Below are 144179 nucleotides of genomic sequence, written 5' to 3'. Positions count from 1 at the left end.
TGGGATATTTATTTTTCTTTAAAACGACCCAAAATCACGCAGTTGAATCCATTTTTTTCTCGTTTAGAATTAAACCATCATTGGAAGTTGGAGAACGACGAGACGGTAGAAGAAAACGCTAATGACATGGAGCGGCTCCGTAAAAAATCGCTCGGAAGAAATGATAGATTTCTCTATTAGCAGAGGATGCCTGATTTGGTTCTTGCTGGAAGAACAGCTCGGGATGAATCCCAAGTTTGGAGGTTTAAGCTACAGCCACAACAAATGAGAAAAAAAAACTGGAAGCTGTGTACCCAATCGAAGAACCAACCGAGACGATGACGACGATCCAGGCACGAGAATAAACAGCCTCAGGCGTCAAATTTGGAAACGGTTAGCTCACTCACCACGCATATCACACACAGCAACGCAGAACAACTCTGCAGGAGCAGAGAAGGATTAAATTTGAACACGCGGCTTCCGTCCAGCTCACCCAATTCCGAAGTCGCCTCGGGAGCAAATCCGTGTGGAGATTTTGAGCTGCCACACTGTTTTGAGAAACCAGAAAAAGCACCCACCGGGTAAAGTTTGTGATTTTGTTTTCTCCCGGTTCGGTTGATTAGATTCCCATGACGTTTGAACTGTCAAAATGTGTTGACAGCTGGGTGGATTTAATCAATCAAGCGTTCAACTTTGCACTTTCGGTTTCAAAAAGGGTTGGTTTGCTGGCGAGTGGTGGGCTACCATGGGGCCTTTTTAGTTTATGGATGTCCAAATATGATTCGGCAGTGCAAAGATAATACCGATAACGGAATAAAAACTAAAAGAAGGAAATAAAACTATGAATTCAAGGTTTACATTCTGCTTTTTTCTGGAGTTACCATCCAATTCATATGATTTATCCCTTTTCAAGGTTCACATACGAAAAAAGATAACTCTTTTTTAAGTTTAAAACATATCGGTAAATTCTAATTCTTCGACTGGATCAAAGCCCAACAATCAAAAAAGATCGGAATTCCGATTTAATTAAAAAGGTATACACTATTGGTGTTAAAAATTGTTTATAACACCCTGGAGAAATACTATACAATCTAAAAAAGATTGTTTATTCGGAAAGCGTTTAATGAAACAAGTTTATGAAAACTAGAAAGCATTGAATCATTTGAAGTGGAAGCTTTAAAAAGTTTAGGTTAAAAAAGAAACACGTATTGTGAATAAATTTAATTTCCGATTTCCAGACAAAAAAATCACTTTTTCGTTAAAAAGAAAAAAAAATGAAATTTGTGGAAAAACAATTTTTTTAAGTTGAACTTATGATGCCCATAAAAAATAGTAGTTAACGATTTAAATTTTCTTAATACTATTTGTAGTTTTTATTTTATTATATAACTAACTGTACGAAATCTGTTCAAGTTTTCCATCATGTTTTCATGTAAAACATTGACTTGTTTTCAATTAAAGCTTTGTTTATAATCAAAAGTTTAACTAAACGAAAATGTCATTAAACATAGAAGATTCTCGGTACAAAACTATTTCTTAAGTACCGTAAACCGGGGTAAAACTTATAAGCGGGGTAACTTTCAAAAACCTATGAACCTGATGAAATCAAAACGTTTAGAAGCAGTAGGTTGATTTAAAAAGTTCAACTTTTTCCGTAAATAAAGGGGAACAGTGCGAGGGCCTAGGGAATTGAATGAAGGCAAAATTTCATTTGTTGTTGTAGTTAAATTTTCATTAGTAATGTTAAAAAATGTGGCCCATTAATTTATGCAGCTTCATTGTCCATCATCTGATTTTAATTATTGTTCGACCTAACACATCAGGGACCACGATGTTGTTTTTTTGTTTGGACTGCGAAGAAATCTAAACCAAAAAACAAAGAAATTCAGCATTCTATATCTCAGAATTTATGCAACCTAGTTTACTGGTTTTAAAAATATGAAACATGCCTTTTTTTTTATTTACAAATGGTTTTATTTAGGCATTTTACTTATAAAGTTTTTATGTGCCGGGATTATTTTTCCTATCTTTGGGTTAATAAGAGGAGGATGCCAAATTCCCCTTAACAAAAAAAATTGAAAAATATTGAAAAAAGTGATCAATCTTACCCCGGATTAAGTATGTTGAAAAAAAAAACCTTTAAAAATACAAAGGATTTCAGAAATTCTGCAGACTTACTTGATGGTACTGAAGAATGCATAAATTATACACACAAAAATAAGACTCTACTCTAATAAGGAGCTTCATTGGAGGTGGAATTATCGGTATAAGAATCTATGCCGGACTGGCATTAGAAAGCTTTCTAATAACTGGCATTGTCCTCCCAGTCAACCGCATTGAATATGCCTGAATAAAACCAAATAAAACATATCCCATATCCTATCACAAGACAAAGCAAAATGGATACAATCAACCAGTAAAAATAATGTCAAATGATGTTCCGAGTGCTTTGTGTGTGTGTAAACCAACATAAGAAAAAAATCTTTGTTTCCAACCGACGGCAAAAAAACACCAGCCAAGATTAGTGTGCGTGTGTATGTAAACAGTTTCTAGTTTCGCAATCCTACCCTTTCACCCTTTCCCATCCCTTTCTCATCCCTTTCCCATCAAAGACGAAGGAGGATGAAAAAAATACGTGCGTTTTTTTGGTAATCGACAGTGGCGGAAAGACTATGATAATAAACCGACTCAGATGGTGCACTGGGTAGGATATCGGACCGGCAAGCCAAGATGATATGATGCAGTGGGATCGATGCTAATTATGTATATAGGGGAGAATGAGGATACTTGATCCCTGGGGATACTTGATTCCTTAGCTATATCTCGAAACTGGAATGTCTTACAAAGATCAAATGTTCTAGAAAAATGTGCCAAAATGAGCAAAATAACAATGCTTGTAGTTTAAAAAATTTTAACAAAATAATTGTTTGAGTAATTGGACTTCGTTTGAAAAATTTCACAAAATGTAACTTGAAGATCTTTTTTCATCACTTTAAAATGTTCCTTACATGGATTTATTATGAAAAAAATATTTGTTCCAATGTATCAATCGTTCGAGCGTAAAATGAATTTCATAATGCCATATTTTCAAAGCAATGGAAAACTCTTAACTTTTTTCAGAAAAAGTTTTCTAAAATGTTGATTATGGGTACAATTGATCCCCTAGAGTTGGGTACAATTGATCCCCCTTCCAAACGGCATATTCTTCTTCTGAATTGATCGTTATGATTGCTGATTACGAAATTACTATTTTTTATTCAAAACTAATATTTATTAAACAATTGTCTGAAGAAAAGAGCTAAAATAATTAAATTTCTCTTAATTATAAAAAATAGCGCCTTTTAGTATGCAATGTTATAAGCGTTGAGACAAAGTTATAGAATTTTCTTCTTATGTCTGCTATAAATTGTGAAATGAGAACAAACATGACCAAAATAGTCAATTAACATTCTATCTTAGGGTTTTGTTTGATTTTTATACAAGGATTTGGGCTTTCTGAATAAAAGATCAAGTCCCTCCAATAGGGGATCAAGTCTCCCCTAACTTCAGAAAAATCACATTTTTTTACTCCCACGAAAACGCTTCTAGTTCATCAACGGGTTCAAGTGTCGATCTTATTTTTGGAGCATAGAAACTTGAAGTTACAAGCTGTCAGAAAATGTCAAAGACGGCGAGTTGCTAAATTTTTCCAGAAAGATATGGTGAAAATAAGAAAAGGGGATCAAGTATCCCCACTCTCCCCTATGTGTTTTTTTATGAAGCTGAAATTTGGCATGGATGCTCATTTTTTCCAGAAATGATGAAATACAATTTCCATTTTTAAAACGTTATGTTTAAAAAAAAAAAGAGGTTCATCCAAAAAGCAAATACAGCTTCAGCAATATTGACGGTATTATACATTGGGTTTCATTGAAATCTGCACTCGAACATTTTCCAGAACTGTCAATTTTTTTAAAAATTTTATATTAAAGATCGGTGCAAAAGGAGTCACTTACTATTTTTGTGTTATTGTTTATTATGCATTGTATTGAGTTGAAAATCATAAGGTCATAAGGGTTTTGCGGAACAGTTTATTGATTTTTTTTGTAGTTTTAGTTAACGGTTATCTTAAAGGGTGGTCTACATAAAATATTCAATATGTTGTGACAATTTCACTAAAAAAACATCGGATCGACATTTAAATTCACAGTTTTAAATGAAACATTAAATAAAGTTTGATGGAAGTCGACCTACTGGTTTTGCTCGGCAAAATGCGTCTGAAATCTATTTTTCTGGTTTATAGAGTGAGCGAGTGAGTGAATTTATAGTTTTCATAATAATTCTTAACACTAGAAATATGACTGGTTGGACACTTAGTTTGTTGAATATTTTTTTAATACTGTGTATTTTTTATTTCACTAGCTCTTTTAGTTAGCGAGAAAAATTTCGCCATGGACACTCGGACCGTGACCAGTCAAAATGACTGGTAAAATTCACAACCCAGATAATCACAAACAAGATAAATTTTTATCGCTTGCATTTGGTTTCATTTGCAATCTACATGCCCTGCCCTGCCCTAGTTGATTAATGGTGGGCAGAAATGTGTCATTCGTTATGAAATTATTGATTTTAGATGCGAAGTCATGATGATTTGTAGAAAAAGTTCTCGGATTGGCTGCTGTGTGGCGCTTCAAGCACTTAACTTCCATTTTATTTGGTCTGTTTTGTCTGCTCAACTATAATTGCATTTTCTGTCAAAATTTGGCGAAATTTCTTCAAGATTTGTGAAAGTTATGTTAGATTTCATACATGTCCATTCGAGTAATTGAGTGGTTTTAGGTGATAAATATGTTTTATGCTAAACTAGAATGAGCGAAATAATTATGAATTGTGTACTCATTTATTCAAATTTGAAGGCATCAGCTATGAAACTGAATAATTGAAATGATATTTCAACATGGGTGCACGGAACATTTTTTATATGTTGGTTATCCACCATGGGTGCACGGGTTCACCGCAATTTCTGCCTAGGTATGTAATCACATGCATTCTTAGATTATTAGGTTCGACAAATTTCCAATGCAAGTTCACTTACAGGTATTCCGGCACCCGTGTATATACCTGGCCAGCTGGCAACTGATTGAACATTCTTATTGATCATTCTTATCATAAGAGGAAACACATCTTATTTACCTGTCAGCAACTTCTAGGGCTTGAACCCAAAAGTTTTCTTGCCGATACCGGGAATCGAACCCAGTACGCCTGGCATACCTAGACCAGACTCACGCCAGCATATCTGATAGACCACATTGACGCTAAGATATTTCAACATGGGTGCACAGAATGGCTGTAAATTCGCCGTTTTAAAATATATAGAAATAAATAGTTTTCAACTTGCTTCAGAACACAAAATATTTTTTAGTTAGATATATTAGGTATTTGAAATGCAAAATTGGTCAATCGAAAAACTGTTAAGGAAAAACAAATCAACGTAATTAATTATTTTTATTTTCATTGTTTCCCGTCGCACGACATAACTTGATGCATATAATTTCTAAAACTCACTCGGTAACCGTTTTCCAATTTCTTGGATGTTGATCAGATATTATCAGATAAATATACGATTGCAAAAACCTGTTTTTAATAAAAAAAATAAATAAATTTATTATTTCAAGATATAATTGAAATATTTCTTTGAAAAACTTTAAATGAAATCGTTATTTAAATCATTATGTCTCAACATGAAAGACTTGGTTTCGACTTTAGTTTAGTTAAGATTTGTAAAAATGCTTTTCAAAAATTTGCAAAAAGTCCAATATTTGATCAAAACGCGGTGAATCCGTGCACCCATAGTGAAAAACCATGTATATAACACAAATTTTCAATTGAATCTATAAAAGTCTTCATTAAAAATTGATTTTGGATGAATGGCGGTGAATTCGTGCACCCGTGGTAAATTGCCTTCTTATAGAAAAAATATGCTTCAAAACCTACAATATCAGGTATAATTTATAGGCAACGTGTTGAAAAATTTAAGAGCGATGGATGCTAGAAAATATCTATTAAAAAAAATTGAAGTGAAACCGTGCACCCATGGTCAATACCCATAGCCATCTTACATGATTTTATGATTAGATTGCTAATGTGTTTTAATTTTTTGATAACTATTTGAAAGATTCATTTTATGATATACACGCATTCGCCAACTACGCCAAAATGAGGTGATTCCGTACACCCATGGTGAAAAAATATTTCCATTTTATAACAAAAGTGTTATCGAATAAATAACAAAATAATTTCAAAAGAATAACGTTGCATTGCATGGCAACAATATGAAAAATATGTATCAAAATTAATGCAACAAAACGCTCAATGTAACAGATTTTTCAATTATTTGGTACGGATCTTTAACGAGTCATAAACATTTATCCAAGTTGTAGAAAAAACTTTTCAAAATGTATTTCTTAATCTTCTCTGAGAAGCAAAAACGCTGTGGTTAACCCAATATACTCGCACAAAACTTTTTTTTATTGGTGTAAAAAAATATCACGGTGTCTTTTTAAGAAAAATTTCAAGAATTTAATTTATTTCAATGTTTGCTTTTTTATGTTATATGTTTATATGTATGTTTATATGTTTAGCTTTATTTTATTTACATTTGCAATGTGTTGATATTTTTTCATTAAAAATGGTAGAAACAGATGTTCAGCATACGCCAAGGCCCATATTTTGGCGAAATTTTTGTTATCACTAGTTCTTTTGCATTAAACATAGTTAGGTATGCCATATGGCCATATTTCATGATAATATTGTTCATATCGTATTTTTATCGGATCAGTATAAAACTCTTCTGTTTTCACTGTAAGATTGTGATAGGAGCGTAGATTTAAGGTTTCAATGGTGAAAAGTAAAAAAAATCATTAGACTAATCCATTTTTTCTTGATGTAGGCTTTTAACCTGCCTGATATGGGCATTCAGAACCAGTCTTTTATTCCAATATCTTATTATTTACAACTTTGCCAAAAGCTTCAATTTGTTAAATTTCCGATTTCCATATGAATAAGAAAGAAAAACCATTTGCATTTTTGTTCACAGAATCTGTACGCACAAAAGACATACCCCTTATCAACGCCTAATAACTTTTGTGTCTAATAAGATACGAAATTACAGTCTTCGACAAAGTTGTTGAGCAGGAAATTTCCTTTGAGAATTTATAAATTGGCACAAAAACCATAAGCATGCTCGGTTCCACAAAAGAAACAAAAATTATGTTGATTTTTCAGTACAAAATATTCAAGTTTCCCATATAAACATAAAAGTCCAAATTTACTCATGTAAACGTTACTTAAAAATTCTGCAAAAAAAACATGGATGAGTTTTGAACTAAAACGAAGCTTTTGAGACCCCATGGTTTAGGAGTTTCAAAAATGACCCCAAATTGACTCAGTCTAATACGCACAGCAATAAATCATGTAAAGGAAATTCGAAGTAAATTTCGAGATAAAATTTATATCTGAACTGGTTTCTTTACCAAATCAGGTAGTGCTCATGTTATTTTTCGTGTGACAAGTTAATTAAGAAAAAAAATGCATCGTTAAGCAATTACGTAGCCGCGTAGCTCAAAAAATCAACTCAAACCGAAAGCTGTCCAAATTGGGATAAAAACAAAAACAGTGTGAAAATAACAGATAACTTTCATTTATCACGTCGACGTCGTCTTCGTCCCAGGTTCGATGATGCGGTTCCCATTGTCGAATATCATTTCGTATCGGCCGGCCTCAAGGTATCTTACCGATAGGGGAGGAGCGGGCTATATGCGCCTATTAAGCAGAACACTGATTTAATCAAATATCACGTCGAATATGTGTACAAAAACTATATACACGTGTGCAGGCATCTGTTTTCTATACGATGGAGTAATTTTTATGTTAAAATTTTCTTCTGTTTCCAAGAAAACGATTTTATTGTAAGTGTTGTCTAAAATGCCGAACCTCAAACCGTGCGGGCTAAATGCGCCTATTTATGTTTTGAACAAAATTTCTGTTTTTTGGGCAATATTTCCGTATAATTTCATTGAAACTGCTAGAAAGTAATAATTTCCGTACGACAAAGCTGAAGTTTTATAAAAATCTATGTATATTATAATTTTGTGGAATAAAACAAAAGTTAGGGTTGCCATACTATGGAGGCAGTTCATCCATGAGAAAAACTTTATCAAATCTGTCTTTAGATCTTCAATTTATTCTTAAGATGTCATTCAGAGCTTAGATTTGAAGGTTCAGTGATAAAAATCATTTATTTATTCTATTTAACCTGTTATTTTAGAATGGAGGCATTTTACAAACATGACAGGGGCATACAAAAACACTCTATTATTCCACTAAATAATCATTATTAAACGTCCACAAAAGCTGAAATATGTTTAATTTCTAAGGTTCATTTGAGTAAAAAACAAAAACCATCCTAGTTTTTGTTTTAAGCTTCTTTACGTATTATTTTTAAAAGTCGAAATATTACATCAAAATGTATCAAAACCTTGTATGATTTTTTAAATTTTTTTAAGTTTATAAATTCATAAAATTCTTTCTTGCCTTATGTTCTAAGCGTATCACCCTCAAAATACATTGGTCAGATAAGCTGTCTAGTTAGCCATTTCGCCAAACAGCCGTAGGGTCATTTAACCCGATAGGCCCATTTAGGAAACCTTTCCCCTACACCAAACCCACAAAACAACTTCAACAACCAAAAGAATATCTTCTTGTTGCTGCAGAGAGGAGCTCTTCTTCATAATTCCATCCAGACTCCTTCTCCGTCCTCAGTTTCTCCAAAGCCCCAACTAAATGGGAGTAGCGGTAATCAACGTAGGATAGTGGGGCTTCCATCAAAGATTTACTCTAATGAAGTGATGATGATGATCGGTCTCTCGGCAGCTCGTTGATGAGATATAGTTTGATAGTCGCGCGCGCTCACTCGTTTTTTACCTTTCGGCTACCCTGCGTCAACGACGCGTCGTTAATAGAATCGTTCGACTTATGATAATTTCGATCATCTCTGAAGAGACATCGGCTGCGACAAAACAATCGGCACCCGATTAGCGTAACGTTTGGAGGTGATCGACGGAATTTACACGCGCACAGGCTTAACTTTTGATTGTTTTCCCGCAGCTTTTTTTATCTCGTTTCAACGATAGCTGATCGATTTGTGCTGTCCAAAAACCTGGTTCACACATTAATTAGAGCAGCGTCTAGGTGAGATCGAGCGCAGCGGAAAAAAAACAAATCTCATCGCGCGTAATCCAAGTCCGAGACAAGTTTAACGACTTCGAACGAACGAGATTCTCCACAGATGACTAAAATTTCACCCCGAAGACGATTCGCTTTTGTTCTGCCTATTTTCACTTTGAGTGAGGTGCCGTTAATGGGCTCGTAAAATTGTCACTCGTAAAATTTGGGATCGATTCCGAAAGCCTACGACGACTGTTGGTCGGTGGAACCCTTATGTTTTCGGTGGATTTCCGTTGTGTTGTCGTTCATTTTTTTTCTTTCATCGATTTTTTTTAAATCTTACGAAATGCTTCCAAAACAACGTCGTCGAGCCGATTCAAGACCGGTATAGCGCTCACAAATTAGGAGTTCGTTGTTTTTGACGCTCGCGCGCAAGTCTTCCTCGGATCCTACTCACTGTCTCTCTCTCTTTCCATATGGCTTAATGCCCGTGCGTACGCTTTGAAAACGTAGAAAAAAAACGAGAGATGATGAGTGCAACATTTTAATTAAAATCGACATAAAATCTGTGATTATCGTTATGTTTTTTTAACCGACAAGGCGACCCGATTTTTGGAGCTGATAGGGTTACCGAAATGAGATTTGACTTCCGCCGAAGGAGAATGGATATAGAGCAATGATTTGCATCTTTTGCATCTTTTTAATCCTTGATCATTCAATTTAAGTTTTCAAAATAACTATGAGAGAGTGGGGAATCACGGGCCGCTTTTTTCAATGCTCCATAACTTCTTAATTATAAATGATAAAATGAAAAATATAATGGATATGTTTTTTTAAGTTTCTAACATCTCATTAGACTTTTATTTTAATTTAAAAGTAATTTTCCCCAAATTCTGATTTAAAAAAAAACTATGTTTATTGAATTTTGAAAAATGGTTGGAAGCCGTGGGCCTCCAAATCAAAATTGATCAAATAACATGCAAAGTTAATAAGTTGATTCAAAACTGGAAATTCATTATTCATTTAGTTATTTTAAAGTAGTTTCAGATTATGAAATTGAAAAAGCGAGTTGTGTATGATCGAATAGTTTCTAAAACCTGGCTCGCGAACGTTTCGGCAAAATTCCTTTTATAGGATGGATAAATTATTTTTCATAACTCTTCATTAAGCATAAGAAAACATTGCAGATAAGAAAAACCTATTTTAAGTTCTGAGTGTGTATAAAAACAAAAAAATAATATAGGTTTCCCAAGATACCTCACAAAATGTGACCCACGATTCCCCACAAGCTATGATTTGCAAATTGGGTGCGTTTGTGTGACTTATTGATGTTTCATCGAAAATTCCTGAGCTTTAGGTTCCCCATCGATGTAATTAGCGGGTGCTTGTTTAATTATGTAATTTTTGTTTTTTTTTTGAGCTTGATAAATAAAAGATGCATATGATGCGAATTTAAGCAAACAACATATAGATCAAATCAAATCAATGCTCAACACACATCTGAGATATTCAGAGTGGCTCATGTTACCCCACTCTCCCCTACTTATTTCAATGTTCGTTTTAAAATTGAATTTTCTGCAAAACCATTTTGAGCATCGATACCAGAAACCAACATCTGTATTCTATTTTCAAACACAGTTCTACCACACGTGGAAGGGATGTTTAAGCTTTATGTTTATACAATAGCCCCGGGCCCCCCGAGGAAAAAAAAATTAACATAACATTAATCATATTGCTTAAAGTTTCAGAAATTAAGAAGAAAAAGTTTAAATTTTAACGTCAAAGGGGCCCCTGAGAAAAAAATATTTCGAAAGGATTCACTCTTATTTGAAAAAAGCGGGCCCCTAAACTAGTTGCCAGATTTTTTCTCAAACGGACTGGGTCAATCCTGGCAATTTAACCTAAAAACCTGGGAAAATCCGAGAATTGGACATTATAATTTTCAACTAAAAATATCCGAGCAAATTCGTTCAAAATTGTTCGTTTTTCGTTTTTGAAAGGAAAAATAAAAATTACAATAATTTAATTTCAGTTTTTTTGTTAGATTTTTTAAATAAAGAGAATAAATCCGGGCATTTTTCAACGAAATCTGGGCAACCGTGCAGGGCTGAAATTTTCTTGTATCAAATATCCGGGCAAGTCCGGGTAAATCCGGACAATCTGACAAGCTTACTCTATAGTAAAAATTGCAAAATTTTTCCTGAGCAAATCAGTACAATTTATGTTTTATGGGTTTTGATCACCGCCAGTTGTTGTTATCTTTTTAAGTTGATATTTTTCGGTGATTGTCGAATCAAATAATGACAATTCTTTAACGTTTCGGCCTACTTGATGATTTCAGCCATCTTCATAAAAAAATTGTGTCGCCGCGTGCTTCCGTTACGTAAGACAACAAAATATCAACTTAAAAAGATAACAATTTATGTTTTAACCTGTAAAAATCTGGGCTTTTGATATCGAATTTTATAACACATACTTCTAACAAATCTAAGCAGATTCCAGTGAATTTTTGAATAGAAAAACTTGGGTGTATTCGCAAGTAACCATAAGCACTAAAACATAGGCCTTAGGAAACACTATATTCCCATATATAACTCTGAATTAATGCTTGTTTTGCACTATATGCTTATATAATGCAGAATTAATGTTAAAAAGGCTAAATATCGGGCTGATATAGCTCTATACACAATAAACGAAAATAACCGAGTTCGGTAATTTTTTTACCGAAATCCTAACATGTGTAAATTGTGAAACTTTTCGGTTATTTTTTCGGTAAAAAATAAACAAACATCGGTAAATCGATTCTTCATTCGATTCCGAAAAAATTTCGGTAAAAAAATTTACCAAACTCGGTAATTTTCGTTTACTGTGTATGTGCATATGGTGCATTCATCAGTGCTAATTTTTTATTGCTTCTATGCATTAATAATGCTTATATAAAACTTAAAAGCATTATGAATGATGATATAACGCTAACTTGTATTAGAAATTTTGATTTAATGCTGATTAAGGGTTATGGCTTAATGCTTATGGTTACTTAGGTTGTTACATTTACATCTTAACCAGAGAACTTTGAATAATGATGTTATTAAAAGCACGGCATATTGAATTTCGTTTGTAACAGCTCTGATCAGAGTTTTCATTTTTAGTTTTTTTATTTGGATTTAATAAGTATTCTCTGGGACATCATATGAGAAAAATGGAATCGTAGATTCCTCCCCTCCAGGAAAATTGCTCCGGGCTCCCCAGTGCTAAATCTGGTCCTGATTTGCACCCTGTTGTTAGCCAAGATAGGTAGAAAAAAAGGTTTAATACATATTGCGCTTAACCTCAATCGACAGAGCCGTGTAAACGCAGGGTCAAAAATAGTTATGGAATTTCGAACGATATGTATGGGATTTGAAACAAAAGTACAGTTTATGGAAAATTGAAGAGTCAAATTGTTCAACTAAGTATACAGTCGCATTCTTTGAAATAACATGTGTGGCAATTAGTTCAATTTATATTCAAATGCTTTCAGTATTTTGACTACGAGACAGTTTTGCTTTGGAAATTCAGCAGTATTTCTGCAAAATATTCGAATTTTGGAAAGCATTTTTTTTCAAATGTAGTTGTAAAAATATTCTAAAAAATGACTTGTTTCAACTTTTAATGAATGCTTCTTTATTTTAGACCTTACAATATTAAAACGAATCAGTTATTTACAAGGAATTTAACAAAAAACTTGGCTAGTGAAGTAGACAATGTGCAACTCGAGACCCCATACACCCAACCCTCGGGTAGTGGTCATATCACCTCTTGTCTGCAACTCCGATTCTCTACCTCCCCGTGGTGCTAGCTGGGGTGCGAGCAACCATAGCAGAGATCGGGTACCCAACCCCAATAAATGCTTTGGTCGCATGCAGACTGAGTTAGGGGGCGGGGGGGGGGGGGGGGGAGTTAGGTCGGCCAGGAGGAGGAATTTAAACCGACAATTGGAAGGTTCAGCGCGCACCAGCTGACCAACGAAAACGGCCTCAGACTTATTGATTTCGCCGCCTCCAAACGAATGGCCGTACGTAGTACCTTTTTTCAGCACCGCCTCCCACACAACGTCAGATCCTGTCGGGGCGCCAACATCGAGTCGGACCATTATCTGGTGATGGTGAAGATGCGCCCAAAACTCTCCGTAGTGAACAACAAGCGAAACCGGCGCCCGCCTCGGTTAAACATCGCGCGACTGAAGCAACCTGAGGTCGCGGCAGACTACGCGCAATCGGTCGAAGCAGCGCTGCCGGCAGAGGGCGAGCTTGACGAAGCCCCTCTCGAGGACTGTTGGGATACCATCAAAACAGCCATCAACAGTGCGGCGGAGAACGTCATCGGTTATGTGGAGCGATCTCGACGGAACGACTGGTTCGACGAGGAGTGTAGGAGGGTGATGGACGAAGAAAATGCCGCGCGGGCGGCAGTAGTGCAAAGAGGCACCCGTCGAAATGTGGAAAATCACCGACAGCGGAAGAGGCAGCGAGTCCGACTTTTCCAGGAGAAAAAGCGCCGCCTGGAGGAGGAGGAGGAGCTCGAGGAGCTGGAGCAGCTGCATCGTTCCCAAGAAACACGAAAGTTCTATCAGAAACTCAACGCATCCCGCAAAGGCTTCGTGCCGCAAGCCGAAATGTGCCGGGATAAGGACGGGGGTATCCTGACGGACAATCGTGAGGTGATCAAAAGGTGGAAGCAGCACTTCGATGAACACCTGAACGGCGCACATGCAGGAGATCAAGACGGTGGGGGAAGGTACATCGCCGGCGTAGCCAACGACGAAGAGGAGCCACTCCCAACGATGAGTGAAGTTAAGGAAGCCATTCGCCAGCTGAATAGAAACAAGTCGGCTGGGAAGGATGGCATCGCAGCTGAACGCATCAAAATGGGCCCGGACAGGTTGGCCGATTGCCTACATCGGTTGATAATCCGGATCTGGGACATAGAACAGCTACCGGAGGAGTGGAAGGAGGGGGTAATATGCCCCATCTACAAGAAGGGCGACAAATTGGACTGTGAGAACTACCGAGCGATCACTGTCCTCAATGCCGCCTACAAAGTGTTGTCCCGAATCCTACTCCGCCGCCTAACGCCACAAGCAAACAGATTCGTGGGAAGTCATCAGGCCGGCTTCATGGAGGGACGGTCTACGACGGACCAGATATTCACATTGCGGCAAATCCTCCAAAAATGCCGTGAACACCAAGTCCCTACGCATCATCTATTCATCGACTTCAAAGCCGCATACGACACGATCGACCGTAACGAGCTATGGAAAATCATGGACGAGAACGGCTTTTCCGGGAAGCTGATCAGACTGATCAAGGCGACGATGGATGGAACGCAGTGCTGTGTGCGGATTTCGGGTGAATTGTCGAGTTCATTCGAATCGCGCAGGGGGCTTCGACAAGGTGATGGTCTATCCTGCATGGTGTTCAACGTGGCGCTAGAAGGTGTTATTCGACGAGCGGTGGGCGAAATGCGGAGCACGATTTTCAACAGATCCAGTCAACTTATCTGCTTTGCCGATGACATTGATATAGTCGGCAGATCATCTGCGGCGGTGGAGGAGATCTACCGCAAACTGAAACGCGAAGCAGGAAGGATTGGGTTGATGATTAATACGTCCAAGACGAAGTACATGCTGGCCTGCGGATCCGAGACCGACCGAACCCGCTTGTCCAGTAATAACAAGGTTACGATCGACGGCGACGAGCTGGAGATAGTCGAAGACTTTGTCTATCTCGGCTCACTGGTGACCGCAGACAATGACACCAGCCGTGAGATCCGGAGGCGAATTATCAGCGGAAGTCGTGCCTACTATGGACTCCACAAGCAACTGCGGTCGAGAAGACTTAGCCCTAGCACGAAGTGTAACCTGTATATGACGCTCATTAGACCGGTTGTTCTCTACGGGCACGAGACATGGATATTGCTCGAGGAGGACCTGCGTACACTCGGAGTATTCGAGCGACGAGTGTTAAGAACCATCTTTGGCGGCGTACAGGAGAACGGAGTGTGGAGGCGAAGGATGAACCACGAGCTCGCGCGCCTCTACGGCGAACCCAGTATCCAGAAGGTGGTGAAGGCTGGCCGGATACGCTGGGCGGGACATGTTGCGAGAATGCCGGACGACTGTCCTGCAAAACAGGTGTTCGCTACGAATCCGGTAGGAACAAGACGAGCGGGGGCGCAACGAGCGAGGTGGTTAGACCAAGTGGAGCGTGATCTGGCGAACGTGGGGTGCCCGAGAAATTGGAGAACGGTTGCTATGAACCGAGTGAATTTTAGGAATTATGTTCGTCAAGTTATGTCGTGAGACGGAATACTATGTAAATAAAATAATTAACAAAAAACATTTTTTTTAACTCAATGAAAAATCCACGTAAAAATTCTTTTTTTCAACCGCACAAGCACTTAATGGACACACTTTTTTATACTTTCTGTTGAATTTTAAAATCAGTAATTTTTCTAAAAAACTAATATTTTTAAAATTTGCTATACATTTCTGAGGAATTTCTGTAACTATTTTTGGTTGGTTTTGGTTGACGGTAAAATTAAAAAAAAAAAAATTTTGCGATAAATGCCTCATGGGGTTGATAATAATTCAGTGATTGTGATTTTGAAATTGCGTTTTTTTTTAAGATTTCCAGGTTTAAATTATGTCTACACCCACAAATCAAACTCTCCTCCAATAACACAAGGAAACAAAATTTTAATTTTCCGAGGTGCAATTAACTTAAGAACTGATTTAGGGGGCGCTGATTCCAAATATGCAGTTAGTTATTTTTTTGCAACTTTTGTTCTCACAATAACTTTTCAAGATGGATTTAAATTCCTTTCATAAATTTGTGCACGTTTCTAGCAAAACTGTAGAAGATAACGAAGATTTTTAAATTTAAGCTTTTTATTTAATGATCAATTTTTCCGCAATTTCTCGAGTAAAATTAAATTCTGAGGAAAAACAATTATAGATGTCGGTCTTCAACAATGTTAATAAATAAACTAATATAAATACGCTTGGTACGCAAACGGAATGGTTATGATTTGCAAAAGTGATAACACTGAAACTATACGTGTAAAGGATGTGCACGATTTCCCTTGTCAAAATTAATTTTATATACCGCTGATATTTTTTTCCTAAATGTTTATAAATTTAACTCTTTAACTCTTTACTATTTAAATTCTTTAATATTTAAATTCTTTAATATCAAATATAACAAATATAAACTTTCTTCAGCGTTGTCAGAAATAGATGTAATGATATTTAAATTTTCAAAAAAATTTTTTTTAATTATTTTTTAATGTATATATCTTTGTATCTACAATATCTGGGCAAAACCTGAATCTTTGATTGAATGGAGTATAAAAATAAGATTCAAAATCAGTTTTTATTTTTCATCAAGTTTTGTTGGCTCATCAGTTATCAATGATTAATTTTACTCAAAACCGATCAATTCCAAAATTTGCACACGCCATATAACAAAAACATGAGCTGATACACAAAATTTGGCAAATGATTCGAATTCAGGACGCGAAAATCTTCAAACAACAGTTACTAAAACAAAAGCACCAAAATACTGTTCCTTCGTATAATGAACTTCCTTGGAGGTGGAATTATCGATATAAGATTCTATGCCGGACCGGCATTAACAAATTTTCAAATAACTGGCATTTTCCTCCCAGCGCAACCGCATTGCATATAAGACTGAGTCACTTTGGGGTCATTTTGGAATTTCTCAAACCCTGGGGTTTAAAAAGCATCGTTTTGGTTCAAAACTCATCAAGGATTTCTTGCAGAATTTTTAAGTAACGTTTACATGAGTAAATTTGAACTATTCATTGGAAAATTTAATACTTTGTTCTGAAAAATCATCTGTGGAACCGAGCCTGCTGATGGTTTTGTGCCATTTTATAAATTCATCTAAAGGAAAATCTCCGCTGAACAATTTTGTCCAAGACCGTAACTTCGTATCTTGTTAGGCAATGAAATGATGTTGATTTTTCAGTACAAAATATTAAATTTTCCTATACAAACCAAATCGTTCAAATTTGCTTATGTATTCGCTGCTTAAAAATTCTGCAAAAAATCATGGATGAGCTTTGAACCAAAACAAAGCTTTTTAGACCCCAGGGTACGAGAAATTTAAAAATAACCCCAAATTGACTCAGTCTAATGCATATGTCTGCAACAAAAGGCCAAAATGTCAGGCAAGTTGTAAAACTCTCTCATTTGCTTCCAAATGAAGGAAATGCCAGGTAGAAAATAAAGAAAAATCACATTAAACATCGATTAATCACGAAAAATAATGGAAAGGACAAAAACTTCTAGTCTTATTATGTATCAAAAGTTGAAATCAAGTAACATGGATTTTTGATTTACAATTATGAATTTAAAATTATAATAAGAAAAAAATGAACAAATTGTTTATCAGTGTTTTCTTCGTGAAATATAAAACTACAAGAAATCTTGAATCTAACCATAGTTGAACTATTTAATGATTGAAAAATCGTTTTGTTTTGAACAAGTATTTCTATTAATGAAAAGTTATAAAAATTGGCAAATGGATTGTTTTGCATTTCCCGATAAAATTAAATTTTTTATTAAGATTAACATGCAAACATAGTTATTGCGATCTATGAAACGGTTTGAGAGTTAGGGACAAGAAAGGGTTAAGGTAAATATAAATTTATACATATCATATTAATACTCACTTTTGAATGTAAATTAAATAAATTTGACAAATTACTGAAGAAGATAAAGAATTCCTTCAACCAACCTTATGATGAAATTAACCTTGTTTGAATGCCATGATTTATACATTTAATTCTATTCAATCTTAAACAACTAAATTGAATTCATAAACCTTGTTTTATTAACCCTTTAATGCATAGTGTTGTTTTAAAACAGCACTAATCAAAATCCAAATAACTTGAACACGCGTGAATATTTTTAAGTGGTGTACTCACAAAAAAATTCTAGAGATTAAAAGAAATTAGCCCATGGTATTTTTATAATGGTATTTTAATGTTTGTGTGAGATATCGAACAAAGTATGCGGAAAAATTGCAAAAATCAAATTTATTTATTTTTTGAAAAAAGAAGATTTACGAAAATCGCTGTTATTTCTTCAGATTTGCAAATTCTAACAAATTTTTTAATCTCAATCATTTACAAACACCTTCCTGCACCCAATTAACAAGGTTTTGAAGAAATTAGCAAAATCGTATTGATATGAAATAAGAGTTTCGAAAAAATATTTTCAACTTTGATGGGCCATAACTTTTATAATACTCAAATAACGACTACAAACCTGTTGAGTTTTGTTATTCGAATTAAAATGTTATTATTTCACTGAATCAATAACTCCAATTCTCATTTAAAAAAAAGTCATGCATTAAAGGGATAAAATTCAATGTATAGTTATTCAATTTTCAAAATATTAAAAGGAAAATCTTAAAACTGGTTAATAAACAGAGTTGCTTGAATCAAATTAACTTTTTTATTCATCATTGATAGAAAATTCAAACTGTGAGAATCCAAAGCTATAATCAAATTGAGTAATTATCAAAAGAAAACAAACAAGAAAAAAAATTGAACAGATATTTTTTGCATTGAAAACCAAAAAAAAATGGTTTTCATCTAGTTTGGCTGATATTTTATAGCCGAAAACTGTTTTTTTTTTCAAAACTCTTGTCGAAACAGACGGTATTTTTTGATAATGTAAGTAATAAACCATTTCTATAAAATGTATTTCCAGAACGTGTTCAACACGTTCGTCGCCACGGCACCCATATTCGGGTGACGGGTGTATTTCCTGGGGGGCCCCGTCACATCAAAAAGCGTGTGACGCTCTCTTACTAGAGTTTACCGCTCAGCTTCGCCACACGTTTCAAATATGGGAGTTCTCCCTCTTTGCTTTCTCTCTCTGAAAATTTCTTTGGGCCCGGCTAGTAAAACTACCAAAATTAACGTGGCGACAAACCTGTTAATTTGTTGTTGATAATTGCAAAAGTATGATCAAGAAGCTTATAGCAAAAACCAATCATATTGATTTGATTAACCATGAGTTGACGAGGAACAAGATTTCGACATTTGACTCTCAAAATAAACTTCTTATCCATGGTTTTTTAAATGAGAAACAAATTATATAATAAAGCGATCTCGGAACATATGAATTTTCTTAAAGATAAATGTATCTACCGTTGACATTTTGAAAATTTTAAGCGAGTAGAAGATTTGAAGAAGAATTGTGACTAAATTTCTTCAAATCTTTTATCCGCTTCAAATTCGAAGGAATAGAGGTTTCACTGATTCGATTGATCGAAAATTGTTGAAAACGCAGGTTTCAGTGGTAGAATAGAGTTAATCTTTATTCGTTTTGTTCGTCAAGTCCTTAAATAACTACTTATTACATAAGCGATAGCTATTTACATGATTCACTGAAGTGATATCCTCACTTATAAGTATTCTCATTTTCGTGTGATATTCTGAGCTAACTACTCAGAATATTTGGCAACACTGGTGAGTTACCACGAACCTAAATTGAGTTGTTTAGCTTCACAGTGTGATGATGTAAACATTTATACCGTGTTTACCATCATCAGCTGTCATCATCAATCATCACTGCGAATTGATTCAAAGCATGCGGAACCAAAACAAACTGTTTTGGTTTCGCCGACGGGTCAGCAGAATTCTTCTGCTGATTGAAATACGGATTGCGTTCCGAAAACCGTAAGTATCAACAAAAATAATTTGTTTGTTTTTAAAATACATGTACCAAATTAGAATTTTCAGACCTTGAAAAGTATAAAACATGTTTCTTATTTGCCAATTTGCCAAGAGCGGGCTTAAATTTTTGCTTATTACTAACTTTTTGAAAAGAATATTTTCAATCATCCAACAGCAATGCTTAATTTAAACTAAGTAATGAGACGTTTCTGGCCATTTTTACGTCCTCTTTTTTAATCATTTAATGTTTCATTATGAACATGTATTACAATTGCCGATAAAATAAAGTTAATTTATTCTGTGTATTTGAATACCTTAACTAAAGAAGTTTGAAGTTGTTTTCCAGCTTTTTTAATAGTTATCATTCATCAAAAACATTATTGAGTGAATGCATAAGGAAGTATTTTGGCATACCTTCTCGAATTGTTTACAATAAAATACGGGGTTTTTAGACTTTTTTTTTTATCTTAATTTGTGTTTAAATTTGATTCGAAAACATCCACTTGTTTTCGGTATAATTCAATTTTTTTCTTTGATAAAAGAAATGTATAAGTCAAAACATCGGATAATGTGATAACATGCGTTTTCAAAATAATCTCAAAGACTAAAAAGAAAACTCTTCTAAAAATTTTAATAAACATACAATCGAATAATATGTTGGATACAATTATCTTAATAGTATGCAGCTTGGTTTAATTTGTACCTGCAGATTTTGTTATTAAATATGTTTGTTAATTAATTTATCGTTAGGTTGCCAGATTGCCTGGTTTTATCTGGGTTGCCCGGATATGAAATGCAAAATTGCAAAAATTTCATTAAAAAATGCCCGAGTTTTGCCCGGATTTATCCATTTTATTTAGCAAATCAAACTAAGAAAAAACTAATTGCCTCCAAAACGAAATTTTTAAACAATATTTATAAAAATAATCATGAAAGGTTTTTTGGAAGCCTAAAATACAATTTAAAACCTGTCAATGAGTTTTGATGAAAAAAAATTTTTTTCTTAGTTTTTGTTTTTCGATTTTTAAATTAAATGCTTCAATTGCCTAGATTTGTTCGGCCCGAATTAGTGTAGAAAAAATTCTAGCAAACTTAATTTATCGGCCTTATCGGTGAAAAGTGATGTATTTTTAGTAGCAGCGGAGGCCTTTTTAGTGAGAACATCTTAAGATTATGAAATATTATAGACGGATTGAATGTTAGAAGAAAAGAAAGATAGAGAAAATGAGCCTGCAGAATTTTATTTGAGTTTATATGATCTAAAAAGGACATCACTTTTCACAGATAAATTAAGTAACGAACCTAAACGTGACGATGACTGTTATCAATTTCTTCACACTTTTTTTAAATATATTTCGCATTTTTGATAAATTGCATCAAACCACTGCACTGGTAACCCTAGGAACCGTCCTTAGATCCATGTCTCCGTGATACTGGACGAAATTAAAAGAGACACAAAATTCACAACTCACTGTTTCACAGAAAAACCTGTTATCCTACCCCACAATCAGCGTAACTCACCAGCAAAACTACACTCGAAAAAAGGGCCACCTTTCAAGTTTTCTCCACTGTAAATTTCCAGTCCTTGTCCAGGCTTCTTCTTTTTCTGTCCACCATCAACGCCACCGCCTGGCACCCAAACTCAAAATGCCCAAAGAGGCTCGATCAAGAGGGCTGGAACGAACCCAGACTAATTAATTATTAAATAGCCCACCTTTTCTCCGCTGCTGCTCGAATTAAAATTTCTCGAAACAATTTTCCGCGAATTTCTCCCTTTCTGCCCAAACTGAATTGGTGCTCCCGAAAAGCAAAAGCAAAAAAAAATACACAAACATAAAGGGAAACCTCTCGAACCTCGCCCATTTACACGGTTGAACCAGAACGACTCTCAAATTATATCGAATGATTCTTCAAAAACCAATCCTTACACTTATCACACTCTGAGCCGAAGAAAAAGTCGAACGAACGCAGATCATGGTTGGTCCTATTGTTGATGATGTTGTTGTTGTTACGCTTACCTTTAGCTGTACCTTCCGGGGGAAACTTTGAGGCTCTCGAAACTCGAAAACCTTTCAACTGAACAAATAGCAATTAATGTAATTTACCTGTCAAGCTCAACAGTTTTTTCCCTGTCCTTCTGCTTGCCCACCCCCTCTCGGATGGGCGACAGCTGGATTGACCTCTATCCTGCATGTTGCTCCGATGGGCTGTAACCTCAAAATTTGCTGGTCATTTCTTCACGAATGCAGTCACTCACGAATGCACGCACGCACTTGTTGCTGTGTGGTGGATGAAGGTGGTAGTTCAGGAGGTGTCAAATCGGTGTCACCTTTTTGAGGGGAAAAAGGTCGAAATCGACAGACAGGAATCGAAGTTATCAAACGTGGAGGAAATCATATGCTACAAACCTGTACGTACAATCGTACTGTTATGTTGATCGTAATCGTTACAACCCTCAATTTATTTTAATAATTTGTCAACCTACAAACATATGACACAACAAACCTTATTCCTCCAAAGAAGTGGGTTCAAATTTTCTGACCGAAACTGAATCCGATACAGAAAATATTATTCAACACACTCCATTCCGTTATATCTTTAAGCAATTTTTAAGGACAAAATATTATCTATCTCTACACATACGGAGAAATACACATACATTTTTCTCTTTGATTCAACCTTCTCCGATCTGTTTTCTCTTTACTAATTTGGAGCGTGTCAGACTTGAATTTTTTTTCTAAATTTTTCAACTGCCTTAATCTAAGCATTTTTGTTTGATTAGAAGTTCTTAATGCCAAAGCACTTTAATTTTATTCATTCCCATTAGATGGAAAATATAGTAAAACTGAAGGAACTTTGTCGAAAATTATTTGGCTAAAGTTATTAACACAAAAACACCAAAACTCGAGATAGAAGGCAAACTCTAACTAAAGGATGATTTGAATTGAGGTCGCCAAAACCATTCAAAATCATAGACCTAGACAAAATCATAAAACCTAGACTAGGCACCAAAAAAGCTGTGCCTTCGTGCAAAGCAATAGAAACAGAGATATTAGAGATTGGTTTTTTTTTCACGAAAAGGTGCCATAAAACAGGAATTTGAAATGTGAAAACAGCTATAAACTTCGTTTTTTGTATGTTACACTCACTGGAAAACTCGCAAAAATTGCTTATAGGGTTACTACTCATTTTTAAAAGAAACATATTTAGCTTTTCCTTATGCAGAGAAAGCCCGATTTTGTTTGTCCTCATGGTGCACTTTAGGGTGACAAATTGGGAAGAGTGATTATGTAAAGACGACTTTTTAATGATTTTACTGATGAAATAACTAAGTGAGCACAAATACCGTAGCCAGTAAGTAATACATTATACAGGGGTTTTTATGTGATTTTATTTGAAATAGAGAAGGGGAAAGTCAACTGTCGTACTGATTTTGATTTTGATGTGATGAATCAAGTTTTAGCTGAAATTGACTGGACGATTCTCCAAAGATGCACCAGTGAAGATGTAATTGTAAACACATTCTGCGCAGTTATGGATGACGTTTTTGATAAATATGTGCCTATGGCTCGTCCTCCTCTTCGACCTCCTTGGACTAATGCTCGTCTGAAACGGCTAAAACAGCTTCGTTCAAAATTGCTGCGAAAATTTACTATCTCCAGGTGTCCTTTAATTAAACTGCAACTTAACAACGCTACCAGGCAATACCGGGTCTACAATCGACTATGCTACCGTCACTATGTGGATCGTACTCAGAGTGAGCTTCGTCGCAATCCAAAGAAGTTTTGGAAATTCGTTAATACCAAACGGAAGGCATCTGGTCTGCCTGCGCAGCTGCATTTAGATGATAGAACTGCCGTATCACCACCTGAAAAATGTAATCTGTTTGCGGAGCACTTCTCCAGTGTATTCTCAATGCAATCGCCAACCGCAGATCAAATTAACGCAGCCATCAGACGATTGCCTATGGATGTGCTAAACCTTGACGTGTTTGTTATAAGCGAGGAAATGGTTTCAGAGTCTATTAGGAATCTTAAGTACTCTACTTCAGCTGGACAGGATGGAATACCTGCTTGCGTGTTAAAAAAGTGCCTCCCTCGACTGTTGAAGCCTCTAACCTATATTTTCAATCAGTCCATTGGACTGCAGCAATTTCCTGCCATGTGGAAAAAATCTTTTATGAGCCCAATCTTCAAAAAAGATGATAAGCAAGAGGTGCACAATTACCGAGGTGTCACGTGTCACATCGCTAGCTGCCTGCTCGAAGGTCTTAGAGAGAATTGTCAACGATGTCATGTTTTCAGCTTGTCGTAATTGGATCTCAGACAAGCAGCACGGATTTTTTCCGAAACGCTCTGTAACATCAAACTTGGCAGTGTTCACATCATTCTGCATAACCAATATGGATCTACACGGACATTACTGCTGCATTCGATTCAGTTAATCACGTTATTCTGCTTCAAAAGTTGCAACGTTAGGGATTCTCCGAAAGACTATGCTACCTAACTAATCGTCGTCTAGCCGTTAAAATTGGATCATCAGAATCTGTAAATTTCATCCCAACTTCAGGGGTACCACAAGGTAGTAACTTGAGCCCGCTATTGTTCACACTATTCTGCAACGACATAAATTTGCTGCTTGTTGGATGCGGAGTACTCCTGTATGAAGACGATTTGAAAATTTTTCTGGTCATTAACAGTTTATCCGATTGTCATATATTACAGCAATTTATCGATACCGTAGTAAATTGGTGCGCTGGAAACCTACTAGTTTTGAGCATTTCTAAGTGCTGTATCATAACATTCGGACGGAAGAAAAATTCTTTCATGTACGACTATAACATACAAGGCGAAGTTTTAGAACGTGTAAATCAAATAAAGGACCTGGGCATTGTTTTGGATAGTCACCTGACTTTTAAGCGTCATTACTGTGTCACACTTGAAAAGGCCAACCGAATGCTGGGATTTATCATACGTTTGAGTAAAGAGTTTACAGATCCTATCTGCTTACGAGCTCTGTATTGCTGTCTGGTGCGTTCAATTTTAGAATCTGCAAACCTGGTGTGGTGGCATTATGAAGCTGTAGCGATTCAGCGTAAATTCGTCCGTTATGCTCTTCGTGAGCTGCCTTGGGAGAACCCTTTAAAACTGCCGCCGTATGCACAGCGTTGTGCTCTGCTTGGGCTTCAGACGCTGTCAAATCGGCATACCATCGGTCAATCACTGTTCGTGGCAAAGATTCTTCGCAATGAAATCGACTGTTCCTGGATATTATCTCGTTGCAATATATATGCACCAGAAAGAGCTCTCCGACATCGTGAATGGCTTTCACTGGAAACAAGAAGTACGCGCTATGGCAACAACGACCCCTTACGTTCCGCAAAAATAAGCTTCTTACGCTACTACGCTCTGTTTGATTTTAATGTCTCAACTGCAATCTTTAAACGCCTGATTGAATGTAACCTTCGTGATCAAATGAGAAACAATCAATAGTGACTAAATGTACGATTTCTGTAAACTTAGTATTAAGATAATCATTAAGACAACTATGTCAGATGATTTAATTTTTATAAACAAAACAATAAACAAAACAATAAACAACTTTTAAACAACATGATTCTCCAAATTCCTTACCGATTCATATATTATACTTTCAAAACTATGCTTTGATTGGTGTTCTCAAGAACTTTAAATGATCTCATTTAGATTTAAGCGTGATAAAAACTTCTTTGACGACATGATTTACGATGCTTGTCGTAGTCTGTCCAAGATAAAAAAAAATGGTGTTTATTTTCTAGAACGACTTGTTCACGAAAACCAGGAGAGATCTAAGTAAGCATCGATCGTTTGAAGACGTGTTTGACAGCCGTTCCCGGAAATTTTCTACATCATCATGAAGATAAGGAATAAAAATCAGAATCACAGATTTCAGGAACGAGAGCTTTTCTTGAGGTTCCGTTGAAAATTGTAAAACATTAACTGAGAAGAATTGGAAAATGTGGCATAGATTGGATTACCTGTAGAATAAGCGCCAAACTGTGGATGTTTCGGGCGAGATCAATCCTTTTTTTATATAAAGCATGGAACACGATGAATCTGGACGCACTGTTTATTATACCATTGCGCTCCTAGTTGTTGGATCTAATAGTGCTGAAAATTTCATTACGATTCGTTTTGTTTCAAAAAAGTCACATGTGATGGAAACCGCGAAACGAAAATAAATTTTGGACACCCACGTTGGGTTCAACAATTGCTAAATCTGTAAAGATGGTCAAATCAATCGTGTGCAACGTTCTCAAACGTTTCTGTGAGATGCATACTATCGATCGGCAGGTTCAAACCAAGCGTCATAGTGGAATTAAGAATCGAAAACTGCATTGGAAGGTGTTGAGAACGATCCAGACAAACACAGGGTAGTCGGACTACGACATCGCCAAGAAATTCAACGCCGACCGAATCACAGTCAGAAGGATTCGTCTGCGCGAAGGAATACGATCCTATCGAGACAGTAAGCAACCAAACCGGACATTGAAGCAGAATTTAGTAGCTAAAGGACGTGCCTGGAAGTTATACAAGATTCCAAAGAAGTACTACGGATGCATCCTCATGGATGACGAAACGCACGTGGAGATGGATTTTAGGCAGCTTCCTGGCCAAAAATTTGGTGCACTGAACTGGTCGGAGTGATGTCCCCGGCAAGTTCGAATTCGTTTTGACCGATAAGTTTGCAAGAAAGTGTTTGATCTGGCAAGGTATTTGCAGCTGCGGACGAAAAACCCCCGTTTTTTTGTGAAAAACAAGACCATGGAGGAGGAGTGCCTGAAAAACGTTTTTTTTTCCGAACATTAGATCTCACAAAGGACCAGTAAAGTTTTCGCCAGATTTGGCAAACTGCCACTACAGCAAAGAGATACTACAGTGGTATCGGGCCAACGGGTGGATTTTTGTCGAAAAGGACATCAACCCACCCAACTGCCCTCAATTCCGACCTATCGAAAAATTTTGGGCAATTGTCAAGCAGAAGATGAAGAAGAATGGTAGGACAACTCGGGATGCTACAGGGATGAAGAGATTGTGGAACAAAATGTCCGCTGAGGTCAGCGAATAGCGTGTCCAAACTATGATGAGTGGTACTCGACGAAAAGTTCAAAATTTCATCAAAACAACATCGGAATATTTTTTTTCCTTTTAAGTGCAATAAAAACCCTACATTTTGAGTACAAGACATTTTTATTTAGCTTACATAGCTCCGAGATGGACCCTTTTTTATGAGTCCAGATTTAACGTGATCCATGCTTTACCTCTAACCAATACAATATATTTTGTCACACTTATTAAACTAGTTAAAATAGTCCTTCCATCAATTTTTCCGGTAATAAACCACCTCTTTAACACTATTATCAGAGCATCAAAATTTCCATTTCAATGAAAAAACATTAAAGTCATACCAAAAAAAAAACAATAGTCATGACATAAATAATTTATGAGCACTTAGTCTCTGAGTTCGGTTTCAAAAATATTTGAAAAGTTAATGAAGCAACAAATCTCGGACTATATAAATCCAGGGCTGGTAGCGGTTTGACAATGAAATAGTAGGGACTTTAGTGACCAAAATTTGAAAAAAAAAGTGACCAAATAGTGACTTTGAGGACCGAAAAAAGTGACCAAATAGTGACTATGTAGAACGAAAAAATAACATTGAAGTACAAAAAATGTGACTAGTCAGGCCCGTGCGATGGACCCTTCCGGGGGGGGGTTTTCAAAATTCAAATTTAGATAAAATTAATAACAATACCAAAAATAAACAATTGAAAAGGAAAGGGTTTTCTTACACCATTTGTCACTCATGTTCAACACAAAAACTAAAAAAATAACTGATAAACAAAATTTTGGAAACATATTACAATGAATGTTTCAAATTTTCGATAAGTCAAGAAAGTAAGAAATAAATTAGTTTCAAAAGAATTTCTTAGCAAATTTAAAATTAAAAAAATATCTGAATTCTAAAATAAATGTCAAATCTTGTACAAAACTTAGCAGGAATAGATGTTAGGAAAATGATAATAATTGTTAATTTTTATTCATCTAAATTTGGAATTCTTTTCATCATTTTTAACTGGAAGTTTAGTGAGAAATTCCGTTGTAATTTTTAAATTTGAACAAAAAATATTTAATCACGATTTAGAATGTAAATTACCGATTACTGAATAAGAAATGAATTTTTAACAGAATTTATTCAATGTTTGATGTTTTAATTTAATTTTATAAAAAGAAAATATATTTATAATTATTTTAAAAGTGCCAGTTATAGAAGCCAGACATAAAACCTTTAATAAAATAAAATCCTCCATGTTCAACTACACTGACAAAAAAATGTTAGAAAATGAGTAATTATGTGAATGATAAAAACTGATAAAAAATTAAAAATAATGAGTTCAAAACTTTTGTTATCAACACTGCGTATCAAAATTTATTTTGGAAGTTGCTACTTAGAACAATTTTTCAAACTTTTTAAATTAAATTAAAAATCATGATCGATCCAAAAATATGATTTCATATAAAAAATATTAATAAAAAGTTTTTAAAGTTTCAATCGCAGGTTTTTAAGCTTTGAATTACAAGCTCTGAGTATTTTGCCTCTTTTGATTAAAATATTGGGTCCTGAAAGAACAGAAGGTTGAAATTATGTTTTTTTTTTTATTTAACATTTGGAGTTAAAGGCTTATGGTTGAAGAAAACGAAAATTTAGAATTTAAAAACAAGGAAACAATTGTTAAAAATATGTCTTAAAAATTTAAAAAGTTTGATTAAAAAAAATCCGGCCAGTTGATTATAAAATTAAAAAAAAAACTGTACAATAAAATTCGGTAGATTTATTTAAAAAATTGAAAAAACAGTATAGAAATAAAAAAGATTAGTTTTTAAAAACATTTCAGGAAAAGTTTTTTCAATAAACATGTTTCATCATAACCATTTTGATGCTTATTTTTTCAATTATTGATTTGGTAAATAGTGTCCTAAACTAGAAATTTTGTCAAATTCAGCCATTTAGTTTTGGTAATAAAGAGTTTATTACTAGTAAAATTGATAGATAACTGATTATGGAAAAATGTCATTACAAGTATTTTTGACATCACAGCAGAAAGTAGCTTAGCTTAGCTTAGCTTGATTAACTACTCACATCCACCTTAAACCGTAAAACCCGAAATGCATGGTTGAAGAAAATGTATGCATGACTTGTTCAAAAATCTAATTATGATAACAATCATTTCGAGCTCCACGATCGCCGGCGTGGCTCAGTAGAACAAGTTCCACATCGCCAATGGTTGCTACTCCGTGATTGACCGAGGCCATCAATTTTATTCAGAGGTCAAATGAATGGTGCTTGGGATTAGCAGCTCATTCACACTGCTCAAAACTGATGCTCTCTCTTTTAACGTCAATAACGGCGCCGGCCACGTCCTAGTAGTCAATAGATAGATTGGAAGAAAGAGAAAAGGATGAAAGATCTGTTTTGTGCTTTAGGAGGTTACATAACCGAGGTTACAGCAGAAAGTGTAAAAAAAACTTGATTCTATTTAAAGCTCATTAATTCATATAAAACTTTTATTTCTAAATAATATGTTTTTGATTTGAGTTTTTGTAAAAAGAAAGTGCAGAAACTTCTCTAAAGATTTTAAATTATTTTCATTTCAATAACAAACCCACCGTACGAGGAAAGGTGTGCTCTGATATGTCTAACTTCACTCGAAAAGCGACGCGTCGAACTGCAGCAAGGTTTTATATTCGACACATTGACCAACCGTATTGACTGTGCTTACATTCTACAACGTGTTAACATTTATGTACCAACGAGAACACTTCGACAACGTCAGTTTCTTTCAATTCCTTACCACCATACTGCCTATGGCCATAACCACCCTATTGACAAGTGTTGTGAACTTTTTAATTTAGTGTATAATTTGTTTAATTTTAATATGTGCAAACGTCGTTTTAAAATAGGCTTAAGAAGAATTTCCTAGTTTTTAAGTCATCAGTCTGTACGGTAATTAAACCAAAGACGAAATAAATAATAATAAATATAAAAGCTGATAGAAATATTGCATACATATTTAGATTCGGGGAACCCAAATTTAATGAAATTACCGTTTAAATTCATTGCACCTAAAAAAATGTAATTTTTGTGGCATTGTGTAAATTTTTACAACCCTTTTTTTAAGTATTTAGAAGAACAAAAAACACGAAATAAAATTGAGTCTGAAATTGTTTTTTAAAGAATATTTCATATCATCATAACATTTGTTATGACATAAAAGATTTTTTTTCATTAAAAAAATGGTTCGTTTCAATCTCAATCTTAGTTACACTTCTTAATAAATACCCATTCTAACTAAAGACGAGATAGGGTTTTTGTATATCAAGTTTTGAGTTCCAATACAAAAGGTTGATTGAACTAAAAACTATAATCTACAATCAAAGTAAGTTTCAATTCACGAACGTCAAATAATGTCGTAGATCGAAATGTCTCAAGCCAAGGGTGATTCATGTCGAAATTCCGCCGGAGGCGAAAAAAATTTCTGACTGACTGATCAAATAATTTACCGTTACTACCCTCAATATTAACACGCGCAATTCAAATTACTCTTTCATTGGTTTATTATCGGTGAAAAAAGTGACTTTTGGTGATAAAAGTGACCATTTTTCGGAAAATAGTGACTTTAGTGACCAAATGATGAAAAAAGTGACTTGTTAGTGACTGACCCAAAAAAAGTGACCAAGTCACTAAAAAGTGACTCGCTACCAGCCCTGTAAATCAGAATAATCTTTTAAGTAGCAATAAATCTGGGTTCAGATCCAACCATAGTACAGAAACTACCTTAATTAAGGTTCATTATGATATTGCAGTTTCTCTTGGCAAAAAAGGAGTAGCTATTCTGTTTTTAATAGATTTTGCAAAAGCTTTTGACAGAGTATCCAACAAGTTGCTAATTGTAAAATTAATTTATAAATTTTCCTTTTCTGGGCCTGCAGCAAAAATGATCAAGTTATACTTCCAAGGTCTTGTCCAGAGCTTTTTCTTTGATGGCTATTCATCTGATATGTCGTCTGTTGAGTCAGGCTCTATTCTTGGCCTCACTCTTTTTCCCTTTTCATTAATGACCTTCCCTCAGTCCACAAATTTTTGTAGTATTCAGATGATTGCTGATGATGTTCAAATTTATTATTGCTGTGACAAAACATTACCTATGAATATAATCTGTGAAATTTACAAAAAGTAAACGAATTTTCAATCCACTACCAATTAACCCTACGAAAACTAAAGCTCTCTTTTTTAATAGATGGCACAGAACTTTAGAATATCCGAGGCCTTATCTGACAAACTCTGAAATAAATTTCACCGATCATGCTGAAAACCTTGGTATTGTCTTTGATCATGAACTGTCATGGAAAAAAAACAATCAACAAAAATGTTGCAAAATCTATGGAACTATGAAAAGGCTTAACCTCACTCACCACTAAAACTGTTTAAAAGCTACATTGAACCATTGTTTATTTACGGAGGTTTTTTTTGTTTCTACCCACATTAAATCCATAATATCGAAATCGGAATTCAAGAAAGTATCACTATGCAGATTTGCAGTTATCTATAGGGTAACAATTGATGGTTATTAGCACAGAGAAATATTAGTTAGATATGAAAGTGCATTAGAAACATTAAGATTAAAATAATAAAACATAAACCCAACTGTGACACTTAAAAAAGATTGTACCTTATGTTACATCAATAAAATAAATTACTTATTAATTGATTAACAATCACGGGAGATAAACCGTTTTGAGTTGTTATACTCAATTTTAACGTTTATTTATAAATCTGATATCTGGTATCATGGCCGTAGGAACGGGGGGGGGGGGGGGGGGGTGGCTAAACCCCCCTCCCCCCAGGAAGGTCTAAAAATGCCAAGTAAATTTTTTTTTGCTAAACATGAAATTTAATTTTGACCAGATTTTTTGCTTTTATTTGGAAATTAAACGAAAATTTTAATTTAGTCATTAGAATTATGTATCTCGCGTCGAAATAATTTATTTTAAACAAATTTCGTCAACATAAACATAAAAGATTTTTTTGGGAACATGAAACATGATTCTGAATCGGCTGATGTGTTTCGATTGAATAAAAGAAGTTTGCCATGTGTTTTTTTTTAATTTAATGGAATAATTTTGAAATTTTCCTGCATATTGGCCGAATTTTAGGGATAATTATGAAACAATATTCCCCTTATTTCGCAAGGTTTAAGAATAAAATTGCCTGGATTTGCCCAGTAAGTATCCACTTTATTGTTCTAGATTTTCAGGTTGAATCATCTTTGGTATAGAATCCTGCAAAGTTGAAACATGAGAAAGTTCAGAATCGAAAAATGTGAAATAATTTCATCCTTCACAGTTTTATTGAAGTTTACAAGTTCAATTACGAATAAATAATTATAACCAAATTCATATTAAAAACCAATAAATTCAAAATCAAAAAAAAAGTTTTCTGGTTAAAAGTTTTGATACAAATTTCGTTTTTGGGTTTCAAGTTCGTAAGACTTCTTATCTGGAATCTAGAGTAAGGTTTTGATTTTGGGTTTCAATTGCAAAATTCAGACTAGGAACTAAATTTCAAAGTTTGCATTAAGATTTAGCTCAAATTAAAGTTTAATAATCAATATTAAAAAATCAATATTAAAATTTTATTAAGGATTCAAATTGGAGGAGATCACATTTTCATAACTTTGATTCTTGACTCAGAAAAAAAATTTAAATTCAATTTAAGTCAGTTTAGAAACACAAACCTGGTGAAAATCACATATAAAAAAAAAATCTGGTTTCATTTCAAAGAATTTGTTTTTTTTTTAATCTAGATTTAAATTTTGAAAACTTTAACCTCGAGATTAAAATTATGAAATTTATAATAATAAATGATAATTTTTGAACTTGTTTTTCATCCTTCTAGAAATTGTATTTACCGTTATTTACATATATTGCAGATTCTTCTAAAGGTTCTAATTAAAATCTTTAACTTTAATCGAGTTTACAAGAGTAGAAAATAAACCTTATTTGAACAGAAAACCTTAGTTTTTACTTTTATTGCTGAATATTTGATACATTTTCCCCCATGCTCAAAATGGTTATGCTTGTGGTTCAAAAGAAGAAGCTTCCTAATGTTAGTTAGTAAAAAAGTCACTCGCGACTTTTCTCAACGATGCTATTGGCACACCAGTCATTGAAAAAATTATCCGAATCAACTGTGTTCGATGTTTACTCTTGAGCTCAAACTCATGGACATCAGTTCAGAAGGCAACTGATTTACCAACTGAGGTTTATTACAAGTCCCTATAGTTTTTAAAGCTTCATGAAAAAATGGCATCTCCTAGGACTTATTTTCAAAAATAAATAAATTTTAATGCAAAATAACTTGAACTTCAATAATATTTACTAAAATATACAATATACATTTTTCCCTTGTGTATGCATTGTTCAAGCTAAAATGTCAGAGGAATAAAAATGTCATCAAAACACCCCAACCCCCTCCCCCTCCCCCCCCCCATGAGCCGGTTCTTCCTACGGCCCTGTCTGGTATATATTCTTTCCAAAAAAATTGTAATGGTGAAACAAAAAAACTCCAAACAAAATTGAAAAAATTAAAACATGGTTCAATGATTTTTTGTATTTTTTTTTAATGCTGTTACAGTATTACTATCACTCAGTTTCATACACATCCTGCCCTACATAAGTTATTAATTCTATTGTGAAATGAAGGTTTAATGACATTTTGACTGGTTATCAAAAACCTCCAAGTGAAGCCCTGATAATTTTAGAATGAAATTCAAACCACCATTAAAATCATAAAAAAAGATTATAATTTTTTGTAGCTTTTTAATAGCGAAGCTGACGCTTACAAAACTAAGGGATAGTTTAGAGAAGAAATTTATAGAATAAAGAATAAGATTAAAATGTTGTTCACAAAAATGTAATTCTAGTTTTTTTCAAAAAATTACAGTAGATTTATATGTAGAATTGAACAAGGCCGACATGAAAATCGACATTTTTCCGAAGTGCAAGACATTTAAAAACTGATTAAGACTGATTTGAAGGCGCTGATTTTAAATGTGTAATTGGATTTTTCTAACCAATCTTGTTATCGAAATAATTTTTGAAAATAGGTATAAAATAAAATCATTTAATCAATTTGTTCACTTTTTGGAAAACTAGATGATTTCAAAAATTTGGAACTTTCCCGAAGATCGTGAGTAATTTTGAATTTTGAGAACGAAATTCATAAAAGTTTTCAATTTGTTTATTTTTCCAAATTTTGCAAAAAACGGCGTTTTTGATGAAATTTTTGAAAAAATCAAACCCAAATTTTCCATATTTCTTTTAGAAGGTATTTGATTATTTTTTGTTTATCTCTGAATCTATAATATATCCAGGTTAAATCTGAATCCTTGATTGAATTGAGGCTAAATAAAAAGATTCAAAATCAGTTTTTGTTTTTCATGTAGGTTTGTTATTTTACTTAACATCGATTAATTTCAAAATTTCCACATGCCATATCACTAAAACAAGATCTGATAGATAAAATTCTATTATTATTAAAAAACGCTGCTCCCTAGTGTAAATAATTATGTTCGATCAGATTCTCGTCAAACTTCTCGTCTTAAGTTGAACAAAATTAAAATCACAAATTCAAGTTAAGGATTCAATTAAATCATGTATTTCTGAAACACTTTCTGAAATTCTTGAATTGGTATTTTTTTTTTTCAATTTAAAACATTGATTAAATTATGATATTTCATGATATTTTCTCGTATCTCCCAGTACCTTAACCCAAGGACCCAAATCCAAAAGTATGATTGAGGTAGAAAATAAGAGTTTAAAAAATGTCTGAAGTTGTTGATTCCCAACAGGATCCATTAAAAGTTTACATTTCTTTTAATTTTTATTCTTTTGGAAACTATATTTTTGACATTGTGATTAAAAATTTAAAAAAAATATATAATAGGTAATATTGCAAAAAAAAAAAACAAAGCTATTTTGCCGACGGGTAGTTGAGGCATGATCATGGCGCAATCATTTTCAACACTTGATGAAATTATCGCTACAATTTCAGAGAAAATTCGGCAAATTGAAACATTCTTGCGATGAAATAAATTCTCCTTCTATTTTTATTTTATGAAAGAAAATTTGATCTTGAATATGGTAAGCGTATTCAGAAAAAAATCAAGTCAGACTCAAATTTCGAATGCGCAAAACTTTCGTGGGTAAAGTTCAACAATATAAAGTGAATTTCGGTTTAAATTGAGCACTTAGATAATAAATCGAATTTCAATGTTGATAAACTGTGAATGCAAGTCTTGAGTTGATTTTTAATTTTCAAATTGATTTTGAAACTTATAAGGGAATTATGTAGACTTGGATAAAATTACATTCACATAATGAGGGTTTAAATATGAAAGATTTCATTAAGAAGACGATGCTTCATGATTTGACCTTTGAACTCTGCATCTTATGCATATTAAATCGATTTTTCGACAGCAAATATAAATTGCTTCCATTTGGCATAACATTAGCTTGCCAGGTTGCCCGGTTCTAACCGGTTTGCCCGGGTATTTAGTTCAAAATTTAGAAAAAGTCCGGTCCGGTCCGGTTGCCCGGATTTCACTTAAAAAGCCAGAATTTTTTTACTTCATTTTCCAATTCAAACAAAAAAAAACACATTGTTTATTTATGTTTCTAAATCGAAATTTATTTAGCAAGACAAAAATCATAAGAGGTTTTTTGGAAGTCTAAAATACGACTTGAAATCTGTTGTTGAACTTTCATGTAAAAAAGTCAAGTTTGTTTTCTTAATTTTTGTTGAGTATTTCTTGGGTTTTGACCAATTTTTTTCCGGATATTGCCCGGATTTTTGATCGACAATTTTGAAAACAAGTGCCCGGATTCTGCCAGGTTTTTGGATAAAATAGCCCAAATTTTCCGCCTCGGATATGGGCTGAAAATCTTTTGGCAACCTTATGATAATAACAAATAATTATCAGCGATGTTTTCAAGGTATGAGAAATTTTTTGGAACTTAAAACATATTAGTGTAACAAATAAGACAAGAAAAGATATCACAGCACTTGAAAGTCAATGATGAGTTCCAACACGGTTAATTTAATCGATTTGTTAGCTGTTAGTCCCATATAATGAGGACTGTTAAGACCTGGTTCTACGACACTAAAATAAAGTTTGAAATATTTGAAGAACATTTATATTGAATATTGAAAAAAACCTGAGAATAGATTTAAAAAATAGTTCACTAGTATCAAATCAAAGTAGTTTTTTGAATAGCGCTGTTATTTCTTTGGATTTAGAAATTTCAACTAACTGTTTGATCTCAATCAATCACAAAGATCTTCCTGCACCTAATGAACAATTTTTGCAAAAAAAAATATGGCTTAATTTTATTACAATGAAACAACATTTTCAAAAATATTTATTAATTTTGGTGGGTCATAAATTTAATAAGACTCAAAATAACGGCTTAAAACCTGCTCAGTTATGTGAAATGATATTATTTCACTGAATCAATAACTGCTATTCTCATTTTAAAAAAGTGGCATTAAAGGTTAAATCATGATACTTTAGAAGATAAATAAATAATATGAATAGATAAATGATAAAAAAAAATCGTGTAAATGATTAACGCCTAATGTTAGTCTGATTAGTGATTGCTGAACTTTTAAGAAAGCCTAGAGTAGGTTATAGAAAATATCGGAAAAACATCAAAATTTGTAATCCTAAAAATCTGGAAAATTTGAAATTGGATGATAAGTATATAAATCAAAACTGTTTACTTGCCGTTCATTAGATAAACATTTTTCTCTGTCGCCGCCGGAGTAGAAATCATCGAAAAAGGGTAGATTCGAAATCGAAAGCAGCACAGCCAAACGAGGAGAGTTAAATCCGAGAACTCTGCACAGCTAATACCCGTTTAATCTTGGAAGTGATGTATCAAATCAGTGAAGTAGTTTAGGAAGTTTTTTTTATAGGGTATTTCATTTTTTTTTTATTTCAGTTCTTTTTTTATCTCAAAAAACGCTAGCAGTCGCTAACAGAGTACACAGAAAGATCATCAGTAACAACGGCGAACTTTTCGTTTGTTTGTTGGTTTTTCTTGTTTTTTTTTAATAATTTGTTTTTGTTTGCTTTACGTTTTGATTTTTTCTTGATAAAATTATAAAAAGAATCTACAAACTAATAATGTATTGAATAAAACTAATTCAACTTTTCATCTCTTTTTCGCGCTAATCGATACTGGATGGGGTTTTTTTTTGGAAAATAAAGATTAATCCAAAATATACATATTACAATAATTCATATTTCGTTTCTTTGTTTTTGTTTTTCTTGTTTTTTTTTTCTTTTCTTTATATGCAATGGAAAATAATATCACACAGTGGTTTCTTCTATTCTCTCGCGCCGTGTCCGGGATCCGGCTCGAGTACCCGGCGGAACGGACTTTTTGTTTTTTTCTTCGTTCGATTGTGTCAGAAATCGTGAACTGGGATTTAGGGACCAAAATTTACAAGGATAATTCAAACTTAACAAATCGCCATCGCGTGTTTGGGGATGGGTTTATGGGGAGGAGGGGGATTGGGGTTTTATTCTGGGGGAATAGAACAGGACTTCTCTTTTCTCTTTTTTTTTTGTTTAGCATTTAAATCATAAATGATGGGTGGTAAAGTGAAGATTAGAGTGGCGATATGTCCATCAGGTGATTGGTTCTATCGGTACTAACACAATTGCTGACGATGTGGTGATGAAGCTGATGTCCTAGGCTACTGCCGCTGTGGTCCCCGGGCGCCGTCGGGGACGGAACGGAAGTTGTGTTGAGGTTATGGCCAAGGCTTAGATTGCTACAACTGCTACTGCTGGATCCGCCCCCGCCACCAGATCCCAACACCAAGGCTGCGGCACCACCAACGCCGATTCCGTTCGCCAGGTGGTGGTGGTGATGGTGATGATGGTGGTGTCGATACGAGGACAGCGGCGATGAAGACGAAGAAGAGGACGATTGTCCCGGCAATGGCGCTGCGTTTGATACTGGGCCGTGGAACAGCGGCGATGATACTGCACCGGTTGACGCCGATCCAGAGTTGAGGACCGGCGATAGTGGTGGTACCAGGGCCGCCGGTGATGTTGAGGACGTTGATTGCAGCCCTATGGAACTGGCCAAGTCTCACATGTGCGAGATTGGGGCCATCGTTCGGAGGACCTGCTGCTGCTGGGACTGTAGATCCGGTGATGCACTGTGCTGATAGTGTTGCATTAGGTTTCGCTGGTGTTCCGAACTTTGCATGTCCGGCACGTGGTACATGTTGATGAGGTGGCTTAGATCTGGACCGGCAGGTTGGCCGTACTCTCGCTTCATTATCAGGTTGTTGTTGGTGGACGTTGGACTAGGCGAGACGGGTTCAGATTTGACGCTGGAATCACTGGGACTATGGCTTTGGCAGGAGATTTGGCTGCCCGGTTGATTGAGGCCATACGGCGATCCGGGTTGCTGTTGGATTGTACTGTAAGGTGAGCCGGGCTGCTGCAGGCCATAAGGTGAAGTCTGACCGCCGGATACGGTTCCGTACATTCCGTAGCCGGTGGCGTTCATGTAGGAGTTCAGGGAACCAGTGGAGGCAGCGTTGTGCATCTGGCCCATATCGTATCGATGATAATTGCTCATGTAATGTTGCTGAGATTGATAAGCGGCGGCTGAGGGATCATGCATCATGTACCCGTTGGGCATGTATCCGTTTGGTGGCATTTGGTACATTTCGCGATTGGCAGCCGCGGCCGCTGCAGCCTGTTGAGCCGCCGAGATCGAGTTATTGTTCCGAATCGAGTTACTTTCACTGGACTGCAGCAAGGAACCAACTCCTAGCGGATACTTCTCCTTGGTTTTCGTGAGCGTCTTCGTCTTTCGACGTGGACGGTACTTGTAGTCGGGATGTTCCTTCATGTGAACGGCTCGTAGTCGTTTCGCTTCATCGATGAACGGGCGTTTTTCCGATTCGGAAAGATCCTTCCACTGAGCTCCCAGTCTTTTGGAGATTTCTGAGTTGTGCATCTTTGGATTGTCTGAAGCCATCTTTCTCCGCTGGCCACGTGACCAAACCATGAAGGCATTCATCGGTCGCTTCACGCGATCGGCATTCTGTTGGGCCTTGGTCGTATTGTTGTTGTTATGGTTTACGGTGCCACCCGAACCGATATGCGTGTGCGTTTGACCCGTCGAGGTAATGTGATGATTGCCTAGTCCCGTTGATGGGGGTGTTTGCTGCTGGGAAGTTGGCGTGGGGCCACTTGGACTCAAACCCGATCCCGGTTGCAGCGGAGAACCATGCGGATTCGAGTGGGTCTGCCCGTACGAACTGCCGTTATTGCTATGGGACAGGTGCTGCTGGTGTCCCAGGTGCTGAGATTGATGACTTCCCAGCTGCGATTGGCCGATATTCATCATACTCAACGATCCCAAGGCCCCGTATGGTGAAGTCGAATGACTATGCAGCGATGCCGCGTGATGTGGCGGCATTGTGGCGTGCAGTATGCCGCCTTTCATGTCAGACTCCATGGTCAGCATCTCGTCGGCGGTGCTTTGCCTGTACGCAAACAGTTTGGAAAAATTTCAATTAAACTACCGGTATCACTTAATCCTTGTTTTATGGTGTTACTGGGGTTTCCGACCACCAGCAATCTGTTGTTAGTCTCCTTTTTAGTTATCGATTAGCGTTAATCCCGAGGAAAACGACACACCCGAACATTGATCAAACAATCACACAAACATTTAGCATACTTTTTTCCGTCCACGTACAATCATCATGGGTTTGTTTACTTTTCTTCAATTGTGCAACTCCCTCCTTTCACCCTTTCGATTGTTGGCAACAATCGGTGAAAAATCAATGCTCAATGGACAACACACACATTTACCCGAACACAAACCAGGGGCCACTGACACTGGGACTTGGCTTTAAAGTCGCAACTTTAATTCAAACAATTGCTTCTTTTGTTAATTGAAACCTTCACCCCCTTTAGATTTTCACTACTAGTGTGGCCGGGTTGTTCTATTGTTAGTAGTTTTTCCTTTGTCTCACTCACTCTCGTCTCACCGCGCGCACTTGTGCTATTGTGTTATGTACTTCTCTCCGGATTTCGTTCGACACTCTGCCAGCCAGCCAGGAATCACCCCTTTCAACGACGATCGTCTGGGGTCCTCTTCGTGTGCCAATTCAATTGATCGATAGTACAAAAACCGAAATAATCATAATCATTACACGACAACAATACACACACGGGGCGAGAGCAGAACAACAATTCATTGACCACCACAAGTTGGAGCGAACTGGAGCCTAGGAGAGCAATGAGCAATTCACACGTCACTCACTCACTGCTGCAGCGAAATTTTGGGTCTTATTTTATCAGGACAACTCGCCGGGATTCGAACCGTGACCCTTGCGAACGTCAATCGTATATCGAAAGGAAATATTGTGTCGATTTTTCGAAACGACACCGGTCCCGAAATATCCGAATTCGAACCGTCGCTAGAGCTAGAGCCTTTACTGAATGTTCTGTTATTCCACTTCTAGCGCGCACCAAAAAACTACCGCAGAAACTGGGACTTGAACAACACGGACACGGAAGAACGGCCGCAAAAATGCCTCTATACAGCTTCGAACTGAGCACCCTTCTGTTAGGCTGTGAGCGGTTGGGAAAACCTGACACCAGTCGACGACGGCCCGATTCCGAAAGAACTGGAATCTACCCCCACCATTCCGAAAAACCTGAATAGCAGCCGCGCCTGTCGAACCACCGAGAACCAATCAGCGCAAAGCAGGGTCACCCTCACAAACAAACGAGAGAAAAAGAAAAAAAACTCTACAACCTTTCCTGACTGAGCTGAGCATAGCTCCGTACGGTTTGATTAATATGCTTGCTGCCTTGCTGCCTGTCATCGTGCTCTCTTTCATTGCACATTCTTCTCGGTGGTTGGTTTCGCAGCATAAGCCACCAACACAAACACAGCCTCGAGCAGAGCAGTGGAACTTGGTAGACAAGCTGGCTGGCTCGGTCGATCAGAGCATGCTTTGGCTATGCTCACGCGAAACGCAAACCCAACGTACGTAGAGCGTGCGATGAGGGAAATGGGCGATAGGCGTGGCTAACTTTGCCTTTACACCGTATTCTGTGCTGCTGGAGAGCGTGCTATAATTGGCGACGTTGCCAAGTTTCTGTCCACGGCGGATGTGCTATAAAACAAATTTAAGGTCAAACCAAAGCGTGGAACACCGATTTTCGGACCGGAGCCCGATGATAGGACAGGATGCTATAACTTAGTTGAAGCAAGGATACGTTTGACCGAAAACCTAAAGCGGGATAGATCCATATCCACTGGTAACAGAAGCAGTGAGTCCCTAGTCCGAGCAGAACACGGCATAGAAACCAATATATTTATTGCGATGATTGCGATTGGAATGCGTTTCTCTCGGTGTCCCGATGATCCTTCTCGGAATCCGGAATCGGGGAAAATGACGAGCGAAGGAGCGAAGCAATGTGGCGAATCTTTCGATTTGGTTTTTTTTCGTACCTACCACGATGGAATGAAACATCATTTTTTATATGAATTTATGTAGGTATAGCTAGATCTAGTTTTTCCCTCCTCCCTTTTGGGTTGTAACTAGTTTATAGTAATCATCAGTGTGGGGGGAACGTATAGACTGAATGGCGACGACTCCGGTTTAGTGGAGCTAACCAGAAAACTACAGTTGCTTGAACTTTTCCGATTGACCTCAAAACTGGAATGGAATCAAAACAGTCGTAACAATTTGAAATTCAAGTTACTCTAAATAATAGCAATAATAACTTTTATACGGTGTTTACACCCGAATGAATGAGAGTCGTCGCTCGTCGTCTCTCGACAAAACGTTTGTACACTAAATCCACGTGAAATTCAACGATCTGTCCTATTGTTGCTCGGTTTGTAGGAATATTACCTCCACATCAAGAACCCATGGACAGGCTAGACAGGACAAAAGTGGAGGGCGGATGTGGAGGCACTTGGAGGGAAGGCCCGACCCAGAAGAACGAAAGAACGTATTTGTCTGAAGATTGTGATTCACTTTTCCTCGCGTGTCTCGGAAGATTTGCTGCCTGAGTTTCTAGCCTCCAGGACCAAGGCAGCACACTGAAGAAGTGAGAGGCAAGGTGGCAGAGTGCGAAACGAAAGGACTTCTGCTGGAGTGTTTTGAACTAAATTTAGAATCCTTGAAGACCGGAGCTCCCGGTTTCCTGTGTGTACCGGATTTCGTAGACCGTCATCATCTCCTTCAACCAAGTCGAGGAATGGTAGAGGGAAAGCGGTAGCAAATTGAATGAAATAATGTATGCATAAACATCCCCGGCAACACACATGCTCACGTGAGGCTAGGGCTAGGAGGAACTAGATTTCGAGGCCTGTGTGTGCCGACATTTCTGGGGTATTCTGGACCTCGAAGGACAAGACTTTCCGGCGAAATTCGTGCACACAGAAGGAAGAGGACCAACAACAACTGTAGAAGAAAAAAAACGAGTGTGCTCTCATACGAACAACTGTGAGTGTTTGCAAACCAAACGAATAAAGATAGGTGTAATCCTGTTTTCCGCTCGTTTTTTTTTATTCTTTTGCTTATTCGCTTCGTTACCATCGAAGGAGCAAGGCGGAATAGTTAAGGGGCCCTGAAATCGATCGAAATAGTTTTCTGCGAGTCCAAACTACCCCTAAGAAAGTATATGGGGAAAAACTTGCTTTCTATTACTGACGTATATACCTAGTATCTGCCTGTCTTAACAACTTTTTGTTTTTTTTTTCTGTGGAACCGAGTCTGCGTACAGTTTTTGTGCCAAGTTATAAATTTCCGAAAGGAAATTTTCCGCTGAACAACTTTGTCGAAGACCGTAACTTCGTACCTTATTAGACAAATAAGTTATTTAGTATTGAATGGGGAGGATGTGTTTTGGCATTGAAGTAAATTGCCTCGCAAAGGATTGCATGATAAGTAGTCATACAACACCTTTTTAGGCACTAGCAGTGATGCCAATTGTGTTTATAGTTTTTCAATGCCAAAAGACAAACCCCTGTTAAACAGCTAATGAATTTTTTGCATAATAAGATACAAAGTTATGGTACTGGACAAAGTTGTTCAGCGGGAAATTTTTTTCAGAGAATTTATTTATTGGCACAAAAACTGTTAGCGGGCTCAGTTCCACAGAAGAAACAAAAATGATGTTGATTTTTAAGAAAAGAATATTTAGTTTTCCCATACAAACATAAAATTTCAAATTTACACATATAAACGTTTCATCAAAATTCTGCAAAAAAAAAATCATGGATGAGTTTTGAACCAAAACAAAACTTTTAAGACCACAGGGTTTGAGAAATTCAAAAATGACCCCAATTCGTGTCAGTCTAATGTTACAGCACTGTGATAAAAATGTTAATATCTTACAGGCTCCTTTTTTAAAACTCAAAATTAAGTAGTTTTAGTTCAAAACAGCACTTCAGTGGCAGCCCTCAACTTTGAGTTTGACTGGGCAATCGCAAAACTAAGTTTTGCTAGGCACTCAAATTTATCCTTTTTATTCGAGGGTTGTTTATTTTCAGAGAATTAAGGGATGGTTAAAGCTTTTTGTACCCGGATGTTGCTATTCCGGTACATTGCATTGCAATTACAGAGCAGTGGAAAGTTTTGATACTTCCGACGAAAGAAAACTTCCGGATGTTACTTCCCACAGGAAGTAAATAACATCCGGAAGTTTCCGGACATTCCAAGCTGCTCACCATATGTATGATGACAATAACTGACAGAATTTTACGCTGACACGGTGAACATTCCATTATGAAGATCCTTCATAGTCTTCCGGTAATTGTTCCGGAACGACAAAACTTTGCGTCGTGATAGTTGGTTGCTGTTCCGGTTCGAAGTTAACTCGCTAAGTGTTTTCAGTCCAACAAAAAGCGTTCAATTTGTAGTTCATAAGTCGAACTCAGCTTTGATCCCTCGCCGATGGAAAAAAGGGATGATAGTTTCAAAATATGAAAAAAATAATATAAGTAATCATGCTGAATTTTGGTTTCTTAATCGGATTCGAAGTTTTTCAACTCATTTCTTTTGCAGAGATCAACAAAACAAAGTTTTAAAATGGCGATATTGGATTATAGTTCAGAATTCCCATATGTATATTTTTATTCAGTTTCACAATTCGGATTAAAAACAAATAATTGAAATACTGTTAGATTAAAAGCATAAAATTTAAAATTTTAACTTTCTAGAATTTTTTCCCGCACGTTGCCAGGCAGGGGATCCCGGGCATTTTTTTTAACTTTTCAAAACCCGTTACCTACCTGATTTCAACTCAACTTTCCAAAACCGGGATAGTATCCGGGCAAATCTGAGAAAATTCCAGGCCCCAATCCAAAATAAATTAAGGAAAATTTGGAAAGAAAAATATTTGAAGTTTAATTTATTTGTCGAAGCACATAAGCAGCGTTCAATTTGTTAAAGACATCCGGAAAAAAAATTGTTTATTTTAATGAAACAAACTTTGAAGAAGAAAAGAGTTTTCGGACGTATAAATCAGAACTGAATTTGAGATATCTGTTTAATTTACCATATAATGTTTATAAAACATGGCAAAATTCGAGCAGTTTCATCAAATATCCGGGAATTTGGAACGAACCGGACTTGTCTCGAAAATTTCAATGCAAAACCGGCAAGCCTTGATGAATTCAGACAATTTGAAATGCTTGATCATTATTGAGTTGATTTTGGAAACAAATTTCACTTTTTGGTTAAGTTTTAAAATTTTAAACTGGAATTCAGATTGAGAAACAATATTAAAATTCGAAAACAGATCCAAAATTTAATCTTAAATTCTGGTTCAAAATTAAGATTGAGAATTAATTCACCAAATTTAGATTCGAAAAGGAGTTAAACAATCAAGATAAAAATATCAAGATGATTGATTGTTTGCTAGATAGATTGTTTATTTAATTTCAAAATTTCAAAATGATAATTCCAGTCAGTTTATACACACGACTCAGCTGAGAATCAAGAAGATTAAGAATAATTTAATTTCACATTGAAAGAGTATTGTTACATATAAAACATAATAACCTGATTTTTATTTTTAAAAATTATTTACGGCATTTTATTTATGGAATTGATTTTTAAAATATTGCTGATGAAGAAACATGAAATGATCACGTTAAAAACTGCAGGGAATGCCATATTGCATAATTGTTGTCGTGTTTTTAATGAAGTGTTTAACGTTTTTAATTTTAATCAATCCAAAGAAGTGTTTAGAAATAATATTCGTAGTCTCATAACATAACTCATGTTTAGTTTAAGATATGTCTGTATGGTTTATATCAAAGCCATTAAATAAATAAATAAATTTGTATTAAATGTGACCCTTTGAATGCCATATTTTCTCGATGTATTGCTAAACTTTATAAATATTACAGTTTTTTTTTTCAAAAGTCAAATTGCAAACTTGAATCAAGTTTGCAAGAATCAAGTTTGAACCGCAAAAGTTCAGCTCTCACTTTTTCTTTTTTCCCAATTAATTTATTCTCGTATAGATGATTGAAATGTTTGAATTTGCACAACATTTTGTTGTTGAGTTAGGAATATTTAGCTATTTTATATGAGGATCATGGCCGTAGGAACGGGGGGGGTTTTGGGGGTTAAACCCCCCCCATGAGGGTCCATCAAAAGCAAGCGAGGTATTCTACTCTTCACTCAAAATTTGTTTTTTTTCTTTAAATTTTGATAATGGCGTAAGGATATTTGATAGTAACAATTTTGACTCCGAACTGATGTCAAAACCTCGAAGACAGATAACAGCTTCAGAATTCAGCGACATTTTTTCAAAATTATCTCACTTAGTGATAGTAACTCATTTCTTAATACTAAATTTTAAATAAGATTTAACTCATTTCAGAGATTCTGGCTCCTTATAATCAAAATCGAAATTGTATTTGTGTTTTCATATTTCGGAATATGTATCTGCTTCTGGATTAAAAATTGAAATGAAAAGCTGTGTTTGAAATCGTCGTTTAAATTTGTTTTTTACAAAATAAATTTTTCTACAAAACTCATTTTAAAAAAAAATTTACTCATGATTTTCGAAACTCATACGCATTATATAGTTAATATTTTTCCGCATAAAAACTTGAAATCATATGCAAAGTTAAAATATAACAAAGCTTCAAAATGTCTATATAGATTCATCATTCGATTTTTTTTATTTTTTTTTAGATTTGTAAGTCAGATTAGAAATACAGAATTGGAATGAAGAATAATCAATAAAACCCAAAACATCTGAACTATAATTATGGATTCATGATTGAGGGCCATGACATTTATTTCAATTCTTGGGCCATATTTCTAAATTGAGAAACCGTTTTTTGTTTTCGTACATTTAAGAAAACGCATTGAAATTTCGAAACAGATTAAAAATTCAAATTTTGAATTCTGGTTCTAAATACAGATTCAGATTTAGCTCGTAGATGACTTCCACAATCAAAATAAAATTTTCAAGATGACTAGTTCGGTAAAGAATTTAAATTGCAAGTGATCGCAGGCTTACAATTCTGAATGTTGTTCGATTTTAAAATTCAATTAAAGTCAGTTCGTTGGTACAATTCAACCGAAAATGACAAAAATTAAGTAGAATTTGAGTTCATTTTGCAAGTTTTCACTTATGAAATACTTATTCAAATAAATTCACAAAATTGATTTTTTACAGAAATTAATTGATGATGATACATATATCTTCTCTTAAAGAAATTGCAGGAAATTCCGTATGGTTTGGCTTATTGTTCCACATTATGAATATTGCAGTTTTTTCAAGAACCCAATTTTAGAATAAAATTTTCAACTAGAATGGAGTTTGCATAAATCCTATTCGAACTGCAATATTTGGATCTTTAAGTTTAAATGTGGAAAATTGGATTTCTTCTTAGATTTTTTTCGAAATTGAGGGCTTTCTTAAAAAAAAACTTATTGTAAGTTCAAATCAAATAAGCTAAATTAAGCTGGCCAGATTTCCCCGGTCCAGTTGCACAAATTTTGTTGAAACCATTTTGATTTTGTCCCGATACATTCACATTTTGGGAAATCAAATAAAAAGTTCGAATTGCATCATTATAATTTGTCAATTCGTCAATTTTGTCGCCCGAAAATGAAATTTTTCAAGCTATTAAAAAATTGAATAAACGATTTTTTGGGAGTTCGAAATACAATTCAACATCTGGTAATGGGTTTCGATGCAAAAATGATACCAATTTTTTCATATTTTTGATGAATCGTTCCTTGATTTTTATCAAATTTCCCTGGGCAGTGCCCGGATTTTGGTCTAAAAATTTGGAAATAGAATGCTCGATGTTTGCCAAGTTTTAAATAAAATTGCCCAGATTTGCTCGGCCCGGATTCTTGAGGGAGAACTTTTGCGATCTTAAGCTAAGCTCCCCAGGTTTTTAAGCAAATTTTGAGATTTCAACCTAAGTTTCCAATTCCGTTACTAAAGGATTCTTTATACAAATCCTAATCATCATTTGATAGATTTAGGGATGGATTTTCAAAAGTTTCTATTTAACACAAAAAACTATTTTTGATAAAGAACTTAAACATGAATAATCAAATAATATTTAAAAATAATACTTTTTTTAGTTCATACATTGTTTGAAAAAAAAAAGTCATAAAAAATAATATGTCATCAAAACCCCCCCCCATGAGTCAGTTCTTCCTACGGCCCTGATGAGGATAGAATAATTTTTTTTTTTCAAAGAAGGCATTCAAGCCTTTTTAAAAAACCTTTCTCTTCCTCAAATCAAAAACCTTAATCAACCAGATTCTTGAGCAAATCCAAAGCTAAGAACCATCGATGAAAGTTGCTGACCTCTTTATTTACTTATTCCTTCAGTATATGTACAAATATTGCTAACCATCTTAAAGATTAAAGGCCTTTTTTTACAAGTTATTGTATAATACGAAAAAAATTTAATGTAAAAGAATTTAAAAATGAATAATTTAATAAGTATGCACACAGCAAATTTTTTTGTTGTTGTAACCAGCAAAATTTAGCTGTTTTTTGTCTCGCTGACTTTCCAGCAATTTAAATTGCTGGAAAAAAACAGCAAACGTTTATGCTGGTTTCCAGCAATTCAAATTGCTGGAAGTCAGCGATTTCTTTCTGAACAACTGGCTGTATTTCAAGGTTGCGAAATCTCATGAGATTGAGATTTTTTTGAGTGAGATTTTCCCTTTTTGAATCTCAGTGTGATGCTAGGTAATCTCATCGTGAGTATCACAAACGGTTCTTGTCTTGAATGTCAACGCTTTCTCAGACTGAGAATCACGAGCAGAAAAACTACTTTTTGGAAGGCAGAGATGCCATGGAATAATATTTGTACAAGCTCTTGAACAATGAAACAAGTTTTATAGTTCAGAAAAAGCTGAACATACCACGACTTTTTAAAAACTGTCAGTTATACTTGATAAATGTTAAAGGCCAGTTATACTTTTTTTTAACATTTTTATAGAGAACATACTATTAAAAGCTCAGTACAATCAGGTTGATGATAAGAATTTGTTTTTTTTTTTATTTATGTCTTAAGCAAAGTTGCGAAATCTCGTTCAGTTAACATTTTATCGAGTGAGGTTCTTTTTTGAATCTCAGTGTGAAACGTTAACGTTGATTGTGAATGAATGTTTTGACTTTAAAACATCTTTTTGAAGAATGTATTATCATGACTTGTAAGAATCTGATTATAATATTTATGTCTTAGTTTAATGAAAGTTTTACAGAATGAGCAACTTCAAAAAAAACTTTGGCAGAAGACAGCTCAAGATTGCCGAAATCAAAGATAAATAACAAGGTTCGAAACAATCCGAAAACATTCTTGGCAACAACCAATCCAATCTGTGCTTTTCCTGCCGGTCTGTCTTTGTTTACCCGAGCCGGAATAATCCGAAAATATTCTTAACATCCGCCATTGCAATCTGTGCTTTTTCTGTTGCTCTGTCTTTGTTTGACAGAGCTGGAACATAAACAAACAATCGTAGCAGCAGCTTTAAAATCTAATCTAATCTTTCTATTTTCCGATGGCCGGAACATAAACAAACAATCGTATCAGAATTCTTTAAAATCTGCGCTCTCAGAGCCAATCAGTCTTTTCACCGGTGGCCGAATCAGAAACATTTTTGTTCGTAGCGGCAGCCTTAATAATCTGCGCTTTCTCAGCGAATCCGTCGTTTCACCGGTAGCCAAACCGTAAACAAACAATTGTAGCAAAATCTGCGCTCTCTGAACCAATCCGTCATTTCGCCGGTGGCCGGTGGTGAATCAGAATCATTTTTTCTCGTAGCTGCAGCCTCAAAAATCTGCGCCCCCTTTGCCAATCCGTTTATTTTAGGTGGCCGGATCATGAACAAACAATTGTAGCATGAGCCTTTAAAATCAGCGCTCCCTGAGCCAATCCGTCTTTTCGCCGGTGGCCGAATCAGAAACAATTTATTCGTAGCATCAGCCTTAAAAATCTGTGCTCTTTTAGCGAATTCGTCGTTTCACCGGTAGCCAAAAAATCGTAGCAGCAGCCTTAAAAATCTGCGCTCGATGATCTAATCCGTCTTTTCACCGTTGGCCGAATCAGAAACAATTTATTCGTTGAGGCAGCCTTAAAAATCTGCGCTCTCTCAGCGAATCCGTCGTTTCACCGGTAGCCAAATCGTAAACAAGCAATCGTAGCAACAGCCTTAAAAATCTGCGCTCTCTGAGCCAATCCGTCATTTCGCCGGTGGCTGAATCTGAAACAAATTATTCGTAGCAGCAGCCTTCATGCCAATCTATGATTTTTAGCCAATCTGTCTATTCACCTGTGGCCGAATCGTAAACAAACAATCGTAGCAGAAGCCTCAGAAATCTGCGCTCTTTGAGTCAATCCGTCTTTTCGTCTGTGGCCGGATCATAAACGAACAATTGTTGCAGCAGCCTTGAAATCTGCGCTCCTTGTGCTTATTCTACTGACTATGCCATTGTCGCAATTTTACGATTCTTAAGAATCTATATAAAAACATTATTTATTTTACTACATCCCTACATTCAACATGAAGAAAAAATATCAGTGAATAATTTTTTCACCAAAATTTTATCTGAAACTAGCCGAATTCACCCTAGCCTGGGTTCACTTAATTTTTTTTCTAAATCGAAGCATCCTTATCTTCATTATGATTTTTTGTCTTTTTCCACCTAGAATAAATTTCCAACAAATTATGAAATGAATTTCGGTAAGCTTTGATCATAAACTGCATTTCTCGTTTCAAATCTAAAAGTATACATTAATCACATCACGTTTTAGGACCCTTGAAAACTAGCTAAGTATTCCTTCGAAAGAAAACTTTTAAATATTAGCATAAGTCGGGACTTCACGAAAATTGTTTATTTAATGTTTTACCAAAAATAAACAAGAAAAATTTCCTTCACGTTTTTTGTATATTTTGTCAAAGGAATTTTGATAAAATTATCTGTTAAAATAAATTGAATATTTTAGTAAGAAACGGTTCTGTAATTTTCGAATCGTTATCAATTTTGGAGCAGTCTCATTTAATGCGTTGTTAAAAAAAAAAATTGCATTAAAATTCCAGAAAAAAGTATTCTTTGAAATAATACAGGAACCAAACACCGATCTGCCCAGGCAAAAACCGGGAGGGATACCAATAAGCAGTGTCAAGCGAAACAAGGACTAGTTTTTGAGGTCCCCTCTCTGTTTTTTTTTCGCCAACTCGTTTTCGTGTGTTCCCGCTTGGTACCTTGTCGAACAGGATTCGTTCCTATTTTTTTTTTTTTTTTTGTCGTTGCTTTGGTTCCGAAGGTATTCCTTTCCCTAAATTTCCCTGGAAAAAGCCAAGGGAACCAGAAACCTTAGGCCACACATTCGGCAGACAGCAAGGAACCGACCGAAGAACGCAGTTTTATTGTTATAGGTTTGGTTTCGTTTCGTTTCGTTTCCTGCGAAATCCCTGCGAACCCTATATGGAGGAATTTGGTCCGGACCAGATCTTTCCTGCTCGACAGCTCGTTTTGATTTTTATTTTACTTTATTTTTTTTCATCCTGTCGTCCTCTTGTGAAGGGTGAACTATTGCAGCGTAAAAAGTGCGACGCAAATTCTAATTTAAAGTTTTGATTAAAGTGCAACCCGGCAAAAAACTATCGGCATCTCACCTAAGGGCATAGACGGCTTTCGGGAGGTTGTTTTTTCGGGAATTATTTGAGTGGATTTTTCTCTATGACGTCGTTTAAGGTGTTGTGCAGGTAGTTTCCGGTGTGCGGACAATTGATAGCCCATATATAAAATTTTTGTTACTGACTTAGGGGCCATCATTTTCTCTCTACTGCTGAATAGGTAGTTTGAGGTGAAGGCAGGCAAGTGCATTTTGAGGTTTTCAACTTCTGGCTTCGTCAAATTGTAAAGCAAAAGGAGAAAGTTAGGGACACTATTTATGGAATTAGATATGGACCGTAATTATGTGCGTAAAATAATTATCTCGGGTAGAATGTTTAAGAGAATTCAAAGTTCGTGACAAAAGATTTTATTTTGTTTACCTAAGATCTCGAAAACTTGAATTCGGGCAAGGGCGTGGCCCATTTATGAGGGGTTATTTGAATAATTCCAAACCTGAGGCGTTAGATCATAACCTGTGTCATTCACTTTTGAGGAACACACAGAAGTTCGATAACAAAAGAAATCTTTTAAGAATGAACATGTGCATTTTCATTGAAGAAAGTGGACTGAAGATTACAGTCAAACTGGAAAAGTGATTAGTTACACTTTCTAAAAAACGAAGTGCAAATCAAATTTTAAAACAGAATAAAAATATGTACAGAACCAGAAACTTGAATCTGAGTTTTGAATCTGAATCTAGAATCTGAATCTTGAATCTGAATCTTGAATCTGAATCTTGAATCTGAATCTTGAATCTGAATCTTGAATCTGAATCTTGAATCTGAATCTTGAATCTGAATCTTGAATCTGAATCTTGAATCTGAATCTTGAATCTGAATCTTGAATCTGAATCTTGAATCTGAATCTTGAATCTGAATCTTGAATCTGAATCTTGAATCTGAATCTTGAATCTGAATCTTGAATCTGAATCTTGAATCTGAATCTTGAATCTGAATCTTGAATCTGAATCTTGAATCTGAATCTTGAATCTGAATCTTGAATCTGAATCTTGAATCTGAATCTTGAATCTGAATCTTGAATCTGAATCTTGAATCTGAATCTTGAATCTGAATCTTGAATCTGAATCTTGAATCTGAATCTTGAATCTGAATCTTGAATCTGAATCTTGAATCTGAATCTTGAATTTGAATCTTGAATCTGAATCTTGAATTTGAATCTTGTATCTTGAATCTTGAATCTTGAATCTTGAATTTTGAATCTTGAATCTTGAATCTTGAATCTTGAATCTTGAATCTTGAATCTTGAATCTTGAATCTTGAATCTTGAATCTTGAATCTTGAATCTTGAATCTTGAATATTGAATCTGATTCTTGAATCTTGAAACTAGAAACTTGAATCTTGAATCTGAATCTTGAATCTGAATTTTGAACCTGAATCTTGAATATGAATCTTGAATCTGAATCTTGAATCTGTAACTTTTATTTGAATCTTGAATCTGAATCTTGAATCTGGATCTTTGATCTGTATCTTGAATCTGAATCTTAATCTGAATATGGAATCTGAATCTTGAATCTGAATCTTGAATCTGAATCTTATTTTGAATATGGAATCTGAATATTTAATCATGAATTTCAAATTTTGAAGTTTGAACCTTGAATCCTCAATATTGTTTCTTGAATATTGAATCTTGAATCATGAATTTGGATCTTGGATCTTGAATCTTGAATTTTGAATCTTGAATTTTGAATCTTGGATCCTGGAACTTGGATGCTGAATCTTGAATCTTGAATCTAGAATCCTTAATCTTGAATCATGAATCTTGAATCTTCAACCTTGTATCTTGAATCAATCTTGAATCTTGAATCATGAATCCTCAATCTTGAATCATGAATGTGAAGCTGGAAAATGAGTCTTGAATATGAGTCTTGAATCTGAATCTTGAATCTGAATCTCAAATCTGAATCTTGAATCTTGAATTTTAAATCTTGAATCTTTAATCATGCATGAATCTCGAATCTTGAATCATGAATCTGGAATTTTGAATCGGAATTTTGAATCTTGAATTTAAATGAACAGTGATGAATTTGCACTCGAGCCGTTTCCAAAACTTCATTAATTAACATATCAATAATCCTACCCACTCAATGTAAGCCCTTTAATTGGCGTACATAATTTGCACCTGTGCCTACAGCCCCGGGTTCATCAGTGCCACCGAAATCCGAACGAACGAACGGAACGTTAAATAACTCAAATTGGCAAAACTGCACCATATTTCACCGTCCAGATTTCCATAGATCCCAGTGCGATTTCCTAGTGAGACGTGAAGGTACTGACGTATACATTCATTGTTTGCTGAAATCATTCATAAATCACCGCTAATCAGAAATGGCTCATCTCATCTCTCCCGGAGTAGTTAATGAACGTGCCGTCCGTAACACCTCAACCCATCTCGTAAAGTATTCACCCCACTAGTTAGTTAGTCAGTAAAACAACCGCGCAAGTGCTATAAATTTGGCTAAATTATTATGCAATTAACTGGTAGCCATTTGACAACCGGTCGAAAGCTGTCTCACAACGGGTCGATCTCGAATGTGTCGCATAACTCACCTATCTGTAGGGTTTTTTTTTATTTAAGTTACTGCATGGCCATTCCTGAATCCAAACATCCCCGATACCATTTTAAATGGATTGGCGTAAACTTCTTGTTGAATTTCAACTTGACCTCAACCAATTTCAGCGGCTCGTTTCAAAATCAGGCAACGGAGAGTCGGTCGATTGTGTATGGAAAATTTGAAATATGTTTCCTCAGATAATTGTCGAACTCAAGCTGTCGGCGAGAGATTCTATGTTGGATACACGAGAAAAAGATTGGCAAATTTTGTTCGGCCATATCTCAGTAGACTAAGTCGATAAGGGGTCATTTTTGAATTTCTCAAACTCTGGGGTCTAAAAACCTCCGTTTTGGTTCAAAACTCATCCATGATGTGTTGCAGGATTTTTAAGTTACGATTACATGAGTAAATTTGAACTTTTAGGTTAATATGGGAAAATAGAATATTTTGTACTGAAAAATCAACATCATTTTTGTTTCTACCGCTACTTTTCCTCATCGTAATGGATTAGATTCTGACTGGATCGATCGACTGTGCACCGAACCGAGGATTGCCGTGGAATCCTTTAACAATGGAGCAACTGAACGACCTTGACCTGGCTGACGATATTGTTTTGCTCGCCCAAACACAACCGGACATGCAGAGCAAACTCGACGACCTCACCGAAAGTTCCAAGGCAGCAGGTCTCAAAGTCAATGTCGGAAAGACCAAGTCGATGGAGATCAACACAGGAAATCCCTCCAGTTTCATGGTAGCTGGGCAACAAGTTGAGAAAGTGGAGTGCTTCCAGTATCTTGGTAGCCAGATAACGCCTGATGGTGGTACCAGGAAAGACATCGAAACCCGGATCAGAAAGGCCCGATTTGCGTTTGCGAGTCTCCGAAACATCTGGCGGTCACGCCAGATCTCTCTACGAACAAAAATCCGAATCTTCAACTCAAACGTCAAATCCGTATTGCTGTACGGGTGCGAAACTTGGTGCACATATGCGGTGACGACGCGAAAACTGCAAGTATTTGTAAACCGCTGCCTGCGGAACATCATCCGCGCTTGGTGGCCTGGCAACTGGATCTCGAATGAGGAACTACATCGCCGGTGTCATCAAAGGGCGCTAGAAATCGAGATTCGGGAACGTAAGTGGAGATGGATTGGGCACACGCTGCGAAAAGATGAAAACGAGATTTGCAGAGAGGCGCTTGACTGGAATCCAGAAGGTCATCGAAGAAGAGGCAGGCCCAGAAACTCGTGGCGGCGAAGCCTAGCCGCTGAAATCCGAACTGTCGACGAGAATCTTGACTGGGACCAGGTGAAGACGCTGGCTCCGGATCGTCAACAGTGGAGGTCTTTTACCACGGCCCTATGCACCGGAGGATCGGCGCGGGATCATTAAGTAAGTAAGTATGGAACCGAGCCTGCTTATGGTATTTGTGCCAATTTTAAATTCTTATAGGAAATTTTCCGCTGAACAACTTTGTTGAATTCCGTAACTAATTATGCAAAAAAAGTTATGTAGTTGCATAACAGAGTTATGTTTTTTGGCATTGAATCTAAAAGTTCAAATTTACTCATGTAAACGTTAATTTGAAATTCTGCAAAAATGACTCCAAATGGACTCAATCTAATATCTCAGTCTTTTTATGACATAATGTTTTTTTTTGGTAAAAATTTGACTCATGCTCCAAATCAGCTTACTAGATAAACATGAAATGAAATATCATGACTTAGAAGACTCATCCCAAACTTTTGGACGAAAATTTAAGTAGCTATTTTATTAGTGTTTTGATAAGTTTGAAATAAGAATTCAAGTGCAACTTAAATTTTGAAATTTGGTTCACCCCATCCTGAGATTATCGAGTTTGATTGAACTTTGAGTGCAATTTTTGGAAACTGATTCAATTTTAAGCTAAGTTTAAATCATATAAAGTTAACATATACAGTTTGCCATGAACATAAAAAGAAGGTTTTTCTCACGATCTTTCGAATGAGAGTTTAAAGAAAAGCAGTATCTCATAAGAAAGTTGAGATTTGACCGAACAATATTTTCATGTCTTTGAAGGGGTGGTCAAAAATTTTGGCCGGCAGTGTATGTACAAAAAAATTGAACCTTGAAAAAAACGTTACACAAACTTTGAAAAACGCATTTTAAAAATTGAAGTACGGGAAACAATAAACGAAAAAACCTATAACTTTTTTTTTTCTCAGAGATCGAAATATCTTGTGGGCTCGAGAAAATTATTATTTACTAAAACCCTTCATTGAAATTTGTTGCTAAGTATTTATAAAAAGTGTGGAATTGCTTTAATGGGTTCTGGCTGCTGCAAATTCTTGATTTAATACGATTTTTGATTGATTTTTACTTTTTTACCTGAATTGGAAACAGGTGCGCCATAGACAAATCTCTAATGGCATGGGTATTTGAGATAATAATCTACACAATAGTGATCTAGTCAGAAATGTTTTCATGCAACCCCGAAAAAATACAATCGTGAAGTTTGACATGTCGATAACTACTGGATCTAAAACCAAAACATGAAATATCTCGTGTTTGGTAGGTATTTCAACTTGGAGAAACATAGTATTATTTTTACTTCCAAATCAAAACAGTGCCGGAAAGAAGAAATTTTCTACATTGTTTTGAAAACTGTATAAAAAAGTACTACTAAAGGACATTGATTTTTTTGGTAGGAAAAGCAGACCATGTGCTAAACTTGCAGACCATGTGCTGAACGATGCTAAACTTCGTAACGAAAAACAAACATTTAAGTACGGAATTGAAAAATTGTTTAGAACGGTGCTGATGTTTCCAGTGATGTTTTGCCAGAAATAATTTTGGATTAATGGTTTGCTCGAATATTGCCAGGGTTTGAAAATTCAATATGATATGCTCGGATTTTTCCAGGTAACCCGAACAGAACAAAACATGCTTTTATGACAATTCAGTGCTAAAAAGTGAACATTTCGACACTGAAAATATGATTCAAAAAATGCTACTTTTCGATAGGTATTTACTGTTTTCAATGTCGAGATGGAAAGTTCATGACCTATTTGATCAAAAATTTTCAGTCAGGTGGTTCACATGCGGTTATTAGAAAAGTACTTCTTGTAGCCCCTTTAGATCGATTAATAAATATTTGATGAAATTGTCCAAATTTGCATTGAATTTGTGTGTGCAAAAACTTGTTGCAAAATTCGATTTTTCAACACTAGACATAAATATCCAACTCGACTGGCAAGCCTCGTTGGATATATTCATGACTAGTTATGAAAAAAATCCAATTTTTGCAACTTATTGCATAAATAACTATTTATTTCATTTTTTTGCTTTCTGTTTGTTAGAAATTCCTATAAGCAAAACACATTTTTGAAATTTATTTTCATCAGGAATTGAATATGAACTTTCAAAATTCTCCTTATTTTACGATAACACAACTCAATTATGTCCTTTTAAGCAGGGAAAATTGAGAAATACACCTTTTGGGGGTGGAAATTCCTATAAAAGCACTTCATGTTTTACTAAGAAAACATCGAAACAAATGATTAAAAATAACCAAAACTGTTAATAATGACTAGATGGAGTTTAAAGTTTTATCCGGGTTTGTCCGGATATTTCAAGAAAATTTTAAAACATTCCGACCAGGCCTTGTTGCCCGGTTGTCCGGTTTTTGTCGGGATAGATTCACTTTACTTGGCAAATCAAACAAACACAATAAATTGTTTTGTAAAATTTTTATATTTATGCCTCCAAAACGAAATTTTTTTTTCAAGTTTTACAAAAATAATCAATACACGTTTTTTGGAAGCCTAAAATATGATTTAAAATCTGTCGTTGAGTTTTGATAAAAAAAAATCCATTTTTCTTGACTTTTGTTAAGTGATTTTTGGGTTTTAAAAAAATTTATCCGGATATTTAGTCGCCAATTTTTAAATCAAAAGCCCGGATTTTGCCAAGTTATTATGCAAAACTACCCGGATTTGTCCGGCCTGGATACGCGCTGAAAAAATTCTGGCAACCCTATTTTAAAATAGTGTCAAACATCTGGTTTGGCACTGAGTCATTTTTTGTTTAAGCCGACTGAAATTTTTAAAATCTTTAAATAATTTCGTATTTTTCACATGTTTGCAGCTAATGATATGATTCAAACTTCTGAAAATCAACTCCAACAAAAAGATAAACTTAACATCCCTATTATCCTTCTTTAAATAGGATCAGAACAATGTCTAGCAATTCTCTGTAGATATTTAAAATTATGATCATTTTAATTTTGACTTTTTGGAATAATCCAATCTATACCTTGAGACTGTCTCCTCTGAAGTTTCAGTTTTGCTCTGTCTCGAGATCTTTTCGAAGATAATGATGAATTTGAGAATAAATATAGATTATGTATAAAGAGTTTTCAACGAGAAGGAGTTAATTTTCGATGATCGGAATCAGATCAGAACTGAAACTTCAGAGGGGCAGTCCCATGGTATGGACTGAATTTTTGCTAAATGGCAGAATTCAAATGGTCACCTGATGTCTAGGAGTGTAAGGCTATGATCATTTAGTATCCGGGCAGTTACAAACGTGTGTATTTTAAAAACTATTCATTTGATCGAAAAACTGTTTATGGAGGAAATTAAGGTGTTAATATGATATTTAATGTAAAAATATAAAATAAAATATTTATCAATGATTCCAAGAAATACTCTTACTTTTTCATAAGATCTCTTTTTTATCTTTGCACACTTTTTTCAGTCAAGTATTGATTTTTTTTTTGCCACAGAAGCAAAACCTTTGCAAAATCATGACATTTTACACAAACTCACCTAGAAAAACAATTGGAATCTGGTTGGAACCTTTCCATGAGTAGGCATTTCGAAGAATTTGATCTCTTAAATCCGGTTCTAACATAATTTTTTTTGTCCATCGGAACATATCTGTCATATTGCGTTAAAACCGGATGCACAGATTGCGATCTTCGGAACTGATCATTATTAGTTATTTACTTGGTGTCTACTAGTCAGGCAACACTTTTTGCCTGCCGTTAATGGATTTTTTGCATTATTTAAGGAGTCTGCATTCAGTTATCCCCAATAACCATAGACTATTTACCATATTTAAGACCAAGGGTTGCACTCCGATGCTTGGTTTGAACTTCGTGTGGATCCTAGAGTGGCTCCTTATACTTCTTAACCATTTGGTCCGAAAAAAAATCAGAAAAAATCAACAGTTCATGTGCTTTCAAGTCAACAATGAAGAATTTTCGAGGCGCAAAATGCGTAAAAGGAGCAAATTTGTGCAAAATTATTTTTACCATGTCTTTTTGTATCGTAAATATCTCAAACACACGTTAACTTAAAAATCTATCAAAAATAGGCAAGATAATCCTTTTCATAACCAACACAACGCTACTAAAGTTTCGCATGTCCGAGTTCTATTAACGTAGCTATCACCAAAATAAAGTGCCCGGATACTAAATGATCATAGCCTTAATGTGAACATGTGCACATTTTTGTGACGTTCTGTTTAGTGACTTATAACGAAGCGTCCAATGAAGACATTTTTCGAATTTAATTTTTAGGCACCCTCAATGACCCTCAAAAATACTCGAAATTTTGAATTTGGTCGAAGTTATGAAAAATTTAGTAGAATGTCCTTCTTCGGTGCCAAAGCCAAACATAATTGCCTTTTTTCACAGCACATCACAGTTTTCGCGTAAAGCCGCGATTCCAGATCCAAACAAAACAGATTATACACTTTGTTAGACCTATCAAACAAGGAAATGGAGAGGAAATGGTCGCATTATAAGGCAGCCTTTTTTTGTAAATTTAGCTATTCATCATGGCAATCGTTATGAACACTGGCTGATTTGCAGCTTCCACAGATCGCGATCGAAACTTTAGAAAGTTTCTTGCTGAAAAGCTGCCAGCAAGGTTGCCAAAATCACATAAAAATCTAAAATTTCAAAGAATTTTGTACAAATTTACAAATTTTCATTGCAGAATCTAAGTCACAGAACACAGAATTTGGGAAATATTCACAGATTTTACAGATTTTTTTAAATTTTTTAGGGGTGGGGTATCGTGGGCCATGGAGAAACGTGGGCCACTTTTAATATCTCAGATGTGTGTTGAGATAAAAATCTCAAACCAACTGTCATCGTCGTCGCTTTGCGTGAGCATATATTCCTATATGTTGTTGACTGAAATACGCATGATATGCTTCTTTTATTTATCAAGCTAATTTCATCGATGGGGAACCTAAGGTGCATAACATAAATATGCTCATACGCTTATGATCTTAGTTTTGTCATGATCTTTCACGTGGAAAAGGAATTTTTGATGAAACATCAATAAGTCACACGAACGCAACCAATTTGCAAATCATAGCTTGTGGGTAATCATGGGCCACACATCTTGAATCACCTATATTTTTATGTTTTTATACACATGCAGAACTTCAAACACGTTTTACCTATCTGCAAAGTTTTCTTATGCCAAATGAAGGGTTATGACAAGTATTTTGTCCATCCAATATAAGAAATTTTGCCAAAAAGTTCGCGAGCCATTTTTTGTAATCTATGCGATCATACACATCTCTTTTTTTTATTTCATCATCTGAAATTGCTTTTAAATAACGAAATGAATTAGGAAATCACAGTTTTGAGTCAACTCATAAACTTTGCATGTTATTTGGTCAATTTAGATTTAGTGCCCCACGATTCCCCACCATTTTTTCAAATTAAAAAAATATAGCTTTTTCAAACAGTCAGAATTTGGGGAAAATAACTTATTAAAAATTTAAAAAAAACCTTATGATGCCTTATGATGTCCATGATTCCCTACTCTCCCATACCTATTACCAAAATTATAAACTTTATGTCAACATAAATTTTGGATTTCTTCCTTTGTTTTCATGCTAAGTTTGGTAATGTCAATTTATTTTGTATTGTAATTGAAATGTATAAAAGACTTATTTCCTCAGGACTTTTCAAAGAAATATATGCTGTTTCCATCACAGAATACCATCACAAAATTTCTGGTTTAAATAACAGAAAGTCAAAATTTTTTTTTCGCAAAAACACGGAATATTTTTCGGCTACCTTGGCTGCCAGGTGTCCGCTGAAAACTTCGTTTTGCTTTCCATTCCAAAATTTTTCAAAATATCTCTCCACTAGCTGTTCAAATATTTTTCGCACGATTTGACAACCGTATTTTGATAATTTTTTGGTCAGCTTTTTGACCTTGAAGAAATGAAGTTAGGCCTCTTTATTATTCAGCCAGATAAACTAGTCAGAAAAATTTATGTTTTTTGTCACTTTATGCTATTAGTATTTTCGAATTGCGCTTGATAACACCTATTACATTCCTTAATGTTATAGAATCAAATTTAAGCTAACTTTTAGATCCTCTAGGACGCCTTGAACGATTTACCTCGTTAGTTTAAGTCAAATAGTTGATTTTTACCTAAATATTTTAGGTCTCCCACTGAGACTGTTTTCTCGATCCTGGCCAAACATTTTTGTCTGTGAACTTTTGTATTGGACGCTATTTCTATCCATGCATTTTAATGTCATACATACACTGTATCAAAAAATTGTCCGTACAGCACGTACCTTGACATCCAAACAATCAAAAAGTGCACTTTTTCAGTCAATAAAAATACTACAATTACATCATTCGCTGCAGAAACTAGTCCTTTTTGTAGATCAATATAAAAAATGTTTATGAATTAAACCTTAAAAATAATTCAATTCATTTTGTATAGAAAGTCCCAAAAACGACGTCAAAAAATTGTCCGTACACTGAGGCCTTTGTCAAATATTTGTCAAGTAAACAGTTATATGTCAGTCTGTCAAACGCAGAATCGTGAGTTGAATCTCAGCAAAGACATTTTCCAGTGGTCTGAGCGATAAATACGGTAAAATGAACCTTATTTAGCATAAATCAGTAGATTTCAATAATTTGTGGATTAAATTAACAGAAAATTGTCTGCTCCTCACAAAAAAAAATACCCGTAGACATCCGGAAACTGATTGTTGACCTGAAGAATGACGGTGAAAGCTTGTCCGAAATTTATTTATTTACTTGTCTTCGAATTACGCATAGAATAGTAAAATGGCCATGATCGTCGGTTTAGTATGTCCTTCAGAACTTTAAGAAGAATAACTTCCGGGAGACCAATCGTATAAGCTGATGGTTGGTTTGATCGTATTTTCGTGTCAGAACCAAACAATCATATTTATATTCCTGTAGACGCGTAATATGACTGATAAATCTATTTATTTTCCTCCGTGAATGAATGTCAAGTTTCCGGAGCCATTTGCGCTGAAAGCACATGGCCACCACAGTGCTTAACTGTCGGTCGCAAATTTTTCGGATCTAATTCAGTATTTGGATTACGCCATACTCTTACATGTCCGTCAGACCCAAAAATATTAAATTGGCTTTCGTCAGTAAATATGACGTTCTGCCAGAACTCTTCCGGTTCCAGGACATACTTTTGAGCGTATTCCAGCCGCTTTTTCTTATTTTTAGCAGATATAAACGGCTTCTTCAGAGCAACACGACCTCGGTATTTTTTCTCATGAAGTATGTTCCGTACCGTTTGAGGATTAACCTGTATGTTTTCAAAATTCTTCAGTCTGTCAGTTAGTTACGGGGCACTGCTTTTAGGATTCTGACGATTTCCCTGACAATGAATGATGCGATGGTGACGATCCGTAAGCTTCAGTTTGCGGCCTCTTCCTAGAGTAGTCTCCAGGGAGTTGGTCTTCGTAAAGTTCTGAAGGACATACTGAACTGACGATCGTGGCCGTTTTACTATACCTGCAATTTCGGACAAGCTTGTACTGTCATTTTTCAGTTCAGCAATCAGTTTCCGGATGTCAAGGGGTATTTTTTTTGTGAGGAGCAGACATTTTCTTGTTAATTTTTGTGGATTTAATTAACAAGAAAATGTCTGCTTCTCACAAAAAAATACCCGTTGACATCCGAAAACACGAAAATCTACTGATTTATGCTAGATAAAGTTCATTTTACCGTGTTTATCACTCAGACCACTGGAAATTGTCTATGCTGAGATTCAACTCACGTTTCTGCGTTTGACAGACTTACTGTTTACTTGACAAATATTTGACAAAGGCCTCAGTGTACGGACAATTTTTTGACGTCGTTTTTGAGACTTTCTATACAAAATGAATTGGATTAGTTTTAAGGTTTAATTCATAAACATTTTTAATATTGATCTACAAAAAGGACTAGTTTCTGCAGCGAATGATGTAATTGTAGTATTTTTATTGACTGAATAGGTGCACTTTTTGATTGTTTGGATGTCAAGGTACGTGCTGTACGGACAATTTTTTGATACAGTGTAAATAAAAGTGTTGCATTTTTATCGAATGCACACAATTCTTGGCTTTACGTTAAGTGCACAGCATTCGTTTGAAAAGAGGATCCAGTGTAATAATAGAGACTAATTTTTAAGATTGAATTTAAATTTTGCATCAGTTTCTAAATCTGAGTTTTTTCGAATCTTATTTCTGTGTTTGCTGAACTTTCAAATGTTTATCTTAAAAAAAAAAAGAATAAGGAATTAAAGTCATAATTCGAAAATTAGAATTTCAACGCGAGGTGAGGACATTTGATGATGAGTGAAGAAAAATAACCTGAAGCGTTACGTAAATTGAAAATAAAAGGTGTTACATCCACCGAAAAAAGCCAATAAAAGTAAAATCGTATAAAATAAAGGAAGTGAAATTCTGTCCAGTCAAAAGTAACTCTTATTGCATTTATCTAGCAATAAATGGAACTCGTCTATTTGAGAGCAGCATTAATTTAACTTATTAATAAGTTCATATACGATTACGCTTTTTCGAAAACTGTGCACTTGAAAATTTGATTTGCAATTATTAAACGGCGCAAAAGATGGCACTGTTTATTATCAATTTTCAACGTATTTTTTGGATGTCAGCATTTGAAATTTTAAACGCTTTTTTTTGAAGATTTTTTGTTCGAGCTTGTACGTCTGGTCTCTGTGATCCTACCTCGTAGTGCTTCTTTTTTTAAATACGGTGATACATTCCAACAATAATTATGCGGTAAAAGTATCTATTTATCTTAAATAAAAATCATTTTTTTATCGAAATTTATTTATTTTTATTTTTATTGCAGAAACCAACTGAACCAGCTAGCATTTACCATTTAGAACAGGAAAAAGGTATATAAAGTAAAATTTACCGAGAAAACTGGGTGGAAAAAATCGCCTCTGCTTCTTGGTAAATTTTACCTTTTTTCGTGTGTGTTCGTAAAAATATTCTGAGTATTGAAACTTTAAGCTAAAGCTAGTTTTCATCGTTTTCGGATTATTTATAAAGTCGATTAGTCAAGAGTCATCTTAACCCTAATTTTCTCTGGAGTGTCAATATGACACTACTGGAAGTTTTAAGGCTTGTACCTGTATTAAGGCGCTTCCAAATAAAAATTTTTTTCTGAGACCCTCGATGTATTCATGAAATTCTTAACTTTGCAAAAAAAAAATTTTACTGACACATCCGATCAAAAAAACTGTATAATCAGATCTTGAGTGATTTGACACTCTTCGCTCAAAATATTCATGTCCCTTTGTTTCTCAACCAATTTGTATAAAATTTATAGTTTCATATACCACGTAATGTAAACCTTATATGTTTTTGAACAATATTCTACAAAAGTCCATTTTTCCGTTATTCAAAGTTTGAAAAAATTCTCAAAACTATTAACTTTTGCATGATTGTCCATGAATTTGGATTGCTGAACGTTTCCCATTTCCCAATTTTTTTTTTGCTGGAAATTGAGCCAAAAAATGACTGTGTGGGAAATTGTGAATAGACAAAAAGTTTAAAAAAAAACAATGTTTTAGGAAACTCAAAGTTTATCAAAGTTTATCTACCGTGACTAAGCAATTTGACAGTTCATTGATTTGAAAGTGCGGGTTTAACACCAATTTTTAATATTGTTCATGATCTTAAAAAATTAAAAAAAAACATATATTTTCATGTGCAACGTTTAACTATTATTTTTTTTCGGACACGGAGATAAATTTTTTTTGAGCATTTTGTAGCTATTCTACAGATTCCATTTCCGAAGAATGTTTTTCGGATTTTTTTCTTAGACTTTGAACAACGAAAAAATGAATTGTTGAAGTTAAATATTGTCTGAGAAACACGAGGTTACGATGTTTTTTGTTTTTCAAACGGGGTTACGATACGAGATTTCTGAAGCTATAAATTTTACAAAAAATAAGTTGAGAAACAAGAAAGCAATATTGGTTTTAGTTAGGCGTTTCAAATTGACACACGGGACTTCAACGAGTAAAAATTTCTGGGACGGATGAGGGTTAAAGCACAGTTTAAATCAGGTTTAAATGTTCAGTATCGAGTGGATTTCTCAGAAAGTGAAGAAACAAAATAAGTTACAGGAAATTCTAGTAAAATTATTATGATCACTCTCAATGTCCGAAAATGTAGAATCCAGAGGGTTTTCTGATGTCGAGAAATTGAATTTCGATCATCCTTCTCGGTTAAAAAAAGGGTAATTAGCGATTAGGGTCATATCTGTTAAGGCTCTATCATCAAAAATACTGAAATGATTTTCATAATTATACCATAGTGGAATCCTCTACATTGTCACTTTCTATTCATAAAATTTTCATGTTTTTCCTGGTAAAAAATAATGATTACTTACGGTTTTTACTACACAGATTCTTTTTATTTAGCTACATGGCTTATAAAAAAGAACAATAAAAAGATAAAAATTTCTGACAACTATTACAGGAAGAATTTCTAACAACTCTTAACGAAAACATACACATGAGTTGAGAGCAGACCGAGTTGCCAATTATTACCTCTGAAAAAATTCAGGGAAATTCGAAGGTTATAGCAAAATTGCATCACATTTTGATTTTAACATTCGATTCGTTGAAGATAAACATATTTTGCTTATTTTGCAAAAAATGTGGCCTCATAGTATAAATATTTCCTTTGAAGAGTTTTCAATTGAGAAAAAAGTTACTCTTATGATACAAACGAAAAAGCGTGAATTACAAGCTTCCAAAAGCTTCTCCGAAGCAAATATGGGCACTAGTTCCGCTCCAAATGATACGTTACATCGCGATCGTTTAGTCCTTCCAAAACAGTAAAAAAGAGTTGTCAGCACCCATAAAAGACACATTTCTAAAATTAAACCTCTGCATATCACTGCACCCAAACGCAGGGACGAAAATTTTGTTCACCGGGCGCTACCGTGGAAATTATTGCTGCTGCATGGGATATCCCAGCAGCTTGGCCAAATGAAAATTGCCAATTGCATCCTCCTAGTCCTTCCTGATGAACTATGGGGTCCATTTCTCTTTTCCAGTCTTCCAACAACCCTTCCTTTCCGGGGGAGCTCAAAATATGCTCTCTGTTTGGCAGTTCAGCAGTGTATATTTCATATATGCATGTGTACTCAGAAACGTTGTTAGCTGAAGCGGACTCATACTTATGAATGGCAAGAGTTATGGCGGAATGGAGTCTGGGAGGATGTTTGAGGAATTTGGACAGGAGAGGTCGGGTGTTTGCATTTCGGTGGTCGCAATTTTTCGGCTTTAATATTTCAGCAAGCAAGCAAGCAGCCAGTCCAATAACGCAGCTTTCGGCTCCATAGAGACTGTTGGTTGTGGATGGATGGTAATCAGACCGACCGACCCCGGCACAACACACAAGGCACAGGAGCTAAAGCTGGAGATGCTATCTCAGGGCCCAACAGGCAACGCAACGCAACCATCCGGAGAACCAAGCCAAACGAAGCCAACTGAACCAAACCGACAGTCGACACGAGGAACGGAACGAAACGAAACGGAGGGCCAATGTTTGATTCATTTGTCGAGCAGTGTAATTGGTGTGGAATTATTAATGGGCCCCGGGAGCTCCCGGACCTTAAAGGTCAACATTATGCGGTGGTTTGTGATTTATGCGCCTTCAGATATCTATCGTACCTTTCACAGGCCGACCAAAACCCTGCCGCCCGGGATCCTGGGTTTGAAAAATTAAACAAATTTAAAACGCGCCAAAAAGTGTGAGTTGATGAAAACATTCACCGGATGTCGGGTGGTTTGGCATGAAACGTGTCAGTTCCGAGGACTTCGAGACTTCAGAAGCCGGACTGGTTTGGTTTATTTTGTTTATTCTTGATCTAGAAAAAAATCTAAAATTTATACTGCTTTCGATGGAAAAGTTCCATGTCCCATTGTTGCGAGTCGAACAAGACACTAGTATAAATGAAGGAAAACTTGTTTAGTATAAAACAAATTCATCAACTTCCTGTAAACCTTTTAATTGTTACTTTTCCATAGCTTATTTTTATTTGCTTGCGTCTGACCGACACAAATAATGCTTTAGACCAATGAAATCCACCTTGCCGTTTCTAGCATTTAGAGAAAGTTTTATTTTGAAATGATCAAAACAACTTACTTCAATTTCCCATAACAATTTGTCTAAATGTAACTCAAAATGACTTCGAAGCACAACTCGCATAATGACTCGAGTTCCCAAGGAAAATGATGCATGACCACTACATTCAAGCGAAACAGGAAAATATTTTATGGGATTTTCATCCTATAGGATAGTTCATCCCAAAATAAAAATATAGTGAGAATCGAACTCACTGCAACATCTCATCTCGGCTTGCCAGTCTGGTATCTTACCTAGTGCACTATTTAAGTCGGTTAGCAATCGAAAGTTTATTGTCATAGTCTTTCTGCCACCACCGATTACCAAAAAAAAACACACTGCATTGTCGCAAATTTGGCCGGTGTTTTTTATCCTTCTTTGTTTTTGATGGGAAAGGGATGAGAATGGGAGGGGCACGGGTGGGAATGATAAACTAGAAACTGTTTTCTATTGCCGAAATACACACACAGCTCATCTTGGCTGGTGGTTTTTGCCGTCTCGGTTGGAATCAAAGATTTTTCTAATGCCCGTTTACATATACACACAGTGCTCGGTACATCATTTGACTATATCCTGCTGATTGTTTCCATCCTGTTTGTGATGCTTCTTGGGATTGTGATGTGATAGGATATGGGATGTTATTATGTTTCTTTCAGACATATGCAATGCGGTTGTGCTGGGAGGACAATGCCAGTTATAGGAAAGCTTGTTAATGCCGGCCCGCCATAGAAACTTATACCGATACTTCCACCTCCAAGGAAGTTCATTATTGGAGTAGAATCTGATTTGTGGGTATACTAAGCCGAATACTCGGCTCACCGAATAATTACTGAATTCGATTATCGTTCCAGATTTTCTGAATAAATCCAGCCTAGCCATAAATTCAATCATGAATTCTACACAAGTCAAATTTGTTTGCTTATTTACAGACTGAATATTGATTTAGATTAGGTCACTGTTAACATAAACTCAAAATAAGATTATATCACTGATGAAACATTTAAATTTAAAATCAGCATTGTCGTATGCATGGTTGGTCGGCTCCGCATAAAAAACAAAGAGCCGAGAGAAACAACACTGTTTTCATTTTGGCTTTCGAGTGTAATACTCTTTTGCTGATCGCGCTCCACTCGTTATCCGAGTTTACACGAACTGTAAGAGACTCGGACAGCAAGTGTGAGAGCTTTCGCATCTGAGTGCGAGGAAGAGAATTCTAGCCAAGATCGCCCAAGTGTTTCAGTCACACACCTCTGTGAAGGTAAATGGAGAAAAAAAATTTAAATGGTAAAATCTGTACTTATCTTAACTAAATCCTAAAAATCTGTCTTCTGTTCGGACAGAATCTGTATCAAAAAATAATGAAAAATCTGTACTTTTTTAGATAAATCTGTACTTGTGTGTGGCTACCACTGCTGTTTGCTGTTTTGGTTTTTTCTTGCGAAGAAGAAAGAAAAGGATTCTTCAGGACACTAGTAGATTGGTGGAAAAAAATGCAGCTCTCCTTAGATTGCATTAATGAATGCGAAATAATATTACTGTAGTCGCCATAATTTATGCAACAGAAGCGATCAACTTCTTGGGTGGCTTGCAGTCTATATCTTAATACACCGTTCAGATATCACCTGATCCGAAGATTATCATCGGTTTAAGAGTACGCTAGTCTCGGTACAGATTCGTTTGAAGTTCTCATCATTTAACTACAAATTCAATTACAAATTCGTTTTTTTTTTGAAAATCAGAACAAATCAGGACATTTTAGAGACCAATTTTTAAAAATCAGGACAATTCGAGAATTTTTGAAAAACCTGGAAGTTCTTTCGAAAATCAGGACAAACTTTGAAAAATCAGGATACTTCTGGCACCTCTAGTTTGGAGAGCAGCGTCTTTTCTCGTGAACGTACCAAGAATAAACTGTGTTAGATCTCAGATTTCTCCTCAACACAATGCGCAATAGATTTTTTCGAAAAAGGTAATTCTCCTCATCAGCGGATGAGAATGCTCAAGCTCACTCTTATGTGTTGACAATCTCAATTTCGATTGCAGTGCGATTTATCTCTCCCGCACAGCTTGGGAGGAGCAGACGAAAAATCTCTTTCACTGGACAAGCCGTTCTGAGGAGTTGTGCCATCCATGGTCGTATGAAAGTTATCAGTTTTTATCATTTTCAATGAAATTATACAGAAATATTGCCATAAAACAGAAATTTTGACCAAAACATGAATAGGCGCAGTTAGCTCGCACGGTTTGAGATTCGACAATTTGGCAACAGTTATGATAAAACCGATTTCTCAAAAACTGAAGGAGATTTCAACATAAAAATCACGCCAATGTATAGAAAACAGAAGTCTGCTCATGTGTTTATAGTTTTTGTACACATATTCGATGTAATATTTGATTAAATCAGTATCCTGCTTAAAAGGCACAAATAGCCTGCTTCTCCCCTATCAAAACGCGCATCTGGGCAGTTTGGAGTTCGCGAAATATACATACACGCTGCTAAAAAACTGTGCATATGAATCAGCAGACTCTTTGGCGTTTCTCTAAGGTTCCACTAAGGTTTTTTTTTTTTCAACCAAATTGATTTTGTGTAGTTTTCTTTTACATGACTTCCATTTTCCCTGGTGTTTACCATAAGCACGTTTAATTTTTACGGATCTCACGAATTAGAGAAAATATTTCAAGTCGAGTCCAATATTTCATGTAAACGGCGGATTTGTACGCGTATAAAACCATGATGAAATAAATTATTTATTTAAAATTTATTTTGAAAATTCAAAAACTCAAGAAAACTTCCATCATTGTATACTTTGGACAATTTAGTCGAAAAAGGTGATGTTAATTATAAGGCTGTTTAATTAAGGTTCTGGCGAAAAATCAAGATCTATAATCATTTGGATGTAACTTAAATATTACTTTCTTCATACTAAAGTTATTTACATTGCATTGGTTGAACGTGCTCCAATAAGGGTTAACTAAATAAGAATCTTTCTGTAATGCTAAGAACATTAGATTTATTCAATATTGTCTTATTTGAAACATGAAAAATGCTGATAATTTTGAGAAAAAAGGTTTATGAAAGGTTTTCTGTGTTGAACAAATAAATTCAAATTGAGACTAAAGTTTGATTTTTTTAGTGTAAGTTAGTGAACTTTGTAAAAGTTCTCCAAGAAAAAAATACGGCCTATTCGGCCGAATACTTAGCTCAACTATTCGGTGAGCCGAATATTTGGCCTAACGGTTTTTAGGCGGTATTAGGCGCCGATTATATGGCCTACCGAATATTCGGTATATCTCTAATTTTTACATTTTCCTTTTTATCAAAATGTTCAAATATTATAAAAAGCTACCCGGATTTGCTTAATCAAATAAAAAATTTAAATTCTTCTTTGACAAGTTTTAATTTGTTCCTTCTAAATGCTATATTTTAGAGTTATTTTAAAAATGAATAAAAGTTTTTTAAATCCATGGATACGATTAAAACGCTCTTGATGTAAAAATTAAATAAAGAGTTATTTCTTTTACTTTCCTCTTGACAGTTTTGGAATTCTGCCTGGATTCGGCCGCATATTTGTTTCACCGAGTAGTTAAAAAAGTCATTGATCGAATGCCACTAATGCGTCCATATCTCGGCCATTTAACGTTCTCGGGGATCGAAAAATCTGGCGATTCTTTTTCCGAGAATTCTTGGGATGCCGGGAAAATTTGAAAATTAAGATTTAAACACTCTACAGCACCCACAAACCAGACTCTACTCCAATAATGAACTTCCTTGGAGGTGGAATTATCGGTATAAGATTCTATACCGGCCAGGCATTATAATAAGCCTTCTTATAACTGGCATTGTCCTTCCAGAGAAACTGCATTGCATATGCCTGAAAGAAACCAAACAAAATATATCAAAGTGATTTAAATCATGATAAATTTAGTGAATATGGAATGGTTTACTTTTTAATTGTTCCACGTTTTGAGCATCGAAGACTTATTCATCCCCTCGGGAATTAAAACTTGATTTTTTTCTTGCTCCTTGTAGATATTCCGCAAATTGTGGTTGACGAGGATGCCGAATGCTTGTTCAGTGGACGTCCATGTAGAAAGGGGTAGGGGTTGGGATAATGTCCACGTGGCAAGGCCGTGGTAACGGTCCCCATGAAGATATTTTCCAAGTGTAATTTTCACCGAAGTAACGGAAAATTACTTGATGTTAAAATGAGTGTTAACAAGCAAGTCAGAAATTTTTCCCGCCTCCGGCGGAATTTAGTCTTCAATCACCCTTGGCTTGAGACATTTCGATCTACGATACTATTCAACGCTTACGAATTGAAACTAACTTTGGTTCTAAATTGCAATTCAATTAATCTTTTATATAGGAACTCAAAACTTGACATACACAAACTCTACCACGTCTTCAGAATTGGTTTTTATTAGGAAGTGTAACTGAATAAGAACAGAGTTTGAAACGAACCATTTTTTTAATCGTTATTTTAATTACAAATGTTATGCTGAAATGAAAAATTCTTCAAGAAACTTATTCCGAATAAATTTTATTAAGTGTTTTTTTGGTTTTCTAAATGCTCAACACCACACATAAGGCCGGAACAAATTTCAAATCCTTCTTTTGTCACTCGGAGTTGGAACATCTCGAGGAGGGGGGACAATAGAAAATAATGTGAAAAACAAATAAATTGGAATAAATTTCATGAAAGCTTGTATGCAACAAGGTTGCATACAATATCATTGCACAAAACCTAAAAAACAAGCAATTTTTTATCGAAAAATTCCATAAACTCAAGAATACAAATAGTAAAATTACTTCCATCTTCCACAATTTGTTTTTTTTCGTCTTGTAATCTTTTGGATTCATGAATTTTAAACTTCAAACTTTATTTATTTCCCCCTTCGGGTTTTTGGAAATTTCGAAGGGGGGGGGGGGGAGGGGGGGGTGACCAAAGAATAAATTGATATTTGTTCCAGCCTAATTTACATAAGGCCACAAAATTTACATTTTTCGGAGGTGGAATGAGTTAAAAAGGCCATTTCGACTAAATTGGATACCTTGAATCTGAATATGCAATATTTCTATCAGCTTTTTATTAAAATGACTTTTATATAAGTAAAAAGTATTGGAGAAATTTCTGCATTGTTTATACAAAAACTCATATCAAATGCCACTCAATCAAAAATAAAAGTTTTTTATGAACTATCAACTTTTCTCGTGAATTCAAGTATTTTCATGTTTTGCAAAAAAAGTTATAGAAGTTTTTTTTTACTTTTTTTCATCTATCAATTTTTAAAGAAGTAAACTAAACTGAATTTTAGATATTTTTTTAGAAAACATGTAATTTTTTTGCAGGTTAAATGAATTCAAGTTTTTTTTCACTTTCTACAGTTGTGTCAAAAGTACTTATTATGATATCTTTCCACTTTTTTAAATTGTAGAATTTTATATTTTTTAGATCATGCATCATTTTCATCACAATAATATCCCTTAATTGGATGAAGTAGGATAAACAGAATCAGAATCAGATTTTTTCGTATATGTAGGTTTGTTAGTTAATCAGTTTTCTATGTTTGATTTTACTAAAAACTGATACATTTTAAAAACTCCTTAACACCAAAACTCAAAATGTTCGACCAAATTTGATAAAAAATTCGAGTTCATAACGCTAAAATCTACCAAAACAATCATTAAAAAAAAGCATCAAAATGCTGTTGCCTTGAGTCGTCAATTGAATTATGTCAATTCTTATGGTGAAACGAGTTTATTTAAAAAAAAAACCTCCTGAAATGTATTTTGTTTAAATTTTCAAATAAATTAACGGAATTTGAAAGTATAGTTTTTTCCAATTCTTTTATTAACTTGCCGAATTGTTTAGTCGAAATACTTAAATTTTAGAAATAATTTGAACAAATTTGTTTTTTTTTTAATTCTGAATTTTGTGTACTTGCCACATAAGCCCTTTAGTCTTAATTCTTAATAAGAAAAACAAAGTTTCAAGCTTCTGTTCTTTCCAGGGCCCAATATTTCAATCGAAAGTGACAAAATACTCAAAGCTTGTAATTTTAAACTTTAAAACTTGTGATTGAAAATTCAAAAACTTTTCATCATATTTTTAGATAAAATCGTCTTTTATGAATCAATCATGATTTTTTTCATTATTCTCTAAAAGTTTGAAACATGATTTGAAGTAGGTAACAGCTTTAAACTTAATTTAAATGCGAAATGTTAACTAACTTTGTTTTTGCTTTGTTCTTACAATATTTGTTGTAACTTGGAACTCCTTATCGATCAGTTTTTATCAATACATTTCCTTGTAAGTAAGTAAGTAAGTAAGTAAGTAAGTAAGTAAGTAAGTAAGTAAGTAAGTAAGTAAGTAAGTAAGTAAGTAAGTAAGTAAGTAAGGAAGTAAGTAAGTAAGAACTTCAAAAATGAACTATTTAAGCCATTTATTTTTTCAATAAATAGGTTGTTTTTCTAACTTCTTTCACCGGCACTTTTCAAATAATGATAAATTTTTTGTTGAAATTCAAAACACGTAGTACTACAGTGGAATTTTCAATCACCTTTCAGTTGAAAATAAAGAACAGAATTTTAATTAAGATGAATAAAATTAACAATTATTATCATTTTCCTAAAAACTAATCATGGTAAGTTTTTTTACCTGATTGGATATTTATTTTAGAATCCAGATTTCAATCAAGCTCTGTGTTTTGGAAACGTTTATTTAAAATAAGCTTAGAAATTCATTTGAAACAAATTTCTAGTTCAAAATAAATAGCATAATTTTGAAAAAAAATTATCAATGACTTACCGAAAATTTGAAACTTTCATTCTGGTATGATTTTAAAATTTGTTTTTTTTTACCAGTCCAATTTATTTTTAGTTTGTGTGGTAATAATGAGTGAAAAACGGTGTTAAAAATTTCTTTCATTTTTTAATTGATTATTTTTAGGAATTGCTATTACTTTTAGCTGAATTTGAAATTCGAACCCCCCCCCCCTCTATAAAAAAGTCTTTGGTAAAATTCAATAGTATTTTCGTTCAGTAAAGGATTTGCTCAGTTGTTACTGAAATTAAGCATTTAAATTTAAAAAATATAAAAAAATGATGGAAGAATCTTGGGATGCTAAAATATTTCCCTCAAATGCAATTTATGGAATAAATCCTATTTAAATAAAAAAAAATCTGCTTTAAATTAAGCAAATACAATTAAAAAAAAAACTCAGATTTTTTTTGAAAAAATCATTGATTTTTATCCACCTTGTCGGGAATTCACGTGATTTTTAACGTTACCCGGGATTTGGGAATTCCCAATATTTTTATTCCCAGAAATTCCTCGACAGGACAAATTCAAGCTGCTTCTTTTTTTTTTAATGTACTAGCTGACCCGGTGTGCTTTGCTACACCTTCCAAACATAAATGTAATTTGTTAAAATTTAGATTTTTGTAAGCATTTTTTTAAATCAAACCTCATCATAGGTCAGAACCAACAACTTTGAAATGAGAGCTGCAGCTGAAGATCCGAATTGCGATTCAAAGATGGTATATATTATTAATTGGAACTTGATCTCTAAATTTGTTTTTCAAGATCTGAAATTTGTACTCTGTTTTTAAGGCTTCATAATAACTTAAATAATGTCAAATTTTCCTCCTTTTTTCCCCAAAGTCAAACTACGAACTTCCATAAAACATTTGCCACAACTATTTTTGAGTTATGCCTAATATCCGTACGCAATAAAGCTCTTTATCTTAAACTTACATGGAAGCTCCCTTATCTTTTCCAATTTTGTCCCCCACTGCTTGAAGAAGGTAGATTGATCTACCCGGCTCCAGTTTACATAAATTTCTTATTGAAAGAAAAAGATTCGCATATTGGAATTTATTGCATATTGTACTTTATGGAGATAAAATTTTGAAAACCGATCAAAAGCGTGAATCGGGACAGTTTTTTGAGTATATTCCTAATATTCTGTATTATGAGCATTTCCAGCTCCTGATAAGCTTTAGATGGTGTATTTTTAAAGTTGAAAAAAGCTATTTTCAATATTTTTAAAAACCATTTTCAAACAGTTTTTTTTCACCATTCTCGCCCTTAGAAGCAGTTTGAATATCTATCCTTTTTGCGCCAAAATTATGTTAAAAAAAATTTCGCCGTATGGCAACATTACAGCTTGAAGTTTTCCCAAACAGCACTTGACATGGTACGAAAATCTTCGATTTTATACAGTGCAAATTTTTTGTTTTTTAATAAATTTATTAAAAAAATATTTAAATATTAAAAAAAATATCAGTTGCATCACTAAATAAATTTTCAGCGTTTTTTATTTTTTCTTTGAAAGTCAAATATTTAAAAACGTTGGCAAAAACAAATTTCTTAGTGAACATTTGTCCCGTATATTGGGGCAAGTGTAAACGCAAAGCTTATTTTCAGATGCGTCAGAGTAAAGGCTTTAAAATGGATTTAATACGTATTTCTGTTTGTTTGTTTTATCAAATTTCATTGATATATCTGCAGTATTCCGCTTCAACATTCGGAATACACCTCCTGGTCTTTCCAACATATTGAATCATTTTAAAGATGAATTTCTTGAAAGTTCGAAGTTTGCCCTTGTTTAAGTTGACAGATAGGAATATTGTTTTCAACACTTCAGGGGTATAATAAAAATTTCTCATAAACATTTTGCTTCCAGTTGAATATCAGTTCTAAAGTCTTACTTTTCAAAAAAGAAGCGGATCAAAAGTCTCTTTTATGCAGCCATGTAACACAAAAACACGTTTCATGTTAAGTACGTACTTGAATTGGTAAGCAAAAAGTACGATGTTTTTTTTCAGAGTTATTTCCCTGATACTTTTCATTTATGCACACGTCAGTCCTATCTTATCTAATTTAAAGAAAAAGCTGTTGATCTGTTCATGTGTCCGATCGGATTTTTTTAATCTTCTTTAAATTTAAATGGCGCTTGGTAAAACTTCAGTTTAGTACATTTTTACACGTTCAACAAAATGTTTCCGATCTACCTCTGTTGAAAACATCTCATTCATATTTCTGTTATCAATATGATTAAAAAATAACCTTGTAGGAGAAATGGGTTTTTTTTTTCATTAAAATCTTTATTAACCTTATTTGAAATTACAATACTAATAAATATAAATACATATATACATATCTATCTTTTTATCTTCTATCATTAAACATGTTAAATATTATTTTTTCGATAATACCATTTCTTGAAAACAAAAAAAAAACTGAAAGGTCACTTTAAACATTGATCCAAATTATTTGCTTGATGAGCGACTAAGTTCGGCCGGTTTCGGTTTTGGTACTGTTGATTTTATTTCCAGAGTCCCTTTTTTGGCCTTGCGAGTACGCCTTGAACTTTCCTGAGTGAATCCATCTTCGTCTGTAGCGTCAGTGGAAGTTTCCAGCGCTGGAGAACGATTCCGTTTACTGGCACTATGCTGGTTTTTGGGTTCTTCACTCATCATTCGTTCTTGTTCAGCAAATCTCTTTAGAACTTCTGCGAAATTGCAATCCTTTTTTTCTTCAACAGTTTGTGGTGAGCTGGCCGTGGGCATCTGAACAATTCCAGAACAACTTTTATCAGCAAGCTGCTCAACACAACTAGCAGAGCTAGCTGAGAGAGCTTGTTGCATTTTATCGTGCTTGTCGAAGTTCCTTCCATCTTGTTTTTGCGGGCAATTGGCCTTGAGGTGACCTTCTTGCTTGCATAAAAAACATCTTTGCTTTAAACCATCATAGTAAACTCTTCCTTTTCTATTAAGAAAGAAGAGAAAGCCTGGAATTTCTTTTTTTACTTCTATATGTACACCTCTTACACCGGTAAACAAGTCTAAACCTAACTCTGCAGGAAATTTTTCTCTGGTCATTCTTTTCACTGTACCATACTTGCACAACACAGCAGCGATATTTTCATCTGATATTTCGGGAGGCAAATCAAAAATTCTAATATATTTTGTTAAACATCCTGCCTCAGCAACTGTCACATTAACGATGTTTCCATTAGAGTATACAAATTCCAACTGTTCTGCATTTTGGGTTACGGCATCTTTCAAGGCTTTGTTTGTCTTAAACTTTATAAATAAAGATCTCTCCTCCGATATTTTGTAACACGACTCCATCGTTGAATTATCCGCATCCAATTTCTTCACAAATCTAACCGTTTCTACAAGCGATGGGCTGGGGGTACCGTCTGGAAACCTGATATCTAGAGTATTTTTTACAAGTTCGTCGGCCATTACTAACACGTGGTTATGGAACGATATATCACTGCGCTTGAGGTTATCTTAATTATAGCTCTGATCCCAAAATAGGTCTGTCTCCAACGAAATCTGATCGTCAACTGGGTTAAAAAATTGTAGGTAAATTTTTACTTTCTGTATTTTTTTCAATTGTCCGCAAAGTGTCATACCATTATTTCATTAGCATGAGAATTAAATTTATATTTTTTAGACAACAAATGCTACCTACATTAACACGAACTAAATATGGAAGTATTTTTGCAAATTTTTCAATTGGTTTTGATTCGATTGATAAAATACCAATCCGTGTCACATCTAGGCGTCATTTATTTCCACGTGCTGTGTACAATTAAGCAAGAAAAAACACATCTAGGTTGCATATCGCCCCCACGTGCATAAGAAATATAGGTACCTACTTGATTGAGAAACAGGCGATCAATGAACGTATGCTTTGGTTACTATCCACTTGCGACGACGTTTGCTTGACCATAGAGACGAAAAACAAACCCCTCAAAGAAAAGAAAATCTCTAAAAATGGATGCCATGACTTTTCACATCAAGGCTCCATATCGCCATCCATTACATTGAAAATATGCTTGGTTGAGGAATACGCGCCAAAATATTCCCACTGATCAGTATGCTATGCCATGGTTACTACCTCTCACGACGTTGGCTCGCGACGCCTCGACCATGGAGACGAAAAACAAACCGCCCAAAGGAAAAAAAAATCTCAGGAAATTGAAGGCCATGACTTTAATTTGTTTCGAAAAACTACAAACTTTGTATGGAAGCCCCCTCTTCCTTAAGTCGGAGCGGTTTGTAACTATTACAGAAACCATCTCCGGCCCCAAAAACCCTCAGATGCCAAGTTTCACGATGATCGGTTCAGTAGTTTCCGAGTCTATAGGGAACAGACAGACAGACAAACATTCATTTTTATATATATAGATTATAGACATTTTACCACGGTTGTGGCTTTCGTGTCTCAAAAACTATATTTCATACACAATTGTTTTTTTGAAAGTTTTTTTGTAAGTTTTTGAAAGTTTTGTTGTAAGTGAGCCCTATTTTGGCATGGTCCTTTTCTTGGCATGTCAACATGTCTTTTCATTTCAGAGGCAAATCGATGCAGTCTTCCATCGCAGAGATTCGTTCTCTTTTTGTTTAGTTTAATTTTAAGATAGTGTTTAGTTTTAAGTATAAAATATTTTTGCTATTACAGGATGTTCTCCTACATTAAAAACTTGATTGCGCTCAGCAAATTTAAATCTTATAAATAAATTTTTATAATCTAGTTACTTATAGGGCTATGAACAGTTCATTATTGAGCTGAACACCTAGTTTAATGCAATAATGTAATATAAGTGTAATCATGATTTGATACAAATAAAGACATATTTAAAAAAAAAAAAAAAAAAAACATGTCTTTTCATGTTTTTCAGGCCCAAATTGAGCTAAAAACTTTTGAATATATTTTCATTGCGAAGACAAAAATTTGTTTCAAATCTGTGCATACCGAATTTTTTGATTGTTTGTACTTTATCAAAGTAGTTAATTTTTTTCGATCTGCATCCGTGGCAATTATGTTGGAAATCACCGTATGAAAATCAGATGAACTCACCTTTCTAGTGCAACTGTTAAATTCAAATGCGATTTAGAACGCGGATATTCATTTAAAAAAGTTGCAATAAATACGCATACCTACAGTTAAACTCGGATAACAATCGAAAAATACTAGGAAGACAAAAGAACGAATATTTATTTAGGTTTTGAATAAAAATTTAAAACTAATTTTGTTCCTTTTCTTGACATGCAAGTTCAATCGAAATACACCACCAGTGTTGGAAGCTGGAAAAAATACATGTTCATTAAAGAGGTATTTTTGGGCTGATGATTTCCCTAAAAATTCATTTAGAACTACGCACAAATTTTTTCATACTAATTGGGTTGTATGATAAGACCGTTTCTATCAACTTAAGCTTCAAAATAAGTTGGAGAACATAAGTGATTCGACTAACTAAAAGTCATATCCAAGCATTGAAAATTCAAAAATCGCTATTTGGGAACCATGAATCGAAGGTACATTGGTATGCGTGCGAACAGCATTTGCATTGCAGTCTGCCGAACAGAGACCACGTGGTCTCCTACAGAACACAGTGGTTCGAAATAAAAAAAAACTAAGTGAAATTAAGCAACTCACAAGACTTAAGATGTTTTTCTTATCTTAAAACTGTTAGATCGATGGCAATTTATGACTTTAGTATATAAAATACATAATCAATTGAGTTTTGGAATCGTTTTCTATTGCTTGGGAACCATATGTATACTCAGATTTAATTTTTTGGATTTTTGTTCCAATTTTTTTCTTGGAAACAACAGTTTTAAGTTCAGGAAAATATCGTTTTCTTTTAAATAATTCCTTAAAATTTTAGATGTAAGTCGAATTAAAATTTTTTTTAGCAAGGTTTATATTCTAACATCCATTTGGCGTGCCAAACCACTGCGCAACGCCCCGGGCATTCGAGATGGCTCTTGCTGCTCTTGCTAGAAGCTTATAATCTCAGCTAACAAATTCAAAAGGGCAAAATTTCAAAATACCATTCAAGGAATTTTTCAATTTCTTACTTTATGAAGCCAAACTCCACAATATGAAGAAAGTTATTTGGTAGTGCAAATATCCCTATGTATCGCAATCGCAAGTCTCCTAGAGTAAAAGGAATAATTTAAACAATGATTTATAAATGACAACACATCATAATGCACAGATCCATAGAAATGTCGTAAATGAATCTGTCGTTAGGCTCAGCATTCCTGAATTTGTCCAGTTAGCATTCAAGTCAGGAAATTCTCCAAAATAAAACTGAGAAAATCTAAGCAATTTTTCTAATATTTGGAATAAGCTTATCGATGAGAAAAGTTCAAAATAAGATATTTCAATTCAATGTTACAATACCACTTTCACAACAACCACGTTCAAGTCGTTTTTTTTAATAATTCGTTTATTTGAAACGGCTCAAACCTTTCAGTATTACTCCCGTTCAAGTTATGTTTCATTTTTATTTTGAAGAAATTTTCTTAAAAAACTTCGCAAAAAAGATGGACTGTTAAATCTCTTTAAAAAATTTCGAGGAATGTGAATCAATCGGGCCAGATACGGATATTTTACCTCAATATTCTGGCAGCTGGCAGAACCATCTTTGGCGGCGTACAGGAGAACGGAGTGTGGAGGCGAAGGATGAACCACGAGCTCGCGCGACTCTACGGCGAACCCAGTATCCAGAAGGTGGTGAAAGCTGGCCGGATACGCTGGGCGGGACATGTTGCGAGAATGCCGGACGACTGTCCTGCAAAACAGGTGTTCGCTACGAATCCGGTAGGAACAAGACGAGCGGGGGCGCAACGAGCGAGGTGGTTAGACCAAGTGGAGCGTGATCTGGCGAACGTGGGGTGCCCGAGAAATTGGAGAACGGTTGCCATGGACCGAGTGAATTTTAGGAATTATGTTCGTCAAGTTATGTCGTGAGACGGAATACTATGTAAATAAAAATAAATTCTGGCAGCTGGACCACACCAACTTTTTTTTTTTAAACTCTACGTTGAAAACCTGGGCAAGTCTAGATAAGCCCATGCCACCTGAAATACTTTTCCTGGATTGATTGGCTTTATTCAGATTATATCAGTCCTTCATAAGTAATTAACTGTATACATATTGGAGAAATTTATTAAAGTGTTCAGTTTAAAAAGTTTGCTTACAAAATATGTAAGTTTAGACTTCATCAAAGGGATAAAAAAGAGAAAGTTCAACCCACCCGCGGACATAATTCGTTTCTGAATCGGTTCCCCTGATGAAGGTTTGGTTGTCATTCATAAACCAATGATTCTTGTTCATACACAAATATTCTGAAACAACCTGAGGTGTTTATAATCATCACTTTGTTTAAATGAGTAAAAAGTTTAAAGTTTTAAAAATTAAAAAAAGAATTGCGGAAATTCTGGACTTCCGACTTTTTGAAATAAAAACTTGCTTCCCTTCAAACCAAATTTCATCAATGTTTTCAAAAGCAGTTTTGTTGTATGAGTGAAGCCCGGTGTTCCATCGTCGCATAGAACTTTACGCTCAGCTGACGTCATTCTGTCAGTGGCCTTATATTCAGAATAGCTAACGATTCTGTTAACTGTCAATTGAGCATTGTTGGTAAAGATCTATTGCACATTGCTGGTGACCAAGAATCGGATCATCAAAACGGCAAACAATTGGTACGGCGGCCAAGTAATTGGAGCACCGCAGTGAGTACTTTGCATGCATTTTGCTCACATTAATGAAAGTTCCATAGAGAAAACATATTTTTGTTGAACTCTAAGTAAGTTAGCAAGTAAATTCTTCAAAGGATGTTCTATGGTGCACTCAACAGGAAGGTTGGAATGTTGAAAAAAAGGGTAAACCATGCCTTAGGTGCCAAGGTCGGGTACATTTACCCTATAACACTATTTTTTTTCCTGATGGTCATTTTTGGCAAGCATAGTTTGCACAGATCCCTCTAATTCACATTCACGCCGTTCTTTTTCATACTTTCTACATTCAATGTGGATGTGTTGTACTGTAAGAGATACTCCACAGCCATGCTGCTTCTTAAAAAGCTGAAAATGGCTGCATAACCACACGGAAACTGGTTATATAGTTTTGGGTATTAGGTGAATGAGCTCAGAAATCGAAAACATTGAATAGCTTGAAAAGATGTAAGATGCCAAAATTTAAAAATATGAAAAATCATGATCAAAATAACGAAAAAGGACTTCAAAATTGTACAACATTTACGAAAATGAAATAAAAAACAATATATTTTAGTAACAAGTAAAAAAAAATTAGAGATTTTTTCTGGGGTATGTATATTGAAAAATGACCAACAGGATTAGAACCCACAATCTCTGATAATGGCCAGACCATAATGCGATGTTAAAATCTTTACTTGAACAGCTTATAAATAAGTTGGTTCTCTAGCGTAAAACTCGACTCCAAAATAAATTTGTCACCGAAGGAAAACCAGAACGACCAAATCTCATTAAAAAAGTGTATTAGCTTCGCTCTCACTCTTCTAATGGAGAAGGGAAAAAAGACATCCATCTGACGATGAAAAATTAACATGCGCTGTTTAATTACGCTGATTGATTAATTAGTCTTTTAAATTACCTCGACACTATTATGCTCTAGAGCTCGCCTCAAGAAGGAAGGGTGCCTGCCGTAGATGAAGGAAGCCTACAGTACCTACATAAATCGAAAGGAATGGGTCGCTAGTTGAGGCAAATACCTCGAATATGAACGGACATATAAGTAGTTAGATACTGCAGCCTACACGCTGCTGCCCCATGTGAGCAGATCACAATTCAACCGCGAGGAAGTCGAGCCAAGAGAAGTGCCAAGCATAATTTATCATGTGTAATTTTCTTTCGTCAAATCCGACGTGGCCGCCGCGGCACAGCAAAGAGACCCCGGCAAAGCTGTTCTACTCGCCGCATGGCCAGGTCTCGCGTTTGGGGCCGCGCAATTCCTCGCGTAACAAATGGATCGCTGTTTACTTGACAGTGGAATGTGAACCACGCCATATTGGTTGAGATATCTTACTCGATTTAGTTAGTTTTCCGATCGTTGACTTGGAATCTACTTTGCGATCCATATAGTAGGGTTTGAAAATCGAATACAAAAAAATTGCGTTTTTTAAATAGAAGAATAAAGATTTAAAATCAGTTGTCGTAAATATATCAATAATCGAACCTAGCATTTAGAAGGTTTAAGGCAATATTTTACAGAAGCCTCATATTTAAAAATTCCTTAAACGCAATGAAACCAAAATCAAAACTTTAAAAAAATTATTAACAGTTTACTTAAAACCTGCAAAACATCTGACTTTGGGAATTCATTATTGAAGATGTCAACAAAAATGTTGAGATTTTCGACGGCTCGGTGATATCATACTTTGTTCGAAGTTTTCCATCTGTATTTTGGTCATGCAGCAAGAAACCCTTTCTTGAAACAAAAAAAAAAAGGTTCACGACCAAACCCTTGAGATCATTTATTTTTTGATTAATGGTCGCGTAAATGAGTTTGTTTCGGCGGCTTTTCTGGATTTGGTTGATAAATTGCTGCTTGGCAGCTGCACGTTAAGGTGGTGTACCTGATGCGCACAACCTTACATTTCTTGGGCCGATACAAACCAAGTCAGCAACATCTTGAGGAAAGTGTCGATTCCGAAGTTTTAGAGAAGAAAAAATACACCCGTAAAGGTAAGACAAATTATCCCAGGTTAATTGCTTCTGTTTGCAAGCTAGAAGCTTCGAAAATCTTTCATACGAGGGCCGAGTACCTACTTTGTCTTAATTATAGAAAACTGGTTGGTTACGATAGAAATTTTTGCTCAAATTAAGACTGAAGGTGTTTTTCTGGTTAATGAACGGATCATGAAGGAGTTCCCTTGGGCAATAATGTTGTACAGTTAACGCCAAGTGAAGGATGTAACTCAATTGAGGTAAAAATAATCAGTCATGGAATTATAGCTTCTGAAGACACTTTTTAAAACTCTGAATTTTGCTACTAAGGAGTGTATTCTAGAAAAATGCAATATTTTGTTTTATGAATAACTTTTTAATGCATAATTGATGAAATTTTCAACAAAGTAACCTGGTAATGTGATGATAGCATATGCAAATTTTTGTGATGTTCTGTCGAGTGGTTTTTGAGATAGCGTCCAATGAAGAAGTTTTTCGATTTTAATTTTTGGGCAACACGTGCGCCATCTATAATGCATACTACGAAGCACCTTTTTCCAAGTCAAGGCTATTTTTTATTAAACTTTTGCTGTTTTCTGAAGCTCGACTTTCAAAATATCTCCAAATTTTGATTTTGATCGAATTTATAACTAATTTAGCCGATTGTCTTCCTTTGGCACAAAAACAACATAAAGGGTGATACGGTCAAAATTTGGTCAAGGGAAAACGCTTGTAGATCGGTGAAATCGTTTATTGTAAAAAATCAAATTAAATTTCGTTTTCAAGTTTAATTAGTAGGATTCAGGTAAAATATTCAGTTAGGCTTCCGCTTTTCCAAATCCGACTTACCGGGCCTTACGCTTAGCCCCTGCCATCAGATTTTGTACAGCCACCTTGTCCACCTTCTTCGCCGCAGAAAGCCAGTTTGCCTTAAAATGCTGCTAGTCCTTAGCAGTTTTTTTGGTCTTCTTTAGGTTCCGCTTGACAATAGCCCAGTATTTCTCAATTTCGCGGAGCTCTGGCGTGTTGGGAGGGTTCTTGTCCTTGGGAACTACCTGCACGTTGTTGGCGGCGTACCACTCCATGGCCTTTTTACCGTAATGGCAAGATGCCAAATCCGGCCAAAACAGTACAGAACAAACGTGTTTCTTCAGGAAAGGCAGCCGACGTTTATTCAAACACTTTTTCACGTAAATTTCTTGGTTGACAGTCCTGGAAGCTATGAAAATGCTGCTTTTCAAGCCACAGGTACAGATGGCTTGCCAAACCTGACATTTCTTCGCGAACTTTGACAGTCTCATGTGCTTGAAAATATCTGCTACCTTTCCTCTTCCTTTTGCCGTATAAAACTCCTGTCCCGGAAGCTGCTTGTAGTCGGCTTTGACGTAGGTTTCGTCGTCCATTACCACGCAGTCAAACTTCGTCAGCATCATCGTGTACAGCCTCCGGGATCGCGCTTTGGCTGTCGTATTTTGTTTATCATCGCGATTTGGAGTCACTACCTTCTTGTAAGTCGATAGTCCGGCTCGTTTTTTGGCTCGATGCGCGGTTGTAGACGATACACCCAGCTTATTTACGGCATCTCGGAGAGAGAGGTTAGGGTTTCGCTTGAAACTACCGGCAACTTTCTTTGTCGTCTCAGCGGCTTCCGGTTTTCGATTGCCTTCCGATCCAGACTTCCTGGCTGTCGACAAAAGTTCCTCAAACACTTTAATTACATTTGTAACGGTTGATTTGGCAACTTTTAGCGATTTTGCCAGCTTTGCGTGCGAGTAGCTCGGATTTTCGCGATGCGCGAGCAAAATTTTGATACGCTGCTCTTCTTCCTTGGACGGCATTTTGACAACTGCAGAGTGAATTCCAAAATCAAAATAGGAGCAACATTCTACACACACACACACACCTTCAAAATGAGGGGTGTTCCGGTTTTTCAAATGCAAAATTGAAAGAAATACGTCAAGTTGATATTGACCAAATTTTGGCCGTATCACCATTTACGACTTGAAATCGTAAAAAATAGAATAAAATTAAGGTGCAAGGTCCTTGTGAGAGCACCCGTAATTTGATTTTCGACATCATTTTGAAATCCAAGTGGCGTCTTCCGCTCCACTTTAATATGCTTTAAGGATAAAAAATCGCATGAAATCACATGTGCCAAAGTTGAACGGTTTTTTGGAACGACATAACTATATGAGGCCCTCAGAGCTAAAGGGGTTTAAGTGCAAAAATGGTTGATTTTGAGTTAATAATGCCAAATGATTTTTCTTCTCTCAAACTAGATTCGGTGATTTTTACAGATTTTTAGAACTTTATTTACATATTTTTACGTTGAAAAAAGTGTGAATTTTCGAAAAATATTATGTAAAACACAAAACACAACAACTTAAAGGCGTATTTTCTCGAAATTAGCTTTTATGCACTTATACTTCTCTGGCTCTTAGGGCCTCATATAGTTTTCGCTATAACAGGACCAATAAAGTTTAGACAAACACCATAAATACATTTTTACGTTCTGGAAATTTGGTAAAATAAAACAGCAACAACATAAACATTATTAAAAAAAATTATAGCACTCAAAAATTACAAGAAACATAAAACTCAAAAACAAATACAAAAAAAAGAATAGAAATGGCTAAAAATTTCTAAAAGAAAGATTGCAAAATGACAAAAATAACATGTGTCTAAAACATGATACAAAAATTACTAAAAATTATCAAAACATGTATGAAAAATTGAGTTAATAATAATAACATTGGTTTGGTTTTATTAATAGGTAAAAAAATGATAAAAATAACCGTTCGATTTTGGTCACTTCGATTTTGGCATCACAAAATTCTCAAGCGTGTTGCCAAAATCGAAAGAGGCATGTTAAACAATATGCTTAAACACAATAGTACAGTTACATAAAACAAACCAGATGAAAAATAATTAAAAACAATGAAAAAGAAAGGCAAGTGTGAAACAATACAAATCTGGAAAAAGCTGAACAAAAACAAAAAACAAAATAAAACAGGATCCATTTAAAAAAAACAAGAAAAATTAAATGTTTAAAAAATATTCAACAAGTTCAAACGAATTTGAAAGAATTAAAGAAGATAAATCAGTACAAAGCATGATAAATCAAGATAAACATGACTAATCTGGGAAAACCAAAAATAAAGAATAAAAAAACAAAATAGAACTTCAAAATACCAGATAAACACGACGAAAATAAGCTAAACAAGATGAATGTTGAAGTAAATTCAAGATGGAGATTTCCGTGAACTTCTATATGCTATATATTTTATTTTATCCAAATTTGTTTAAGGTTTATTAATTTATTGATCAACCGGGAATAATTTTTTAGGTTATGTATTGGCTTTTCGGTTTTATCAGGTCAATTATAGCATTATATGTGCTTCATCCAACGTTTCGGATTATATTTTTTTCTTTATCAAGGAACTAAAATCAAATACAGGATCATAAAACATATTTTCTGATCAATTTGGTATCAATAATATTCACATTAACTACTTATTTACTCTAACATACGTGTTATTGTCCAAAGCAGATGCACTCCTAAAGCGTTCATCAATCGTCGGAATTCAGGCTATAAATTTTGAATATAAATTCTCGATTCATGTCGGAAGTGCACGCTCCTGGCATACTCAAACCTAAGTTCGACAGTCGAACTACAATTTGAACGTTCTTCATGCCTTTATTCGTAGCTACTCAAAATGTAGTTCGGCAGCCGAACTCGCTGAGTGCTTCCAGTTCAACAAACACAAAGAGGGTTCAAGTTTATTAGATCGATATCAGTTTTACTCCTTCGCCGAAGAAAAAATGTGATTAATTTTAGTTCGAATTCCGAACTCCGTTTTGAACCATCGCAAGGACGAAAAATGGAACTCAAATTTAGTTCATACAATCGAACTATAATTTGACCACGGTCAAAACAGCACTGCAGTGGTAGCCCTCAACTTTGAGTTTGACTGGGCAATCGCAAAACTAAGTTCGACAACTGAATTTCAATTTGAACTTTTTTTATACCTTTATTTGTAGCTACGGGTTGCGGTTCGGCAAAAATGGCGCGTATGGGTTTAGTTTTGAGTTCGCAGTTTGAACTCCGTTTTGAACCATCGCAGAGAGTACTTACTAAACTTTAAGTACTTTTTTTCTTTTTGTTTCGATTATAGTCGTTTTAACATCTTTATGTCATTCGCGACTTATTTCAACGAACAGTTGGCGGACAGTCATTGAAAAACTTATCCGGTACAACTGCAATCGATGTTTACTCTTAGGCTCGAACTCACAGACATCGGCTCAGGAAGCAACTGACTTGCCAACTGAGCGATATCACAAGCCCATAACTTTAAGTTCATTGTATTGAACTATGTTTTGAACCTCGGTCAAACTTAATTTTGTGTTTAAAAAAGGAGCATGTCGTTTTGGAACTCGTCCGTTTCAAAACTTCTATCACTCGACTCACTGTTTGTTATTATTGTTTGGGTTTTCATAGCGTTTTCTTTACAGCCGGAACCCGGCGTTCATGAGTGCTTGCGAGTGTTTGCGAGAGAGTGAAACACTCCGCCGTACGAGATTCCAGTTTTTTTTATATGTGTGCTTTCAATCGTAGCAGTCGACTTCTCAGGCAGGCTAAAACGCGTCTCGAAGGGAAACATTATTTATTTTTTTATTTACATAGTATTCCGTCTTACGACATAACTTGACGAACATAATTCCTAAAATTCACTCGGTCCTTGGCAACCGTTCTCCAATTTCTCGGGCACCCCACGTTCGCCAAATCACGCTCCACTTGGTCTAACCACCTCGCTCGTTGCGCCCCCGCTCGTCTTGTTCCTACCGGATTCGTGGCGAACACCTGTTTTGCAGGACAGTCATCCGGCATTCTCGCAACATGTCCCGCCCAGCGTATCCGGCCAGCCTTCACCACCTTCTGGATACTGGGTTCGCCGTAGAGTCGCGCGAGTTCGTGGTTCATCCTTCGCCTCCACACTCCGTTCTCCTGTACGCCGCCAAAGATGGTTCTTAACACTCGTCGCTCGAATACTCCGAGTGTACGCAGGTCCTCCTCGAGCAATATCCATGTCTCGTGCCCGTAGTGAACAACCGGTCTAATGAGCGTTATATACAGGTTACACTTCGTGCGAGGGCTAAGTCTTCTCGATCGCAGTTGCTTGTGGAGTCCATAGTAGGCACGACTTCCGCTGATAATTCGCCTCCGGATCTCACGGCTGGTGTCATTGTCTGCGGTCACCAGTGAGCCGAGATAGACAAAGTCTTCGACTATCTCCAGCTCGTCGAAGGGAAACATACGATTCGGATTGTGTTCGTGTGTTTCTCTGAAGGGCCTGTCTTAGATTATTTCGTGGCACTCACCCAAGGCACGCGTTTGGTGTGTTCCTCTCTGCCGATTAGATGATGCAAAATCGCTAGAGAGATCGATACGATCCCTCTGTCGATTTGAGTTGCCGATTCATGTTTACTGGGATTGCTCTCCCATCTGTGTCGCTCTGGATCAGGGATGCCAGGTGTTGAGGATAAAAAATCTGGGCAATTTTGAAAAAAGTCTTGGACTGTCTGTGCATAAGGAAGTTCACAAATTTGACACTAAACAAGAAATTTGGTTATGCGTGTAAGCGGGGGGGTTTGCTTTGTGTTATTTTCAAGTTGAGAACTATACAACAAACACTGTTTCCTACCACGTACCATGCCGATCTTATTTAAAAAAAATGGGGGTTTAATGATAATTGGTCAAATACCTATGGATACAAGCAAGCGACATTTCAGTCTAATCTGGCACTTACGGATATAATTCGATACACGAATTTTGGTTTCATCACTCAATTTTGAAAGTCTGTTAAATCTGGGCTCTCTTGGCAAAAATCTGGGTAAAATCTGTGTCTGGCCAATATCTGCAAGAAGGGTCAAAAGTCTTAGTTTTACAGACAAATCTGGGCACCTGGCAACCCTGCTCTGGATGTTGACAGTATCCGGAGTGCTTTGTATGTAGCACATTTCGAGTTCCTCTAGGTGCCTAGGGTGTTTATTGGAGCTGTCTAGGACGGTGGCTTTATCGAAGTCGAACATGTGCTCCTGTTCTAAGCAATGTTCGACGACAGCTGACTGTCACAGCTCCCTGATGCTGGGGTTTGACGCTGTGGTCCCTGTTTTAATTTGGTGACATCGCTTTTATGTTTCGACATTCTAGTCCGTAGCTTTTAACTGGTCTGCCTAACATAGCATTTGGAGCATTCTTCGTCTAGTTCGGGAACGCCTGCGCATGGGATATGGTAGACCACATTGAAGCGATCGATCGGCATGGTTTTATTATCAGAGGTGCAAAGAGACCCCTTCATGTAGCATGCAGCGGTCGACATCAAGTCGATTCTAACAGCCCGAAGTCGTTGAAGGAACGTATCGAATGCACAAAATTTTTTAGATGCAAACTTCTACATGAAAAATCATAAATGAGCATGATAAACTGTTTGAAAGTATGGTTTTAATGAGCTTATATTCTACCAAAATACTGTTCTGTAGAGCATTCGATGATGCAACTTCCATCTGAAGATCCCAAAATGAGTCATACTCTGAAATAATGACGATAAACATTGCACCGAAAACTTACAATTCTTGAGCAACTGCACTCACATATACAGATGGCACGTGCTTCTAAAAGTGAAACAAAAGTACCTATAAATGCAGGTAAATGGGCTGCAGAATAATAATTTTGCAGAATATTTGATGATGCTGACGAAACTTTTAAACAGTTTTTAAAGCTTTTTCTGTATTTTGCGTGTGAAAGTCAACTTCTTAAAAATTTTATATTATTTTATTTGAAAAGCGTATTAAAATTTCCATGCGTTTTATATGCTATTTGATGAATTCTATTGAAAAATGACAAAGTTATATGCATTTCAAATATGCTTCAGTTTTTTATCGCAAAAATCTAACCTGAAACATTTTGGAAAAAAACTGCAAAAGTAATATGGCTTTCAGTCGCGATAGAGAACTCGATTAAAAACTTCGAAAAAAAAATCAGAAGACTCCCGGCATAAAACCATCCGATAATAAAAAAAATTTCCTTAGTAATATTTGGTTTATTTCTTGTTATCTTGGGTTTCCTTATTTTATCTTATTTAATTCTGATTGATTATTCGAACTAGTTTTATAGATTTTTTTTTTGCGATATTCGATTTCTATTCGTTAAGCTCTTTCAAAAGATATTCATATTGTGGTGGTATCATACAAACTTCAGTTATTTAAAGCATTTTTAAATACAGCGGAAGCCATCTTGGTTTTCAAAACAACGTCGGACAACAAATTTGGACTTCTACTCGTTGAGCCCTTCACCCAATACCCACCATCTTCTAGAGATTAATGTCTGATGACCAATCTCAGAGCTTCATTACTTTTTCAATATGTTGAAACTCTCCGTGCGAATCTTATATATAAAAATGGAGACGCTATCTTTGTGATAACATCACGTATGAACGGGCGGTCGGAATGAAGTGAAACTTGGTATCCGAGGGTTTTTGGGGCCAGAGATGGTTTGTATAATAGTTTCAAGAATCTCACTATTTATAGAAGGGGGGCTCCCATACAAAATCAAATTGAAACGGGACATAACTTGAACAATTTAAATGCGATTTTCATAAAAATTGGTTCACGAGATCGAAAAGACACAAGAAGTTGATTCATTATGCAGACTGCAATTGCTCGCTTTTAAAACGTGGGGCTCCCTTAAAAAAATGTGAAAAAATTTGAAAAAATATATACAACCCATACAATTCATATGGGATATTCATGAAATTGTGTACACATGCATGTTTTGATGTGGAAAAACAATCTATTTTACTAAATATCACATCCTACCTTTATAACCAGAGGCTCCCATACAAAATCAACGTGAGTTATAACATAACTTAAACAATTGCCAAGCGATTTTGCTTAAACGAGCCAGGCAGCCATGTTTTGACAGTAAAATATGATTTATTGTAATAAATAACGCATTCTCCATAAACAACCCCCCCCCCCCCCCCCCCAATTTTTGAACTAAAGGTGAGAGGAGGGGAGAGAAGTCTTATATATAAAAATGGAGGCGTTTTCTTTGTAACAACATCACGTATGAATGGTCGGTCGGAATGAAGTGAAATTTGGTATCCGAGGGATTTTTGGGTCAGAGATAGTTTGTATAACAGTTTCAATAGTCTCACTTTTGGGGAAAGGGGGGTCCCCATACAAAGTTATCTCTTCTTCACATCTTCTTATATATAAAAATGGAGGCGTTTTCTTTGTAACAACATCACGTATGAATGGTCGGTCGGAATGAAGTGAAATTTAGTATCCGAGGGTTTTTTGAGTCAGAGATGGTTTGTATAATAGTTTCAAGAATCTAACTTTTGATGATAGGGGGGTCCCCATACAAAGTTATCTCTTTTTCATCTTATATATAAAAATGGAGGCGTTTTCTTTGTAACAACATCACGTATGAATGGTCGGTCGGAATAAAGTGAAATTTGGTATCCGAGGGTTTTTCGGGTCAGAGATGGTTTGTATAATAGTTTCAATAGTCTCACTTTTGATGATAGGGGGGTCCCCATAGAAAGTTATCTCTTATTCATCTTATATATAAAAATGGAGGCGTTTTCTTTGTAACAACATCACGTATGAATGGTCGGTCGGAATGAAGTGAAATTTGGTATCCGAGGGATTTTTGGGTCAGAGATGGTTTGTATAATAGTTTCAAGAGTCTCACTTTGTATGAAAGGGGGGTCCCCATACAAAGTTATCTCTTCTTCACATCTTATATATAAAAATGGAGGCGCTTTCTTTGTAACAACATCACGTATGAATAGTCGGTCGGAATGAAGTGAAATTTAGTATCCGAGGGTTTTTCGGGTCAGAGATGGTTTGAATAATAGTTTCAAGGATCTCACTTTTTATGGAAGGTGATCCCAATACAAATTAACTTTATTTGTTACGATTTCCATAAGAATCTATTCGCGAGCACGACGCAGTTAAGGACGTGTAGATGAAATTAAATATTTATTACGATCTATACTTTACAAGGTAAAACGAAGTTTACCGGGTCAGCTAGTTTTCCAGAAAAGGGTTTTCTACGCGGATCAAAAGCAGAAGATTTCTGCTGTATCACGCGGAACCAAAACATGATTTGTTTTGATTCTCCACATGCTTTGTGTTCAATTTGCAATAGAAGAACAATGGATCAATGATTGCTGATGACAGCTGATGATGGTAAGCACAAATCATTGCATCATCAAAATGAGTGGTTACATCGGAATACTCATTAAGGTATGAGAAGCTACTAGTACAGTGACAAACTAGTAAAATGACAAATAGCTATCGCTAATGTAATATGTAGTTATGTAAGAACTAGACGAACAAATTTGGATAAAGATGACTAAGGGAAGAATGCCACGATGTGGTAAATTCCTGGCAAAAAAAAGATAACTCTATTTCACCACAAAAACCTGATTTGAATTACTCATTTTAACAGATTATGGGCCTAGATACGTCTGGATTGGAAAATTATGAGTTAGTGAGAGGGGTTCTCTCAAGTATATTAGACTTGCGGTGAGCAAGTTCTGCAGCAGCCAGCCCAGAGTTGAACCAAACGACCACCGGAGAGAGCGAATCAGCAGCCCCTGGCCAGGAGGTGCCATCAGAGGTCGAATCTGGGAAGGTTCGTGGGCTGAGAGGGTTACTCTCGATGCCTTCACGAGCCACGCTACGCTTAGCAAGTGTGCGCTCAAGTCCGACGGCCGGGAGGAGTCCCAAGTCCCAAGATCTGCTACCAGCATGGTTTAGCGCGAAGATCGGGACGTCCACCACGGAACAATAGGGTGAAGCTGATAGCCGAGAGGGTTACTCTCGTGCTTTGGTTATGTGCTGTGAAGAGGCTGCGAGATGCTCCAAGTCAGTTAGAAGATGTCGCTGAAGTTCGAGGCCTAAAGGTTGGGTTTCGAGAGGGTTACTCTCGATGTCGTCACGGGTCACCCTGCGGTTAGCAGCGTGAGTTCATTTCCGACGGCCGGGAGGAGGATCCCCGGAATCTGTAACCAGGATTGGTCAGGTCCGAATGCTCCAGATGGAGGATTAACCCGTATCGGTTGAAAGAAGCTGGATATTGAGAGGGTTACTATAAGGGTGTGGAGCTAAGTTGCAGATAGCACGCGTGAGCTGACTCAAGCCTACAATATGCAACAAATTTAATTACCCTTTTATTTCAGAGGCATCACAGACGAGTGCTGCCAAACAAAGGCTCGCTGTTTCTCGGAGCCATCGAGAAATGGCGAGCTACAAGAGTTTGTTTTTCTGGTGTACCCAAAGAAACATGAAAGAAATTCTGTACGTTCGCCACCAGAATCAACGAAACATTCGCTTCGTTATAGATTCTGGAGCTAGTCAGCAAATGATTAGAGGCCAGAGTGACTACGAGAGTAGCGTTGACGATGATGATGGTCAAGAATTCGTCAATCCTGACTGGCTCTAAGACGCAGTCCGCGAATATGCTGATATTGATCAAATCATTAGCAAGCTGGGATCAGCGCCGGGACAAATAAGGTTTCTGGAAGCCAAAAAAAAAAAAAAGAATTGGGTGCCAAAACCCTGGAAAGAAATGAGATTCGGGCTGGATGAAGCCAAACGAGATGGTGTGGTTAACACCGAGCAGCCGTTCAACGATTTGATCGGTTGTTTTCAGTCATCTTCGAGATCGAACTCCAGTGCTGCGGTTAGCGTACTTAGCAAATACCAGGCCAGCTCAGCGGATAGCTACTGCCGAGGCCTGAAGCGTATTCTGCGATACTTTCGACGTATGACTGATATGGCGTCGGTATACAGCAGAAACGCGAAACCGGAAACACTTATCAGATATGCAGATGCAGAATATAACAATGATTCCGATTATTGGAACGATCTTTGGAAATCTAATTTCGTGGTCAACGAAACGTCAGTAACTGGTCAGTCTGTCTTCGATTGAAGCTGAGAATGGAGCCCAGTGCCATGCGGTGAAGAAAGGTTGGTTGTGGCTAACAAACTCTCCGGTGAATCGGGTGTGGTTAGAATTTCGTTCACATTGATGGATGGCCAAAATCCGGTACATAGAGGAGGCCCGGACCCATCAGCGGATGAAGCATTTGGACGTTGAGTATGCTTTCATCAAGGAGATCATTAGAAGCGGTCAACTATCTTTACGACACATCTCGACTAAAAGGCGTTTCCCGTGCGAGGCATGCGAAGCTGTTTAGCATTCTCGATTGGCGAATTGAGGGGAGGTGTTGAAACTCACCGTTTGGATACTCCAGAAAAGGGTTTTCTACGCGGATCAGAACGATTCATCAGCTGAAGATTTCTGCTGTATCGCGCGGAAGCAAAACAGTACAAATGTTTACATCATCACACTGTGAACCGATATAACTTAAACGGTGGTTAGCAGTTACAGTGCAGTGTTGGTAGGGAGAAATGAGTAGTTACATCGGAATACTCATTGAGGAATGAGTAGGGGAGAGTGGGGTATCGTGGGCCATGGGGAAACGTGGGCCACATTTAATATCTCAGATGTGTGTTGAGATAAAAATCTCTAATCAACTGTCATCGTCGTCGCTTTGCGTGAGCATATGTGCCTATATGTTGTTAACTGAAATACGCATCATATGCTTCTTGTATTTATCAAGCTAAAAAAAGTTAGAAAAATTTACTTACATAATTATAAAAACACCCGCTAATTTCATCGATGGGGAACCTAAAGTGCATAACAAAAATATGCTCATACGCTTATGATCTTAGTTTTGTCATGATCTTTCACGTGGAAAAAGAATTTTTGATGAAACATCAATAAGTTACACAAACTTAACCAATTTGCAAATCATAGCATGTGGGGAATCGTGGGCCACACATCTTGAACCACCTATATTTTTATGTTTTTATACACATTCAGAACTTAAAACACGTTTTACCTATCTGCAAAGTTTTCTTATGCTAAATGAAGAGTTATGAAAAATATTTTGTCCATCATATATAAGAAATTTTGCCAAAACGTCGCGAGCCTGGTTTTGGAATCTATGCGATCATACACAGCTCTCTTTTTTATTTCATCATCTGAAATTGCTTTTAAATAACGAAATGAATTAGGAAATCGCAGTTTTGGGTCAACTCATAAACTTTGCATGTTATTTGGTCAACTTGGATTTGGTGGCCCACGATTCCCCACCATTTTTCAAAATCCAGAAAATATTGCTTTTTTTTAAACAGTCAGAATTTGGGGAAAACAGCTTATTAAAAATTTAAAAAAAATACCTCATGATACCTTGAAAATGTAGAAAACCATACCATTTTTTATTTTCATTTTATCTTTTATAATAACGAAGTTATGGAACAAGGAAAAAAAGTGGCCCATGATTCCCAACTCTTCCATACTAATACAGTTAGGGAAAATGAGAAGTGGAAAGTGACAAATAGCTATCGCTAATGTAATGTGTAGTTATTCAAGGACTTGACAAACAAACTTGAATAAAGAAAACTTTATTCCACCACTGAAACCTGCGTTGAATTACTCATTTCAACAGAATATTGTGATGAGCCCAATTGGGAAACTATTCGACCAAAGTGAACGAGGTAAAATTTTTTGTGACAACCTACAGGATTTAACGGTGAGCTAACATTTGGTGATGGGGTTGTGGGGTGGTGAAGTTACGGATTAATTAAAGCGCAATCATAACTTTTCGATAGGTGAAGGTCAGTTCTTCTATCTGGTTTGTCCAGGAAATAATTCAAAAGACCAGAGTTCATGCTATACAAGTGAAAAAGCTGGCCACCGATGAAATTATCAGAACACGGTGGTTAAATCGTGCGCAATAAAAGCACCGTTGGATGTAATGAAAACTGCTTAATGCAACCCAGACATGGGTATTGACTCAATCATTCGAAACTTTTTCGTGGAGAAATACACTCAATGGTGTAATTGGAAATTTAGAGGAATCAATCAGATGAAGGCACCTTTCCGGAGCCCATATATTAACATTCTACGCCAGGAGACAATCTGACGTGTGAAATTAATACTTGTCGAGTGTCAAATTGTTCTCCCATCAAATCACCATTTTCGTTGACCATTTTATTCCTATCATTTAATCTTACAGTAGGTAGTAGGCGTAATATTAAAAAAATGTATGTACGGCTAAGAATTTTAAATTCGACCAGAATAAATTTGATACGCAACAAAAGATAAGAACTTTCATGATTTTTATTAATTTACAAATTTCAATACCCCATGAAATTTTTATTCCTTTACAGCATATCATTTCAATTGAAGGATGATGGAGTTGTTAGCAAATTTTAAAGGACCTACGTAGTTGGTTGTCAATCAGCAAAGTGACAGTTCTTCAAATAAAAGTCGATCGGATAGATTGTTGTTAATCAGATTGCGAAAACGTAGATCTAAAAATCTTGATTGTTTTTTAAAAAAGAATTTCTTTTCAAATACATACTTCTCAATCCACTAGATCGTCAAATTTTATTCTATTTTTTCAAGAACATCGAACATTACTTCCATCAATTTTGTTCCCTTAAACAGTGTGGGAAAATTCAGACAAACAGTTTTCTTTCCCATCACCAAGTCTGCGTAATTTGACTTCTGCCATCCCACAGTCAAGCCAGCAAAAGCGCATTAATTTGAATTTGACACCTGAAGTAGTCAAATTACGGTTTTAAGTGAGCCAATGTTCTGAACCATCTAGCCAGCAGCCGAGTTTTGACGGCTGAGACCCCTCGCAGGCAATTCACATTTACAACCTTGTTTGAATTGGTTCGGCTTTTTACCTATATGGATTTGAGTTTACCTCTTGTTGAAGAAAATGAAACAACCAACCACAATCATATTATGTTCAGTCGATTAGATCGGATAATTCGAAATAATGAGACTTGATAAATGATGAACCTCGAGAGAGAGAGAGTAGTTAGTAAGATAATAATGAGACTGATCTGGAAAACGAGGGTATCGAGGGTTAACTTTTAACAGCATCCAGCAATTGTTCCGAGGTCCAATTACAACAAACTGTAACCGTTTTTGCTCTCACTGCTGATTCGCTATAGGTGTTAATTGAGGTTTTATTGAGGTGGCAATATTTGTTTTTTTTTCTACTTTTTTCTCGCAGTCAGTGAAATTTAACGGCTTAGGATTAGACCGTGAGAAACTTTCCGTTGGTGATTGAATTATTAGAAATCAGAGCGTTTCCGTATTTGAAAAAAGATGCGTTAATATTAATAGAACAATTTTTGAAAGTCTGCTCAATATGTAAAGCAATTTTGTAACAAATCTAAATCTTAAATATTAAATAATCACAAAGCCTATAAAGTGAATTTATAGCATCCAAAAACAATTTTGGGTTCAGTTAAAAAAGAGCTTAAATTAATAATCACACAATATTTATAGCTTAGACTGACCTTAGCACCAGAACTAAGATTTAAAACCCTTAAGTTTAAATTCAGTAGATTTCAGAGTACAAATTGAATTTTGAGCTCTTCAAAAGTCAGATTCAGAATTCTTTCACAAAAATGGGATTTTGTTTCTTTCAAGTTTTTTTTTTGCAATTCATGCTCTTGAATTTTTTTAACTGCTATAACTTTCTACATCCTGATCTTTGTGCATTTTAGATATACAATTTCCAAAACAGAATCCGAAATGAGAAATGGGATTTATTTTCAGAATTTTTATGTTGAATCATTTTCAGTGAGTTGCTATCATTGTAGTCGAAAAAAAAGTTCATCACAAAAAAAAACTGAAATCGCAATTTAGATTCAAATTTGAAACTTTTAAGTGTGTTTATTAAAATGGGTCTGTATTTACAAAAGTAACTAGAAAATAGAAACCCTGGAAAAGCTAGGATTCATGACCAAAAGCTAGAGTGAAACGAAAATTCCAAAACTAAAAAAAATCATCACATTTCACACTCAAAATAATCAATTTACTTTAAATCAAGTGTGTTGTTAGAAAAACTCAAGTAGGTGAAATTCAAAATGATTCAATGCTAAGAAATTTGGTAGAAATACTGACATGATCCCAACATAAATTTCTCTTCCCTCAAGACCGTAACACAAACTTTCCTATCACAAGAAACCGATAACCGATCAAACCGCGGAACCAAAACAAAATTGACTATCAGCAGCATGAATCGATTGAAGATGAGTAGAGAACAAAAAAGAAGTCTTCCAATAGAGAAGAAGGACAGAACAATGGCACAGTTCTGTGACTATCAATAGCAAATACCGACACAAACGAAAAAAAAATCATAGCAGAAAAAAATATATAATGTTTACTTCACGATGGCCATTGTAAAATGTTAAATAGTGTGAAATAGCACAAACAATGGCAGTTTTTTCCTGCTCCGTAGTCTGCTTGCTTTCGGTATCTTGAGCAAAGAGGCGAGTGCAGTTTCCGAAAATTATTTTATGCTTCGACGAAACATTCATTATTATTGATTAATTTGCCTCGTGATTCGCGTTGCTCGAAGTTTTTTTTCCTCATTCACTCTCACAACATTCAGTAGACCCAGCCACAGCAAAAAAAAAAGTTAGTAGGTATCTACTTTAAAAAACCTAAAATAAAAACATACCTCATCGATGCCAGCTTGTACTGGATCAGATACTTGCTGAGGAAGGCATTGTCATCGGGATCGGTTCCCGGATCGACCTCGTCCTCTTCATCGGCGGATGAGGCCGCAACAGCTCGCATTTCCAGCTGGCTGTAGTACTGATCGATGGCCCGTTTGACCTCTTCGTCCGATTCCTCCGAATGGGGTTCTTCCAGAACGGCTAGCACCGTTGCCGTCGAAGCTGTCCCCGAATCGTCCGGGCCCTGTTGGCCTTCGGTTCCGTGTACACTCATAGTGTCCGCGAGAAAAGCCACGGTGCTACTGAAAACGGAAGAGAATAATTACATGACAAAGGTTTAGTACCGATACGATCTGACTTAGACTGACAACTAACTTAGAGGAAATTTGAATATGCTGAAGCGCTGAGCTTGGTGATTTATCAAATGACTTAAATATGAAGCATTGAGAAGAAAACTGTCAGAAGTCCATTTTACCATTTTTTTACAGATTAGATTTCACGAATAAAAAGTAGAAAAAATTAATTGAAACGCCTAAAGTTATGCAATCAAATTCAGATTACAAAAATCCTGAATAATATCCACTGACCAAAACTCACAAAAACAAATTTTTACATAGTGATTTTCATTTTTCATTTCTTTAAAGTTTTTTTCGATCTCGAATTTCAGATAAAATGTCCAGATAAGAATTAAGAATTCAAATTCAGATTTTAGAACAAGATTTCAGATTCAAATTCAGTATTCAGATTAAAAATTCTGATTTCAGATAAAACATTACATTAAAATTCCGGACTCATATTTCAGATTTCAAAATTCAGATAAGGATTTAAGATTCTGCTTTCGAATATCAGCTTTAAATTTCAGATTTCAGGTTGAGATTTCACATTCAGATTCTGATTCAGGTTTAGGTTTCAGATATCTGGTATCAGATTGCAGATTTCAGATTCAGATTTCAGATTTCAGATTCAGATTTCAGATTCAGATTTCAGATTCTGATTTCAGATTCAGATTTCAGATTACAGATTCAGATTACAGAATCAGATTACAGATTCAGATTTCAGATTCAGGGGTGAAATAATGAATCCTATTCGATTCGAGTTACCCGTTTTGAGTTGAACTCGAATCGAATTAGAATCAGTATTACGAATCTCGTTCGAGTTCTAAATTTTAACGTACTAGATTTCGAGTAAATCGTGTAGTAGATCATCTCGAAACGTTCCATTCGAAACGAGATCGGTAATGCCAAAGTTGGTCGAATCGAACGGAACTCGATTGTTTCGAGTTCCATAATCCCGCCCCAGATTTCAGATTCAGATTACAAATTCAGATTTCAGATTCAGATTTCAGATTCAGATTTCAGATTCAGATTTCAGATTCAGATTTCAGATTCAGATTTCAGATTCAGATTTCAGATTCAGATTCAGATTTCAGATTCAGATTTCAGATTCAGATTTCAGATTCAGATTTCAGATTCAGATTTCAGATTCAGATTTCAGATTCAGATTTCAGATTAGGATTTCAGATTTCAGATTCAGATTTCAGATTTTAGATTTAGATTTCAGATTCAGATTCCAGATTCAGATTTCAGATTCAGATTTCAGATTCAGATTCAGATTTCAGATTCAGATTTCAGATTCAGATTTCAGATTTCAGATTCAGATTTCAGATTCAGATTCAGATTCAGATTTCAGATTCAGATTTCAGATTCAGATTTCAGATTCAGATTTCAGATTCAGATTTCAGATTCAGATTTCAGATTCAGATTTCAGATTCAGATTTCAGATTCAGATTTCAGATTTCAGATTTCAGATTTCAGATTTCAGATTTCAGATTTCAGATTTCAGATTCAGATTTCAGATTCAGATTTCAGATTCAGATTTCAGATTCAGATTTCAGATTCAGATTTCAGATTCAGATTTCAGATTCAGATTTCAGATTCAGATTTCAGATTCAGATTTCAGATTCAGATTTCAGATTCAGATTTCAGATTCAGATTTCAGATTCAGATTTCAGATTCAGATTTCAGATTCAGATTTCAGATTCAGATTTCAGATTCAGATTTCAGATTCAGATTTCAGATTTCAGATTCAGATTTCAGATTCAGATTTCAGATTCAGATTTCAAATTCAGATTTCAAATTCAGATTTCAGATTCAGATTTCAGATTCAGATTTCAGATTCAGATTTCAGATTCAGATTTCAGATTCAGATTTCAGATTCAGAATTCAGATTCAGATTTCAGATTCAGATTTCAGATTCAGATTTCAGATTCAGAGTTCAGATTCAGATTTCAGATTCAGATTTCAGATTCAGATTTCAGATTCAGATTTCAGATTCAGATTTCATTTTCAGATTTCAGATTTCAGTTTCAGATTTCAGATTTCAGATTCAGATTTCAGATTTCAGATTTCAGAGTTCAGATTTCAGATTCAGATTTCAGATTCAGATTTCAGATTCAGATTTCAGATTCAGATTTCAGATTCAGATTTCAGATTCAGATTTCAGATTCAGATTTCAGATTCAGATTTCAGATTCAGATTTCAGATTCAGATTTCAGATTTCAGATTCAGATTTCAGATTCAGATTTCAGATTCATTTCAAATTAGAATCTGAATCTGAAATCTGAATCTGAAATCTGAATCTGAAATCTGAATCTGAAATCTGAATCTGAAATCTGAATCTGAAATCTGAATCTGAATCCTGAATCTTGAATCTGAATCTGCAATCTGAATCTAAAATCCGAATCTAAAATCTGAATCAGAAATCTGATTATGAAATCTGAAATCTGAATCTGAAATCTGAATCTGAAATCTGAATCTGAAATCTGAATCTAAAATCTGAATCTGAAATCTGAATCTGAAATCTGAATCTGAAATCTGAATCTGAATCTGAAATCTGAATCTGAAATCTGAATCTGAAATCTGAATCTGAATCTGAAATCTGAATCTGTAATCTGAATCTGAAACTTTAGTCTTAAAACTCAATCTAAGTTTAAATTATGAAATCTGAATCAAACTTCAAAATCAGATTATGGATGAAATTTCAATTTCAAATTAAGATTTGAAATTAGATTTTTAATTCAGATTATGGTTTCAAAGATCTGAAAAAGAAAGAAAAATCAGGTATCAGAATATGAAGGTAGCTTCTGAATCAGAATTCCTTACTTAGATAGATTTAGTCCGACTAAATCATAAAAATAAATGAAAAATCAGCTTAAAAAATTTTAAAATAACAATAAAAAAACTAAAATTAGAAATCAGAAATTTAAAATTTAAATAGAAATAATCATCTGATATAAGGTATTTGAAATCTGAAATTGCGGGTTTTTATTTCTCGTTTCCATTTTTTATTTAACATTAAAATTTTCTTATTTAATTTTTATTTAAATTTCTTTATCTATTTATTCAAATTTCTCGTTTAACTTTCTGATTTCTGGTTTTGAAATTGTTTTCTGGAAAAAAAACAAAAGTAAAAATCATTCTTAAACATCCAAAAACAGACTAGAGGAATCAATAAACTGAAATTAAAAACTTCTATTGGTTTAAAACTCATTAAAATACAGTTGAGTTTTTTAAGCGGTTAACGTACCGCGTAAGAAAACCCGCGTAAAAATAACTGCTTTAATTCCCGAAAGCCGCTATAATTCCCGAGAACCACGTAAAAAAATTGCATTAATTGCGGAAAATCGTGTAAAAAAACGTTTGAAGTTGATATGACAATTGTCATGACAATGACATGACAACGACATTGAGAACTTAGACCTGAGACATTAGACAAGAGACATGAGACTTGAGACCTGAGACACTGGACATTAGACATTGGACAAGAGACATGAGACTTGAGACCTGAAACTTGAGACCATAGACTGGACACATGAGACATGAGACATAAAATCTAAGACCTGAGACATGAGACCTGAGACTTGAGACCTGTGACATGAGACATGAGACATGAGACATAAAACATGAGACATGAGATATCAGACTTGTGAAATGTCTTATGTCTAAGGTCTCAAGCCTCATGTCGCAAGTATCCGGTCTGAAGTCTCAGGTCTTAAGTCTCATGTCTCAGATCTCATGTCTTAGGTCTCAAGTCTCAGGTCTTATGTCTCTTGTCTCAGGTCTCAGATGTCAGGTCTCATGTCTCCGGTCTCAAGTCTCTTGTCTCAGGTCTCATTTCTCATGTTTAAAGTCTCAAGACACAGGTCTCAAGCCTCATGAAGCAGATCTCAGGTCTCATGTCTCCAGTCTCAGATTCTTCTAGTTAAAAAAAACACTTTCATTTGAAAAGGACTTAAACATCCCGTTAAGTCCTGAAAACCGCGTAAAAACGCCGTGTAAAAAAATCGCGCAAAAAAAACGCTATGAGATATAAATTATAGGAAAGAAATGAAATATCAAAAATATCAATAAGACAACAGAATTATAAATACAAAATCACAATTTTGAAACGAAAATCCGAGTCTGAATAAAATAAGTACCTGAATATGAAAAAACTGAAATCATAAAATACGAAAAAAAACGAATCTGGAAATCAGATAATAAACAGAAATAGATATAAGAAATGAGGTCAGATATCACAGTAAGAAGAATCCAAATCGGAAATCAGACTCGAAGATCAGAAACCGATTTCAGATATCAGTAATTTAAAACAGAAGAAATAGGTAGACAGATAAACAGAAAAATCAGAATAATCCCTGTACTCCATACGATCCCACATATGGTTTCCAAGTTATTTTTAATCTAATTTTACAGCTTACTTATATCAGACCTTACAATTTTTCAAACATTTTTAATGCACCAGAAAAACAATTTTCAATTATTAAACCATTTTTTTTTTCAAAGCATCTAGGTAATTTAACAACCAAAACTATTGAACAAACAATCTTGTCTTTTGGGCACAATTCTTTTAGTCAGAGGCCAATAAAGATTCTTTCATTGGCAAACATAATTTTCCTACGAATTCATAAATCATGCAGTGGAAGGTTGAAAACGGAACCAGAAAAAAAATCATTTTTCAGAAAGTTGAAACCAGAAATGAGGCCCTCAGAATCAAAGGCAATGTGCAACAATGATTGATTTTGAGTAAATTAATGCCAAACGGTTCTTCATGTTTCAAACTAAATTTGATGATTTTTTCAGATTTTTCAACATACTTTCACGTTCTCAAGAAAGATAATTTATTTTGTGAAATGTTTGGAAAATGGCCAAAACCAGACTACAGAATCAGCCAACAAAAGTAAGAATCAGAAATCACAATAAGCCATTTTAAAAAAGTTGGCTGAAAAATTATCTCTTTTTGATCAACTGTGGTATTGGCTGTTCGTTTTAAAATGTATAGCCTAAATTAAGGCGTTTTGTATTTGATCTAATTTAAAACGCCTGAGTTTAGGCACATATTTTGGCATTATTCTAACTAGTGTTTCAGCCATTTCAACGAACATGTTTAGCACTGCTGAATTACATACAAATTCAGAATATTATTTTATTTATGAGAAATTAAAGAAAATATTTCAAGAAAAGTTTTCAAGAAGGGGTCAAACAGTTTTGTGAAATTTTTACTATCGTACACAAATAAAATGATCAGATTTTCTTACGAAGTTTCAATCTCAGTGAAAAACATTTAAAAATCATTTTTATAAAAAATCAAATCAAGTGAAAGGTCCTTATTTTGTTGAACAAAATAAATGTTTGTGTTGTAAATTTGTGATACATTGTCTCATAATCAGTAATAACATTTATTATTCCATCAAAATACCGTTTAAATTCAAAATGGCTACATTACCCAAACTCGTCGACACCCTCGACCAGAATGTGGTGGCTTGGCCACTGGTCATCGATCAGAACAGAGGTCACCGTGGAACCGTTTTGCAGATCGATCGTCCCCGATTGATCCTGATCGACCAGTAGACTGATGGAATCATCTAGCACAATTCCCGACTCATCGGTGCTCCCGATATCCGATTCCCCATTCATAGTGCGAGTTTTACGATAAACGCACTAGCCGAACCGAACGATCACGCAAAGAAAAGAAAAACACTTTCGATTGTTTATTTTTCCGAATCTCGCTATAACAATACCCCGGCACTTGACCTATTCAATTCGGCCCGATATCACTTGGTTATAATAGGCACTTTGTTCTGGAAATTTTCGGCTCAGCCAGTTCAATTATAAGGCTGGAACAAAAGAAATCCGTACACACCGTACCATTGACCGAGAAAAGAATGGCCGCTCTTTGGCTGCCGATAGCTTGGAGCCGCTGCCAGTTGACGTTCGCTGTCCGGTTAGTGTGGACCGAGGAAAAGAAAGAGCAAAACCATTATCGAATCCTATAAAGTTCTGTTGGAACAAAAAGGACATCATCATATCGGTTAAGAACCCGTTAGCAGACTTTCGTCGAACCGCTAGTTGATTAAAATGGTACAAACACATGCACCCACATTGGCGTCGCGAGCTCAGCTGATTTTCTATTGTGTGAGTGTTGACCCAGTTGTGTGAATTTGCGTTTTAAATCGCTCGCTCGATGAAAAGTCAACCGACGACGAACGGCGAATCAAACAATGCGTCGCGCGATGTTATGGCGATGATTTTTCGGATTCAAACCGACGACGTCTGTGGCGCCGTCATTCCTTTTTTGTTGCGGCTGGGGCCGAACAATGGGAAAATGTGTTTGAATAGATTCTATACCCAACCGGCTGACTGTTTGTTCCGACTATGAGTCTTTTGATATTTTTTGTATGAATTGAACATCGGGCCCCGCAACAATCGAAGAGACGGACCATCAACATCATCATCATCATCAGACAAAAACGTGCGATTCTCCTTTCGTATAGACAGTGCTTTTATGAAGTATTTTGTTTGGTTTGCAATTTAAAGGGCAAGGTCGTTTGAATGGAAATCAGCTGTTTCGGTTTCTGGGATTTTACTCTGTGGTATGCTTACGTGTTGGGTCGTTGACCTGGGTTTTGTGATATGTTGACACGGCACTGTTGAAGAAGGTTAGTTGAGAAAAATCGGATATTTTATTTTATTTGTGGAATATGTGCTCGATAAAACAACGCGAACGTTCAAACTGACACATTCAAATATGATTTAGATCGAGATCATGTATGGAGATAATGCAATTTAAATTTCTAAAGAAATGCATGTTGAAAATATATTTGGAATAGGTACATCTTAAACTATCTTGACAAGGACACGTTAGGGTGACAAAAAGCAATGTTGCTCAGCACGAATGTTGCTAAAATAGAACGGACTTGGCCCAAAAATCGCACATGAGTAAAAAATTCATCGAATAAATCGGACTTGATTAAGAAGTGCCTTAAAACACCCAAAATTTCCATTTTTTATACTTAGCTTGCCAAAATTTTTAGCACGTATCCGGGCCGATCAAATCCGGGAATTTTTTTATAAAACCTGGCAAAATCCGGGGTTTAGATTTCAAAGCTGATTACCATAAATCCGGGAATACCCGGGCAATTTTTATCAAAACCTAGAAACTATTTTTAAAAAAATCAAGAAACAAAAGTTTAATAATTATACTTTTTTCAACGAAAGTTTTTCAATTGTCTTTCTGGCTTTCAAAAAAAACCTTTCATGATCATTTTATACAACTTGCTCAAAATATTTTGTGTTGGAGGCATAAATGGTCCTACGCCGTTTGGCCTAAAGTCATTTGGCATAAAGCCGTTTGGCATAAAAGTCGTTTGGCATAATGGTCATTTGGCATAATGGTCGTTTGGCATAATGGTCATTTGGCATAATGTCCTTTGGCATAATGGCCGTTTGGCATAAAATATAAAAATTCATAAGGTAACATATAATGTTGCTAAAAATTAAAATACATAAGTTTTTTTTTCAATTTACCGATTTTCTAGGTTTACCTAAAGCTAGGGACAATTCCCTAGCCCGGTCCGCAACGCGAAGCGTAAGGACCATACTTATTCTAATTCGAACGCGAAGCGTGAGGAGGTTCCTCGAAATTTTGATCCAATTATGCCAAATAGCCGTTATGCCAAACGGCCATTATGCCAAACGACCATTATGCCAAACGGCCATTATGCCAAACGACTATTATGCCAAACGGTCATTATGCCAAACGGCCATTATGCCAAACGGCGTTATGCCAAACGGCTTTATGCCAAATGATTTTATGCCAATCGGTATACAATCGGCATAAATAAAAAAAATAAATAAACATCACAGTTTGTTCTTTTTTTTTGCGTGCTTTGCCAAAAAAAGCGAATAAATTTTGTTTCAAAGATCCGGACAAACACGGATAAAACCGGGCAAAAAACTGACCTGAGTAAAATTTCATCGGACTTGATTAAGAAGTTCCTCAAAACACTCAAAGTTTCAATTTTTACACCCCCAAATCCACATACATACCAACCATTTGTTTTGCTGCCAAATACTTAACCATTTTGAACCATTAGAAAGTTTATGGGGCATATTAAACCCTTTTTTCACTAGGAGGACCATTCATTTTCCTTTATGCACAGCAAAAAATATTTCCTGAAAAATTACGCGCATGTCCTGTAAAAAAAACGGATGGACGGATGATTGTATGGAAAACATCGCAATCCACGTATTCTTGGTTTTTTCTTTAACAAAATCAAAATTTATCACAAAGAAAGTTGAAAATTGGTGGAAACTTTATTCCTGCTTTGTTTAGAAATAGAAATTGTTCCAACAGAGCTGGTATTGGAACACATTAGCGAATAGAATACTCGCTTTAATTGTGTATCAATTTTTTTATCGGAATAAGGCCGGAACAAATTTCAAATTCTTCTTTTGTCACTCGGAGTTGGAACATCACGAGGGGGGGGACAATAAAAAATAATGCGAAAAACAAATAAATTGGAATCAATTGCACGAAAGCTTGTATGCAACCAGATTGCATACTATATCATTGCATAAAACCTATAAATCAAGTTTTTTTTTTATCGAAAAATTCAATAAAATCAAGAATACAAAATGTGAGTTGACTTCCATTTTCCAAAATTTGGTTTTTGGTCTTGTATTCTTTCGAATATTTGAATCTTTATTTGAAATTTACATAAAACACTTCAAACTTTATTAATTCCCCCCTTCGGGATTTTGGAAATTTCGAAGCGGGGGGGGGGGGGGGGGGTGATAAAAGAACAAATTGATATTTGTTCCAGCCTAATTAGCAGGTCATTTCTGAAACTCCGTTCTTCTTATTTTGAACTCTGTTGAAATATTTTCTCTTCCGGAACAAATCACGAATGAAGCTTTTATCAATTTACAACATTCCCTGTGAAAATTTTGATTTTGTTAAAGTAAAAACCAAGAATACATGGATAACGATGTTTTCCGTACAAACATCCGTCCAAAAAAGAATGAAATCGTATGTTGGGCGATAATGAACCTGATTTTCTACTCGGCACCATTTTTGATCACGTTCAACGAATTTGACAAAACTTTGCCTGGTATTAGATCCAAGATTTTTACATCTTTGGACCAAATTTCAAGATTTTCCAATGAAAATTGTCGAAGATACAGCAAGTTTAGTGAAGCAATTCCAATTTTCCCTTTTTTACGGAAATGGCTCTATCTTTGTTTCCCGTCATTGTTAAAAATTTAAAATTTTGTATAGTGTTAGTTGGATATTTGAACTAGATTGTGTAGAATTTTCATGAAAAAATATCAACCGAGAAAGAAAGGGCAGCTTGCCAAATTTGGAAGTGGGTGCGCAGCTTCACGCGATTTCATTCTTTTTTGAACGCAACTGTATATGCACAAGAAAGGCTATTTCATAGCGGTTCTAGTGATGTAATTACATTGTCAATACGGTACTTTACAAAAATATGATAAATAAAATAGGCAAGTAGCTTCTGAATTTTGAAAAGTCAGCACAAGTTCTTGCTTGGCAGACGGGCGCAGTGGGTGGCAATATCTCAAAGCCAATTCGCACACGAAGGCGGGTGAAAGGAAACGAAAAAAACAAACAAGCATTAGCGACAATATTCTGGTTTTGCTTACAGAAAAATATTTATCATAATTTTCTAAAGCATTGCACCGCCAATATAATTACATCACTAGAACCGGTATGAAATGGCCTTTCTTGTGCATATAGTTTTATTGCCCAAATCTTGCGTTAAAATACTCAAAATCCAGTGCAAAGCATAATTTAGTTGAAAGATTAGTCTCAGAAAATGCAGATTGATAAAACTTCCTAAAAATAGCTTCCTTTAAATAACCGTCAAGAACTCTGTATTTCGTGTTTTATAAATCTAAAGATGCCAAAATGTCACAAATTTCGTCAACTTTCCAATTCACTTTTCAAAAAATTTCTACTGTAACTAGGACAGTTTTGGCGGTTGATTCTTTAAAAAATACGTTTTTACACCACTTTTCTACACTTTTGGTAGCCATGATCAAAAAATATTTAAAAAAAATATTTCCATATGCGCAACATATAGCTTTTAACTTCAGCTTTTCCAGGCATTAAGTGAATTTTTCTTTCAGCACTTATTAACAGACTTACAGTCTTTTCCCCGAAGCATGTTTTTTCGGACTTTTTTTCTTAGACTTCGAATAACTTTAAAATCGATGTTTGTAGCTCAATATTTGAGAATTATATTTGAGTCACGTTACAAGCTTTCCAAAAATATAAATTTTGTAAAAATCGGTTACGAAACAAGAGAGTTTTAGCGGAAAAGGTGTTAGGGGTCATTTGACCCCTGGCGGTATAAATAGGTATATATAGAGTGCCGGTATGTTTAGTGTTAAAGAAGAATTTTGATTTTAATATTGATTTCAACTTTTTCAACTAAAACTGTATTGTGAGGATAACGGGCGAAGTTTGGAGATAAATCCTCCCCCCTCCCCCCTCCCCCCATGAGGTCCATTGGTGCTTTAACTATTTTGCAGGGACCCGAGTTTCCAAAAAAAAAAAAAGTTAAAACTAGTTCTTTAGGTGACGCAGAATTGAAAACTCAGAATCAGATTCTCCATTTTTTCATATTTCAATTGAAATAGGCAAATCGCCTTTGAAGTAATAATAATAATAACAAATGCAGATTGAATCCAAAAACGTTGGAATTAAAATTTAAGACTTATGATTGAGAGTCTGAATCAAATTTCAATTCTTTGCTCGAAATAGAAATGCTGATTTGGAATCTTAATTCTGAAATCGTACTTATGTATTCTAGAAATTATATTGAAATTCGGAAACAGATCCGAAATTCAAATTCTGAGTACAGGTGCAGAATTTAGATTAAGAGTTTATCTATGTATAACATCCAGATTCAGATTCAGATCGTACAATAGTTTCAAAATCATGATAAAATTATCAAGACGGTTTCAAATTGCAAGAGGTTGCAATTTTAAAATTTCAAATTTTTTATCAAGTCATTTTGAATACTTAATTCAGCTGAAAATTTTTAATTGAAAGTAGAATTTGAGTCTATTACAATGAGAAAACCTGGGTTTTATTTTTTTGACGTAGAATTACGTCTTACGGCAACACTATAGGGGGGCAAATTGAAATTCGCGAACCGATCTCGCGTCACGAAAAACGCCGCTTTCAAAGACTTCTCTCTTAAAAGACATACCAAGCCTGCTCAACGTTGATTGGCTATTCGAAAATGGAAAAAAAATTAGACGCCCCGCCCCTTCATGAGTTTTGTTATTTCCAGCCTACGAAAGGTATAAAACAAGGGGACAACTGACGGTTTGGTTCATTGTATCAGAGAAATTGAAACTAGTGACACGGGCAGTAGCAGAGCTGACCAACAGCGGCGGAAGCAAGTTGTGTTGTGACAGCTCAGAACCTCACTAACCCATCACACACACCCACACACACACACACACACACACACACACACACACACACACACACACACACACACACACACACACACACACACACACACACACACACACACACACACACACACACACACACACACACACACACACACACACACACACACACACACACACACACACACACACACACACACACACACACACACACACACACACACACACACACACACACACACACACACACACACACACACACACACACACACACACACACACACACACACACACACACACACACACACACACACACACACACACACACACACACACACACACACACACACACACACACACACACACACACACACACACACACACACACACACACACACACACACACACACAAACACAGCCGCAACCCCCTTACCACCTTCACCCACCACACTCCCCATCCCCACCCTTCGCTTAACACCCACCATCGCACACCACCCGCACGTAACACACCACCCGCCCATCAAATACCACCACCACCCACCCATCGCACCCTACCCACCCATCGCACATCACCCACCCATCACACATCACCCACCCATCACACATCACCCACCCATCACACACCACCCACCCATCACGCACCACCACCACCCATCGCACACTACCCATCCATCACACACCACCCACCCATCAAACACCACCCACTCATCACACCCCACCCACCCATCACACACCACCCATCCATCACACACCACCCATCCATCACACACCACCAGGGATGTCAACCTTCCAGATTTTGTCTGGATCTTCCAGACTTTTTGACCTCCGGCCAGACTTTTTTTTTGGTATCCAGACTTCCAGATTTTAAGTATTTCTTCCAGACAATTCCAGACATTTTTTGATTGACAAAGTTTTTTTTTCAAAATTTTAATCTATTTTGGCATTATTGACTACTTTAACTGACTGAGGTGAAGTAGAGTTGTTCGAGCTCACTTCGCTCTTATCAACAGCCCGGTGGGTTTTGTTCCCACCGAATGACTCTGACCAAGTTTGAATCATAATCGTCCGAAATCGGACGAAAACTGTCTGTCTAGAATTTGACATTACTCGGTCCGAACGTGCATACTGGGTGAATTTGGAATCATTTCGTCCCGAACTTATTTCACCACTGGGCTGTGTGAAAAGGCATATTTAAATACAATGCGACCAGCCGGCGCACACAGGGGTAAATAAGCAAAAAAGTTTCCAAATCATACACAAAAAAAGATATTTAATAAAAACTGAAAAGTACTTATTAATTTTTTAAAATGCTTGTAACTTTTTTGTTTCAAATGCAATTTTGATGATGTCTTCGACAAAGTTTCTTAAAATTACATGATCTACAACTTTATTGAATATGTCAAGCTTCAAAACTAAGTATTTCAATAAATAATTTTTTTATCTCCCTCCTTAATAGGTTAACTACATTTTACTTAATGAAATATGAAAGATCAATAAATTTACATAAAATGTCTCGAAGACATCAAATGTCTAACGTATACCGTTTGGCCGCAAATAATTATGATCACCTTTTTTGCTTATTTACCCCTGTGTGCGGCGGCCATGTGTCATTCTTTTCTTGGTGTTTCCGTGGCATGAAAACACGCGTTCTTGAGTTCCGTCCGCGGAAAGTGACTGGTTTTTCGGAAATTTTTGAACAGTTTGAGACAGAGAAAGTGCGGTTTCGAAATGGTCAGGTTTGCTAGAATTTTTTTAATATGCCCGAGCTTATTTATTATTTCAATCTGAAACCTGAGACTTAAATGAAAAGACTGATATGATTTCTAAGTCAGAATCCGAAAAACGCAGAAAAAATTGTTGAATGGGCATATTCCCCAAATCGAATCAGTTACTAGAAACGAAAACTCTGTAATCAATTTACATTTGTTTCTAGTATAAACATCACAAGTAGTTATTAAAAATTCATAATAATGTGCCTACGTAACATTCCAAACTGGATCATCTACATACATCACAACTTATCAAATTTTACGCCAGACACAAACGCTTCAAACTTTCCAAATCAAATCAATACTATTTTTGTTAAAATTCAGCAGCTATGTTGTTATACATATATTGTGAAATTGCAAAAGAAATTGAAAAACAGTTTTAGACGTTTCATAGCCATTGAAAAAGTAGACATTTGGTATGAATAAGGTTCAGCAATTGCTTCGATAGCTTTTACTTAGCTCGAAATCAATCAAAGCAAAAGTCCAAAGCATTTGCTTATACCGTATTTGTTTATGCCGAGTGTTGCACTAGTGTTGCACTGGTGCACCACTAGGTGCTGTCAAACTGTTTGTTTATTCGGACGGTGTTGCACTGGTTTTGACCTGTCGGAGTTCTGCTTACGGACGGTGGCCCACCGATAATTTTGCCAGTGTTGCGAGAAAGCGTGTGAGTGAGCGAGGTAGCAATACACTGGCGAGGATTTGTGTTTGTTTTTATCGGGTACGGTGGAACACTCCACGAGTGGAGAAAACAAATACAGTATAAGTTTGGTATGAATAAACATTTTCTTAGCGGATGTGTACTAAAGTCTTAGAACATAGCTTTTGCATCGAAAAATGAAAGAAGACGATCAGAAAATTGAAAAGTACGGCTAAAGTAGCCTTGAACTCGACGAAGCGGTTGGTGGGTGTAAGAACGACCGGATTTTTTTTTGGTAAATGCGTGCTCGTATGTTGATGTTTAAAGAAAAATGAAAACATATTCGAATATTGTCAAACGAAAAATTTCCTAACTTTAATATTTATCATAAGCTCTTCCACATGTTTTCGGATCGGGATAATCCGATGTATAAAAAAATAGCAATAGGCGCGCATTTTAATTTAGATTTTTTTAGATCTTAGGATTATAACAAAATTATATAAAAATGATAGATCTGTATAATATTTTAAATTATTACAATTTATTTCTTACTTTGAGCCAATTGGGACTTCTTCCACTATAACCAGATTTTTTTAATTTGAAATATTTACTAATTGATTTTTTTAATTTTATCTTAGACGAATGATTTTATACGACAGGAATATGAAAAAAGTTGGGTTATCACTTCGAATTTTCTTAATCCATGTTGAAAATGCCTTTTTGAATTGTTTTGAAGTGAAATATTGCTAATTTGATAAATTCATGACGTTATTAAAGAATTTTTTATTGCAAAAGTCTGCTACCGAGCATGCTTAGAAAATAAAGCAATTGCTAGGAGATTTGTCGCGCAATTGCTTCAGATTTGAGCTTTATTCATACCAAACTAGCTTGTTCTAAAAGTAAAAGCTCCTGACTGAGAAAACAGCTGTCAAAAAAACTTTATTCATAACAACCGAAACAATTGCTTTAAGCGACTGCTCGACTGCTCGATTTAGTTTAGCAAAAGCAATTACTAGGTTTTTTTCATACCACCCATTGACTAATTCAACGTCGCAATCTAGGCTCTGCTAAACTTGGCTGAGATTTCTCAAAATGGTGTTAGTTGTCTTTAACGAAAACTTTAATCTGAATAGTTATCTAAATGTGAAATCAGAATATTGATATTCTGAATACATACACATTGAATCCTACGATGTCTTGTTCAAAATCGTATGTACACAGCAAATTTTTTTTTGCTGGAAACCAGTCAAAATTTTGCTGGTTTTTGTCCCGCTGACTTTCCAGCAAAATTTCCAGCAATTTAAATTGCTGAAAAAACAGCAAACGTTAATGCTGGTTTCCAGCAATTCAAATTGCTGGAAAATCAGCAATCCAGATTGCTGGAAACCAGCTATTTCTTTCAGATCATTCGGCTGTATTTGGTATCAAATTTCTATTTCTATTCGAAATTAAATATATTGGATACTGGATGTGGTATGACAAGAAATAAATAACAATTATTTTCTTCCATTTTTCATTTATGTATTTATTCCCAAAATCACATGTTATTTTAACTTACAAACACCGGGGTGTTAATCATCCGTCACCTGAAATAGAGTTTTGATTAGTATTTTTATGAAATATCTACATATCTTTTAAAAACTCACCCTTGGCTTGATGTCAGTTTGCTATAAAATAGAAGAAAACTAGAATAATTGTATTAATCTTATCAAAGTTCGTGAAATAAAGTCTCACATTGCTTCAGCGTACGAAAACAAACAGACTCCAATTTGACAATTCGATTGCTAATTTTCCAGCAAACTAGATCAATTGCTGGAAAGTCCAGCAATTTGAAAACCGATTGCTGGTTTTTCAGCAAAAATGACAAGAACACAACCGAATGCTGAAAATTCCAGCGATTTGAAAACCGATTGCTGGTTTCCAGCAAAAATTTGGATTGCTGAACATTTCCAGCAAATTTTTTTGCTGGCAATCGAGGCAAAAATTTACTGTGTAGATATGACTGTATGCAATCAGAAAGGAACAAAATCTTTAACTTTATTTTTTTTCCAATCCAATCCCGATAACTTTTAATTTATAATAACAATGAATCTGCGATTTGAAATAACAATTTCCAAATGAACCTAGATTCCGGAATATAAATTGCTAAACAGATGGTTTATATTCTGAACTTTTAATTTTTGATATAACGTATTATTTTAAAATTTTAGTATTGAAATAAGCGTCTCAATGTGATGTGTTTCGATTTCAAGGATTTGTGATGTCCATTACCAACCAAATGCATTCTTATTTTTGAAAAATCATTTATTTTGGCAGAAATTAACCCAATAGCTGGATAGAGCTGTTGAAACTTTGCATTTTGGAACCGACAAAAGCTCAACATGATATCATTTTTCAAATTTTCTAAAAGGAATGATAAAGCTTAACACAATAACCCAAAGAAAATAAAAGAATCAATGTTTGCACTGGTCGGTGAAATGATCAGAAAAATTTTATGTTCGAGCGTTTTTTTTGTTTTTCGATTCTATTCTCCCCGACTAGCTCAACACTACAATGTTCCAGACATTTATACCGATTTCCAGACATTTCGGCCCAATTGTTCCAGACATTTTTTGAAAATAGGTGGCAACCCTGCACACCACCCATCCATCACACACCACCCACCCATCACGCACCACCAACACAACGCACTCGTCATCCACCTATTGTAGAAGAAAAGTCAAGCGCAACTCTCTTTAAAATTTTGGCCCTGAAAAGGGCCTTTTTCTGTTATTTGTAGATATGAAAACCTGGTCAATCTAACGCTTCCTCGGGAATCTCGTGTTTAAGCATCAGTTTAAGCTAGTGATTGCTATGTGATCTTAAGGGAAATGAAAACATGATACTGATTCCAATCCAACGAGACGCATGAGACTAAAAACAGTTTGAGAGCTTTTGCCCTGAGTCAAGCGTTTAGATCAAAGCAGTCATTGTAGGCTTTTCTCGCAAGCGTTTGATACAAAGCTCATGTGTTTATCACATTATTTGCATAACTGCCGGGCGCATAATTTCGACGACATCGGCCTTGTTTCTGCTTATACTTATATTTAATTCGCCTTTTGTTATGCAGTTGAAAAAGCTGCATACTATCTTTATGGGTCGATTTAGACCATTAATAGTTATTAAAACGACAATTTATGGAAGAATGATTTTTTTCGAAGTTAAGTTCCTTTAAAAATTCGACATACTTTATTCTAGAATGCTTATTTGAAACGAAAAACACATTGACTCGGGATAGGCTGTAGTAATTCTAGGTGAACTTCTCGGTCGTTTCATATATACAACCACTGTAACTTTTTTAATCATACACAGCATTTTAAATTTAAAATCTTTTTTAGTTATGAATGGTTCTTTAAAAAAAAAAAACAAATTAAATGTTCAAAACAAATAATCTCAACTCAACAAATTGTTGAGTAGGTTCAAAGGATACAAGATTTCTGTTTTGTCATTCGAGGATTTCTTAAATTAATATAGTTTTCCATTTCATAGATTTAAGGATATATTTTCAAAAGGGACTGCTTCATATTCGGCCAATATTTCTCTATTGGGCCATGCTCCGGCGGGTTGGGTGGGTTCATTTTTTTTTTGGCACGAAGGTGACCCCGTTGGCTTCGTACTACTTCAACACGTTCTTTGAATAGTGGCAAGAAGCGATATCCGGCCAGAAAATGGTCGAGCTCTCGTGCTGCTTCAATAGTGGTAGTAAGCGCTTCTGTAGGCACTCCTTAAGGTAAACCTGCCCGTTTACCGTGCCGGTCGTCACGAAGGGGGCGCTCCGCTTTCCGCAAGAACAGATCGCTTGCCATACCATGTAGTTTTAGGCAAACTTGGATAGTTTTTGCTTGCGAATCTCCTCCGGAACGCTGAATTTGTCCTCTGCGGTGAAGAACAACAGGCCCGGCAGCTGACGAAAGTCCGCTTTGACGTAGGTTTCGTCGTCCATTACCAAGCAAGCTTGTGATCTTTTTCACTGTCGGAGCATCCATTTTTGCCGTTTTTCTTCTTCTTGCCTTCCGGTCGATGGTTAGGTTCTCGATGTATCGTTTCAGTACTCTGCTGACCGAGGATTGGACGATTCCCAGCATCTTACCGATGTCCCGATGTGACAACTCCGGATTCTCGAAATGAGTGCGCAGGATTAATTCACGACGCCTTTTTTCGTTCTACGACTTTTTTCCAAATTTACGACAAATTGACAGTGAAGCATGGCCAACGTGATCTATACACTCTTATCTGATTATAAGCGAAAGCTGAAGATATGATTCCTATAAATTAAATTTCTACAGCTGTTTCCTGTAAAGTAGTTGTGCTGAGCGTAGAATAAGCTTTGGCTTATAAATAAGCTTTAGGATATAGTCTTAAGTGAACTGTTAAGGTTAGAATAAAACTTAAATTGTTACTTGGGATTTGTATTTAGGAGGTTTTAAATTTATTATATACTTGCTGACCCGGTGTGCTTTGCTACACCTTACAAAAATTTTTGAAACTTGTGATACCTAGTTATTTAACTTATTATTTATTCGCACAAAATTTTAAGTTCAATTTCAAAATTATTTAAATGTTTTTTCAAAATGAATTTGCATGTTTTTTTATTTTGAAATACTATTTTTTTTTAAATCCGTGTTTTAATCCTTTTTATGACTCTGGATTTTTTTGCTTCATAAGTTTATAACTTATGCCACAAAATTTTGTTATATAAATATGAAACTATTTCAAACTATCATATAAACATTTTTAGTAACAAAATATTATCATGGGACATTCATTTTACCTATTCGTTCTCGAATTATCATAGAAATTACTCCCACTCCTATATATCCCTAATTGAAGGAGGGTGGATCTTATAACATCAGAAAAACACTTCTTGTATACAAATATGATCCCACGTCATATATGGCTCCATTCTCGATAAGTTCACGAGTTATTCAAAAAAGGGGTTAATCTCTCTCCACTGTATATCTCCACTCTGGCAAGAGAAGGGGTTTTCAAACCATCGAAGAAACATTGCTCGTACACAAATTTGCTCCCATAATAATTTAATTCTATTTTCTCGATAAGTTATCGAAATATTAAACAAATTGTATGAATGCCCTCTTTTACCTCTATATCGTTCCACTGAATTGTGGTAGTGATGCTAAACTACCGGAAAAAATATATCATGTGCTCGCATAACCTCTCATGCCAAATTTGGTTTCGTTTGATTTATTAGTTGTCGAGTTATGCTATAAAATTTGTATCGGAGCCGCTCTTCCTACCTATCCCCTACCTGGAAGAAGGGGATCAAGATTAAACATTCCGTGCATTCCAATACACTCCTATGTCAACTTTTTCCCCAGTTGCTAAATTGAATGATTGTTCCCATGTTAGATAAGTTTTTGGTTCATGCAAAACAATCGTACATGTATGAGCTTCCGTCTTTCCTTACTGCATTCTCAATTGAAGGAGAAAGAAGTCTCAAATAAGCTAATAACCATTTTACGTATCTAAATGCTTTCCCATGCCAAAGTTGTTTCCATTTGCTTGATTAGTTCTCGAAAAATGCGAAAAATTGTAAAGGAGCCCCCCCCCCCCTCCTCACTTTCCTATCACCCCACTGGAAGGAGGCAGTAGTACCAAATATTTACAGAAACCTTCCTTGTGCTCAAATACCCTCTCAAGCCAAATTTCGTTCCATATGCTAAGTAAGTTCCCGAGGAATGTAAAAATTATATGGGAAGACTCTCCTCCCTTAAGATTTTCCGCCTCGAAGGACGAAAGGTTCTCAAAATATCATAGAAACAATTATCGTAATCAAATACCTTCCCACGCCAATTGCCATTTGCTTGATTATTTATCCAGTTATGCTGAAAATTGTATAGAAGCACCCTCGCCACATACTATATCTTCACTGGAAGGAGGGAGGGGTACCAAATATTCATAGAACTAATTATTGTACCCATATACCCTTCCTAGCCAAATTCGGTTTCATTTGCTCGAGTTGTTTTCAAGCTATGCGATAAAAAAGTGGTTAAAGGCCCCCCCCCTTCTTTCTGTATCTCCAATGGAAGGAGGGGTTTTTAAATAATCATAGAATTTTTCGTATTCCACTACCCTCCCATGCCAAATTTTGTTCCATTAGCTTGATTAGCTCTCCAGTTATGTAAAAAAATGTAAGGCAGGCCCTCTCCCCCCTTTCTATCTCCCCACTGGAAGGAGGGAGGGATACCAAATATTCTTAGAAACATTCCTTTTACCCCAGTACCCACCCATGCCAAGTTTGGTATGATTTGCTTAATCACTTCTAGAGATATGGAAATTTATTACATTTATTTTAGAGACCCCCTCCCCCCTTCCAGGATTAGGGAGGGGTCCCAAACCATGATAGAAACCTTCCCCTGCCTCAAATACCCCCACCTGCCAAGTTTCACGCAAATCGGTTCAGTAGTTTCCGAGTCTATAGGGAACAGACAGACAGACAGACAGAAAGAAATTCATTTGTATATATACATATGGGTATTGATATTGTTTTTCTCTCATTCAAAATGTTATTTCAAATTTTCTTTAGTTATAAAAAAAAATCAAGAAAACAAAAAATCTGTTCCAGTATGGAAGATGTGAATAAAAATTTCGATGATTGATGCACTCTAGTGAAACCACTGAGTGCTGCGAGTAAATAATTGTTAGACAATTCCACTTATATCTTTCATATCTCAAAAACAAGAAATATTATATTGGAATTTTGGTTGGTTCTTGCGTAAAAAAATAAAATAACGTTTTATTTTTAGTGCTATGTTTTGACGTTTAAAACGTCACTATTTCAAAAAGTGAATAACATCAATTGAAAGATTTTAAAAAAATCTACACAACGCATATTTTGTCATTTTGGTATGATTTTTCAGTCCGGAGATATAGTATTTTAAAAATGATGAATTTTTCAGAATCTTGAGAAAAAGAAGGGAGGGTCCTGGAACGAGGGGTGGGTGGATCATTCTCAAAAATTGAGGATTTATTTTGAAGGTCTCAGAAAGTCTTTCGGCCAAGTTTGGCTAATTTTCGATAAGATTTTTTTTTCGCTGTGCACACTTCACATGGAATGACCCATATGTAGTATTTTTGTTACTAGCGTGGCGCGTAGCAAAGGAAAAGGTTTTTTTTTCCGAATTTGTAAAACTACTTTATTCGTTCAAATTTCGATGCGTTTTAAATCCTACGATAGAAACATAACGTTGATGAAAAAGACTAAATTCAATGTTTCTTTATCTTACGTTTAGTAACTTCTCCTATTCGCTTCCTGCTGTCTCTATTCGTATTAGCTGGCTTCCGCTAGCCATCTTTAACATTGCTTAATTAAATAACGTTTTTTTAACTCAATGAAATACTCACCTCTACTCAACTGGTTGTACTTAGTTAGGGTGTCTTCTAAACTAGCGCGTATCCGCAATATTGCCCTTTGCTCAAGCGACCTCACTTAACTTCCGCCCTATTGCAAAAAGATCGCACTTTAAGCCTAAGCACGTACTTTTAGGACGAATCTTTAAAAAAGTAGATTCTTCTGCTTATAACAACTTCACACCTAACGCGAATTATTGTTGTTTTGTTATTGTTTATTTTCGTCCTTCGACTTTCCTGCCGAATATACCTACCGCTTTCTTCTCTCTCGCTCTCTTTTCCTGTTCGAAAACTCAACTTGAGTGCGTTCAGTGCTGCCCGTTCAGTAGTTCCGTTCAGTAACAATATGTATTGTTGAGATTTTGATAATTATAGCTGGTCGAGAAGCAATCTGATATATAAGAGAATATAAGTGGATTATTGTTGGAAATACTGTACTTATTTCTTCGTGTTTAATAAAGCTAAGCGAAAATGCGTTTAATTTTACACTCAAGGCTCCATCGATTAACTTTTCTTTTGATTTTTGAAGTAAATATATGTATGAAACTACCCTAAAATTTTGATTTGATTCTAAACATTATAATAAAATTGGCATGAAATTTTCGGAGTCGCAATTATTTCGTGTTCGCCCTTTACACAACAAACGCTCTTTGTTTATACGGATATGCTTCGGAATGCTCTAAGAATCGTCAAAAAAATACGAGGACATCCGGCCATAAAAAAAGGAAATTCTTTATCAGTAATTACAACAGAAGAAACAATCAGATTAATATATGAGGGTTATAAAATTGGAATGAAACTGTATTAAAATTAGTTTATGTAGTATTCTAAACAGTTTATTTTTAATTTTTTCGCAGATTATTCAGAAGCTAACGTTTTCAGTTTTCTCGTTCACACCCAACTGAAAGAAACTTAAAATTAAAGCGGACCACTTTTCACGAATGTTTTGTTACAATTTTCTGTTGAATTTCAATGGCATAGGCAACCTTGATCACTTTTTAAAAGCCTTTAGTGGAGTTAGGCAATGTCGCCACTAGATGGCAATGTAATCACTTTGCGAAAAATCTATAGAATTATTTTCTTAGTGTCCTTTCTTTTTATCTGTGGAGTAGGTAAAACTAGTTTGAATAATCATATGCTACACTGTGAGTTTCACGTATCATTTTTATTACTTGTTTGGTAAATTGTTAACTAATCCCTTAAAACAATGACCATAACGCAGCTTAAGTTTGCCAGTTAGCTCTTGAAATGTATCTGCCCAGGCAAAATCCCTAGACAAACTATGGTCTTCAATTCCAACTAACTCTATCTCTCCCCTTCAGCAGCACCATGCTGTCTGGCACTGCCAATAATCGCAAGCAAGCAAGTAAACTCAAGAGGATTCCGTTTCCAATCAGCTTTATGTGCGGGTAGGACACCTAATAAAAGCAACCAGGCACTTCTGGCGACGAAGATTCCTGGGTATAAAAAAACGAGGTGGAAAATTCTGTCATAAGGTGTTTTCAATAATCTCGCAGCGGGACACATCTAGATCTGGTGCGGATTAACCTCCACCTTTTTTTTTTATTTTCTGGCTCCCGGTCGAAAGAGCAGATTGCAGGATTTTTTTTTTCTTTTTGTTGGTTCCAACCTTTCTGAACTTCCCGGGTTCGCTGGGATTCGGATTGGAAAGTAATGTGCGGCGGTATGAAAGTGGAAGCCATTCTTACGGGACCCTTTTTGCGCCATGCGAGTCGACTGGCCTTTGTCATCTTCACCATCGTCATCATCTTCTTCTGGTCGTCGTCTACCGAGGAGAGTTCAGAAATGTCACACCACGACGAGATGAACTTCAATATCTGTAGGAACACTCTTCCAGTGGCACTCCTGCGGCGCGGTTAGATATTATATGATCTGCACCCGCGATTGCAGAAAAAACGAACCTGGAATGCCGACGCTTTTGCCACCACGTCCCTCATTGCCATCGCCGTCGTTTTTTCGCACCGATGGGTTTTGATAAAAATGGTTGACTGCATGCCTGCCAAACGGAGTTAATCATACCTTGCTAGCTACTGCATCCGTCAATCTCCCTAAAGTCGAGCGAGAAACCTCCGCTGGGACGTGGCTCATTTGCGCCAACCTTCTCGCTTCCATCCGCCCTATGCCGCCAATGCCAAATGATATCGGCTCACGGGAAACACATCAAAGAAAGTAATTTTCATAAATATTTTAATCCTTTCATTTATGTGCGATTTGGGATTTGCTTAATATTCTATCATTGACGAGTTTCCCCCTAACCCTGATTAACTGTCGCATCGTCCGTGTTCCGACAGGACTGTCCTAATACCTGAACCGATGATGATGGCCGGCCAAGCTAGTGGAAAACCATTCAATCATGCTCATGCGGATAACGAAGGATGTTTTTCGGTATTTCTTGTTTCCGTGCTTCCTGGATACCGTGTGTGCGTGTGTTCTAGCAGTTATCAGGGGCCCGGTGGACGGTTACACCTCATTAAGGATTATCGGATTTGCACTCGAGGGATAAAATTGTTTTGTCACACTTTCACGATGTAGGTACAGCAAATCTCCGGATCCGGATGGGTGGCAGCAGCCTTGCGATGGGAATCGAGCGAATCCGCTCCGGGTATAGGTTAATTGATTTGGGTTTTATATTTTGTGTCCCCGGTTCGGTCGGGTGGAAATATGTTTGTTACGAGTTTTTTTTCCACAGTTGGTGGATAAAATTGAAGAAAAATTAGCAACTGTTGCAATGGAAGATAAATTATTTTTACAATGATTTTAAATCTAACAGTGTAAAACTTCAATGCTTGTCTGCAATATTAAAATTTAAATTTTTCACAAACTTAAGGCGCTTTAACTCAATCTACACGCAACATAAGCGTCCTGGCGATTCGAGGTCTGCTTCATACATCGAGACGTGAGCCAATTGGATATTTCTACGCCATTTAAGCAGACGATTTACGGTGAGGAATTCATTGTACACAAACAGCTGCCCTCACCATGAAATATCAAATTTGCAGCCATCCGTGGCATAGAGGATAGCGTTCAAGTTTTCTACGGTACACTTTCTGTGGGTTGGTGGTTTTAGCGTTTGTAAGATGCAAGCCATCATAACCTCGAAAGTTGTACGCTTAGTGTTATCCCAAGCAGCCAGAATTCCCTTGAAAAGGGGTTCATAGAAGCTTAGTCTGTTATCGATGCTATCTGAAAAGAATGCTAATCAGCCCAAAATTTAAGTTCTCAAACGAACTTGCAACTTCATTTCAGTGGCTGAAGAGAATGCTATTCAGCCCTTAAGGAAAGCGCTGAAAAAAATCCGGTTGACAAATTGCTCTGAGAACCAGATAACCGATTGCTAGATTGTCGGTCTATCTAGGTTTATTTCAATGATTTGAATGTTTATTTTTTAACAGATTTAAAAACAAGCTACTTACAATTTTTTAATTGAATCACTGCTCTCCAGGTCACAATGCAATTCACTATCCTCTCAACCAATTTAATTCACCATGAAATCAAATCTTAGTACATCATCTTACCTAAAAATGAACACATGGTGGTTAGACTGCCCCAAATTTGTAGGGGAATTTCTAAACCTGTGAAATGTTATGCGCTGCAGGCTGAAATTGATCCTAGTCCTAGTACAAGATCTCATGCCAAATTTGGGCCAGATCGGATCACGGAAAGGGGTCGCTCAACGAGCCTGAAGTTTGTATGGGATTTCGAGACATTTTGTTCGGGAGAAACATGAAAAACCAGTTTTTCATCAAAAACTTTGGCTACCGTCGGCCGATTTCTTTCAAAAACGGGTTTTCTTAAAGCCTAAATTATGAAAAATATTTCATCCCAAGACTGCATTTCAATTAGAGTTAAGATAAGAAAGTTATTAGGCTTCAAAAATGAGCTAACTTTTTTAAGGATGGTATTCATCACTGTTAATGAGTCGTTAGCCTATTTTTGAAGCTTAATAACTCTCTTATCTTAACTCTTATCGAAATGCAGTTTTCGGATGAAATATTTGTCATAATTTAACCCGTGTTTTTGAAGAAATCTGAAGCCGTGATCCGATCTGACCCGAATTTGGCATGAGATTTTGTACTAGGCCAAGGATCAATTTTAGCCTGCAGCACATAACTTTTTCAAAAGTCGGGTCATTTGGGGCATTCTAATGGTGGTGTAATTGGCTAACGCGTCGTTGTGCTAAAGCGGAAATTGCGGGTTCAAGTCCCTACCGGTAAGCCGTTGTATCTTTTTCGAGAAATTTATGATGCCTGCGGCTTATGTTCTTTCTTTTTTTGATAGCTTATGTGCATATGATATCCAAATAGCAGAGATCTGTATACACGGCGCGCTTCCGAAAATATTTATCGCAGATAGTCAGCGCCTGTCGATCGTAATTTTTTTTGTCCTCGTGCTGTAAATTTGACATGCAGCAGCTTTCTGCCATGGCTAGCATAAACTCGAAATTATATGATCGAATGAAATATTCTGTCGATGTAAATAATCTGAAAAAAAAAATTGACATAAATGTTAGAAATATTTGACATGTCGCTTGAAATTCTCCTAAAAATTCCATATATGATCTTTAGAATGAGCTTAGCAGACACATGATTTCCTTCAAGAAGATGTCGCATATGCATTGAAGTTCCGTTTTTAATGCTTTAGTCCTTTTGAAGGCGATGGAAGTTTCTAAGTAACTTTACGAAATATGGGTATTATTAAGACTGACCCACATTTGAATGGGAAATTTTAAACTTGTGAAATGTTATGCGCTGCAGGCTAAAATTTATCCTAGGCCAAGTACAAGCTCTCATGCCGAATTTGGGCCAGATGGGATCACCGGAAGGTATCGCTTAACGAGCCTGAAGTATGTATGGAAATTTGAGACATTTTATTCGGGAGGAACACATAAAACCAGTTTTTCATAAATGACTTTGGTCTCCTTCGGCGATTTCTTTTGAATACAATTTATTTTAAAGCTTAAGTTATGACACTTATTTCATTCCAAATCCACATCCACATTATTAACACATAACTTTTTTATCTTCCACAAGAATTGAGATAAAAAAAAGTTATTGAGCTTCAAAAATGGGCAAACTTTTTTAAGGGTGATATTCCTAACAGTTAATGAGGCCTTGCGTCACAGCAACCATTCCCGTAGAATTTCCAACCACAAAGGCGTGGCCGATTGGGAATCTATCAAACAAGAATCCCGTCATGACCACTCCCGATAGATTCTCTGCCATCTCTTGCTGCAGGGCAGATCATAGCTAAGTACGTGAGACTTTTTATGTCTAACCACACGTATGAGTCCAGATTACACGCAAAATAATTTTGAATTTTGATTTTACGGTATTTTTTACGTAAACTAAGCTTTTGATGCGAGCTTGACGAAGCCCCTCTCGAGGACTGTTGAGATACCATCAAAACAGCCATCAACAGTGCTGCGGAGAACGTCATCGGTTATGTGGAGCGATCTCGACGGAACGACTGGTTCGACGAGGAGTGTAGGAGGGTGATGGACGAAGAGAATGCCGCGCGGGCGGCAGTAGTGCAGAGAGGCACCAGTCGAAATGTGGAAAATCACCGACAGCGAAAGAGGCAGCGAGTCCGACTTTTCCAGGAGAAAAAGCGCCGCCTGGAGGAGGAGGAGCTCGAGCAGCTGGAGCAGCTGCATCGTTCCCAAGAAACACGAAAGTTCTATCAGAAACTCAACGCATCCCGCAAAGGCTTCGTGCCGCAAGCCGAAATGTGCCGGGATAAGGACGGGGGTATCCTGACGGACAATCGTGAGGTGATCAAAAGGTGGAAGCAGCACTTCGATGAACACCTGAACGGCGCACATGCAGGAGATCAAGACGGTGGGGGAAGGTACATCGCCGGCGTAGCCAACGACGAAGAGGAGCCACTCCCAACGATGAGTGAAGTTAAGGAAGCCATTCGCCAGCTGAATAGAAACAAGTCGGCTGGGAAGGATGGCATCGCAGCTGAACTCATCAAAATGGGCCCGGACAGATTGGCCGATTGCCTACACCAGTTGATAATCCAGATCTGGGGCATAGAACAGCTACCGGAGGAGTGGAAGGAGGGGGTTATATGCCCCATCTACAAGAACGGCGACAAATTGGACTGTGAGAACTACCGAGCGATCACTGTCCTCAATGCCGCCTACAAAGTGCTGTCCCGAATCCTACTCCGCCGCCTAACGCCACAAGCAAACAGATTCGTGGGAAGTCATCAGGCCGGCTTCATGGAGGGACGGTCAACGACGGACCTCAACGACGGACCTGCCGTAATGTGAATATCTATTCACATTACGGCAAATCCTCCAAAAATGCCGGGAACACCAAGTTCCTACGCACCATCTATTCATCGACTTCAAAGCCGCATACGACACGATCGACCGTAACGAGCTATGGAAAATCATGGACGAGAACGGCTTTTCCGGGAAGCTGATCAAACTGATCAAGGCGACGGTGGATGGAACGCAGTGCTGTGTGCGGATTTCGGGTGAATTGTCGAGTTCATTCGAATCGCGCAGGGGGCTTCGACAAGGTGATGGTCTATCCTGTATGATGTTCAACGTGGCGCTAGAAGGTGTTATTCGACGAGCGGTGGGCGAAATGCGGGGCACGATTTTCAACAGATCCAGTCAACTTATCTGCTTTGCCGATGACATTGATATAGTCGACAGATCAACTGCGGCGGTGGAGGAGATCTACCGCAAACTGAAACGCGAAGCAGGAAGGATTGGGTTGATGATTAATATGTCCAAGACGAAGTACATGCTGGCCTGCGGATCCGAGACCGACCGAACCCGCTTGTCCAGTAATAACAACGTCTCGATCGACGGCGACGAGCTGGATATAGTCGAAGACTTTGGCTATCTCGGCTTACTGGTGACCGCAGACAATGACACCAGCCGTGAGATCCGGAGGCGAATTATCAGCGGAAGTCGTGTCTACTATGGACTCCACAAGCAACTGCGGTCGAGAAGAATTAGACCTCGCACGAAGTGTAACCTGTATATGACGCTTATTAGACCGGTTGTTTTCTACGGGCACGAGACATGGATATTGCTCGAGGAGGACCTGCGTACACTCGGAGTATTCGAGCGACGAGTGTTAAGAACCATCTTTGGCGGCGTACAGGAGAACGGAGTGTGGAGGCGAAGGATGAACCACGAGCTCGCGCGACTCTACGGCGAACCCAGTATCCAGAAGGTGGTGAAAGCTGGCCGGATACGCTGGGCGGGACATGTTGGGAGAATGCCGGACGACTGTCCTGCAAAACAGGTGTTCGCTACGAATCCGGTAGGAACAAGACGAGCGGGGGCGCAACGAGCGAGGTGGTTAGACCAAGTGGAGCGTGATCTGGCGAACGTGGGGTGCCCGAGAAATTGGAGAACGGTTGCTATGAACCGAGTGAATTTTAGGAATTATGTTCGTCAAGTTATGTCGTGAGACGGAATACTATGTAAATAAATAAAATAAGCTTTAGATGCATCACATCGAATCTACGTGTGTCCTGAAGAACTCCTTTACTTTTACGTACCTAGTACATGCATTTCACGTATTTAAACTCTACGGGAATGCATTTTCCAAATTTTTGTCAAGCGCGTAGTTGTATATTCTAATTAAAAAAGAAAAAACACATACAGGATCTCAATGAAACATGATGTTTCCTCGAAGAGATTCCTTTTTTCTTAAGCCTAAGCGTACATCTTTCGAAGATATGATGGTTAGCATCGTACAAATGGTAAAACCACCAACCCATAGAGAGTGTACTGACGAGCCAGCTCGAGGCTGAAAGTGTCTATAATAAAGAAAAAAAGAGAGTGTACTATGTATGCCGTGACCGGGATTCGATCTTATGCCCACTGGCTTAGAAGACTTAAAGGCTGTCCTCTACGCCACCGGCTGCGGCTTGAATTAGAAAAAGGAATTGTCGTCAGGACTTCTGTACTTGTAGGAAAATTTCTGAGCACCATCTGTTTTTCGATTAGTCGAGTAACCTGCCGACATTTTTACATTTCGAGTTTGGTGCCAGAGGATAAACAAATGAGTTCTCTACTGGGCCTTAACAAGGTAGGTTTTTTTTTATTATTAAGTAATTTTTCTTATTTTTTTTTTAAATTTTACAGCACTTTCCGAATCAACATGCTGGCAAGAGCTCCAGGAATTAAGGTTTTTACAGAAATGTAACTGTAGTGGTAGTGTGCAGTGATAAAGTTATAGTGATTATTAATAGAAAATGAAAATAAATATCATTTTCGAATAAATTTTATTTACTAATATCACTCGCAAATATCAATTCAATACTAAAAACATTTGATAAAGCATCTATCATCATATTGCGTTGAACTGACTAAAAATTCACATAAGTTGTAGGTGAACACCAATTCCTGTAGGGACACGATTACATGTTTATTTTGTAGCATCCACGTGAAAATCAATCGGATAAAAATTATGTAGTTTTTCAAGTAGTGACGACGTGCAGATTATTTTGGGTGTAGGGTTATAACGCGCCCTAAGATCGCTTTGCTTTTGATTTGTGGTGTCATCACGGAGAAAAATATATAGATTTATCAATTATATCACGCGTCTACAGGACCATAAATATGATTGATTGGTTTTGACCCGAAAAAATAATCAAGCCAACAATCTGATTATACGTTGCCACAAACGGATAAATGGTTGATTTAGCAATCGCATCAGCTTCGAGAATCTAACAGGAATTTTTAGTATGCCTGTATGCCTGTTTTTACCGTAATGCTGATCTCCATGAACGTCGGAAACTGTAGATTTCAATATAAATAAAAATTAATTTGAGCAGTTAAATGCATTGTGTGGGACACGTGATTAACACATGCTGGCTGGACGGGAGACACACAACTTGTCTCACCGATTTTCCTTCGTGAACTGACTGCGGCTCCCGGTTGTCACGAGAGTGCGAGAGAGAGATGAGATAAGCTCTGCGAAGTCCATCGGCCGAGAGAGCCGTGTCTGACGATGTTTATTGCCTTTCGCAATTAACCGCTACACACATTGTTTTTCCTTTTTATTTTTAATAAAACATATGCTTTTTTTTAATTTATTCATTTATCACATTAGTGGCATATTTTTTAATGCAATTGATGCTGCTGCTTCGCCGTTTCCAGAAGGATATTTTTGAGATTTGCGCGGAAAACGCCACCCTGGCCCTGAAACAAAATTTGAAAAAATCGTCAAATTCTAAATCGGGTTTTTTTTCAACCGAGAGAAATTTATAAATATTTAAAAAAAATCAAATTACTTACGTGGTAAAATTTGTTTGGAAACATTTTGGGGGATTTTGTTTTTTTTTTTCTATTGTATCGGCCTACCGGGATCAAAGTATGCGCGCTTCAACATATAGGGGAGATGAGGGCATAACGAGCACCCGAGGCATAATGAGAACTACGCTTTTCTACGAAAGTGCGTATTTTTTTAAATAAATTTTCATGAGGATTTGTTTCGTACTTCCTATAGTATTAATTTTTCACAAAAAAAGGAATCTCCTTATCATCTTTACAGAGATATTTAAAAAAAACTAGCTTGGTTCTCAAGTTACGAAAATATTATAATTTTTGAGCATCACGAAATAGGCTCTTATGATCTTCAAATAACCTTGATCTATAATGTACGCACTGCAACATGATGTACACATTGTTTCTCAATTTTTACCATCATAAAATTTTTGATTTTTCACTTTTATCAATTTTAAAACACGTTTTTACTTAAATTTGTTGACTAGGGGCATATAGAGCACCATATTATCGAGGCATAATGAGCATTTTCTGCCGTAGAATCTAGCAGCGAATTAAAATTGATTTATAGCGCCACACCTTGACTAGTTTTCATCCGACAATTTAGCCTATTGGTAAGGTGTCGGAGAGGTAATCAAAAGACTAGAGTTAGATTTCTGTTCGAGGTGATTGTTTTCCATTCACAATTCATGATCGATTTTTTTATTGTTACATTATACGGCTAGTAGCATCATCCTCCGAACAAAGCACATTATGTATGAGCGTGCGTGAATTGTTTGTATTCTACAAACAGACCTAGATTATTTTGTTATTGCTTTGTTTGATGAATCTACGACTCATCTGACTTCATCGAATTGAATTCGCTGCTAGATTCCCCGCAAAAACGTACATCTTGCTCTGATTAATGGTGCTCATACTGCCTCAGGGGGGGTTCTCATTATGCCTCCACAGTGGCTGGTTTTCAGCTTTTGGCAAAAATTTTTAAAATGCATTTTTTAACGTTTTCATCTAGTTTTTCACGTTTCAGCCCGTTAGGGAATAGGCTTTTCAAGTGTCTGAACACGAAACAATAATGTAACCTCCATATTATAGCTATTTTCTATGGTTAAATAACCGTTTTCCTTAAGGTGGCCATTATGCCCCCATCTCCCCTATATCCCAGCGGATGAATCTGAAACTGGTAAAAACAACTGTAAAATAGTAGAACAAATCAACTTACACAACAAATTGAACTTACATTTTCGCTTTCTGATGTGTGTCCTCCAAAAAATAACTTTCACCACCTACTGTTTTTGTGACATTCAAAAACTAACATTTAGAATCTTTGAGTTGACCTGAATAAAATAGTCAAATCCGCCATATGTTAGTAGTCATCGATGTAGATTTAGCAATATTATGGGTTCAACCAAAAATCAGTGATATGGACGAGCCAACCATACGAATTTTGATAACAACCTGTAGAGTTTTTTATCCGTGATACGAAGCCCAAGACCTTCCTATCAGCTTATTAAGTTAGGTTGATTATCTCTTTCTCTCCGTTCATCTTCTCTTCTGATCTGTATCAGATTGCACATGTTTGGCGAGATTTTGTCGATTGTCGAATGTGCGTCGCGACGTCATTCACAACATTCTCGGTGTTCACGTTTAGAAGATGCCTATGGCACGACATGAACCTGGGGCAGACATAAAAATTGCATGTTCTGCTGATTCCTGCGTATCTACGCATTGCGGCAAAATGGCGAGCTGATGAGCTAAGCCGATAAAGGTATTACCTAGAGCACCCATGACCCGAAAGAAAAGTTAACTTCCCCATTCCCCATACTTCCGATTTATCCGATCTGAAAGCCGCATGCGGGTTTACTCTATGCGCCCATTTTGCGTTGCTCCTGCTACTTGAGCATTGATGTTGCTCATTGAGCTTTTTCAACTTTTTCAGCTCTTTCAACAAGTTGCATCTGTTGAGATGGTCCTGTATCCACAGCAATGCGTTCACCTCCAGGGCAGAGCTCCAGGCCGCTTTACCGTATCGTTATTTTGATAGTGCAACCATGGCAGTTGATAATCGATAACTTTCAACGCACTTTCAAATCAATTTTTGATATGTGCTCCGAAACTCAAGCGACTGTCGACCATTACTCGAAGGTATTTCAGCTGCTATTTCGAAGATGTTGTGTGTCCTCCAATAGTAATCTCCATGTGCGAAACAACTCTTTTGTTTCATTTGTTTCATTTCATTTCATTCATTTCTATCTGCGCGCCTGCTGGTAGTTTCAGTTTTAACACCTCATTATACATTCGCATACTCACCAGTCGGATGGCATCCACTGTGGATCTCTCTTTCCAAAAACCGAACTGTCTGTCCGACAGTCCACTTTCAAATTCTGTGTAGATAGTAAGCATACGTTTCATGATGTACGTGTGTACGTTACTGGTACTTCGCACAAACTCCTACATCTTGTCGAACATGTCGGTTGCCTCCAAAAGGCCTCACTTTTGATGCCCCTCTTCCTACGACTGGGACCTGCTCCTTTTGCTAGAAACTACTAAGGTTTTCAGTGGACCCATCTGCAGCCGAGCTTTTCCCGGATTGCTTGGTAACCTCCCTACCAATCTCCTTCCCTAGCTCCTTTACTACTTTGCTCAGTAGAGGAGACCTTAGGAGTACTCTCTTAGCAACGAGCTGCAGGTGGAGGCGTTCTTCTAACATCTCCACCGTCGTTCGAGCTAACGCCAGGTGTCTCTACGTTTCTTCAGTTTTGATGTTGTTGTAATATATGTTCATGTTTAGTCCCACGAGCAGCTAGGGAAATATACGGTTCAAACAGAAGATCTTCAGTAATCCGCCAGGTCAAATACCAGAGAGGAACTTACACAATTATCGTAAATAACGAAAAAGGTCGTTTGAGAAAGTGTAAGTCCCCAGCTGACCAATTTGGACAAAACATTAAGAAAACAAAAAAGACCCATTCGTGCCCTTGCGTATTGGGACAACTCCCAGTTATTACAAAGCACTGACTAAAAAAGTGCTGGGAAACAAAGTTAAGACTCACTCAGTAATGAAGCGGGTGGCACTTAAGGGAAATAACCTTGATGAGGTAATGCAGCACGCAGTACGAACTGCGCAATTTTTAAGACCGTCATTGCGGAATTCGTGCCACATCGATGAGCCTTCTCTGCTGTGTATGCTGAAGGGCAAAAAATATTTTGAGGTATAGAGAATAAAACGGAACAGAAAGAGTGATTAAGGACGACGTTCTGATAGAAGATTTGTCTTGAATATTATCGTATAGTGCATTGATGCGATTATGACCACTGAAAACTCAGAGACCCCAGCTGTACCATGACTCAATTTCTGCAAAACGTGGCAGGGAATTAGAAGAATTTGGTAACGATGCAACTCCTCGCCATACAGCAAAACTCTTCCGACAAATACGGCGAATTCAGCAGCTTTGTCAGAAGTGTCTAAAGAAAACGGTTTCCATCTGTATTTATCCGGAATTTCTTCAGAAGTAACTGTGTAGATGTTTTGAAACTAGCCAAGGCTATTGGTTAACCAATTGCGGACCAAGTATGAGAATTTTCGATCTCTAAGGTTAAAAGGTCTTAAATAAATATCATCATCATCTTCATTTACTCTTAGAGACATAACTCAAATGAATTCAAATTTATCATGAAACTCTACAAAATTGAACACAACACTTTCCGTGGCTCAAAGATACTAAATTTGTAACTTTTGGTCCAGTGATTTCTGAGATATCGAATACTGAAATTCAGTGTTTCTTGGTTAAGATTTCTTCGCGGTCCAAAAAAAAATCAACATCGCGGTCCTTAATGTCCGCGTCCGGTCCTAACAACAATTTAAATCTAAAGATGCACAATGATGCTGCATAAATTAAAGGGCTAAATTTTTAACATTACTTATAAAATTTGTATGTATGTATGTATGTATGTACGTAGTTGAACCCACCAGTGGCTGATAGGTCTTTTGACCCGAGTCGGTACGGGAAGTCTCGATCGCATATTCAAATATTGTTCATGCTTAACTCATCAACAATAATTATAGCACTACCAAGGGGTCCGTTACCACTGGTTTGGGAAAGGTTTGGCTCATCTTACTCCCTTCCAACTGTTCGAAACAAATAAAGATTTCTAAAAAGGTTCCAAAGTATCCTTATTAGAATTCCTAATTTGTCGAGATACTCCGACTGTCTTCAACCCACAATCCATTGTATATTAGTTTTCCGATCGTTCAATGCCCTGTCCAACCCCCACAAATCCCCTTAAATAGAGTTAAGCTATTTTGAACTTACAAATTTAAAAAAAATAAATTTCGCGTGAGCTTCCATTACGTCGCATGAAACATCTTAGGAATTCACAGAAAACTGCTGCAAAAGTTATCGAAACAACTTGAAAACTTGAATTTTACTTATACTTATGTTGTCCAGGCAACAAATAATCTGAATGGAAAGAAGTTGCGACTAGTTTATGTCTGTTTTTGAAATTTTTTCATGATTAAACTGTTTGTTTACATTATGTTTCATACAACGTACTGAAAGCTCATGCTAGATTTACACATTTTTAACATCTTACCTCTTAACCATTTGAAAGGATACTTATTTTATACCATGAATTATTTGCTCTAATTTGTTGTTTACCAATTTTAATACACACGTTTCCGCAGCTTTTTTGTCAGCTATCCATTAATTAACTCAAAATCTAAAAAATGATAATAAAAATTTATCAAGATTTTATAGAGGTTGTCGAGAAATTATGTCTTTAAATATCTTATTGAACGATTGTGTGAAGGAAAAAACCATAAAAGCAAGTTCACTGGTTATGGGAAAAAGTGGTAGAAATTTTGACACTTACGGCACATTTTGAAAATTTTGCCATGCAAAAACATTTTCAAGATCTGTGGTCTTCTAGTTTTTCTACAACACGTGTTGTATTTTCGCATGCTGTGATGCAAAAATAGCAATATTTCTATCACATACGGCTGAAATAGAAACAGTGTTGTAAAAAAATACAACGCCCCAAGATCTTGAAAACATTTTTGCATCGTCAAACTTTCAAAAAGTCAAAATTTCTATCACTTTTTCCCAACACCAGTGAACTTGCTCTAAAGAATAGTTGTGTACATAATTTTTAACATCAAAGCAATCGAAGCCTGTTCGGATGACACCAGCTTCTAGACCAGACTTCACGATATCTATATCCATGAAAACATTGATTACACGATGTGGGCATAATAAATGTGTTAAACATGAATACAAAAAATACCTACAGCAACCAAAGCTCTCACAAAGTTCTCGTGTGTTTGTCGTCCTTGCACCCGACGTTCTTCGCATTATGGCAGTGTGCTTGTGATATAGCTCAGTTGGCAAGTCTGTTGTCTCCTGAGCTGATGTCCGCGAGTTCGAGCCCAAGAGCAAACATCAAACACAGTTGTACCGGATAAGTTTTTCAATAACGATCCGCCAACTGCACCGTTGATAAAGTCGCGAAAGCCATAAAGATGGTAAAACGACTATAATCGAAACAAAAAAAAAGCATTATGTCAGTCATTTTTATCGGATTCGCTTCTTTTTGTACACTACGAATCACACGAACGTTTTTCAATTTCACCACACACATTCTGGACAAAACAAGGATGAATTTATTTTCTAGCAAATTATAATTTATGTTTCATCCACAACGCGGAATCAACTTCATTCAGACCACTGAATAACTTAAAAATTAGGATTTCCAAAGTACTTAAACTGAAATTCAGAAAAACAAGAACTCAATTCTTTAACATTACTTATAAAATTTGAACTACAAAAAATAAATGAAATTTTGCTTTCATTCAATTCCCAAAAAGAAACAAATATTTAAAAACTTGAACAGTTTCACACTTTACATATCTTGAAATTGCAATCTCTAGCTCTTATGGCCATTGCTGTGTCTAAGAATCAGCAATAGAATGGCAAAGTGAGAAACTCTTAGATTTGGGTTCATGATTTATAAATATTTTGAAATAAAAAACCAATAGTAACAAAAAACCAACACTAAAATTGGGTAAAATATGTCTCAATCAATGTTGAAATGTTAATAACAAGAGCAAAATGATGGTGGAAAGTTTTTGTTTGTTGATAACGTTTGTCTCTGCCTGTTTGAGAGGTCTCCAAGTTACTTTTATATTTTTTTCACGAATTGATAATAAATCAGGCGTCTTACTTTTTGTTCTTCTTTTCATTAAAAGTGTCATACTTTTTGCTAGTTTGTCCTATCAAAAGTCCTACTTTGCTAGATTTTTTTTTCTTTCCTGGTAACCCTAGTTACGGGGGAGGAGTATATTTTGCGGTACCTAGAATACATTGGAGGAGTTCATGATGCCTTTTATGATTTCAAAAGTTGAGTTTTCAGATGTCTATTCTGCCCCTACTTTCATAACAGTCCCATATGCAAAAACAAGCAAGCGAGAAAATCAGGTTTTTCTGTTTCGGAATATATTTTCGAAATGTGACCACAACTTTCAGCATAAACGAAAATCGTTTGATGAAAGGTGTTCTAGGTTGTCATAATAAATCGTAAGACCTGAAATTTTCGAAATTGGGCCATTGGTAAGGTCGGGAGCACCATTTTTATTCGTTATGGGACTGTTATGCGAGCACATTTGAGACCTTTTTCAAATCTACTCGCATAACAGTCCCATTCAGAATATGTTTTGCTAACCAAGCTACTATCTAAAACTTAAATATGATAATTTTTGAACTTCTAAATGCAGTTATCAGAAAAAGGAACATACTTTTGGAAAAATATCGTGAATTCCAAATTGTAAGAATATTTTTACGATTTTTGATTGCATCTGATAGTTTTTCGCTCAGGAAGACATTCCTTCCTTCTTACTAGCCTGCTTTTGAAAACTAGTGTGCATAATTCGATATCAAGCTAGTTGAATCTTTTTAAAATGATTCATAGCAATAAATCAAAGACTATTTCTCCAAAAAAAAACATTGAAAACTAACTAAATTCGTGGTATTTCACATATGGGACTGTTATGCGGGTATATTTCATATGGGACAGCCACGAGTTGATATTTTTTTCGAAATCTTTAGAACAAAATATCTTTTTTTATTGTTTTATATTGAAGCCCTACGTTCAAAATGACGAACTGTCAGGTTAGATGAAAAATGACGAAAATTCATATGGGACTGTTATGCGAGTAGGGGCAGTATTGAAGACAAAAATAAATAAAATAATTCTTTTTTCTCTCGCCATAACAACGGAAATAATAGTTTATAGCCACCACACCACTATTACAACTTGGGTACGTAAAGCAAATGGATTTACATAATTCGATAACATTTGTAAAACCCTTTTAGACAACAAAACTTTTTTACTTTTGTTTTTGGTAGGTTAAAAAGAAGTGTATGATAAACGAAGCTGCTAAAGAAATATACCTACACAAAGGAATTTTTACATAAACTCTCCGAAAATTTTCACTCAGATACAAAAAGAACCATAAATATCTAGCTTCAATTTTGTAAGGAGTGTTGCAAAGTGCTTCCCAATCCGCTTAGACGGAAGCCTAGTGTAACTGATTCAATTTGCAGCATGTGCGCGCCATTTAAAAGACTTTAGGAACCTATCAACTGATAATGTATGTACGTCCTTTTAAAGTGCATCGCCCATCCGGTAGCCTAGGTATTGGACTGATGCGATGCATGCTGCATTGCATATCCTCGAACGAGCGCTTCCAGGAATGCAGAAATGGCGCACGTCCAACGACCATCCTGCTGTTGGCGCGATTTGGCCCCTGCTAGGAATGCATCTTCAGCTGAATGATTCTGAGAATACGATCACGGCAGCAACACATCCAGCAGAGCATTCGCATGATGCAAATTCCCGCCTCTCAAATGGACTTTTTGAAATTGCTTATCGAAGCGCAACCGAAGGATGGCTTCCATTTTGACGGCCATCTCCGAAACCCTCTTACTCCCCGGCTGACACTTTCCTGTTTCCATTTTTTGGGGAAACCCAATTGCTGCCGAATGCCGAATGACTGGCATGCATCCACCTTTGGCGACATCACCGTTTGGACTTTGACGATGGAATTGGAATTATGTCTAAATCCCAGCATGGGACAACAAACATGTAGCACGTGGTTCGACGAATCCAAATTACTTTGTAAGGTGTCTCACGGGATGAAGGTGGGCACGTGAAGGGACAGACAGGCAACATTTCATTGCACATCAATTTCGGCTGGCCACCACCACGTGGAATTCGTCTCTACTCGCAACCCAGCAATGGCGAATAGCCCATTCCATTCCGCATTCGGAAAATGGGCAAAGGTATTTCCATCCCAACAGAATGGCGCTATTGAATGGCCGTCGTCGTCAAGCGGATTTCGATTTCCAGGAGAAATCTAGTAAGGCAGGATCATATCATCGGTCGCAAACAAGGGTAACACAGTGACAAAACGAGAACGATGCTGATGGCGATTTTGGCAAGGTATGATTAAATTCTTTGCACACCTGTGAAGCGTAAAGCGTAAAAGCGCCCAGATGGATGCAATTAATTTGAATTCCTTAAGAAGAGACGCATCTGTCCAACTGGAATGCTTTGTCGGAGGCTTTAAGATAAGACGACCTCAAATTAAACAATCGAAGAAATTGTATATCTGGTAAAGTTTAACTCTTTAAAAAATTAAATTTTAAATTAAAAGTTAATTATTTTACAAGAAAGAAGGGTCTCATGTAATTCCAGGAACATTTCTCGTTGTATGGGAGCCTCTTTCCCCTCTTAAATAATCATATAACCATTTTTCAAGACCAAATATTTGTTTGGTCAGTCTCCTCATCTAGCTGTACCAAACCATGATAGAAATATTTCTGGTACCCAAATACAATCCCATGAAAAATTTGGTTCCATTTAAAACATTAATTTTCGAGCTATCCATAGAAAAGTATTGGAGCTTTTCTCCTCCTTTTTATCACCGCACATTGGAAGTGGAGATCATTTCCAAAGATCACCCCATGACAAATGAATTTCCATTTGCTTGATCAATTCTTGAGTTATAAAAAAAATAGAATAACTCACTTACTGCTCCCTTGCTATCTCCTCAATGAAAAATGGGAGAGGTCACAAATAGAGATGTGCCGAACATACTCACTTATCTTAATGATCCCGCGCCGATCCTCCGGTGAATAAGGCCGTGAAAAAAGACCTCCACTGTTGACGATCCGGAGCCAGCGTCTTCACCTGATCCCAGTCAAGATTCTCGTCGACAGATCGGATTTCAGCGGCTAGGCTTCGCCACTACGAGTTTCTTTCTGAGTCTACCTATTCTTCGATGTCCTTCTGGATTCCAATCTAGGGCCTCTATGCAAATCATCTTTTCGCAGCGTGTGCCCAATCCATCTCCACTTACGTTCCCGAATCTCGATTTCTAGCTCCCTTTGATGACACCAGCAATGTAGTTCCTTATTCGAGATCCAGTTGTCAGGCCACCAAGCGCGGATGATATCCCGCAGGCAGCGGTTTACAAATACTTGCAGTTTTCGCGTCGTCACCGCATATGTGCACCAAGTTTCGCACCCGTACAGCAATACGGATTTGACGTTTAAGTTGAAGATTCGCATTTATATTCGTAGAGAGATCTGGCGTGACCGCCAGATGTTTCGGAGACTCGCAAACGCAAATCGGGCCTTTCTGATCCGTGTTTCGATGTCTTTTCTGGTACCACCATCAGGCGTAATCTGGCTACCAAGATACTGGAAGCACTCCACTTTCTCAACTTGTTGCCCAGCTACCATGAAACTGGAGGGATTTCCTGTGTTGATCTCCATCGACTTGGTCTTTCCGACATTGACTTTGAGACCTGCTGCCTTGGAACTTTCGGTGAGGTCGTCGAGTTTGCTCTGCATGTCCGGTTGTGTTTGGGCGAGCAAAACAATATCGTCAGCCAGGTCAAGGTCGTTCAGTTGCTCCATTGTTGAAGGATTCCACGGCATTATGATTAGAAAAAGTAGCAGTGATAAGATACATCCTTGTCTCACTGCCGAATACCGCCCGAATACCGTTAGGCCGAATATTCGGCTCACCGAAAAGTTGAGCAAAGTATTCGGCACGAAATTGACCTTATTGTCCGCATACCAGATCAGCACGTCGTTGGAGTAATGGAATGAGGCCAAATCCGGCAAGAACATTGTTGGGACGTTGTGGGCCTTCATGAGAGGAAGCAGCCGCTTCTGGAGGCACTCTTTCATGTACACCTGTCCGATTATCGTGTCCTGGGTCACGAAAGATGCACTCCACTTCCTGAACGTGCAGATGGCTTGCCAAACCAGGAATTAATTCGTAAATTCTGACATCTTCTGAGTGCGGACATGCTCCGGAACTCTGAACTTATCCTTGGCCGTGAAAAACAGATTGTCGAGGATCTGTTTGAAGTCGGCCTTCACATATGTTTCGTCGTCCATGATGAAGCATTCAATTTTTGTCAGCAAGTTGAGGTACAACATTCTGGCACGGGTTTGGACGGACTTGTTCTGCTTCTCGTCAGAATCAGGGGCCTTTTGTACCTTGAACCACCTTGAACGTTCGAAGCCTAGCCTTAGTTTTGGCCTTCTGGACAAAACTTTGGCTTAGGTGCAGCTTCTTAGCCACATCCGGAACAAAGGCGTTCGGGTTTCGGTTGAAGACCCCAACTACGCAGTTGTGATTTTTTGTGTTATACGGAATACTTTTTCCTTCACTTCTAGGCTTCCGATCGGTGGTCAATCGTTCCTCGAACCGCTTAATCACTCGCCACACCGTGGAATTCGCGATTCCCAACGTTTTTGCGATGGAACGATGCGAGAGATCCTTGTTCTCGTAATGAATGCGCAATATTTTATCAGGCACGAGCTGTTCTATCGACTCCATTTCCGCGAGTTTTGATCACAGGACTTTAGAACTTGCAGGATATTTTTTTTTTGTTTCGATTATAGTCGTTTTGCAGGATGTAAAGAATGCACTATGAACTAAATTCACTCAAATTTCATTAAATTCTACCCAATGGTTAAAAAGTTAGAGTAATTTCATAGTGTGGCAATTTCATCGTGGACACCCTTTATCTCTTTTCTTAAGGGCCTCCAGATAAGAGTTACCATTAGTGGTATGAATAAGGTTTAGCAGCTTCGGTAGCTTTTACTTAGCTCGAAATCAATCAAAGCAAAAGTCCAAAGCATTTGCTTAGTTTGGTATGAATAAACATTTGCTTAGCAGATGTGTACTAAAGTCTTAGAACATAGCTTTTGCTTCGAAAAATAGAGCTATCCAACCAGCAGAATCTGATGTTTTCTAAAGTAAAATGAAAGAAGACGATCAGAAAATTGAAAAGTACGGCTAAAGTAGCCTTGAAGTCGACAAAGCGGGTGGTGGGTGTAATAACGACCGGAATTTTTTGTTAATGCGTGCTCGTATGTTGATGTTTAAAGAAAGATGAATACATATTCGAATATTGTCAAACAAAAAATGGCCTAACTTTAATATTTATCATAAGCTCTCCCACATCGGATCGGATCGGGATAATCCGATGTTTAAAAAAATAGGCAATAGGCGCGCATTTTAATTTAGATTTTTTTTAAATCTTAGGATTATAAAAAATTATATAAAAATGAGAGATCTGTATAATGTTTTAAATTATTACAATTTATTTCTTACTTTGAGCCAATTGAGACTTCTTCCACTATAGCCGGGATTTTTTTTTTATTTGAAATATTTACTTATTGATTTGTTTATTGTCATCATCAGACGAATGATTTTATACAACGACAGGAATATGAAAAAAGTTGAGTTATCACTTCGACTTTTCTTTATCCATGTTGAAAATACCTTTTTTAATTGTTTTGAAGTGAAATATTGCTAATTTGATAAGTTCATGACGTTATCAAAGAATTTTTTATTGGAAAAGTCTGCTATCGAGCATGCGTAGAAAATAAAGCAATTGCTATGAGATTTGTCGAGCAATTGCTTCAGATTTGAACTTTATTCATACCAAACTAGCTTGTTCTAAAAGTAAAAGCTCCTGACTGCGAAAACAGCTGTCAAAAAAACTTTATTCATAACAACCGAAGCAATTGCTTTAAGCGACTGCTCGACTGCTCGATTCAGTTTAGCAAAAGCAATAACTAAGTTTTTTTTCATACCACCCCATATATCCTGCAACAACAAAAAGAGTACTTTAAAATAATAATTTATAAAACGATAAACTCTGGATATTTCAAGTTATTCAAATTCTGCAAAGTTGTTAAATTTGTCACATGAATACTATAAATTTTCTTTAGAAATTTTTTTAAAACAAATAGAAGCGAAAGGTCAGGAACTTTGAATAACTAGTTGGTTTATTCTGTTGTGGTTGATTCAGTTGGTTTATTCAAAGGGATAGTGAAATTTGATGAAAGGCTGACATCAAAGGCTGTCAAATCACACAAAGTACTTCAAAAAATGCTTGTCATAGACGCGCCTATTTCCTGAAAACAAAAAAATATTTTGGATTTATACGAGGTATTGAAGCAATTTGCTTTGAATATTAATTTGGCAGTTTATAGCATACTTAAAGACGCTTATCGCTCCTACTGTTTATAACGACTGAAACATGCCTTTTTGGGAACTTTATACAGACCCCGTTCATTTTAGCAACATTTGATTTTGGCAACATTCGATCTTAGCAACATCAGATTTTGGCACATGTGCCAAAATCGAACGGTTTTTGGAAACAACATAAGTTTTAAATTTTCTTTATAACAGGACCAATATAATTTAGACAAACACCATAAATACGTTTTTATGTTCTGAAATGGTGATATAATGCAACAATTAAAACAAAAGTATATTAAAATTTTTTATAAAGTACTCAAAAATGAAAACAAATGTAGAAAAATTTGAAAAGTTAAAAAAAAAAAATAAACAAAAGACTGAAAATGATATAAAACAACTAAAAAATGATGGAAAAACACCGAGTATGACAAATAAAAACAAACATTATAAGCAAAACAAGAAAAGTGCAAAATGCATCGAAATCATGATAAAAAAAATTAGAAATGACAAAAAATGGTCGGAAATTGACTAAAAATAAAGTTAATGATAAAAATAATTGTCATTTAGTAAAAATAATTGAAAAAAGTTGATCTTTATTTTCTTCAAACTTTCTCAAATTATTAAATTATGTGCAATAGTCCAATTTTCCGTTAGTATTATTTGAGGCATTATTCTGGCTTTAGGAAAAATAAACCTTTAAAACGGCCAAGTTTGTTTGCTGCTGCCCAAATCTTGCACTAAATAGCTTGGAGGTTATTTTTCTCGTTCCATTACGTGAGAAATAAAAAGATAAAAATATCTCTCGGAAGCAAAAGTGATTTATTGAAGTGACCTCTTATAGATACCTATACTGCCGTGTTACGCCAAAGTGACGCATAGACCATTTTTGTTTTTAGCGAATAAAAGCTATTTTCTCTATTGCCTCTTTATTCGTTATCTGGGACTTTTCATAAAATGTGATCTGTAGAATTCATGCAAAGATACATGACAAATGCAGCCTATTGAAACACAACTCCTCATTTTGCGTAAAACTCGTACAATTGCTTCAAATGGATATGCGTCAGTTCGGCGTAGGTATAATCGTTTGTTTTGAGTTGACGATTCTCCGTTGGAATGACATTTATCCTTCGTCTTGTCGTGCAATTGGAACAAATTTCGTTCTTCAGATAAAATGGCCAATGCGTTGGATCTTCTTAAGTTGTATTCGAGTGAGGAAGAAAATTTGAGTGATGCCATCGGAGAAACTTCTCAATGTTTGTATTTCTTTGAACATTAAAAACAATTTCCCT

General features: G+C 36.1%; 1 protein-coding gene across 1 annotated transcript; it reads right to left on the bottom strand.

Moving 5' to 3' along the window:
- Nucleotides 1-36998: 36998 nt before the first annotated feature.
- Nucleotides 36999-105692, bottom strand: LOC129745397 (transcription factor SOX-3-like). The gene is made up of 3 exons (XM_055738454.1): nucleotides 105223-105692; nucleotides 99444-99743; nucleotides 36999-39612 (listed from the first exon to the last, which is right to left on the bottom strand). The coding sequence occupies exons 1-3, from the start codon at nucleotides 105411-105413 to the stop codon at nucleotides 38199-38201; spliced, it is 1905 nt and encodes a 634-aa protein (XP_055594429.1). The 5' UTR covers nucleotides 105414-105692; the 3' UTR covers nucleotides 36999-38198.
- Nucleotides 105693-144179: the final 38487 nt, after the last annotated feature.

Source organism: Uranotaenia lowii, chromosome 2, assembly GCF_029784155.1.
Source record: "Uranotaenia lowii strain MFRU-FL chromosome 2, ASM2978415v1, whole genome shotgun sequence".
In the NCBI taxonomy this organism is placed as follows: domain Eukaryota; kingdom Metazoa; phylum Arthropoda; class Insecta; order Diptera; family Culicidae; genus Uranotaenia; species Uranotaenia lowii.
Note: the sequence above shows the minus strand (reverse complement) of the source record. Positions and strands in the feature narration are given on the sequence as shown.

Excerpts from the sequence above, each read along its gene's own strand:
- LOC129745397 (XM_055738454.1), bottom strand. The coding sequence starts at position 105,413 with ATGAATGGGGAATCGGATATCGGGAGCACCGATGAGTCGGGAATTGTG. Across the intron at positions 99,744-105,222 it reads GAGGGTGTCGACGAGTTTGG|TAGCACCGTGGCTTTTCTCG; the intron begins GTAATGTAGCCA and ends TTCCGTTTTCAG. Across the intron at positions 39,613-99,443 it reads TACAAGCTGGCATCGATGAG|GCAAAGCACCGCCGACGAGA; the intron begins GTATGTTTTTAT and ends GTTTGCGTACAG.